The sequence below is a fragment of the Leucopleurus acutus genome (assembly GCF_964270905.1).
Source record: "Leucopleurus acutus genome assembly, chromosome: 2".
Lineage (NCBI taxonomy): Eukaryota > Metazoa > Chordata > Mammalia > Artiodactyla > Delphinidae > Leucopleurus > Leucopleurus acutus.
This window is the reverse complement of record NC_139143.1, coordinates 23784160-23927936: the sequence shown is the minus strand read 5'-3', so window position 1 is coordinate 23927936 and position 143777 is coordinate 23784160. Positions and strand designations below refer to the sequence as shown.

At 47.2% G+C, this 143777-nt stretch overlaps 1 protein-coding gene and 2 pseudogenes across 3 annotated transcripts; all 3 read left to right on the top strand.

Annotated features, from left to right (window-relative positions):
• The first annotated feature begins 9559 nt into the window (after positions 1 to 9559).
• LOC309973662 (cytochrome c oxidase subunit NDUFA4-like) lies at positions 9560 to 9922 on the top strand (annotated as a pseudogene). Its single transcript has one exon. The product of its transcript is annotated as a cytochrome c oxidase subunit NDUFA4-like (transcript).
• A 62063-nt stretch (positions 9923 to 71985) lies between these two features.
• On the top strand, positions 71986 to 114491 carry PARP1 (poly(ADP-ribose) polymerase 1). Its single transcript, XM_082833808.1, has 23 exons — positions 71986 to 72260; positions 76655 to 76820; positions 84746 to 84861; positions 86169 to 86383; positions 87978 to 88077; positions 89899 to 90015; positions 90641 to 90817; positions 93548 to 93692; positions 95338 to 95478; positions 96391 to 96633; positions 96937 to 97005; positions 97194 to 97326; positions 99388 to 99583; positions 103539 to 103667; positions 106691 to 106774; positions 108251 to 108373; positions 108924 to 109052; positions 110528 to 110626; positions 111134 to 111286; positions 112243 to 112370; positions 113154 to 113215; positions 113787 to 113901; positions 114168 to 114491. The coding sequence occupies exons 1-23, from the start codon at positions 72141 to 72143 to the stop codon at positions 114247 to 114249; spliced, it is 3042 nt and encodes a 1013-aa protein (XP_082689934.1). The 5' UTR covers positions 71986 to 72140; the 3' UTR covers positions 114250 to 114491.
• An 11612-nt stretch (positions 114492 to 126103) lies between these two features.
• On the top strand, positions 126104 to 143496 carry LOC309973654 (isopentenyl-diphosphate Delta-isomerase 1-like; annotated as a pseudogene). The gene is made up of 2 exons: positions 126104 to 126216; positions 142822 to 143496. The product of its transcript is annotated as an isopentenyl-diphosphate Delta-isomerase 1-like (transcript).
• The last annotated feature ends 281 nt before the right edge of the window (positions 143497 to 143777 follow it).

Below are 143777 nucleotides of genomic sequence, written 5' to 3'. Positions count from 1 at the left end.
GCCACCCTCAGGACTATAGGCCTCCCGAAGTCCCTAGAAGCCACTCACGGTTCCTTGCCATGGGAGCTTCTCCAACATGGCCACTGACTTTATCAAGCCCACAGGGAGAGCCTCTGGCTCCATTTTGCTATGAAGAAAGTCTTATATAACACAGCATAATCATAGCAGTAATATCCCATCACCTTGCCATGGGAGGGGAGATGGGAGATGTGAACGCCAAGAGGCTGGGACCACTGAGATCACCCTAAATTCTATCCACCACAAAGAGGTTCTTAAATGTTTTTTCATAAAGAAGTCATGCAAAATACATAAAAGAGTATTAATGGATCCCTCCCACCCATTTCCTAGCCAACACGTTCTCTTCCCTGGGAGGCAACAAATATAACCAGTTTCTCTCGTAACTTAACAAATGATTCTGTCTATATAATACATGTGGACATGCACATGTGACTCCTCACTCCCTCAGCTCTCTGCTCAAATGTGCCGGGCCTTAACGGAGCCCTCTATAAACATGATGATACATACATATTTTCCCCTTTTTTGCATAACTGGTACCATGTTATGTAAACACATGTGCATCTCACTATTTGCACTTCATATATCCTGAGATGATTTGAAATTGGTACATAAAGAGATTCTTCACTGTTTTTCTGCCGTGGTCTAGCATTCACTGACCATTTGATGGACAGTTAGGTCATTTCCAACCCTTTTCTATTGTGAAGTTAGATACTTCTAACGCTTCAATCAGTATCTCTGAGGGGAGATCATTTTACTAATAGTGTTGCCTCTGGGGAGTGGGACAGGAAAGGGCAAGGATCTACTGCTTTCATTATAAGCCTTGTGCACCACTTGATTGTTTTTTTTAACCATGCACACATATTACTTTGATAATTGTAAGAGGGCTGTGTGATCTGTTCAGGGGGTGAGGCTGGCTACATGGGGAACCTCTCTCATCCTCGCCACCATCAGAACAGACTTCCAAGCTCCTCTGAGCTGCTAGCCGCCCACTCCCACTCAGGCTTTATTCTTTTCCTTTCTCAGCATTTATTGGGCATCTGCTGTGTGTCAGGAACTTGGAGACTGGAGCTTCAGAGAAAAATTATACTTCTCACTTCAGGCCAAAGATTCTACTTTGTAATATCCCTTGTAATATATGAGAGCAAACATGCACACAGCTCTCCTGGGCTCTCGGGAGAGAAATGGGCTTCCAGCGGCCTCAGCTGGAGCCACAGCCCCCTCCAGGGTGCAGGAAGTGCACAAGCAGTGGCTACCTCCAAGGTGGGGAGTTTGGGAATTGTTTGGTGTCAACGTTCTGCTCTCCAGTGGATCTGAGGGGCAGCTTCCCTTATTGCAGTCATCCACTCCTTCCTCTGCAGCCCCAGCAGTAGCTTCTGGAACACTGCCAGCCCCCTCGAGGTCCCCATTTGTCACATTGTAAGACTCTCCCCCATAAAAGGGCAGGACTAGAGAGACCCTCTGTGTCTCCCTCCTTCCCTCCGCCTCATCTTTCTCTGCCCCCTTCCTCCTGTAACTCCAATTTGTTCTCCTTCCTTACAATTGCTTCTCCTTTTCTTCTCCTCCTCTACTGATTATCCTTGGCTTCAGCTGTGTCCCTCAGTGTCCAAGGGGGGCTGAGACCCTGTGACCCTACCCCTGCCATCTCCCTTTGACCCAGTGGACAACAGAGTCTAGCATTTGCCCAGTGAGGTGGGTACACACTGTTTTAACTGGGGAGAAAATTAGGCCTTTGTGCCTCATTTCCCATAGCAATGCACTGTGATGAACTTGATCTCCATCAGAGAGACAGTTACTGAGCAGTCTCCTGGGCATCAGACCATTTCATCCTTGTGCAGCAACTGCACAAGACGGTATTGCTATGATCCCTGCTTTATAAATGAGGGAACAAAATTAGTTACATCTCTGGGAGATGTAACTAATCTGCCTGCGGTCACACTGCTAAAAGTGGCAGAGCCAGTATCTAAACCTGTATCTGCTTGTTTCCAGAACCAAGGCTCTTAATCTCAATGTTGTGGGCTTCATCCTCTACACATGTGGCAAACATATTTTCTGTTTCCTTTCTAGTGAGCATTGGCTTCATCAATGACCCACACTGACATCAACCCAATAATCATGACTGTGTGGGTGCAGTTTTCCATCAGTTAAAAATCCACTTAATCCAGAAAACAAACTTATGGTTACCAGGGGGAAAGGGATAAATTGGGAGATTGGGACTGACATATACACACCACTATATATACAATAGATAACTAATAAGGACCTACCATATAGCACAGGGAACTCAATACTCTGTAATGACCTGTATGGGAAAAGAATCTAAAAAGAGTGGATATACGTGTATGTATAACTGATTCACTTTGCTGTACACCTGAAACTAACACAATGTGTAAATCAACTATACTCCAATAAAATTTTTTTAAAAATCCACTTAATCCACCATCAACAGGCCCACATTTCTTCAGCTTGGCTGCAAGGACTTGAGGCATTTCATCAAACGTTTTGCTGAAGTCAAGTCTACATTCCAACATGAAATTTCATCAAGACTTTACCTCCCAAGGCTCCCTGAAGTAATAAACCAACACCCAACAAGCTCCCCCAACCCTCCCCAAGTCTTTCCGTGCTGTTATATCTGGCCTGGCCCTGATCAAGGCGCTCCTCTGGCCTCCTGAAAGCAAGATCAAAAAGACTGGTGGTGTTTGGAAGTGATAGCGGGCAGTGGGAGGAGGTAGAGGGTGAAGTGTGACAGCGGCTGCCAGGTGGCAGAAGTGAGATTAAAATGGATTCGAAAAGTGGCTGGCGCAGCGGTGAGGGGATGTGGCCTTCCATCAGTGTGGGGCAGCAGCCTGAAAGATGCGCTGGGGCCCAAGGTCCTCCCTACAGGCTCTTCCTCCTTTTCTGGAGCAGGGCTTGCAAACTGAAGCCTGCAGCCACCAGGCCAAGACCCTAAATAGGGGAAGTTGGTCCTGGGGGAAGTGATAAATGAATTGCATGTAAAGTATGCCTGGCACATGTCAGAACTCCCTAAGTGTTCATTGTTATTATCAGTTGCTATTATCATCATCATCATCATCATCATTATTATCACTATTATTAGAGAAGCAGCTGTGGCTCAACCCCAGACACAACTATCGTCCTTCAGCAAGGTGGATGTAGTGATGCCAGATTCCCCAATATGTCAAAGAAGCTGGGAATCTGGATTTTTGTTTAAAATCTCTCCATTTTTCCATTTGGCAACTAATGCAATTAGAACAAAAGCCAGTGCCTGTGTGGACCAGACGAAATCAGCCTGTGGGCCACCCTCAGGCCTGTATGCTCAGTCCTGGAGCCTGCGGCAGAAGCTCTGTGCCCAGGATCCCACAGTCTCTGGGGATTAGGGACGTGGCTGTGACAGTCTTCCAAGCCTCCTTGTGTCCCACACCCCTACACACACACACACACACACACACACACACACACACACACACACACACACACACACACACACCAGAAGCACTCCAGGGACGTTGCATCCCCAGCTGAGCCCTTGAGCCTGGCAAGGAGCCAGCTGCACTTCCAGCCTGGCAAGGAGAGCGGCGAAGGGAGAACGGTGGCCAGCCGGGAAGAGAAGGGCTCACGCAGCCCTCTTCAAGGAAGAAGCCCAGGGTCCCCGCATGGCCCACAGCACTGGGCAGCTCAGCCTCTGCTTGGCTGAGGGAGCAGAAGGAACCAGCCACGGACCATGAGAGGTTCCCCGCTTCCTGGGCGCTGAGAACATCTCCCCTGAGCAAAAATGGGCTTGAGTTGGATTAGGTCCCTTCTGCTGCCCACCTTCTCTGATGCCCTCCTGCCTTAGAGTTGTGACTGCAGTGGCTGCCACTATGAATGTGGGGTGGCCGCTGTCACAACAGATATGTCAGAGCATAAACAAAGAAAGCGAAGCACGGCTGTAAAGAAGACCAGACAACTCCCAAAGCTGTGGTCTGCCCGTAACCGCCAAACCAAAAGGGTGGAGTGATGCCCCGTGGTGCCGGGTAGCCTGTCCCTGAACTGTGGGCGGTCTGTGGGGGACCGTCGCCCAGGAGCTGTGGTTGTCCTTTCCCTCAGCTCCCTTTGTCCATAGTTCTCAGCGAGAGGGGGTGCATCAGAGCAGCCTCTAGAACCTTCTCTGGGGTCCTTTCCCTCCAAAGCTCTTCTCTGCAAGACCCTGGAAGAGTTCTATTGATGCTTTCATGTAAGGGGATATCCCATCAGCCCCTCTTTGCAGAATTTCTCCTGTTTTTGAGAAAGGCGATCATCTAGGAATGGGAAGGGTGGGGATGGGAAACAACTCAATACCATCATCATCATAGTTACATTTTTGTTGCTTTTAACAGCTTTATTGAGGTATTACTGACATACAATACATAGTTAAAGTATTCAATTTGGTAAGTTTTGACACATGTACACACCCATGAAACGTTCAACACAATCAAGATAGTGAACATACCCCAAAGTTTCCTTGGTGTCCTTTGTCATCCCTCCCCTCCCCTCCCTTCATCCACAGGCAACCACTGATCTTTCTGTGACCAGAGATTAGTTTGCGTTTTCTGGAGTTTTATATAAATGGAATCTTACAGTATGTATTCTTTTTCTGTCTGGCTTCTTTCACTCAGCATAACTGTTCTGAGATCCATCCATGTTGCTGCGTTGCTGCTCGTATCAGTAGTTCATTCCTTTTTGTTACTGAGTGGCATTCCATTATATGAACATAATTACTTTATATATATATATATATATATATATATATAAAATTACTTTGTATTAAGTACTTCCTATATGCCAGGAACTCTACTAGTGAGTTCACATACATTATCTTTTTCAGTCCTCAAACTGATCCGCAAATAAGAACAGTAATCTTCACTTTACAGTTGAGACAAGCAAGGCTCAGAAACGTTAAGAAAACTTCCCACAGGTCACACAGCAGGGAGGTGTAACATTCAGGAGATGAACTTGTCTCCCTGCACTGAGATATACTGTGTGTGCAGTGTTCCCTCTGAGCACCTGGCCATCCCGGGTGTCCCGGGCTGCTCAGCAGCGGGATGCCTTTGACCTTCCCTCCTAGCTCCACCCCACGGGCCCGGGAGCACAGCGGACCGGCCTGGCCGCCTTGGTCCCACCTCCTCCCGCGACCATGACACTCTGGGCACATTGCCCGTGGAGGGGAGGAGGTCAAAAGAAAGGGGCCCGAGCACCTGGAGGCTTGAACCCCTTCTGCCCACAGCACCCCCCCACCTGTTTGCAGAAGAAGATTTTTACTGGAGTCAACTTGTTTTGAGCTGAGGTGGAACACGCTCCCCGAGCCTATCAATAGAACGAGGCAGAAGGGTGACCACGCGGCAGATGGCACGGGTGGGTGGAGCGGCTCCTCTGTCGTGTTCGGTGGTGGTGAGAGATTCCCGACTGCGGGCACCGGCACTTCCCTTCTCCTCCATCCCTTCAGCCCACTGCAGCTGAGCTTCTTCCGTCACAATCCACCTTTTCCGGGTTCCCGGAGATCCTGCAAAGGCCTCTGGGAGCGAGGCCGCCGGGCGGATGAGCACCAGGGCCTCAGGGCCGCACCTGCGAATCCCGAGAGCAAGCTCCTCCCTCGTGTTTCCGGACACCACGTCTCCAAGTGCCCTGCAGAAGGGCGGGAATCACTGTCGCTGGGGCCTGTGTTCAATGATTCACATCCCACCCCACCTGCCTCTTCTGGGACTTCGCATGGCCCAGGCCTGGCATCTTCAATCTGCCCCTCTCACCTTGCACCTTCTTTGGGGCAGACTTCCTCTACCCAAATCAAAATCCATCTCTTGCTTCTGCTTCCCCTTCACGTTACCAAACTTCCTAAGTTATCTCCTCCGAAGACCTCCCCACCCCCTGGAACTGTATGTATATACAAACAGTAGAATATTATTCAGCCTTCCAAAGGAACTAGGTTGACCTCCCTAACAATCCTCTCCAATGAGTGCCTTTCGGGGCGTGCATCCTACCTGTGATTCCCTGTTGGAAAAGCATCATGCCCATTAGGCTGCCAGCACCACGTGGCAGGGCCTCCCCAGTCCATCACTGTGGTTTCTGCAGCACCCAGCACAGTGCCTGCATCCAACAAATGCTCAGTGAATACGTGATTTCTTGAAATAAGGTTTTAATACTTGCAAGAGTGAACAATGTAGTGTTTAGAGGTATATATATTTAGTAAAACTATAAAGAAAAGCAAAAGAATTACACGCTCAAGATAAGGATGAAGTCATACCCATTAGGATAGCTATTTAAACACACACACACACAGAAAAACAAATGCTGGCTGTGGAGAAATTGAGACCCTTGTACATTGCTGGTGAAAATGTAAAATGGTGCAGCCACTGTGGAAAACAATCTGGCAATTCCTCAAAATATTCAACATAGAATTACATTTGACCCAGCAATTCCCACTTCTGGGTATATACACAAAAGAAAACTGGGACTCAGCTATTTGTGCACCAGTGTTCGTAGTAGCACTATTCACAATAGCCGAAAGGTGGAAACAACCCAAATGTCCATCAACAGATGAATGGATAAGTAAGATGTGGTATATACATACATACAGTAGAATATTATTCAGCCTTTAAAAGGAAGAAAATTCGGACACAGGCTACAACATGAATGGACCTGGAAAACATTATGGTGAGTAAAATAAGCCAATCACCAAAGGACGAATATTGCCCTTATCTACTTACATGAAGTACCTAGAGTAGCCAAATTCATAGAGGAAGAAGGTAAAAACAGTGGTTACGAGGTCTGGGGAAGGGAGGAATGAGGAGGTATTGTTTAACTCAGTTTATTTAACTTTAGTTTGGGATGATGAAAAAGTTCTGGAGGTGGATACTGGTAATAGTTGCACAACAATGTGAATGTTCTTAATGCCACTGAACTGTACACTTAAAAATTATTAGAATGGCAAGTGTTATGTTATATATATTGCACCACATTAAAAAAAAACAAAACCAAAAAACCAAGATGGTGGTCACTGCAGCGGGAGGGAGGGGGAAAAAGAAAGGGCTACAACTGTACCGAGGGTGAGTCCTCGGGTACTCAGACTCTTATACTTGTTTAGTACATTGCCTATATCCAGCCACACCTGCCCCCTCTGCAACCACACATGTATGCTATGCACCTTATTTCATGGATTCAAAAGCTCACATGTTAAAAATGTAATCTCTCTGAAATTGGGATGCATCTCACAACCAATGTGGTAAGAATGGCCTTGTGCCATAGTTTAGGTGGTAGGCTATTATCTTTCTCTGTGGTACATAAAACAATGCTGCTTCTGGGACTTCCCTGTAGTTAAGGGAAGTGTCCAGTGGTTAAGACTCCATGCTTCCACTGCAGGGGGCGTGGGTTCGATCCCTGGTCAGGGAACTAAGATCCTGCATGCCAAGCAGCATGGCCAAAAAAAAAAAAAAAGATGCTTCTGACAATTGATGGTGTCTAAGAGCAGATGAAATACAGGGTATGTATTTGTAAGTAAAAATATTTCAGAATAAATTTTTATTTATTTTTATTGAAGTATAGTTGATTTACAATGTTGTGTTACTTTCAGGTGTACAACAAAGTGATTCAGTGATTCTTTTTCATATTCTTTTCCATTATAGTTTATTACAAGATATTGAATATAGTTCCGTATACTATACAGTAGGACCTTGTTGTTTATTTTATATATAGTAGTTTTTATCTGCTAATCCCAAACTCCTAATTTATCACTCCCTGCCCCCTTTCCCATTTGGTAACCATAAGTCAATCTCTGAGAGTATGCTTCTGTTTTGTAAATAGATTCATCATTTATATCATATTTTAAATTCTACATGTAAGTGATATCAGATGATATTTGTGTTTTTCTGTCTGACTTCACTTAGTATCATAATCTCTAGGTCCATCCATGTTGCTGCATTTGGCATTGCTTCTTTTTTTTTTTTTTTGGCTGCACTGGGTCTTCGTTGCTGTGTGCGGGCTTTCTCTAGTTGTGGCGAGCAGAGGCTACTCTTCATTGCGGCGCGTGGGCTTCTCATTGCGGTGGCTTCTCTTGTTGCAGAGCACAGGCTCTAGGCACGCGGGCTTCAGTAGCTGCAGCACGCGAGCTCAGTAGTTGTGGCACATTGGCTTAGTTGCCCCATGGCATGTGGGGTCTTCCTGTACCAGGGATTGAACCCATGTCCTCTGCGTTGGCAAGCAGATTCTTAACCACTGGACCACCTGGGAAGTCCATTTCATTCTTTTTTATGGCTGATTTAGATAGATAGGTAGATGTGTATAGATATATCACATCTTCTTTATCCGTTCATCTATTGATGGACACTTGGGTTGCTTCCACGTCTTGGCTATTGTAAATAGTGCTGCTATGAACATTGGGATGCATGGATCTTTTCGAATTAAGAGTTTTCTCCAGGTGTATGCCCAGAAGTGAAAATGCTGGATCATATGGTAACTCTATTTTAAGTTTTTTAAGGAACCTCCATACTGTTTTCCATACTGGCTGCACCAATTTACATTCCCACCAAGAGTGTAGGAGGGTTCCCTTTTCTCCACACCCTCTCCAGCATTTATTATTTGTAGGCATTTTGATGATGGCCATTCTGACCAGTGTGAAGTGATACCTCATTGTAGTCTTGATTTGCATTTCTCTAATAGTGATGTTGAGCATCTTTTCACATGCCTACTGACCAACTGTATGTCTTCTTTGGAGAAATGTCTATTTAGGTCTTCTGCCCATTTTTTGATTGGGTTGTTTGGTTTTTGATATTGAGTTGTATAAGCATAACAAATTTTTAAATAACAGTTCTATTGACATATAATTCACATACAATACATTCACCCATTTAAAGTATACAATTCAATGGTTTTTAGTATATTCACAGAGTTGTGCAATCACACAATACATGGTCTTTTGTGACTGGCTTTTCTTACTTAGCGTGTTTTCAAGTTTCATCTGTGTTGTAGCATTATACTTAATATTTAAAGTGATCCATTCACTTCTCTACTCACTGGAATCTGGCTTCTGAATCCACCTCTTTATTAAAATGACTCATGTAGGTCACAAGTAATTTCCTCATTATACAGTCTAGTGGACTGTATAATGTAAGACTGTAAGGCTGTAAGGCTTTCCTTTCCCTACTCCCATATCTCAGTCTTCATTTCAACCTCATTCAGCACAAATATGGGTTGAGTGTTCACTAAATGCCAATTTTTACTGGCATCACTCACTTCCTTCTCTCTGACATGCTCCTTCCTTAAATTCCACACCTCATGCTCATTTGACTGTTTCTCTGTCTGGACCTTCTCTGTCTGCTTCCTTGGTTCTCCCTTCCCCTCTCCTTTGGCTTGTCTTTGGCCTTTGTCCCCTCCTTTGACGTTCTTCCAGTGATATCCAGCATACTGGTATCCTCCATGATCAGGCCCTCAATCTGACACAACCCTCAGTCAGGTTGTATCTTCAACCCTAACCTCTGTTTCTCCACCTGCCTGCTAGACCTTTCTCCCTGGGTGTTGCACGGGTGCCTCACACTCCATGCTAGATGGAATCTCTCCTCTGCATAACCCAGCACTCCTCTTAAGCCACTTAAATTCTGCCTTATACGCTTTCTTTCAACAAAATTATTTACTCGAGGCCTGTGTCACAACCGTGCTCCACCAGATCATTGGTCAGGCCAAGAATCATCCTAGCTTGATCCCCCTCTTCGTATTTATTGGATCAGGAGGTACTGGAGGAGCACTGTATGTCTGGAGCCTGGCATTGTTCAACCCAGATGTCAGTTGGGACAGAAAGAATAACCCAGAACCCTGGAACAAAGTGGGCCCCAATGATTAATACAAGTTCTACCCAGTGAATGTAGATTACAGCAAAGTGAAGAAAGAAGGTCCAGACTTCTAAATGAAACGTTTCACTATAAAACTGCTTAGAATGAAGGTCTTCCAGAAGCCATCTGCACAATTTTGCACTTGACCGGGAAATAGTTCCCCTCTCAATGCGTGATCATGTTGGTGTATTGTGTTGGGGTTTACACTGATTAATAAATAATCTGAAACTTAAAAAAAAAAAAAGTTACTGAGAATCTGTTGCTGTTGGAAGTACTAAAGACATGTTAGAAAAGAAAACAAAGTCGCTTTTCTCCAAGAGCTTCCCCTCTAGGGAGAGAGCCAGTGGTCAACCATGAACCTGCAATATGGCTGGTGGTGATGAGTTCCTTAAAACAATTAGAACAGGGTAAAGGGATCAAAAGTGACAGTGGGCTGTGCTGGTTATTCTCTGCTTACTGTCCCTCCCTCCCATACAATTCACCCATCGTCCTCCCTCTCAGCCCTGTTCCATGCCCCAGGGACTGGCCTACAAGGCTTCTTTCACCCAAGCTCCCTCACCCTCTGCCTTCCTATTGGCTTAGGCAGAAAGAGGAGATGAGAGAATGGGGGGCAGTGGTGTGGCAGTAAGTGTTTATCAACCAGCTCTCCAAGGAAAAGCAACCTGATTTGTAGCATTTGCCCATTTCTGTGGTGTAAATACTCCACCTTGAGAGATTTCAAACAGCCATCTTGATGTCGGAGTTGGAAAGAGATGCTTACCGTGGGCCCTGATGAACCAGTATAAGCCAGTTTCAACACACCATTGGTGGGAGGAGAGGGAATGTCTTCTCAGCTTCCTCTTGTCCTCGGTCCTGGCAGGGGCTGCATCCCTTCAGGACTGCAGCTCTAGACAACAGTGCCTCTTAGGCCACTCCAGCTCTAATGAGTTGCTGAGACTCCCATTCCCTCCTCCTACCTCTTCAGGTCTGGGATTGGGAACAGCCTCTCAGTGAAGCTGGTCCCTGGGTGCCTCACTATCCCTAGTTTCCTTTCCCTACTCCCAGCTCTTCATTAATGTTCTTCAAAATCCTTGTGGAATGTACCTTCTGTTTCCCGTGGGACCCGGACTCATACAGGAGGGTTGTCTTTTTCCGTAGAGTGCACAGGAAGGCCTTTCTGATACTGTAACACTGAAGCACAGAATGAGGGTGTGGGAAGTGATTTGTGTGTTGATCCTGCCACCTCCTCTCCAGTTTCCCCATCCCCATGCCTGGTAACCATTTCTCTTGTATTTGATTTCTAGCAGTGCCAATCTCAGTTCTTTGCATGTATCCAAAAAAACATTTGTTGAATTGTACCAAAACAGGGCCATCTATTGCTTTTCTTCTGCTCTCTAAAAAGTGTTCCTTGTTCCTATGAATTTCACTAATGCTCTTTCATTCTTCATTTGAATCTTCTATTGGGTCCATGCCCAGTGAGCCAGTGCTAACAGAAACTGGTATAAAATCCTCCTACAAAAATTACAGTCCTCAAAAGAAAAAAAAAAAAAAAAAACACCACAGTCCTCTTATAAAAATTGCTGGATTTGAGACCACAGTAGATAATTTACATAGGTTGAGAAGATGAATTCAAAAGCCATTAAATCTAAGCCTGTGAAATAAAAATCAGCAGAGTTTGCTACAATTGTACTTAAACTCAACATGAAGGCCAAATGGTAACATAGCATTCTGAAGTTACACCACTTTATACAGCAATACCACCAGTGTTCATGCTGCCTGGTGGGCCTGGGTCTGAGAACATAACGTTCCTGCTGTGGTTCTGCACTCCCCTCCCCGCCGGCTGTTAACCCCCTGTGCCAAGGTAGGCTGGCTTCATGAGACCCATTGTGTCCACACCCACTTCACCCACCAAGTGGACCTCTTTCATCATATCAACCAGCCTATCTGCAGAGGTATCAGCTTGGTAGGGAGAATGAACTCTTTGTGGAGAAGATTAGGATTAGGGCTGGGATTTGGGTTGAGGTTTGTGAAGGTTAATTTTATGTGTCAACTTGGCTGGGCCATGGTGGGCCAGATATGTGATTAAACATTACTCTGAATGTGTCTGTGTCTGTAAGGGTGTTTTTGTTTTTTTATATAATTTTTTATTTTATTTATTTATTTTTGACTGCATTGGGTCTTCGTTGCTGTGTGCAGGCTTTCTCTAGTTGCGTCGAGCAGGGGCTACTCTTCATTGTGGTGCATGGGCTTCTCATTGTGGTGGTTTCTCTTGTTGTGGAGCACAGGCTCTAGGAGTGCAGGCTTCAATAGTTGCAGCACATGGGCCTTAGAGCATGTGGGCTTCAGTAGTTGCAGCATGTGGGCTCAGTTGTTGTGGCTCGTGGGCTCTAGAGCACAGACTCAGTAGTTGTGGCGCACAGGCTTAGTTGCTCCGTGGCATGTGGGATCTTCCTGGACCAGGAATGCAACCTGTGCCCCCTGCATTGGCAGGCAGATTCTTAACCACTGTGCCACGAGGGAAGTCCCAGTGAGGGTGTTTTTGCATGAGATTAATGTTTAAATCAGTGACTTTGAGTGAAACAGATTGCCCTCCATACTGTGGGTGGGCCTCATCCAATCAGTTGAGAGTCTGAATAGAATAAGACTGACCTTTCCTGAGCAAGAGGGAATTCTGCCAGCAGACAACCTTTGGAGTTGACCTGCAACACCAGCTCTTCCTGCAGATGTTGGACTTGCCATCCTCCATAATCATGTAAGCCAATTCCTGAAAATACATCTTTCTTTATATATACACATCTAATTGGTTCTGTTTCTCTGGAGAACCTGACTAATACAAGGTTGGAGTTGTGACTGGATTTAGGGTTAAAGTTAAGGTTAACATTAGGGCAGTGTTACAGTTAGGGTTAAGATTCGAGGGAGATTGGGGCTAGAGTTGGCATTCAGGTTGAGTTTGAGGTAGGGGTAGGGTTAGCATGAAGGGTAAGGTTAGGAATCAGGTTAGAGTAGGGTTAGGATTAGGGTTGGGTTGAAGTTAGGGTTAGAGTTAGGGTTAAGTTTAGGATAGGAATCAAGTCAGTTAAAATTAAGTTTAGTTTTTAGGATGAATTGGGAGATTGGGATGGACATATATACACCAATATGTATAAAATTGATAACTAATAAGAACCTGCTGTATAAAATAAATAAATAAATAAAATTCCAAAAAAAAGAATATAGTTACCAATGAAAAAAATGTTTAGTTTTTAAACAATGCCTGGGGTTAAGGAACATTAAGGTGTGGACTAGGGCTTAACAGCTGATGGGGCATCCTATCACCCTGGGCTGCCTAACTCAAGACTGCTTTTGCAGTAAGAGAGAAATAAATTTTCTTAGCCTCTGTTATTTTGTATATTATTGTTTTATGCAGCTGAACCAGACCCTGATTAATCCAGCACCCCAGAATGGGGTTACCTACTGCCCTAGATGCATGCCAGGCACCTGTGCCTCCGCCATCAGCATATTTAGATCACGGTCCTGCGAGCACTTGTCCATGTTTTTTTGTCTGTATTCCTATTTGGCTCTGAGGTACCAGACAGCAGGAATTTAAGTTCCCAGCACACATATAGTGCCTGGGTCAGTACCCCACAAGGTACGTTAGTGTCCCTATCTTTACTATTAAACATGGAATCCTGGCCCCCTTGGTCATATGTCTGGCCTCAAGCATCCTCAGAGCCACCTCTGTATGAGAAGCCTGGAGGACAGGACTGCCCTCTGCCCATGCACTACCTCTGCAGAGGTCTGACCAGGCCAGTATGAAAACAGTAGTATGGGCAAATTCTGCCCATGACACGGACTCCTTCTAAATGCAGTGATCAATTAATTGCTATGACCAGGCCCCCAAGAAGCTGCTGGGACAGGAGGCAACCTGCACAGACTTACTGCAGAGCTGGGATTGAGGGTAAAGTTGGGAAGGGCTGCCTCATTCTTGGGCAAGACCAGCCCAAGCTGTGCTCACACTCTGATTCCCAACTGCTTGTTCAGAGATAGCAAATAACGGTAGCAATTGTTATTATTATTGACGTTTACAATATGACAGACTCCATTCTAAATGCTGTATCTGGATCATCTCATCGAATCCTTACAGTAGCCCTATGAAGTAGATATTCTTTTCCCTTTTTACAGATGAGAAACAGAGGCATAGAGATGTTAAATAACGTGCCCGAGGTCACAGAGCTGGTAAGCGGTACAGCTGGGATCAGAACCCGGACAGTCTGAGACCAGAGCCCATGCTCTTAAGCACCATGCTCCACTTCCCTCCTAAAAGACCCACTCGTTCAGCAAATAATAATACTTACTGTCTGTTGAGCACTTTCTAGGAGTCAGGCTCCACACCAGTGGCTCTCAACTAGGGCAATTTTGCCCCCCAGGGAATATGTTATTATTCGATGTCTGGGAACATTTTGGAGTATCACCACTGTGGTGAGGTGTACCGTGGCACTGAGTGTGTAAAGGACAGGGATGCTGCTAAACTTCCTACAATGCCCAGCACAACACAGAATTATCCAGCCCAAAATAGTGCCAAGGCTGGGAAATTCTGCTCTATCCTAAACGCTGTACATTTTTTGCTTTAATCATCATAATAATCCTGTGAAACAGTTGCTGTTATTCCCATTTTACAGGTGAAAAAACTAAGGTTTAGACTGAGATTAAATAATTTCTCCAAAGTTACATAGCAAGTGGATGAGGAGATAATTCAAACCAAGATCTGTTGGATTCCTAAACACTTTCTGCATCCAGGCACTGTGCTATTTGATTTATATATTGTATAAAGTTTCCTATGGCTACTATCAAAAACTACACAAACCTGGTGGCTTAAAACAACAGAACTGTATTCTCTCAGGGTTCTGGAGACCAGACATCTGAAATCAGTGTCCCTGGGCCAAAATCAAGGTGTCAGCAGGGCCACACTCCTTCCAGAGGCTCTAGGAGAGAATCCACAAGTCAGCATTCCTAGGCTTGTGGCCACATCATTCCAATCTTCAAGGCCAGCATCTTCGAATCTCTTTCCTCCATCTTCACATCACCTTCTCCTTTGTTGTGTGGTCAAATCTCCCTCTGTCTCCCTCTAATAAGGACACATGTGATCATAGTTAGAGCTCGCTCAGGTAATTCAAAATAGTCTCCCCAGCCCAAGATCTTTCACTTAATCGTAACTGCAAAGATCCTTTTTCCAAATAATTTAAAATTTACAGGTTCCAGGGATTATGGTCTAATATCTTTGGAGGCCATTATTCAGCCCACTTCACATATATCTTCCCACCGCTGCTCACAGTTTTATTAGGCCTATTTTACAGATATACCCGGCTCTGAGGGACATGATCTGAGCTCTGGATGTGTATGGCCAAGTCTATGACCCCTATCAGAGGAACCAAAAGCCCGTTCAGGAACAACCCCACACTCACCACACACATACAAGCACACACAAACGTAGATTGATCCGACAGATTTGGCCTTACAATAATTACTTCTAAATTCAGAAAATATTTTTCTAACTGTAAATTACACTGCGTTTTTAAAGTTGCTAGAGAAGACTACTTTTTAACCCACCTCTGTAGGCTTTATTTGCAAAGTGAAGACGTTCTTATAATGCAAATAACTGCTCCCTAGTCTAGCTGTACCTTAACGCTGACTTTTTTTTTTTTTTTTGCGGTACGCGGGCCTCTCACTGTTGTGGCCTCTCCCGTAGCGGAGCACAGGCTCCGGACGCGCAGGCTCAGCGGCCATGGCTCACGGGCCCAGCCGCTCCGCGGCATGTGGGATCCTCCCGGACCGGGGCACGAACCCGTGTCCCCTGCATCGGCAGGTGGACTCTCAACCACTGCGCCACCAGGGAAGCCCGACGCTGACATTTTAATGAGGTTTTTTTAAAGTCAGGGACTCCACTGGTGCTATAATATACTAATACCTAATATCTGTTCTACCTTTTTGTTTAACACTTCATATTGACCAAGGGACTTTGGTCTATATTAGCTCTTATGCTCTGCATGCTGGTCTATATTAGCTCCTATGCTCTGCATGCTGGTCTATATTAGCTCCTATGCTCTGCATGCTGGTCTATATTAGCTCCTATGCTCTGCATGCTGGTCTATATTAGCTCCTATGCTCTGCATGCTAAGTCGGGGCAGTGTGGGTGCCCGATGTGACAAGTGAAACAGGACACGTAAAGTAAACATCAGTGACGATGCCACTTCATCAGGCAGTTTCCAGGTAGCTCCAAGGGAGAGTTCTCAGAACATTCCTTCTTGTTCTACCTTCAGAAGATTAAGATTTGGACTCATTAAAACACAGGCAACCACACCTCACCAAAGAAGATATACAGATGGCAAACGGGCATGTGAAAAGATGCTCTACATCACATGCCATCAGGGAAGTGTAAATTAAAGCAATAATGAGACAGTACTACATACCTATTAGAATGGCCAATACCTGGAACACTGACAACGTCAAATGCTGGCGAGAATGTAAAAATAACAGGAACTCTCTCATTCACTGCTGGTGGGAACGCAAAGTGGTACAGCCACTTTGGAAGACAGCTTGGTAGTTTCTTACAAAACTAAACATACTCTTACCATATGATCCAGCAATCGCACTCTTTGGTGTTTACACAAATGAGTTGAAAACTTACGTCCACACAAAAACCTGTACACTGTTAATAGCACTGTAAAGATGTTTATTTATAATTGTCAAAACTTGGAAGCAACAAAACTTCAGTAGGTGAATGGATAACTAAACTGTAGTACATCTAGACAATGGAATATTATTCAATGCTTAAAAAAAACAAAGGAGCTATCAAGCTATGAAAGGACATGGAGGAATCTTAACTGTATATGACTAAGTTAAAGACAATCTGAAGAGGCTGCATACTGTGTGATTCGAACTCTATGACATTCTGGGAAAGGCAAAACTATGGAGACAGTAAAAAGATCACTGGTGGTCAGGAGTTGGGGGAAGGAGGGATAAATAGGCAGAGCACAGAGAATGTTTAAGGCAGTGAAAACACTCTGTATGATACTATACAGGTGGATACACGTCATTATACATTTGTCCAAACCCATAGAATATACAACATCAGGAATGAACCCTGATGCAAACTATGAACTTTGGGTGATGATGATGTGTCGATAGAGGTTCATCAGTTGTGACACATGTATCACTCTGCTGGGGATGTAGGTAATGGGGAAGCTAAGCCTGTGTGGTGGCAGGTATATGTGGAAACTCTCCGTACCTTCCTCTCAATTTTGCTGTGAACCTGACTGCTCTAAAAAAAAAATTAAGTCCCTCTTAAAACACACACAGGTGACCTAGGAACCTCTCTGGTGTCCATGAGACCCTTTCATTTATTCATTCATGGGCCGATGTTAGCTGAGAGCTTGTGTGCCGGGCACTGAACCTCTCTGGTGTTCATGAGACCCTTTCATTGATTCATTCATGGGTCGATGTTAGCTGAGAGCCTGTGTACCAGGCGCTATGGAGACACAATGGGGGGCAAAACCACATCTAGTCCCTGCTTTGATGTTGTTCATGCCTGAATGGGAGGAGTAGACCCTGCACAATGAGGACCAGTAAGAAAAGGAACGTGGCTCTATGAAAATGGTGGCCCCCAGAGCTGACCTTCCTTTAAGACTTAGTCCAAGTACCACTGATTCCACAGGCTCCCATGGACCTCATTGTCTGAATTCCAGCAGTCTGGCAAGGCGGCACCCCGCCATCCTCCCATAATGCAGTGTGTCAGAGCCCTCTTATCCAACACTTTCAAACCTGGAAGCCATTGTGTTAATCAAAACAGAGTGAAATCACTTAAAATGAAGTGTCCCTTAAACATTTTCTTTTTATGTAAATCACATAAATATTCCTCCATTCCTTTACTGTGGAGTCAAGGCTGTGCTTGTAGATCTGCCATTGGGAGTTACGAGTCCTCTTCTCACAGGAAGCGTGTCCATAATTTATCCCTGAGGATTTCCAGTCTCCGTTTCTTTAAAGTGAGGGGAAGTGGTAAAGACGCTTGTGAGGCAATCTGAGTTCAGAATCCTGGCTCTTCAGTATCTTTCCCCCTATCTTTTCCTCTCATCTACATCTAAAAATATTTTTGTATGATTTGCCTTTATTAAATCTTTCCAAAGCATTTAGGTTAATTTTCCAAAAAAACCTTTTGCACTCAGATTTTACCAGTTTACATGATATTAATTAAATTACGTTAAGTGCAATAACAAATCACAATCAGGGTTGGGAACAACTGATTCTGGGTAAAAAATACAGGTCGGGACTTCCCTGGTGGTCCAGTGGTTAAGAATCCTCCTTCCAATGCAGGGGACAAGGGTTTGATCCCTGATCGGGGAACTAAGATCCCACATGCCGCGGGGCAGCTAAGCCCGCGCGCTCTAGAGCCCACGTGTCACAACTACTGATCCCTCATGCCACAGCTGGAGAGAAGCCCACGCACAACGAAAGATCCCGCATGCCGCAACGAAGATCCTGCGTGCACAGCTAAGACCTGATGCAGCCAAATAAATAAATAAATATTTTTTTAAAACACAAAAAAACATGTCAAGTATGGAGGCAAAAGTGTGCAGGGTCCTGGTGGGTTCTGGGTGGTTACACTTTACAGAGGGCATGAGAGTTCCCTGGTGGGCCAGTGGTTAAGACCACTGCAGGGGGTGCAGGTTCGATCCCTGGTCGAAAATGTTTTATGGAGGGCATGGGGAGTGAAGGTGAGTTAGGTGAGTGGGCTAAGCAGAGGATGGTAAGAGGGCCTCTACAGATCCTTGGCATGAGAGCATACCCAAAGAAGTCCTGGATCCAAGCCGGTGTAGCTGGGGCATCAGGACCTGCAGGCCCCACAGAAGGCTCTCCCAAGGTGTTTCGGAGGCTGGGGGTTAACTAAAATGGAGAAAATCAGGAGACCAGCGCTGGTGGGAGCGAAGTGGGGCAGCTGTCACTCAGGCTCCAGAAGTCCACTGGCAACTCCCAAGATGATCAAAACTAAATTACTGAGGGTTTGTTCTTTGTCTTTGCAACGTGCTCTAACCATGGAAGAAAAAGCCACTTACTGCCCATGTCTCAGCAAAAAAACCTCCCTGCTGTACTCCCAAGGCTGGGCAGAAAGAGGAAGAGTGTTCCTGTTTTGTCCCCCTGGCTCCCTGCTGGTCAGGCCGGTTGCACAAGCCTTGGATCAGGAGAGTCCAAAGAGCTGGAATGAAGCGGCAGCCCTACCACTCCGGAGCCAGGGAACTAGGCTGGTCCCTCCTCACTGTTCACAGGAGAGGGATTGTACTCCACCCAGGGAGCCCCTAGGGATCACTTGCACTATCTCCCTGGCATCTCAACAGTAGTAAGCATCCCCCCCGGGCTGGGCTGAGGTTAGTTGGAGGCGTCCCTGCCTCTCTGACTGCAGCATCAACAGGTGCCTCTGTTTTACTCCGAGAACAATCATTTAGCGTGTTGTTTTTACATTTGTGTCAACACGCACTTAGTATGGAGCAGAATGAGAAATCCTCATGATGATTTAAGAGAACACCAGACTTCAGATTTTAAAGCTGCACACAAGCCACACGGGGCTACACCACGGACCCCTGAGAACAAACCCCCACCCTCTGCCATCCTGCGCTTGGGCCGTTAGGGGCACGTCCTGGGGAATGGCGGAGACGAGCTGAATCATGTGAATACACTCAGCAATCCACTAAGCGCTAGCAAACAGAGGAGGTTATTCTTATTCATATTCTTTTACTGTGTGTTAGTCTAGGGTCCCCAGCTGGATGGAAAGTTCTCAAGATCAGAAACGATCTTTTTTTCCCTCAAGCACCCTCTCCCTTTCTTCCCTCTCAGCCTGGCCCTGAGCATACTGCAGGGCTCTATAAGTACAGGGACAGTGAGGGCAATGAGGAGACCTTCAGTTTTAGGTCAGAGTCACCTGGGTGTGAATAAATTTCCACTGAAATTGATGGGAGTCTTCACAGAGACCCTCCCCAAGCTCCAGAGAGAGCCTTGGGGTTGCTAATTGCAATCATCATCCTCTCTGAAGGGTCTGACTCAAGACTGACTCCTAGGCTTTCTGTGCTGTAGACGAAATCTGAAAAGGGGCCAGAAAGACAGCCCAGAGAGGCCCTGGGAGATGGGGCAGATGGGAAGAGAGAGATCAAGTCAACCTGCAGAAAAAGAAGGAAAAATACCCATTTGCCCTCCAAGGGTTGGCCTGTTCCCTGCAGTGGAGGCCTTGTGGGGGGGGATCCGTGCCCTGCCCTGGACAGCAGCTGTTGGGGGCTGAGGGATAAGGAATGTGTATCACAGCAGGTCTCCGAGGGCCACAGAGGATGAACGTGGTCGTGCAGTGGGCGTGACCAGTATGTCCAGGAAGACGCAGCGACCACAATGTCAGAGGGCGATTATCAAGGACACCTGTGTTTGAGGGCCACTCTAAGTTGATGTGACATGTGGATAACCGTGTCTGTATGACGACCACAGGCCACTCCTCACAGGCACAGGCTTGGAAGGAAAGAAGGGAAAGAAGCGGAAAGGACAGAACCCCCAGGAGGAGGCGCACCTGCCATCCCCAGGACAGGGCAGGTGATGGGAAAGGGAGAAGGGGAGTTCAGCACAGGGAACTATATTCGGTATCCTGTAATAAACCATAATAGAAAAGAATACGAAAAAGGAAAAAAAAAATATATATATATATATGTAACTGAGTCACTTTTCTGTACACCTGAAACTAATACAACATTGTAAATCAACTATACTTCAATATAAATAAATAGATGGATAGATAAAAGAGGGAGTAGGAGAGGGACAAGTCAACCCCCAAATCATCTTCCCTCCAGTCCTTAGCCAGTGGGGTGGACCCACTCAAGGTAACAAAAAGAAAAAAGGCTGGAGCAGCCCAGGAGACAGAGAACACAGCCACCCCCTCAAAAAAGCAGCCACCGTGGTCCCTCCACAGAGGCATCTGGGACGTTACACAATCACAAGGAGACTGTCTACAGTTTGCTCCAGTTCTGCAAGAAGGAGATCCATCAGGTTGCTTCCATGTCCTGGCTATTGTAAATAGTGCTGCAGTGAACATTGGGGTGCATGTACCCTTTCGAATTATGGTTTTCTCAGGATATATGCCCAGTAGTGGGATTGCTGGACCATATGGTAGTTCTATTTTTAGTTTTTTAAGGAATTTCCTTACTGTTCTCCATAGTGGCTGCACCAATTTACACTCCCACCAACAGGGAAGTCTACTCAATACTCTGTAATGACCTGTATGGGAAAAGAATCTAAAGAAGAGTGGATATATGTATATGTATAATTGATTCACTTTGCTGTACAGAAGAAACTAACACAACATTGTAAATCAACTATACTCCAATAAAAATTTTTTTAAAAAGAGAGAGCCATCAGGGTTGGCTCTTTCTTAGGAACTTCAAAGCCAAACAGTGTCCCCAGCACGTGATACAGAGGTGACATCATGTCTAAGGTGGTGGAAAGAGCAACCCAGATACAGTCAGGGAGACACAGTGACGAGGGCTGGAGATCTCGGTACTGTGACATCTGAGACCAAGGATACAGTGACCTCTGATGCCAGAACAGGAAGCTGCAAAGGGGATCAGGTCTCAAGCATTTGTCCCTAAAGAACACTTTCCAGCTCTGTCATCCCAGCTTAACTAAATAACAAGAGAAGCCTGCAGTCTCAGAGTGGGATGCTGTCTTCTGTTTGAAATCCCATGCTCCAGCCTAGTATGACCTTGGAGTGGATTCTGTGATGTCAGCCACGTCTGAGACCCCAATGTCCAGTGAAGCGGAGCCCACCTCACACCCCCGCTCGGCAGAACCACGTGAGTGTCCCCGGCCTCAACTGCTTTCTGGCTTTGGCTCCCCAGGGCTAGGGCTGAAGTCACAGTCTGAAGGTTAGGGACTGCCACCATGACCCCTCCTCTCCCTCCTCCTCCTTTCCTTCCCCTTGAATGTCCCTGAACCTAGATATTCAGTCCAGTCCACAGATTAGCAAGAACAAAACTCATGTTCATTCCCTCAGTATATTCAGGGTAGGAAGGAAAGACCAGCAGCCTTTGCTGGCAATAGAATAAGAAAGTCTATCTAGACAGCTGCTCCTCCAATACAGCAGTCACGAGCCATAAATGGCTACTTAAATTTAAATGAGTTTAAAAAGTTTAAAATTCAACCCCTCAGCTACATGAGCCACATTTCAAGTGTTCAAGGAGCCACATGTGGCTACTAGTCACTGAGCTGGACAGTGCAGAACACAGAATTGAACATTTCCATCATCATAGAAGGTTCTATCAGCCAGCAATTCCACTCCTAGGGTTATACCCTAGAGAAACCTTCACATATGTGTTCCAGGAGAAACCACAGGAATCTTTCTAGCAAAATAATCTATAACAGCAAAACACTAGAAACAGCTTCGGTGTTCATCTTATGCACAGACTATATGGACTACAATGGAAATTAATAACATCTTTACACATCTGTGTGGATAAATCTCACATAATGTTCAATTTAAAAAAGCAAGTCAGGGATTTCCCTGGTGGCGCAGTGGTTAAGAGTCCACCTGCCAACGCAGGGGACGCGGGTTCGATTCCTGGTCCGGGAAGATTCCACATGCCATGGAACGACTAAGCCCATGTGCCACAACTACTGAGCCTGCGCTCTAGAGCCCGTGAGCCACAACTCCTGAAGCCTGCGTGCCTAGAGCCTGTGCTCCGCAAAAAAGAAAAGCCACCGCGTTGAGAAGCCCGCGCACCGCAACGAAGAGTAGCCCCCGCTCGCCGCAACTAGAGAAAGCCCGTGCGCGGGAACAAAGACCCAACGACGCAGCCAAAAATAAATAAACTTATAAAATAAATAAATAATAAAATAAAAGAGCAAGTCAGCCTTCCCTGGTGGCGCAGTGGTTAAGAATCCACCTGCCAATGCAGGGGACACGGGTTCGAGTCTTGGTCCAGGATGATCCCACATGCCACGGAGCAACTAAGCCCGTGCGCCACAACTACTGAGCCCACGCACCTATAGCCCGTGCTCCGTAACAAGAGAAGCCACCACAATGAGAAGCCCGCACACTGCAATGAAGAGAAGCCTCCGCTCACCGCAACTAGAGAAAGCCTGTGTGCAGCAATGAAGACCCAACACAGCCAGAAGTAAAAAAAAATAAATTTATTAAAAAAAAAAAGCAAGTCTCCATCAACGGACAAATAGATAAACAAAATGTGGCATATCCATACCATGAAATATTATTTCGTGATAAAAAGGAATGAAGTACTGATACATGCTGTGATATGGCTGAATCTTGAAATCATCACACTAAGCGAAAGAAGCCAGTCACAAAAGACCACATATTATGAAAGGCCAGAATAGGCAAGTCCTATTTTTTCTGTCCTAGAGACAGGAAGTAGATTAGTGGTTGCTTAGAACTGAGACTGGGGCTGGGGCTGGGGAGAAAGGAGAGTGATAACTAGAGTTTATTTTTGGGGTGATGAAAATGCTCTAAAATTGACTGTGGTGATGGATGCATATATCTGTGAATATACTAAAACCATTAAAATGTATACTTTAAATGGGTGAATTGTGTATATGGTATGTGAATTATATCTCAATATGGCTGTCTTAAAATAAAATGAAGGGACTTCCCTGGTGGTCCAGTGGGTAAGACTCCACGCTCCCGATGCAGGGGGCCTGGGTTCAATCCCTGGTCAGGGAACTAGATCCCACATGCATGCTGCAACTAAGAGTCTGCATGCCGCAACTAAGAAGTCAACATGCCGCAACTAAAAGACCTCCGCATGCCACAACTAAAGATGCCACAAGGAAGATCCCGCGTGACGCAACTAAGACCCGGCGCAGCCAAAACAAACAAATATTTTAAAAATAAAATAAAATGAAAAAGCAAGTCACAGAAGAATATATATGATATGATTCCATTTATGAAGCACATCAAAAACAAGACCAAACAATGTATTGTGTAGGTTACATATTTGGTAAAACTGTAGGGAGGGAAAACAAGGGGATGATAAACACAAAATCCAGGAGAATGGCTGCCTCTGGGGTGGAAAGGACAGAGGCGTGGTCACGGAGGTGGGCCCAGAGGCCTCCAATAGTGTTGGGAATGATTGTGTTTCTTCAGCAAGGTGGTGGGTCACAGGGGTGTAACTCTGACATGTGAATGTCTTACAATTGCTGTCAGCAGATGGCAATGATGACATAGTTGTCATTGTCTGGAACATATCTTTTTTCTTTTTCAAATTTTAATTTTTCAGCTGTGCCGTGAAGCATGGGGATCTCAGTTCTCCAACCAGGGATCGAACCCGTGCCCCTTGCAGTGGAAGCACAGAGTCTTAACCACTAGACCGCCAGGGGAGTCCCAATGCCTGGAACGTACCTTAATACATTTTTTTCATTTATATTTTCCTTTTTATATATGCACGGTTACACAGGCCATAAATCTAAATCTGAAAGACCTCTTTCAGCGAGTATAAAATTTAAAAGTCTAAGTGATAAGAAGAGTACAAAACAGAGAAGAGAAGAGGGGAGAAAAAGCCAGCTGGGCTGGGTGAGAGTCGAGGGCCGGGAGCGGGTGTTCAAGGTGGAGCCCAGGAGAACCTGGGATGGAATTAGGGAACCAAGAAAGGAGTCACTAGAGGTACAGCTGGGAATTACAAATTGGCCTCTCCTCAACGCCCTTCAGGAGACTTGAGTACAGGGTGCAATCCTCTTACATTATTTACAGCCTGTTGTTGTGATTCTTCGCACGTGCCGCAGCTTCAGGTCAGAATTGCAGGGGTCAAGGAGTCTACAGGGTTGCCATGGGCAGATGGCCTTAATTTAGCATTGATTCATTTCTATCTGCCTCTTTGCAACAAAAGCAGCAGAAAAGAGGACCAGAGGTGAAGCAAGCAAGTTCATTTAATCTCCCTGAATCTCATTTTCTTCATCTAACAAATTGGGCTCCTGATGCCAAGGGTCCAGGTGACCAGATGCAACGAGAACACAGGTGAGGCACCAGCACAATTGCCTGGGACCAAGTAAAGCTCCAGAGCCGCCTACTCCCTCCCCCATAAATACCTGTGGAATCACGTGACTGTTTCACATGAAACAGTGACATGTTCAAATAAGCTGGCACTCCCCCCAGTGACAGTTGGGGTGCCCTGAAAGCAAAAAACCTCTCTCAGTGCACGTTGTCACTGCTGTCTTTAATTTCACATGCTTTACAGGCCTGAACTTGATGAAGGAAAGGTAATAACAGCTTGTCCAAGAAACTTCAGGTATTTTATGCCTTTCCCAAAGCTCTAATGCCGGGAAGGGGAGTTGGGCAGGGAGACATTTTTAGTCCATCTCCCTTAAAGGTGCTGCAGAGAGAGGGAGGGATGACTCACTGTTCTCTAGCTCTACCTGAACCGCCAAGGCCCAGAGAGGAGGGACCAGCCTCGGGAGTGGTGGGGTTGAGGCTTCAGCCCACGTGGTTGGACTCCTAAGTGAGCGCTCCTGGCGCCATTCAGCTGCAACTGATGAGCTGATGACGGGGGCACCAGAGCTGTAGATACAGGGGTGTAACTGTTAGTAAACCAGGCCTATGGTCATCTGCCTCTCCACCTGCGGGGGCTGTTCTGTCAAATGGGAAACCAGAACAGAACCTGGATGGGGCCCTGGCTGACCCAGCAGAGAAATTCTGTGGGCAAACTTCTCAGCCCAGCTGACTGCTCAGTTTACACTAACAGGTTGCGTGAGCTGCTACTGGCCCCTGGACAGACACAGGGTTACCCACCCCCCCACTCCTTAAAAGTTACTCCCCCTCCCAGCCAGGCTCTGCTCCAAAGAAGCTCCTGATTACCTCTAGGACTTTCCCCAGGGTCCAGGACAGGTGGGAAACAAGGTCTCAAGTTCATTTGCACCGGATGCATACAACGGGGGTATCTCTGCACAGGCTTTGAGAATCACTTGTATTTCATCCCCACCCACCGTGGAATCTTGCCCTTCCCCTCCCAGGAAAAGCTTGCCTTTGTCCCCACTGCCTGACAGCCTCTTTTTGTGATTCCTAAGCATGAATTCCAACTGTCACTGGGGGGAGTGCCACCTTATTTGAACATGTCACTGTTTCCTGCTCACTCGCCTGCCTAACCACCTACACTCACCTGCTTTTTAAAAATGCACTTAAAGAATTTCTCCACCAATTTCCTCTACTCCTTCTAATTGAACTTGTTTATTTGACTTCTCTTCAAGAGCCTGGTGGCCCCAGAGTCAGGGCCTGGCCCAGGCCTGGCTCAACAGTATTCCAATTTGGGAGCTCCCTGGCGGCCTAGTGGTTAGGATTCCGGGCTTTCACTGCCCTGGCCTTGGGTTCCATCTCTGGTTGGGGAACTGAGATCCTACAAGCCACGTGGCACAGCCCCCAAAAAAGAGTATTCCACCCATCTCCAGTGTTGCCCAGTCTGCAATGCAGAGTGACAGTAGGCAGGTGGGTGGGCAGCCCTGACCCCTCGCCTTCTCTTCCCCACCAGCCCGGAGTCCTTGCCGACACTGTCCCAGTAGGCGCTGCACAGCCAGCCTTCCATGCTGATAGCACCCAGCCCCCAGAGCAGATACATCATCTAACAAAATGTGGAGCAGAAACCGCACAACCCTTGCTCTGAAGGATTGCAGGGCCTAAGAAGAAAGATACATCTTGGCCTGTTACGCTGCCATCAGTCAGCCAGAAGGCCCTGCACTGGGGGCTGGGGTTGAGAGTTCCAGGGAAGATTCTACCCTCGTCAAATTACACACCCGCTCCCCACCTCACCCCCAGGTTCCTGGGCCTCAAAGGGCCTCAGAAGTGCTGGCTCCAGATGCCCTGGAGACCCTTCAGAGAGGATCACCAGGATTGTTCAAACAAGATGATGGATGTGAGCCAGGCCCCTCGCACAGGCAAACTGCTGGTATTAGGATTATTATGACTATTATTAAGGTAAATGCTCTGCAGGCCTAAAAGCTAGCAAGGGAGAAGCAAAAATAGCTGATGCAATAAGCCCTAAAGTGTGCTGCCCTCTTCTGGAAGTCCTAACAGTACTGAAAACAGAAAAAGGGATCCTCGGAGCCGAAACGTCTCTGGCCCTCTGCAATTCACCAGCTGCTATTCGCACTCTTTAGGACGAGCTAATGGGGTCCAGCGCCAGAAGTGATCCTAGTAATCTCAAGGAGACTCCCTGCCTGGGCCCCTATGCTGAGCGGTGCGCGCAGCCAAAGCCAAGGCCCGGAGGCTACTTTCTACTTTTCAAAAACTTCTCTCAGCTAAGATCCTTCTGCAAAGGCTGTCTGCTGCAGGTGGGACTTCTCCGCCCTGGTGGTTGGGCGGTAACGAGCCTGGGATGGCTCAGGAAGCCAGTGCAGCCGCAGCCCGGACCTGCCTGTGGGACGGTGGCTCTGTCCCCGCCCTCAGTGTCTCAGATCTGAAATGACAGCCCTTCCACCCTCCTTTAAGGACTGCCTTGAAGCCAAACGGGGCAGGCGTTCTAAATGCCTCCCACTCTTCTGAGCAACAACTGCAGAGAAATAAAAAACTGTTGGAATTACAGACTGTCCTCAGCCAGTTGTTTGGAAGCAGGTGTGGGAGGAGCTTTGCCCTCAGCCTCCAGGAAAACCAGAGAGACAATCCTGGCCTTTGTGCAGCTGGGCCTCCTGGGAGGGGAGCGTGGGCACCAGCAGTGCTGGGGATGAACTCCAGCCCTGCTGAGGGGACGTTTCTCCTCCTCTGCACTCCCTCAAGGGGCCAAGTGGTTGTAATGTGGGCCCCAACCTGAGGCAAAACGGGGTGAGCCTGGCGTAGGCCAACCTACAGGAACCCCGTTACAGTCACCAGCTTTGATGTAATTAGTGGAAACCAACCAGAAGCAGCTTTTCAAATTACTTATATTTGTTACAGGATTATTCAACTCAACAAAGATTACCCAGTATAAAATTATTTAAACTCTTTTTATGTAAAACAGACACCTTTCTTTGGAGCTGGGGTAAAAGGCCACACGTACCTTAACTTCTAGGTGGGTGTCCAGGATGGCGGGTCATCCCCTACGCCAAGCTGGTTGTAGGTTTTATGTACCTGCAAATTAGGCAACCAAATATATTAATGTAAATAGGATAAGATGGCCTGCATATTAGGATGCTGGCAGACCTCATGAGCTGGTACTGAGTCATAATTCATACACTCTACACAAATGGGCTTTAATCTCCCTTAGCACAGAACCAAAATGCTAAGGTCAGTCCCATTAGTTCTTCTCAAGCTGCCCCTTCCCAGCAAGTTCCTCAATGAGTGGGAAATGAAACCGGATGCTAATCAGTTCTCCCCTCCCCCCAGCCAAGGACAGAGCTTGTAAATATCTGGAATGCAGTCTCCTACACTGTCAGGCTTCCTACATCCCTAGCATGATATCCCCTGCAAACAACCGCACAGGGCTGCAAAAGGATCTCGAATGGTAATGGCAAAACACGTCCCCTACCAGAAGCCCATATGGACTGGTAGAGCCGACCCAGAATGGGCCAATCATTGTACCTTATCCTCCTGCCATAGCAGTTGGTTTGGAAAGGGACATCTGACCTAATTAGAGCCAAACATAGGCTTCCCTGAGATGAATTTAGGAGCACTGGGAGAGACTCTCCTTCATCTGGAGTCGCCAAGCCAGGAGGACATGAGTCCGGGGGAACCACCAGTCATGGTGCCTGCTATAAAGTAGCACAAGCAGGGGTAAGCTAGGCCAGATGGAAACAGAGAGTGTCCCCGAGAACTTTCTTAGAGCAACTGGATCTACTTGTGCCTAAAGTGACAGCAACCCTGTTATATCAGCAAATAGAATTTCTATTTTCAAGAAAGTTTGTTTTTTCTGTCAAACCCAGTATTTCTGACAATGGAATGGTTGTATATTCATGCTATTATTTTCATACCTCCTCATGGTGTCCACATAACATTTATAAGTGTTCACTGACTTACTAATTAAGGGTGTATACAATAGCTAAAGTTTTTCTACAACCATGGTTGCCCTCCAAGGCAGCTAAGCTAATCCCTATGGGGCCAAGACACAGGACAGAGTTCCATGGACTGTAGGTTACCGAAGCGCCCATCCTGATCTTTTGAAACGTGTACAGAAAATGTCCAAATGTCTCCTGGACAGTCTTATTACCTATAAACTTATCGTTTGCCATCTTGGCCAACCAGGTCTGTGTAGTCAGATTAAAAACAGGAAATTATTATTAGGATGGGTCCGCTCATCTCGTTGTCCCTCTTTTATGATCACCCAGAACCTAATACCAGCAGACACAATCACGATCATGATAATATTCCACACCTACACTTTTCTTTTCTTTTTTTTTTTTTTGCGGTACATGGGCCCCCCACTGTCATGGCCTCTCCCGTTGCGGAGCACAGGCTCCGGACGCGCGGGCTCAGCGGCCATGACTCACGGGCCCAGCGGCTCCACGGCATGTGGGATCCTCCCGGACTGGGGCACGAACCCGTGTCCCCTGCATCGGCAGGCAGACTCCCAACCACTATGCCATCAGGGAAGCCCAACACACCTACACTTTTCTAGGTATTTTAACATATGGTCTGGTTATTCAGTTCAGGAGGCTCAAATGTCCTCAATTCACCAGGGGTGATCAGGCCTTAGCAAATTGATTTAACTGAAGTTCCAAAGAAATGACTTGAGGAACCAGAATGACTATTTACTAATTTAGAATGAGGAACATGACATTTAACATTTAATTGACAAGATTGGAGAAACTACGCTGTCCGCTGTGAACACTGTCTTCTTGGTAAGAAAATCTACTTGAGAAACTGAATTAAGGAGGCCATTGGGTAAATATGAAATGAGACTAATGGTCTTGGATAGTCACGTTGTTTATGTTTCTCAGAGTGGAATAACCAGATGACTCATTCTTGTCCAGTTGTCAGAGGGTCATTTCCACAGATCAGCCCACCCCCTCCAACGGACAGAGCCACTGACTTCCTAAGAAATCCTTCTATGTTCACATAACAGTTCCCTTCTCCCCCTTCCTCTCTGTGTATTCAAGTTGTTCTCATCATTCAAGGTCAATTTCAACAAAAGACTCAGAAGAAGGTAACCAAGAATGGGAAGGATCTAGAACCATCTCTGGTTGCCCACCCCTCCCTCCTAAAAGAACTCCAAGTTCGGAGTTCTGAATTCCAGTATCATGCTCATCCCATGCAGCCCACGAGCTTCAGGGGAAGTTAAACTATCACTAGCTTTAGGAGCTGGTCTGATGAGTCTCCAGGTACTCACATCTCCCTTGAAGTGAGTGGGTCCAGCAAGGGCATGTGACCTAATTTAAGCCAATGAGGTGACGGCTTCTGGGAAGTTAGCCTCACGTTCCTCCTGTGAAAATTCTCCTATTTGACCACGAGGCTGAATTTGGGCTGCCATCTTGCACCAGCCTGAAGAAGAATCTAGCACCCAGAGGAGGGCTGAGTGAGAAGCTCACAGAGAAACAGAGCCAGAGGCTCTGGAAGGTGTCCACCCTGACATTGGCCCCCGCACTAGGGCTTGAGTATGCAAGACAATAGCTGTCCTTATTGTTGAAGTGAGTTGAGCTTTGTCTTTTATTACCTGTGGCCATAGGCAACCTAGCTGAAACATTCTCTCATTTGAGGATTATCTGGAAAGACAGGCATGTTTGTTTGGTATCCTGGGGCAGAGCACAGTAAACTCATTTCCTTTAACAGTTATTTGATTAGACTCTGAACCAGTGTAGGTGGATCAATGACCCCGCCCCCCCCACCCCCACCAGATCCCTAATTAGTTAACTCACATGCTTTATTTAGTCCTACTCTTAAAGCTTGTCCAAACCCAAGAGAAAGAGAAAGGAGGAAAAGGTGAGGTAATATGACTGGGGCAGAAGAGGGTCTGAGAGTTTTACATAGAACAGTTTATCAAATGAAAGGTTCAGGGAGCCTGTGGCTTGGGTAGGTCCTCCAGGCCTGGGCTGGGATTCTGCTGCCCACTGGGAGATGGGATGAGCACAGGGGAGGGAGGAAGTAAGAGTAACATCATTCTAAAAAGCTGTCCAAAAACAGCCCCAAGGCCCCCAGAGCCTCACCTTTCCATCTCCCGATTCCTGCCTCACCCTTCCCAGATAAGACTGCTTCAACCTTTCTTTAAAGCACAAAGTTGTTAGGGAACCTTTGACCAAAACCACCATCTTGGCCAGGAATGATGATAACCGCTTGCCTGACTTGCCTCACAACGGGAGGTCCCTCTAAGTAACATGGTGAAGGAATCGGGAGAATTCGGGAGGGTCCAAAAGGAGGCAGAAGACACCAGCGCATAATATGTCCTACCAACCTCTCAGAATCAGAATCCTTTTTTTTTTAATGTATTTATTTATTTATCTTTTTATTTTTGGCTGCGTTGGATCTTCGTTGCACACAGGCTTTCTCTAGTTGCGGTGAGCAGGGGCTGGTGGCTTCTCTTGTTGCCAAGCACGGGCTCTAGGTGCGCGGGCTTCAGTAGTTGTGGCACGTGGGCTCAGTAGTTGTGGCTCACGGGCTCTAGAGCACAGGCTCAGTAGTTGTGGCGGACGGGCTTAGTTGCTCCGCAGCACGTGGGATCTTCCCAGACCAGGGCTCGAACCCATGTCCCCTGCATTGGCAGGCTGATTCTTAACCACTGTGCCACCAGAGAAGTCCCTCAGGATCCTTCTTGCTGGAATCCATTTTGGCTGAGAGATGCGTGTGCCACCAGGAAGGACCCTGAGTCAGACCAAATATGGACCAAGCAAGATGATTGGCCAGAGACAACCCGGAAACTAACCTCGTCACCATAAAACCCGAGACTGAGAGCCACGTGGCAGAGCAGTTCCCCTGCGGTCCCTTACCCTGCTGATCTCCGTCCGCCCCGGCGCCCCTTCCCAGTAAAGTCTTTTGCTTTGTCAGCCATGTGTCTCCTCGGACAATTCATTTCTGAATATTACACAAGAGCCCACTCTCGGGCCCTGGAAGAGGTCTTCCTTCCTGCAACAAAATCATTGGCTATGAATAATCACCAAACTACCTTTAAATAAAATTTAATATATAAATATTTTTATAAATAAACATAAATCAAAATATTGTAATGAAGGACAGACAAGGTAGGACTTCCCTGGAGGTCCGGGGGTTAAGATTCTGTGCTTCCACTGCAGGGGGCATGGATTCGATGGCCGGGGAACTAAGATTCCCACAAGCCTCGCGGCACAGCCAAAAAAAAAAAAAAAATGTACAAGGTAAAACAAAGCTGACTCGACAATGTATGTAAGCCAGTTATGGGAAGAAACTTCCATTTCATAAAACCATTAAGTGAGAGACTTTACATGACATGCAGTCAGAGAGCTTCCCCTGATTCTACCATGAGAAGAGAAGACACTGAGAGAAGACACGGCAACAGTGGTCTTGTAGAGTGAGCGCTGACTTGCTGTGTGGTCTCAGAGGGCAGGACTAACCCCAGGACAGGCTACCTCCCAAGCTTTCTTCTCCCTGCTTCCTGCCATCTTCCCGCAGATCACCAACCCTAACACGCTGGCTGGCAAAAACAGCTTCTTTGTGATTGGTACAGAGCAGGCAAAGTTATTGGTTCACACTCTGATGCACAGATAGTAAAAATGGATTCCAGGGCAAAATCTTCTGTGAGCCCCTGCCTGAGCCTTCCCACCATCAAGGGAGAGGAGTCTGGCTGAGCAAGGAGGTTCTCAACAAGTGAGAGAGAAAGCAAGTGTGTTTATTCAACCGCGAGGAGAGGCTGTTTAGATTAAGAGTTTGGCTGAAGTGGATTCTCTGCCCTGGGAATAGCCTCAGGCAAGTATAGACTCCAAAGTAGCTGAGTGGGAGGAAGCTGCAACCCTCTGGCCACCCTTCCCTTCCAGGCTGAGCACTCACCAGGGCCCCATAGCTCTGGGGCCAAGCCCACTGTGAGGGGAGCGAGGGGGGACCTCATCAGCCTTTTTAGTCACCAGAGCTTAGCCTGCCTGAGACTCCAGCTTTGGTTTTTGGTTTTAAAAATGTATTCTTTTTTTTCCCTCCTTTCCTTTTCTTTTTACAGATTAATGATTTCTTCTTTTAATTAAAACTGTGCATGTTCAACTTTTTTTTTTCAAATTCAGGCAAAAACATGTAGGAAAAAATCCTACTACCTGCTAACAACTAGAAATGAATGGAGTTGGGCAAGACCTTAAAACAAATGGAAGGACACAAAGGAAGGCTGAAACTGAAACTGCACAACTCAGATTGGGACTTGAACCCACTGTCTTTTAATTGAGATCACACACCTGGTCTCAGGACTTAATGAAGCTCATCACAGAAAGAATTCAGTGAGAAACAAAGTGATAGGTAAGAAGTGGATTTATTTAGAGAGATACACATTCCGTAGACAGAATGCGGTCCATCTCAAAAGGTGAGAATGGCCCTGGGAGAAACACACTCCACAGGGTTTGGGCCATCTCAGAAGGCAACAGGCTCTGAAATGTGGGATGGTTATGTTTTTACGGGCTGGGCAATTTCATAGACTAACGAGTGGGAGGATTATTCCAACTATTTTGGGGAAAGGGTGGAGATTTCCAGGAATTGGGCCACCGCCCACGTTTTTGCATTTCATGGTCAGCCTCGGAACTGTCATGGTGCCTATGGGTGTGTCACTTAGCATGCTGATAAACTGATATTACAATGAGCATGTAATAAGGCTCAAGGTCTAGTGGAAGTCTATTCTTCCGCCATCTTGGACCTAGTTGGTTCTAATCAGTTTATGTTGTATCTTCAACAGCTCTGTCATTCTTTTCAAGGTTGTGCCCTGCCCCTTTCCCTCCTGTTTCATTACCAATGGAATATTATGCCAGTTTTTGGATAAGAAGACTCATAATAAAAATATCAATTCTCCAAAATTTAATTTACAAATTTGAGGCCATCCATTAAAAATACCAAAAAATACTATTTTTTTTTAACCAGACAAGCTAATTATAATGTTTATATGAAAAAAGGAACAGGAATATCTAGGAAAATGCTGAGGAAAAAAAGCAGTGACGGGTGATGAGGCCTCCCAGATATTAAAACATATTGTAAAACTTCAATAATTAAAACAACTCAGACAGACCAATGGAACAGAAGTGAACATTTTTAACGGGCCCCCAAATATAGGAATTTTGTATATCACAAAAAGGCCTTCCGTCGATGGGAGAGAAGATGAACTATTCAATAAACGGAGTAGGGAAAACTAGGTAGTCATGTGGAAAAAATAATTAAATAGGAGTCATGCCACACAACAGCAAAAGACCAGGACAAATTCCAACCAGATTAAATGTTTAAATAAAAGAAGAGAAGGAACCATAAAATTACACTGAGCCCAGTTCATTCACCTCCCAGGTTTGGGCCACTGGCTCTGTGGAGAACACTGGCCACTGATGCCCTAGCCTTGTTCCCTGGCACCATCACTATCGCAGTCTCCAGGATGTTACCCAGAAGATTGAGTTCACCTCTTGGTGGCTGTTAAGCCAAAAGACACAACCAAGCCAAAGATGGGAAGATGGAAGGACTTACTACTCTCAGCAAGTAAGGGGAGCACCAGGGACCCTTCCCAAATCAGTGTCTCCCCAACGGCAAAACTGGGGAAGCTTTAAGCTAAGGGAACATGCAAATTCACAAAGGGGCTTGAGCAGAGGAGAATGCAGCATAGAATTGGGGCACAGGTTGCCAAAGTCTAAGCTTTAGTTGATTGAGGTCACGAGGATCAGAAAAGGTCATTCCATTCTCCACCTGGGTGGGGGGTCTTAGTTCCTGCAGAACTCAAAGATAGGTATCCGATTGTTATGTAAATCACTTGAGGAGGAAGTAGAACTCTGTTTTTTTTCCCTGAACTATTGTTTCTTGACTGCTTTTCCTTTGTTTATGTATTCCCTCACTTCCCTTAAGACCATTCATTACGGAGACCTGTTCAAGGGCAAGCATGTGGCCAGGCTTAGATCACAAAATGACTTAGGCCAAAAAATGGCTTCTCTTATGTCAAGAAAGCCATGCCTGGTTCTCTTTCTCTGGGGACCCACTAGTTTTCCGTAGGGGTCTGGCTCTGGGATAGCCTCCACAGTGACAACACAGCACTGAGAACACGGCCAACTCAGTCAAACACACAGAGCCTCTGACTCCTCCCACCACTTCCAGATTTAGATGGAGCTTGGGGCTGTAAGGTGTGAGACTTGACTGCCCAGAAAGGCCACAGCCCGGAAGTCCAGAGCAATCAATACCACCACTTTTTTTTTAACATCTTTATTGGAGTATAATTGCTTTACATTGTTGTGTTAGTTTCTGCTGTATAACAAAGTGAATCAGCTATACATATACATATATCCCCATAGCTCCTCCCTCTTGCGTCTCCCTCCCACCGTCCCTATCCCACCCCTCTAGGTGGTCACAAAGCACTGAGCTGATCTCCCTGTGCTATGTGGCTGCTTCCCACTAGCCATCTATTTTACGTTTGGTAGTGTATACAAGTCCATGCCACTCTCTCACTTCATCCCAGCTTACCCTTCCCCCTCCCCACATACTCAAGTCCATTCTCTACGTCTGCGTCTTTATTCCTGTCCTGCCCCTAGGTTCTTCAGAACCATTCCTTTTTTTTTTTTAGGTTCCATATATATGTGTTAGCATATGGTATTTGTTTTTCTCTTTCTGACTTACTTCACTCTGTATGACAGATTTCTAGGTCCATCCACCTCACTACAAATAATGCAATTTCGTTTCTTTTTATGGTGGAGTAATATTCCACTGTGTATATGTGCCACATCTTCTTTATCCATTCATCTGTCGAGGGACACACCAATGAGAGACAAGAGTCAGGAAGGAGCCAGCGGATCATTTCTCTCCCTTCCACCTCCAAGGGGCTTTTCTGAAGCATGGCAGCAGAAGACCTGCTTGGAAGCAAACTACTATATTTCTTGTGAAGGCATGGCCAGCTTGATGACATACTACCTTGTTCATGCCTTCCTGCCTACCCTCCTCAAACCCCTTTTGCCCTCTCTCTTGCTGCTCTGGGATTGCATCTCCTAATAAAACATTTGTATATCTTTGCCTCATACTCTGTTCTCTAGATCACCTGGGCTAAGACATGAGAGAAGAAAGCATGGTAGACTTCCATTGTAAACTTGGAATGAGAAAGGCCCTTCTAACTATGACTCAAAATCCAAGAGCCATAGAGAAAACGATTGGCAAATTTAAATACATAAAAATCTTCTGCATGGCAGAGAACACCATAAGCTAAACCAAAGGCAAACCACAAACTAGGGGAAGTAATTGCAATTCCTATCTCAGACAAAGGGTTAATCCACCTAGTGCATACAGGCCTCCTAGAAGTCAGTAAAACAAAGACTCACACCTCAACAGAAAATTGGACAAAGGATATTAATACACAGTTCACAGAAAAAGAAATACTAATGGGTCCTCAGCATGCGAAAGGATGCTCAATTTCATACAAAATAAAAGAATGCAAATTAAACCCTCACTGAGAAATATATAAAGAACTCATAACTCAAGAAGACAACTCAGTAAAAAATGAGAAAGAGATTTGAAAAGATACTTCACGAAAGATACAAATGGCCAATAAGCACATGAAAAGAGGCTCACCGCTAACCATCAGGGAAATGAAAATTAAATCTATGATTAGATACCACCGTATACCCACTAGAAAGGCTAAAAGTTAAAAGACTACAAAGTGTTGATGAAAACGTGAAGCTATAAGCGCTCTTATACTTTACTGATGGGAATATAAAGTGGTACAACTACTTTGGAAAGCAGTTGGCTAGTTTCGTAACAAGTTACACATACACGTAGGGTTAGGGTACAGTTTAGGGTATGGCTACGGGTTAGGGTTAGGGTATGGGTTAGGGTACGGGTTAGTGTTAGGGTACGTGTTAGGATTAGGTTACGGGTTAGGTTTAGGCTTAGCATTAGGGTTAAGGTTAGGGTTAGTGTACGGTATAGGGTACAGGTTAGGGTACGGCTGTTTTATATTACTCAGAAATTCCACTTCCTTTTCTTTACTGAAAAGAAATGAAAACATATAAACACAAAGAGATTTATTTGTACATGAATGTTCATAGCTGCTTTACCCATAATTGTCCCAAACTGTAAACAACTCAAATGTTCACCAACATCTCAATGAAAAACAACACAACTGGGACATCCCTGGTGGCGCAGTGGTTAAGAATCCGCCTGCTGGGCTTCCCTGGTGGCGCAGCGGTTGAGAGTCCGCCTGCCGATGCAGGGGACGCGGATTCGTGCCCCAGTCCGGGAAGATCCCACGTGCCACGGAGCGGCTGGGCCTGTGAGCCATGGCCGCTGAGCCTGCGCGTCCAGAGCCTGTGCTCCGCAACGGGAGAGGCCACAACAGTGAGAGGCCCGCGTACCGCAAAAAAAAAAAAAAAAAAAAAGAATCCGCCTGCCAATGCAGGCAACACTGGTTCGATATCTGGTCTGGGAAAATCCCACATGCTGCGGAGCAACTAAGCCCGTGAGCCACAACTACTGAGCCCAGGCACCTAGAGCCCATGCTCCGCAATAAAGAGCTCGCTGCAACTAGAGAAAGCCCGTGTACAGCAACGAAGACCCAATGCAGCCAAAAATAAATACATTTATTAAAAAAAAAAACCACAACCGAAAAAACGTGGCATATTTATTCAATGGACTAATACTCCGCAAGAAAATAGACTGAAGTGTTGATACATGAAACATTGTGGATGAATCTTAGAACTGTGCTGAGCAAAAGAAGCCAGTTATAAGACAATACACATTGTATGATTCCATTTCTATGAAATTCTAGAACAGGAAAAACTAATTGATTAATTAATTAATTAAAAACTAATTAACGCATTTATTTATTATCACTAATTTATAGTTATAGCTTTCAGAGCAGTGGTTTCCTGGGAAGGCATGGAGAAGGTGTTGATTAAAAAGAGGCATGAATGCACCCCAGTGTTCATTGCAGCACTATTTATAGTAGCCAAGACATGAAAACAACCTCAGTGTCCATCAACAGATGAATAAAGAAGATGTGATACATATGTACAATGGAATACTACTCAGCCATAAAAAAGAATGAAATAATGCCATCTGCAGCAACATAGATGGGCCTAGAGATTATCATATTAAGTGAAGTAAGTCAGAGAGACAAATACCACATGATATCACTTATGTGTGGAATCTAAAATATGACACAAGTGAACTTATGTATGAAACAGACTCACAGACGCAGAGAACAGACTCATGGCTGTCTGGGAGAGGGGGGTGGGGGAGGGATGGATTGGGAGTTTGGGACTAGCAGATGCAAACTTTTATATATAGAATGGATAAACAGCAAGGTCCTACTGTATAGCACAAGGAACTATATTCAGTATCCTATGATAAACCATAATGGAAAAGAATATGAAAAAGAATGTATATATATATGTATAACTGAATCACTTTGCTGTACAGTAGAAATTAACACAACATTGTAAATTAACTATACTTCAATAAAATAAATTTTTTAAAAAAGAGGCATGAATGAATCTTTTGGAGCAATGAAAATGTTCTATATCTTAATTGGGGGTGTTGGTTCCTCAGGTATATACATTTTTCAAAACTCTTTGAAGTATACAATTAAAATGAGTCCATTTTATTGTATGAAAATTTAGTTCAATAAAGAAGATTTAAAAACCATACTGAGATACACATCACCTATCAGATTGACAAAATTCCAAAAATCTGATAGCAAATTCTGTTGGCAAAACTGTGGGGAAAATTCACTCTTGACAGTATACATTAGTACAATGCTTACAGAGGGTGATTGGCCAAATTAATAAAAATTACAACTTCATATACCCTTTGACCTAGCAATTACACTTCTAGGGCTGTATCCTACAGGAATACTTGTGCATATACAACATAATGTATGTACGAGGCTTTTTACTGAAACATCATTTGGAATAGCAAAAGTCTGGAAACAACGTAAAGGCGTATCAATAGGACACTGTTTTTAAAAATCATGACACTATCATGTTCTATCACAAAGGGCAACTATACAAACACTGAGGATGCTCTTTGTACGGATAAAGACCTCTGAGATATATTGTTAGGTGAAAAGGTAAGCTACAGAGCAGCATGTACGTATAAAAAAGGGAGAAAATAAAAACATTTTTTTCATTTACTTGTATATGCATAAAGAAACTCTAGAAGTATACATAAGTTGTTATAATATAGGATACACCAAAAGATATTATCATGGAAAAGAGGGGGCTCTGAAGGGGAACAGGGAAGATGGATCTATAATGAAGACTAATTACTGATTACCTTGTTAAGTGTATTTTTTAGTTTGGGACAATGAGATATAATACATATTCAGAAAATTCTATGAAACAGTTTTGAACTTTAGCAGTACAGAAAAATACAAAGAAAAAGGGAAGGCGGGGAAAGGAGAGGGGAAAGGTGAGGAGAGAAAAATCTCCCAGTCTAAGGGCACCACAGACCGCAGTAACATTAGGTGACCACTGGCACACACAAAGAGAAGGGTTTGGTCAAGGTCTCTCCCGGCTGTGCGTCCCGGCTGTGATAACCCCTCCCCAGGCATAGCTGGGAGAGAGCCTGCATGGTGGGAGCCCTCTCAGGCATTGTACACATAACCAGTGTCTGGAGGCCATAGGGTCACTTCAGCAAGAAAAGCTGAGCTCTGCTAGCTCGCTCTGTCCCATCTGTCATGCTCAGATGCCAGCCATCTTCAGAAACCCGTTATTTCTGCTGTTCTCCAGGGGCACCTCAGGTGTACTACGGAACAAGTCCTGGCTGTCATGTGCCAACTGCCACTCTCCCTTCCTCTCCTGCTCTCCTGGTGCACGTCCCTCCAGCAACGGCTACTGTTGGCGCCTTGGCTGACTACCAAGCATCGTGAAGGTGTGCTGCTGCTACTTCTGGGACTATGTGCCCCCATTAACTCTGCTGCTACTTCCCATGCTGCCACTGCTGGTGTGGCTGATATGCTGGACTCCTCGGGCTGCCCAGGCTGGGCAGTGGTCTGTGGCAGTGCAGGAACAAGTCTCTTTCTGGAATGTTTTCCAGAGAGGTCCTGAAGCAGCACTGCCTGTGCCCTGATGACGTGGGAACGTCATAGTTGATGCCCCGACACCCATTCCACCCAAATGAATGGTCTAATCCAGTCCCAGGGATTGCATCCACATGTCCCATCTGGAGCTGCCGACATTGAGGCTGGCCTGCTAAGAGACAGACAGAGCCCTGGAATCAGCAAGCCTGAGAGTCTGATTAGCTGTAAACTTTTCTGTTACGTGAAATAATAATATTGTCTAGGTCATTCTGAGTCGAGGTTTCGGTTTTAAGCAATTGGAAGAATCCTAATTGATTCCATTGAATCAGAGAATTTTAGTGAGTCTAGCTCTTCACCCTCGCTCCCTCCTTGGTCCATGGGGAGCAGAACTGGTGAAAATCCAATGACAGATCTCACACTGGGCTCACTCCCCCTTGGACAACCAGAAGACCATGCCAGGAGCAGCTCCAGCTCACAGGCAAATGGCACTGGGTGGGCATGGGACCATGACTTCACACCTGTGAGATGGTGAAGGAGCAAAGCCTTTGGAATTTTGACCTGCACTCAAATCTCATTTCTGTCACGTGCTTGTTCTCCACCTCCAGCAAATTGTTTGCCCTCCTTAAACCTCAGGGTCTTACCTTTAAAATGGAGAGAATATAATAACTACCTCAAAGAGTTTATCCATCCATTCATTCAGTCCCTGGATCTTTTTTGAGTACTGCCCACGTGCCAGCATCCTAGGCACCAGGATACAACCAGGAAAATTAAATGACACTTGGGGTGAAAGCTGTTCAATAACCTTCTTTTTCACTGAAGTCAGGGAGCTGTAATCTCTTGGAGGTCAGGAAACCAGGGCTGGGAAAGTTGAGGGAGGTGTCTCCTGTTCCCACGGGCCCAACCCACAGCAGAGGGGCGACCCCCAGAATGTGTAGACCCTCACTCCCCCTGCCCGGCACCAGGACCCGGGGGTGGGGTGGGAGAGAAGCTGGACCTCGCTGTCCTGCGGCCTCCAGACACCAGGGGCCGCTGCGAGCCGGCAGGGTGGAGGCGGAGGACCATGCTGCACCCCGACACCTTGGGGCCAGGGAGCCAGACCCTGACGGTCCCCATCTCCACCCAGACCCATGCTGGGAAAGCTGGTGGCAGTAGTCGTGGAGTAGGGTGGGGCCTACGACGGTGAGAACCCATCCTTCAGAGGCAGCGGCTGTGAACCTGGGCTCCAAGGCCCTGCCATGATCCCATTAGACTTCACTTACAAAAGCACAAAGTCACAAAATTACTAAGCATTTCCAGGGCAGCCACTGCAGAGCATTAAACCGAAAGCGTGGGAGCCCTTCTGCCCGTGGGCCCCTGTACCACCCATGTGCTGTCACTCACGAGGCCAGCCCTGATTTGAGGCTCTAGTTATAGGTTTTCAGAAAACGCTTGTTAATTAATTTGAGCCTCTCTGAGGGTTTAAAGCAACTGGAAACCTTGGATGAAGTTTGTTCATTTTGCTGGACTGAGGTAGTGCTTTTCTCCACGTGTGGTCCCATCGGCCCCCTAGGTTAAAATGCAGATTCCTGGGTCCCACCCCAGACCTCCTTAATCAGAATTCTGGGAGTGGGGCCTGGAAATCTTCATTTCTAGACCTCCTCTTCAAGGTTTTTCTAGGATGTAAAGATTGAGAATCATTGTAATCAGGCAACGAGAGAAATCATGGGGTCTGATGATGGACCCCTTCCTCTGTGTCCCTATTCTGCTATGGGCTTCACCTGCCTGGGACCTTTCTACTTTGTCTTGCATCTAGAGGTGGATATGGCGTCTCGCCAGCTCACCAAACAGGGCTCCGCTCTCTCCAGCTCTTCTCAGAACCTTACATGCTGGAGCCAAGGAACCTGCTTCACAGGATTCATCTTGTGAACGTAACCCAAGTCCTGGGCTCGTCAGCCTCGAGACTTCACTGAAGAAGTGTTCATTCAGTTCTGCCACCCACTCTCCTCCTTCCTCCACATCTCCTTTTCTCCTCCTCTAGTGCTGGACACTCAGCGATGGGAGGGTTTATGGTGGTCCTGAAGGTAGTGACCTGGGTGTCAAGTGTGAGTCAGGGCAAGCCGCATGCCCACCACCTCTGCTAGGTTCCCTGTCAAGGCATCTAGTTGGTTCCACCTTCCCGAGGATCCAGGCAAAAAGACAAGGGGCTGGTCCTGAGCCCGGGCTATCTGAGCCTTGGGCTACAAGGGCTCCCAGACTGGGCTCCATCAACACCTCAGACCCCTCTGAGCAGCCAAGGGGGAGGGAGGAGGAAAGAACAAGCATGGAGGCCCCCAGAGAAACACTTCATCGCCCACTGAATTAATTTTCTCAGCAGATGTTGTGGGACTCGAGGGACATTGTTCCAGCTAATGATTAAGAACTCTCCAGACAATAGGGGCTTCTTAGACAATGGGTGAATTTCCAGGATGTCCGGCCCCCTTCTGAGAAGGAGGGAGATAACAAAATGTAAAAAAGGTGTCTGTCAAAGACCAATCAGGCAGCTGGGGACAAGTTCCCTCTCTGGTCCGAGCCTAAGCCGGGACCAATCAGCAGGAGAACACAACCAAATCTATAATTTACATACGGGGAAGTGGGAACCTATAAAACTGACATATTCGCGCCCGGAAGGGTTCCTTCTTCGACCTCCCACGTGAGGACCAAGGAACCCCGGTGCACCGGCCTTCAATAAACCTCTTGCGTTTTGCATCGGCTTCCGACTCTTGTTGTTTCCTGGGCGAGTCGAAACTCCTAGGAGACCGCGCAGGTCTAACAATGTCTCCTTGAGTTTTATGAAAACCTGTTTGCATCTGATAGACTGGAGCAAATCAACAAGGGAAGCTGATACTCCCCGGGGGCTCTGCCTCTGCAGAAGGGAGTGGGTTGCTTCCCACAGACTCCCCAGCAACTGCTCTAAAGCTTGTTACCACCAGTCAGCGTTCCCTCCTTTCCTGTTACTGCAGATAGGCTGGGTTCTGTCTAAGAGCCGGGATCTGAGGCTGGTCAGACTCACCATCATGGATTCTGAGCCGTCCCCATCACTCTGAGGGGCCAGCCACTCCTTGGGTCCCCCTGCCTTGTCTATACATGGACAGTCAATGCAGCCCCCCACCCAGGGAGGGCCCTGGGACCCCAGTGTTCCTCCCTGCTACAAGCCCAAGATGACAGAAAACCCCACAGCTCTGTCCTAGGCTCCTGCTTGCCCCTCTGGAAGGAAGACGCAGAGCCCTGAGGCTCGGCTCCAGGGGTAAAAATCTCCCACCACCGGCACCCCAGCCCAGAGGAAGATGTTGGGCAGAGTCCACCCTCAGAGCCCGAGGAAATTCCCAGCCCTGCCAGAGGTAAGCTGGCAGCCCCAAACCAAAGCTTGGATGTCCCTCCACTGGGATAACCTAATTAGACTTCCATCCTTGTTCAGCGCTGTCTCCAGCAGGGCCGGTGCTTTCATTAACATGGTGGAGTCTGGAGCCTGCAGCCGCCTGCCAAGCCTCCAGCTAATTGCAAATTGATGACAGCCTCTGAGCGAGGGATAACTAGGCTCTGCCGGCAGCCCTCCCGCGGTCGACACCATGTTCATCATTCCAGCCTCCCTTCTGATGGACACAGTGGTAATCCTTCCTCAGGTGTCAGGTGCCTGAACAGGGAAAGACCCAACCATACCCTCCAGGCCCCCACTGCCCTCTGTGCAATTCCAGGATGTGCAGGGCAGAGTCCAATTCTTAACCAGAGGATGTGGACAGCACACCTCCTCATTTATAGGTGGATACATATTTTTCACTTTCACTCACGTGTATAAAACCTCTTAACTATGTCCAGTCAGAGTAGGGACTCAATTTAACAATTAGTCAATCCAGACCGCAGCATGTGTGCTGTGAAATTTTAAGAGTGCCACGCAAGGGCTATCTAACCAAGCAGTGGTTCTGTTACAGGTGCTATGGAAATCCCTCCACCAAGATACGACGCCGGTTTGTGTTGGGATTACCACTGCCTTCTCTGGGCTATCCAGAATCAGAGCTGGGGACCCCAAAAGGGGCTACCCTTGGGGCATTAAGATGATGCTCCTGGCTTGAGGCCCTGTGTTTGGGCATCTGACTGTCTGGTGAGTGGGAAAGATCCCCCGCCCAGGGCTCAGATGAGGAACTGCTGCCCGGGGAACCAACTGTGATCGAGGAGCAGACCAAGCACGGACCTGGCTCCCCACCACCATGCCTGACCAGCTCTCTCATCACACGCCTGTGAGATCCCACAGGCAGGATGGCCACGTGGGAGGAATCTGTGGTCCGTAGCTGATGTCCCCACTGAGAGTTCCTGGACAAAGGCCCAGACACTTGCTGATCCTTCAGGAGAAGGAGAGCCATCTTTGAAGATGTGTCCCAGTAAGCGCAGAAACGCCAGCGCCACCCTCCTTGCTCCCCCTTTGCCTCACAGGGACTCCCACACCTCTGTCATGAGCTTGTGACTCCAAAAATGTCAAGACAGCAACATTGAGCCCCTAGTCGGGGCCACAGCTTGGGCCCCAGGCTGAGGAGCCCTTCTCACCACGTCCCTGTCCTCTGCCCAAAGCCATAGCTGCAGTTGGGGTATCGCTCAGCGGGGTGTAAATAAGGAGTGACTGAGGGCTTCCAGCCTGTGGAAGTCCCAACTGTCTGTGTCCTGGGGGCTGGGAGGCCGTATCCTTGTTTCTTAGGAAGGAAATGTCTGGCTCAGTCCCTGAAGGGCTGCTATGGGAGGTGGCGTTTGAAACACCCCACTTTTATCTGGCTAACCTCACACTGCCCGCCCTGAGAGGTCTCCACGCCCAGCTCACCCGACCCTCGAGCGGTAGCCCCTGCCTGCCTGTGGCCTCCACACCCCAGACAGGGGTCTTGGGTGCCAGTCTTCCAAAGAGGAAAGTCAGGGAGGGGGGCCCTCCTTGCTGACTGTGGCACATGCCCGCAGCACACTGCCATCTGTCTCCTCCGCCTCAAAGGAGGCTCTCCCCTTCCCTGCGCTCACGCACCCCCCTGTCTTTCTCTCTAGGGGCTGAGAATCTCTCTGGCCTTGGCTCTCGGCCGAATGATTGAGCCCTTTAATTTCTTTACCAGGAGATGCCTTTACAGCTCCGGCCTCTGTAATTCACATGGCAGCAGTCTGCTTGGATGGGTATAATTCAGTGCTGAGAGGGCTCTGGGATGTGCTGCTTGAGATAAGACTGCTGGGAAGGAGGCTGGAGCAGCAGAGGGGGGAGAGGCCCTGCGGGAGGTGGGGATGGGGTTCCTGCCCCAGCTGGGGGCTGGCTTAGTGCGTTTGTGCGTTAGAATCGCCTGAAGGACTTTAAAAACGATGCTCCCCCAGTCCCACCGCAGCCCAATCAAATAAAGCATGGGTGTTTTTAAAAAGCTTCTCTGGTGATTCTAAAGTTCACCCAGAGATGAGATCGACAGGCTCGGTCGGCTACAGCTACTGGGGAGGGAGAGAGAGGATGGGCCATCCCCGGTTGAAGGGGTGTCAATCCCACCACCCACCTCCCCCTTTAAGGCCAGAGAACAAGGGGACAGGGGTGTAGACCCTGGGCGAGTGCCCCGGGCTCTAAGGGAGAAGGTTGGCCTTGCAAAGCTTGGCTGGAGGCGGAGCGGCGGGGGGAGTCCCTGATGCTCAGATGCCCCAGAGAGTAACCGGAGGAGGGGGCACCGAAGTAGCTGGGCCTCTTGCCGTGCTTCCTGACCTCACGTCCTGCTCCCCGAGCCCTCACCCCCACTCGCATCCTCTAAATCCTCCCCGTGCGCGAAGGCCCCGCTCAGGTGGTACGTCCTGTTCATTCAACAGGCAAATACGTAGCGCCTGCTGTGTGCCAGGCCCTGGTTTCTGGGGTGGGAGGTGGAGGCATGGTTCCAGGTTGAAGCTGCTCACGGCAGAGGGACCCTGGGAATCACAGCTCTTCATGTGGTGCAGTAACCGCCATGGCGGTGCTGGGAGCCCAGGAGCAGGGCTCTTAAACCAACCTAGGGGTCTTCCCAACGGGGCTTGAGGTTTTGGGGGGGGATGTGACACTTGAGCAAAGTTTTAAGGGGCAACAGGCTTCCCTGGAGGCTTTCTCAGATTCTCACAGCGTCGATTAACATCCCCCTTTTCCCTGTGACCAATGCATGGGCACCTTCTCTCTACCAGGTGTCCCGTAACAGATGTTTTGTGGCTGCATCTGTGAACAGAAGTGAGGTGCTTGGGTGGGAGGAGGGTGTCTTACTCACCTTGGGTAACCCCAAGGCCTAGTAGGTACCCGATGAATGGGTGTTGAACTAAATACAGCCCCGGCTCACTTTCTTTTTTAAATTATTTTACTTATTTATTTTTGGCTGCGTTGGGTCTTTGTTGCTGCGCGCGGGCTTTCTCTAGTTGCGGCGAGCGGGGGCTACTCTTCATTGCGGTGAGCGGGCTTCTCATTGCGGTGGCTGCTCTTGTTGCGGAGCACGGGCTCTAGGCACGTGGGCTTCAGTAGTTGTGGCGCGCGGGCTCAGTAGCTGTGGCACGCGGGCTCAGCAGTTGTGGCACGCGGGCTCAGTAGCCATGGCGCATGGGCTTTGTTGCTCTGCGGCATGTGGGATCTTCCCGGAGCAGGGCTCAAACCCGTGTCCCCTGCATTGGCAGGCAGATTCCTAACCACTACACACCCAGGGAAGCCCCCCGCTCACTTTTGTTGGAAAGGGAGCAGCACAGAAAGGCTTCTCCCGCAGCCACATCCTCAGGCCTCTGTGACGCCAGGCCCTCCGCCTCTCTGTGCTCCGAGCACAGCACAGGCAGGCGGGGAGGGCGTGTTCAGTGGAGGTTACTGGTGCTGGGGCCGCTGCGGACCCTGATGACAGCCGGCAGGAATAAGGGGTGGGGAGGGCTGTGGGCCTGAGGTGGAGGCCAGACGCTGCCCCTGCAAGGAGGACAGGATGGATGCTGCAAGGACGGCCCCTCTGGAGGGCACTGAGTGGACAGGGCTTCTCACCTGGGGGGACCAGGGCCAACACCACAGATGTGCTGCAGGACTGTGCACGGTTCACAGGAGGGATAAGGGACAGAGAGAGAGACTGAGCAGGGCCTGGAGGTGTTCTGTGAAGAAGAACGGGAGAAAGGAGGAAAGAAAGCACATGAGGTGTGTGGCAGATTAACGTGAAGAAAAGGTCAAAGTGGAAGAGAGACGCAAGGCCTGAGGCCCCTGGGAGACCTTGACTGGTAGCCCTGCAGCCCTGCCAGGTGGGAGCCCCAGATCCCCTCACAGGACAAGCCTGCCTGGGCCTCAGCTCCTTCCCCCACCAGAGCCAGAAGTGTGTAAGGATCACATGGGGAGATTTTTCAAAATACACTAGCTCAGGCCCATCAGTCCCAGAGGTTTTGATCCGGGCAGGGGCCCAAGATGTGTATTTGAGGGGGAATAAAGGAAATTAATACATGTAAAGTGCTTAGAAGGGCTCCCATAAGCACTCAATAAATCTTAGCTGTTTTATTCATTAGTTTCCAAAAAGCCTCCAAATTTTCAGTATCTGCACTGCACTGGAAATGCCAACACTGATAAGCCAACCTCTCTGCCATCTTACAGAAGGAGAGATTGAAACTAGGGAATTCAGGGAGTGCTAGATGCAACCTTCCATCGAGGCCTGTCTTTCCTGCCTCCAGACCCATCCACTGCTCTCCATCCGCATCACGCACAGCCATGGTCCAGGCCAGCATCCCCTCTCACCAGCACGGCCCCGACAGCCCCTGTTTTTCTCTGCCTCACGTCCTGCAACCATTCAACCAGAGAGATTGTCTAAGGGCACGCCTTCCTCCTCTCGTGCCAGTCCCCAAATGTCTTCTAGAGCATGTCGCCAGGAAACAAAACAAGACGACCAAACTCGGATGGATTAGATCTTTCTTTCATCAACATCAGGCTTAGTTGTGCAGTTCCAGTGATGCATGTGTAGGGGGTGTGTATTGGACACCATCTAGTGGACAGTAGGACAACTTTTTCCAGGCTATGGAATGAACTCCCCAAGCCCTAGTCAGACTTCTAATATCAAAGATTTAGTACATAGCCAGATTTTCAGAGCAAAGATTGCTTTGACTCCACAATACGGTCAATGTAGCAAAGGTGACTTACAGCCTTCTCGGAAGGCCCTGGCAGTAGTTCCAGGGAAGGGAAGGTTAGGGTTGTTCCACACAGAGGGTGACCTAGCCTCAGGGCTGGCTCTGACGCCTAATGCCTGACCATGAGCAGTTTTCCTAGTGCCCAGGGCCTCCATTGCCTCATCTGTAAGCAAGCAGCTTATACCAGATGAACTCAAAATCCCTTCCAGCTCTAACAGCCTATGGTCCGATTAGATCACATTCCTCCTGCCAAGCACAGGTCTCCTGGAAATGGGGTGACCGTACCATTTATCATCCAAGCCAGGACAGTGTCTTCCAAGAGAAATGCTAAACCAGATGGACACCAGCACTGCAGGTATAAGTTGGACTGTCCTATGCAAACCAGGACGAATGGCTGTCCACCTATAAAGAGGCAACTCTTTGGAACCGTCAGTCATAGGATGAGGGCATACACTCATAACCTCAATGCTTCCCATGCTTGCCCCAAGGATAGAGTGAAGAGGGAGAGAGTCCCTCTTTCCAGAGTGCCTTGGTTTGGGCTCCCTCAGAAGCAAACCTGACACAAGGATTTGGGTGGTGGTTTATTTCAGAGTGGGAGGGAGGTGCGTAAGAAGTGAAACAGAAGAGGGAACATCACCAAAATAGGCTGCTTTAGGTTCCCTCTGAGGGCAATGGAAGCTTAATCCAGATGGGAAACCCTGGGAGCTTTAGAATCATCCCACCCCCAGGGCAAGGGAGCTGCGGTATTTCTAGTCGTCAACCAGAGCAGATCCCAGCTGCTGGAATGAAGGTGGGAGCATGCTGAATAGAGGAGATGAGGGAACATGCTGGGAGCACCCACAGAGTCTACTACCCTGGGCTTTGGGGACGTTTTCATGGTATCATATAGGCAATGTTTTCAAGAGAAAAGAAGGAAGGAATAAGAGAGAGCTTTGCCTCATACTTATTTAATAAAAAGCTGCGTCTTGGGCTTCCCTGGTGGCGCAGTGGTTGAGAGTCTGCCTGCCGATGCAGGGGACACGGGTTCGTGCCCCGGTCCGGGAAGATCCCACATGCCGCGGAGCGGCTGGGCCCGTGAGCCATGGCCGCTGAGCCTGCGCGTCTGGAGCCTGTGCTGCGCAACGGGAGAGGCCGCAACAGTCAGAGGCCCGCGTACCGCAAAAAAAAAAAAAAAAAAAAAAAAGCTGCGGCTCATAAATGTACAATGAACCCACGAGCATCCCCAAACCCACCACCATCACTGTTAAGAGGGAAGGATTCTTCCTCACTCCTGATGGGAAAGATTTTCTAAGCACATTCTTGGCCTTTCTTTCCTCCTTAAGGATGCTGGAAGTGGTCCTATGGGGTGATATCCAGTTCCCCCGGGCCAAGGACACTTGCCCCTCCATGTCCCTGTTTACGCTACAGACAGGCCCCAGAGGGACAGCACTCAGCAGACAGGCACTGAAATGGACAGGGTTTCAAACCCCAGCAGACAAACCCGCTACAGGTAGAGTCAGACTGTTCAAGGGCCGTGGGCTCCCCAACAGGTTCCTTCCCACCTCTGTGGACAGACCAGGTCAAAAGTGTTATGGAGAGCTTCCATCTAGGTTTGTTTGGTGGTGGTGTGTTGTTTGAAATTTTTTATTATGAACTATGTGAATGTGTATACTATGGGTAACCCTTTTAAAGAATAATCATAGTCATGTACTCATCATCCAGCTTGATAAATAGAATTACACCAATAACTTTGAAGCTCTCTGAGTTGTATTTCCCTCTGTCTTCCCAGAAATAACCACTATTGAATATGTGTTAATCATTTCCTTGCTTTTCTTTAATGTATCATAACATATGTGTGCAATATATTGTTTAGTTTTCCACTGTTTTGAATTTTATATAAATGGATGCAGTCTAAATGAATTATTCTCTGACGTTTTTCACTCAGCATTGTGTTTTTGAGATTCATATATATTGATATGTAGGCTGTAATTCATTCAGTTACATTGCTGTATAGTATTCCATTGAAAGATGGGTGGTTTCCATTTGGGGCTGTTATGAACAATCCTACTACAACATTTTCGTAATGTTCTAGTCTTTCTGATGCTCATGGGCAAGTATTTTTCTAGCAATGGAATTATGGGTCAGAAGGATGAACAAGTTCAACTTTATTAGGCAATAGCTGGTTGTGATTTTATTCTGCACTGGGATTGGCTCTAAATGGGGCAGTCACCGTTGGTCATTTATTTTGCAAATATTTGTTGAGTTCTCTTTGTGCCGGTCACTGTGCTCGGTAGAATTTCAAAAATGAGCCAGATATTGCCTTTGTCCTCAAGGATTCACAGGTTAGAGGGAAAGCCAGCTATGGGAGCAGATTATTATAAAACAGGATTCAGCACATGGTTAAGGAGAGTCCATGAGTTTAGTCTAGACTCTGGGCAGCTTTGAGAGAAACCCTCTTTGTTTGTGTCTCCAGGGCACTGTCCCTGGGTCTGGAGAGGGGCCTTGCCCTCCATGCCGCATCTGTGGTATAATCCAGGTGACCAAGCCGGTCTTGGGGTTGACCTGGCTTCCTGAGTCTCCATCATGACTGGTTGGCTCACTGCTGCTTCTTTATACCCTTGCCCCCACCTTTGTCTCGCAATAAGAGAATGCTTCTTTCCAGAACACTAGCCCTCGACTCACATAAATTAATCTTGTTCCTTACTGGGGCGGAGCGGGGAAAGCCTGGCTGGAACAGCGGTGCTCTCTCCACTCTGCCCTCACTAGCTGGGTGACCTTTGGGAAATCACATTACCTCTGGCCTCAGCTGTAAATCCAGGAGACCAGACACAACTCCAAGATCCCTCCCTGTTTAAAAAGTCTGGGGGTGGAGAGTGGGGCTGTTGGGCTGCTATTATCGTATTCCAGGGAATTAAATTCGACTCATTTATTTCTCAGTAAGTCAAATAACAAATCACACTACAATAGTGTTCTACTGTAATTCAAACAATCAAATCTTAAAACATTAAATTATTTGTGTGTATTTAGTTCTAACTAAATTTTCTGCCCTCTGAAATTGTACAGAAAGGAGAATCACTGATTTTGATTTTTTTTTTAAAAAAGAATAGCTATTGAACAATAAATCATAACAGTTGAAAGGCGCCTCTGTGTGAATGCGGTTAGGAAATCTTCACTCTGATGGGAATTATGCAATGATTTCCAAACGAGCTCTGTTTCATAAACACAAAGATTCCCAACTGCATCGTAATGTAACTGTGGCTCGGGGAAGCTATGACCCTCTTGAATTGGGAAGCTACCCGTAGCTTTCATTTCTTCCCTTTCCTCCTTTATATGTTTTGTAAAAGAACAAAGGAGTAAAGTAAGATCGGCTTAGTCACTAAGAGAACAGGGACAGAGATCTTCAAACTAGAAACAAGGGAATGAAAATGTACATTATCCGTGGCTTTGCTCTCACTCGAGAAATGAGCTTACTGCCAGCACTTCAGGTCCTGCAGCGGCCCCAGACCTACAGACCAAGCTTTGATCTTCATCTTTCTAGAATATTTCAGTCCATCCCAGCAAAGCCCTGTTCTTGACAGAAAATCATCCTGCAGGACCATTGTGTGGGCTTAGCAGGGAACATAATTTTCGGAGGCAATTGTGAGTTTCTTTATGTCAGCCTCGTGGTTCAAAATAACAAGGCTTATTTGCTTTGTGAGAAATGCGGTCAGGAGGCACAGACAGGCACAGGCCAGGGCTCAAACCCGCCGGCTGAACTGCGTCCTCCTCTGAGGGGCTCTGCTTTTCACCAGGCCCTGTTGGACTTGCCCTCACGTCTTTAAAGGCAAGTCAAAAAAACGTTTTTTTACATATTTGTATATGTATTCAATCACTGATTCATTCATTCAGCAAATGTTCACTAGGTGCCTACCATGCGCGGATGCAAGGCTAAGGGTAAAGAATACAAAAGAATTCATGTGTTAAAACTTACCTCTGTGGCCAAGTAGGAGAGCTGTGTTATTCACTCACTCATTCATTCATTCACAGGGCACCGCAGGTATAATATGAGTAAGACTCTCGAGGAGGATTTACAGTTTAGTAGGAAATGCGATTGGCACGCTGAGGGTCACTGAAGGGGGCTGCCTTCCATTCATTCATTCGTTCACTTCTAGAGAAGTTGTTTTTTCTAAATTGCCTGACCCAGGTGTCCCTTTGGAATGATCTATGTTAAGTATCGCCAAGCACTCAAAAAGTCCAGAGCCCCCCATTACCCCTTTTTGAGGTGAGGCCTCCAAGAGTTCCCTGCCTAGGACTCCATGGTGTGCAGATTTGGTACTGGGGGGTGGGAGAAAACAAAACTGCAGAGGCCCAGGGAGACTCTTGGGAGAAAAAGGCAGCCCCCATCCTCTCCACCCACACGCCAAAAATTCTCTGACTGATTGAAATGGTTCCATCCGAGGTCCACAGCAACAATGGCCTTGAGGGCCCCGAAGATGCCCGGGCTCAGACTCATGGGGAGGGGTACTGGTTACAGCACGACTGTGGACTGTATATTAAACTAAACAACTAGACTGTCGTGGAGATTCCCTATCCCCCACCAGGGGCCCCAGGAGGGCTCCGGGCTCAAGGTGCTCCTTCAGCTCAAACTACACGCCTTCCTCTTGCACGAGGCTTAGGAGGAAGTCTTCAAAATGAGAGGGAGCTCTGACGTCATCCACGTCGCCACATTTATGCCAGGCACTGCTCCAGGCACCAGGGACCCAGCAGTGAACAAGAACTAGATGCACAGAGGGCCTGCCCCAGGGCGCCTCCTCCTGGGGTAGCCATCAAAACGTTAACAGAGCAGGAGTCTTGCTAGATTTCTCATCCTCGAAGTCATGTGCCTTTGCTTTGCTTCTACAGGCTGCAAGTATTACTTACATAATCAGGAAAAACAACAAGGCTGTTTATATTGTGGCTTTTTAAAAAGGAAGACAAGAAAAGGATGGTGAGGCCACGTGTGGTGGAGGCAGCCATGGAAACAGCCCTTCTCCGCCTCTCACTCCGCACAGACCCCTGGCTTCAACCGCACACCCCAGTCTCCCACCATCATTTCTGTCTTCCCTCATCGTGCAAGAGCATTATTTTTGTCTAGTCTCACTCTGTTAATAAACCAGGCAACATAATGTATGGTAAAGAGCATTTGGAAGTTAAGAACAAACAGGGAAATAAAGTAAGATATGTTTATATCATTTAAAAAGAACTATGGGGGCTTCCCTGGTGGCGCAGTGGTTGAGAGTCCGCCTGCCGATGCAGGGGACACGGGTTCGTGCCCCGGTCCGGGAAGATCCCACATGCCGCGGGGCGGCTGGGCCCGTGAGCCATGGCCGCTAAGCCTGTGCGTCCGGAGTCTGTGCTCCGCCAACGGGAGAGGACACAACAGTGAGAGGCCCGCGTACCGCAAAAAAAAAATAAAATAAAAATAAGAACAGAAGTACATGGAGGTGTGGTCACCCGGTGGAATAGTACATGGCAATCTGATGAACAAAGTGCAAACACACACAACCATGGGGTGAATCTTAACAGACGTAATGGTGAGCAAAAGAAGGCAAGCACAAAAGAACACAGAGTGTATGTGCGCATTTGCATGAAGCTTAAAAGCAAGCAAAACTATAAAGACAGGAGCTGAGCAGTGGTTGGTGGGAGGTGATAGCGGGGAAAGGGCATGACGCCTGTAAAGAGCTGCGAATGTTCTGTATCCTGAATTGGGTGGTGATCATGCAGGTAGATTCACTCAGTAAAATTCATCAAACTGTTCGCTCAAGATGTGTGCACGTCACTGTATGTTGCTCTTCAGTAACATCGTTACAAGCAAAATCAGGAAGTCATTAGGTTCTCAGAATTTAAGGGATTGTGCGTTTCCTCACACTTTCCCAATTTCCAGTGGATATTGTTAGTCTCGAGCACTGCTAGAGGAAGTATAAAGCAGTACAGCCTCCTCGAACAGCAATTTGCCAGAGTCTCTAAGAACGTTTATCTCATCATCCCACTTCTAGGATTTCATCTCAGAAATCATAGCAGGGGGTGTACAAAGACACACGTGTAAAGGTGAAAATGGCAGCATTATTTTTTAAAAAAAAAAAAAACAGTAGGCAACAACCTAGGTTTTTATAAAAGCCAACTGAATTAAGGGGAGACAGACTGAGTGCATGTCATCTAATATCCGTCCCACCCCAAATCCATGAAGTTGGAGAAGAAATATATATATATATATATTTTTTGTTTGTTTGTTTGTTTGTTTGTTTGTTTTGTTTTGTGTTTTGCGGTACGTGGCCTCTCACTGTTGCGGCCTCTCCCGTTGCGGAGCACAGGCTCCGGACGCGCAGGCTCAGCGGCCATGGCTCACGGGCCCAGCTGCTCCGCGGCATGTGGGATCTTCCCGGACCGGGGCACGAACCCATGTCCCCTGCATCGGCAGGCGGACTCTCAACCACTGCGTCACCAGGGAAGCCCGTGGCGAAGAAATATTTTAAAGTAATGAATAAGCCCATAATAGCACAGGAAAACAAGAAAGCTTGCCATCGGTGTGTTCTGATCACCTCCCCATCACCCGATTGGTGAAGGAGGCATCTCCTGCCCTAAACAGTATGAGATGGCTAAACACGTGACAGCTGACACTGGGCAGATGAGGACGACAGCAGTTTATTAATCACCTACATCACAGCCCGGGGTGGAGGATACCCCACACCAGGAAGGGCCACACCAGGGCTGCACTTGGGAGCAGAGTGAACAAGCAGTGACTGTCAGAGGCAGGCTTTGTAGTGACGAGAAGGTGAGGTGACCTTTGGTTCCCATGGGAGAATGTGATTGGCTTATTTGAGCAAATTTTCAGACTGGCAGGAAGGTGAAACCCCTTAGGGTGAGGCTGTGGACAAAGAATATCGCCTGCCTTTTCGGTAAACAAGGATGTTGTAGCCTTCAAGCCCTCAGCCACTGCAGCCACCCATGATGGTGCGCCCTGAGGGGATTCAAGATGGAGAAAAACAGGATACTTGCCCTAGAGAGTTAAGGCGCATATCAAAGACATAAGCCCAGACTCTTGCATCTTCCCAAACATAGAAAAGTACTAAATTCATTAATTTGAGATGTCTGATTTTTCTTTAATTAACAATAATCTTTTTATTTATTTGTTTGTTTGTTTTTGGCTGCGTTGGGTCTTCATTGCTGTGCGCAGGCTTTCTCTAATTGCGGTGAGCGGGGGCTACTCTTCGCTGCGGTGCACGGGCTTCTCATTGCGGTGGCTTCTCTTGTTGCGGAGCATGGGCTCTAGGCATGAGGGCTTCAGTAGTTGTGGCTCGCGGGCTCAGTAGTTGTGGCACGCGGGCTTAGTTGCTTGGTGGCATGTGGGATCTTCCCAGACCAGGGTTCGAACCCGTGTCCCCTGCATTGGCAGGTAGATTCTAATCACTGCGCCACCAGGGAAGTCCCAGCAGTAATCTTTTGATGTTCAACTACCTGTGTTTTGGGGTTTTGTTTTGTTTTGTTTTTTCAAAAACCCCTGTATATCCTGGCTCCTCCCTTGTCTCTTTCGGACAGGCCCTCAGAGCTACCTGAGGGAGGCTGGCTGCCTCCTGGGCTTAAGTCCTCAGTAATGCAGCAAATAAAACATAATTCTCAACTTGTAGATTGTGCATTTTTTCCAGTCAACGAGGTTCAGGTGGGTGGGGTACTGCTGGTCCAACTGTTAGAGGAACTAGCTAGTGGGGAGCCTTTCCTGTCTGGGGGGGGACACACTGGTGAGAGCCGGGGAACTCAGGGTTGGGCCCTGTGAGGCCCAAAGATGGCAAAGCAGCATGTGGCATCTCAGGCCTTACAATATACAGTGGACCAATACCTCAGGAAATCCCGAATGGTAGAGAGCAGGTAGGGTAGGATGTGTGGGGAGACCCGCAGATGACACCACAGGAGAAGTTGCCGCAGGGGCAGGACTGGGTGTTGGAGGATGGAGAGAATGACAAATGCCCACCAAGCTGAGAAGGCATCTTGAGACTAAAAACATGAGGCAGGCAGCTCCGTATTACAGGGTCACTTACTCACAGGGTGGGATCAGGACCGGGTAGACAGCAATCAGGAAGCATCTGTAGCTGCACTCTGCACCTGGGTCAATTTTATAGTGAACCTAGAGAATGGAGGTAGGTGCTTGGAAACAGGACATGCATACCTAAGTCAAGATTTATGAATGGGTAACTAGTCTCGTGGGCGCCAGGAATATATCAGTGAAGGTTTTCATCACTGTCTGGGGAATAACAGAGCATACAGGCTACCTGGTCCTAATGATTATAAAACAATGTCTATTAACTGCGAAGCCCTTGACAACAGAGAAGTGATTCACTGCACAGTACAGTCCTGAGCAGGATCAGCAGAAGGACAGGAGAAACTGTAAGTGCCCAAGATGGCGTCAGTTATGCTAACAGCCATACAGTGGGTAAGGAAGGCTGCACACCCAGACACAGCTGAGTGGAGGAAGAGGGGTTCAGGGGCATCAGTCAAGGCTACGAGGGCACATCTAGGGTAGATGTGGGGACTGAAGAGGCTCTCATGGCTCCAGGTTTCTGCTGACCCCAGGAGGGGTGTGGGAACTCCTGCAGGCAGAAGACAACCCACGAGCACCCCCATCGCAGGAGCATGCACCCACCCTCACCTCCCCCCACCCTGCTTCCTACACACAAAATCACCAATCATGGGCCATGGAAGACAAAACCGGAGATGAACATATATATAACCTCAATACACAAATCAGCAGATGACCAAGAGCCACTAAACGTTTGACGACTGCCAACACGATGAAAGCCGCACACAGGAAAACCCAGGGACAGCTCTGGCTCAGAGTTCGGGTGATTGGTCACGGCGCCCTTCTTCCCCATGCCTTGATTCTCTAATAGGGGCAAGATAAATCTTATCTTTGGAGGAGATGGAGGTCGGGGGCATGGAGGAAAGAACAGCCAGGTAAGGAAACGGCAAGTGACCCTCTTCAGAAGTGGAAGGCAGAGGTTGGATCCTTCTGCCCCAAGTATTCTTCAAATCCAGATTTCTGGATCAGACTGACAAAAGACGAGATTCCTGGAAATGCTGTCCAGAAGTCCCAGGCAGTTGCAGGACCCGAAACTGCCTTATCAATATGTAAGACAGAGAGGACCACTGCCGCCAGCTGGCTATAGCTGAAAGGCTCAGAGCAGTCCTTTTATTAACCTCACGATTATACAACCTCAACATTTTACCATTTGTGTTTTTTTGGGGGGAACCCTTCCTGGACTACTGTAGGGTCTATAAGTACCAAACTCATCAGAAGAACTAACACCAAAAAAACACTATTTAAAAAGCAATAAATGCAAGAGTATATCCATAAAAACACCAAGTAGAGATACTAGAAAGTAAGACATGTAATGGCAAAATAAAAAAGCCAATAAAAGGTGGAGTGGAGAGCACAGAGGACACAGCTGAAGCACTCATTAGCGAGCTGGGAAACTGAGCTGAGAAAATCTCTCACCAACCTGCAACAGGTTAAGGAAATAAACAGAAAGTTTTGAAATTGAGAGGATATTTCCAAAATGGAAAAAGGTAAATAGTCAAAGCGATGGTAGGGAAAATATTTTCCCAGAACTGAAGACCCAGCTTTTTAGATGCAATGGCCACTTCGTACTAAGAAGAATGATTCAAAACGAAACTGTAGCAGACACTGCCGGTTGTCCACAGAAGGCAGACACTGTTCCGGCCTTCTTTTGGGACCCAGGCTAGACTGCATCACCACCTCCCTTGTACCTAACATGGCATGTGACTAGTGGAATGGGAACCAAGTGCATATGTGCAACCTCTGCCTCGCTTGCTTGATAGGAAATCCCTGGGTGGGCTTTGGGCCCCCTTTGCGATCAAACTTCCACACCACTATATACAAAATATCTAAACAACAAGGACCTACTATAGCACAGGGAACTATATTCAGTACCTTATAATAACCTACAATGGAAAAGAATCTGAAAAAGAATAGATATATATATGTATGTATATAATTGAATCACTTTTCTGTACACCTGAAACATTATAAATCAACCATACTTCAACAGAAAAATTAAAAATTTAAATTAAAAAAATTTTAATTGCGTTTTTTTGTGTCTTCCTTCATCTCTTGATCAATTCTGACAGAGTGTTTGATTTTTTAAAAAACAACTTTTGAAAAAGAAGACTAAAGTTGAAGGTCTCACACTTCTTGATTTCAATACATATTACAAAGCTACAGTAATCAAAACTGTGTGGTACCAGCTTGAAAGCAGACATACAGAGCAAAGAATAGAATATAGAGCCCATAAATAAATCCTTGCATGTATGGCCCAAATGATTTTCAACAAGGATGCCAAGACCATTCAGTGGGAAAAGAACAGTATCTTCAACACATGATGCTGGGTATCCACATGCAAAAGAAGGAAGTTGAACCCTTACCTTATACCACATACAAAAATTAACTCAAAATGGATCACAGGCCTAACCATAAGAGCAAAAACTATAAAACTCTTCAGAGAAAACATAGGGGAAAAGCTTCATGAAACTGGATTTAAGAATGATTTTTTGGTTATGACCAAAAGCACAGGCAACAAAAGTAAAAAGGGATAAATTAGACTACATCAAAATGTAAAACTTCTGTGCATTGAGGACACATCCAACAGAGTTGGAAACCTATAGAAAGGGAGAAAATATTTGCAAATCATATATCTAATAAGGGAAATAATATTCAAAATATAGAAGTCTTACAACTCAACAGTAAGAAAACTACTCAATTACAAAATGGGCAAAGGACTTGAATAGACATTTCTCCAGACATACAAATGCTGACAAGCATATTAAAGGATGCAACATTACTGATCATTTAGGGAAATACAAATCAAAACCACATTGAGCTACCATCTCACACCCTTTAGGATGACTACTATAAAAAAAAAAACCCACAGAAAATAACAAGTGTTGATGAGGATGTGGAGAAATTGAAATCCTTAAGCATTGTTGATGAGAATGTAAAATGGTACAGCTGCTGTGAAAAACAGTATGGTGGTTCCTCAAATTTTTTTAAATAGAATTACCATACATACCCAAAATATCAATATATATTCTGGGTATATACCCAAAATAATTGAACATAGGACCTCGAACAGATATTTGTACACCCATGTTCATAGCAGCATTATTCACAATAGCCAAAAGGAAGAAGCAACCCAAGTGTCCATGGACAAATAAACAAAATGTGGCATATACATACAACGGTATATTACTCAGTCTTAAAAATGAAGGAAATTCTGACACGTACTACATTACAACAAGGTTGAAACTTGAGGACACTATGCTGAGTGAAATAAGCCAGACAAAAAAGGACAAATACTATATGATTCCACACTTATATGAGGTACCTAGAACATACCTCCAATTCACAGAGATAGAAAGTAGCATGGTAGTCGCCAGGGGCTAGAGGGAGGAACAAATGCGAAGTTGTTGTTTAATGGGTATAGACTTTCAGTTTTAAAAGATGGCAAGAGATCTGGAGATTGATTGCAGAACAACATGAATTTAACACTACAGCTGAATACTTTCTCTTTTTTTATTAATTTTTATTGGAGTATGGTTGCTTTACAATGTTGTGTTAGCCTCCACTGCACAACAAAATGAATCAGCCATACACATACAGATATCCCCTCCCTTTTGGACTTCCTTCCCATTTAGCTTACCACAGTGCATTAGGTAGAGTTCCCTGTGCCGTACAGTATGTTCCCATCAGTTGTCTATTTTATACATAGTATCAATAATATATATGTGTCAATGCCAGTCTCCCAATTCCTCTCCCGCCACCTCTTTCCCTTTAGTATCCATACATTTATTCTCTACATCTGTGTCTCTATTTGTGCTTTGCAAATAAGATCATCTATTCCATTCTTCTAGATTCCACGTATATGCATTATTATATGATATTTGCTTTTCTCTTTCTTTCTTCACGCTGTATGATACTCTCTAGGTCCATCCACATCTAAAACATTCTCTTAAAAATGGTTCATACCCTTAAAAATGATTAAGATGGTAAATGTTATGTGTATTTCATCAAGTTAAAATAAATTAAAAACACAGCTTTTGGCTAGCTGATATTTTCTATTTTACCTTCATTTTTTATTTCACTGATCACTGATTGCTGCTCTTATTTATTTTACTCTGTCTTTATACTTACCTTGAGTTTATTCTATTGTTTTTTATCACTTCCCTCTTTTTAACCTATTTTTTAATTGAAGTACAGTTGATTTACAATATTATGTTAGTTTCAGGTATATAGCAAAGCAATTCAGATATACATATATTTTTTTCAATTCTTTTCCATTATAGGATATTATAAGATATTGAATCTAGCACCCTGTACTATACAGTAAATCCTTGCTGTTTATTATCACTTTTTAAAAATTTTTATTGGAGTATAGTTGATTTGCAATGCTGTGTTAGTTTCTGCTGTACAGCAAGATGAATCAGTTATACACATACATATAGCCACTCTTTTAGATTCTTTTCCCATATAGGTCATTAGAGTATTGAGTAGAGTTCCCTGTGCTATACAGTAGGTCCTTATTAGTTCCCTATTTTATATATAGTAGAGTGCATATGTCAATCCCAATCTCCCAATTTATCCCTCCCTCCCTTTCCTCCCTGGTAACATAAGTTTGTTTTCTACTTCTGTGACTCTATTTCTGTTTTGTAAATAAGTTCATTTGTATCATTTTTAGATTCCACATATAAGCGATATCATATATTTGTCTTTCTCTGTCTGACTTACTTTACTTGGTGTGGTAATCTCTAGGTCCATCCATGTTGCTGCAAATGGCATTTTTCATTCTTTTTATGGCTGAGTAATATTCCACTGTTATATATACCCCATCTTCTTTATCCATTCATCTGTTGATGGGTATTTATTATCACTTCTTAAATATGGACATTAGCTCACTCGTTTTGAGGCTTTCTTCTTTTCTAATATAAGTATTTAAGACTATAAATTGCCCTTAGAAGGTCAATCTTGCTGGATTCCACAACTTTGAAACAAAATGTTTTCACTATCATTCAGTTCTGAGCATTTTAATTTTTTATTTAGTCTTTTTTTTTTTTTAAAGAATAACCATTTTAAAAAAAATCAAGGTAGGAACTTCCCTGGTGGTGCAGTGGTTAAGACTCTGGGCTCCCAATGCAGGGGGCCCAGGTTCAATCCCTGGTCCGGGAACTAGATCCCACATGCATGCCACAGCTAAGAGTTCCCATGCCACAACTAAGAAGCCATCTGCCACAACTAAGTCCCAATAAGACCAAATTAATTAATTAATTAAATTTGAAAATCAAGGTATAACTTACACACAATAAACTACACAGATCTTAAGTGTTCAGTTTGGTGAGTTTCAGCAGCTGTAAACCCCCAAGTTATTCAAACCCCAAACAAGATGCAAAACATTTCCATCACCCCAGAAAGATGTCACATGCCCCTTCCAGTCAATACCTGCCCACCCACTCCTGCTGCAATTACTGTTCTGATTTCTATCACCAGAATCATATAGTATTAATACTTTGTAGTTGGCTTCTTTTACTCAATATGATGTTTTTAATATTTGTCTTTATTGTTATCAGTAGTTTATTCCTTTTTACTGCTGAGGCATAGTCCTTTGTAAGAATATAGTATAATTTGTTACCTATTAACCTATTAAAGGGTGTTGGGTAGTTTCTAGTGTTTGGCTACTGTAAATAAAGTTGATATGATTCTTTCAGTCTTTTTAAGGAGCATGTTTTCATTATTCTTGAGAATATAGGAATGGAATTCCTGGATCATGGCACAGATGTACGTATATAATTTATAAGAAACCATCAAAGAGTTCTCCAAAGTAGTTGTTCCCTTTATAATCCCACCAGCAACGTAGAGGAGCTCCACTTCCTCTCCATCCTCACCAACACTTGGAATTGTCAGCCTTTTTAATAGTAGCTGTTCCGTTGGTATGAAATAGTATCTCATTATGATTTTAATTTGCACTTCCTGCTGACTCATGCTCCTGAGCTCCTCACATGTGCTTATAATACATCCACACATTTTCTCTTTTTTTAAATTAATTAATTAAGTTTATTTATTTATTTAGGCTGCATTGGGTCTTCGTTGCTGCATGCAGGCTTCCTCTAGTTGCAGCGAGCGGGGGCTACTCTTTGTTGCGGTGCGTGAGCTTCTCATTTCAGTGGCTTCTCTTGTTGCGCAGCACGGGCTCTAGGCGCGTGGCCTTCTATAGTTGTGGCTCACCGGCTCTAGAGCGCAGGCTCAGTAGTTGTGGCGCACGGGCTTATTTGCTCCGCAGCATGTGGAGTTTTCCCGGACAAGGGCTCGAACCTGTGTCCCCTGCATTGGCAGTCAGATTCTTAACCACTGCGCCACCAGGGAAGTCCCATCCATACATTTGCTTTCCTGAGATGTCTATTCAAGTCTTTTGCTCATCTGTATTAGGTTGCTTGCTTGTTTAATATTAACATATAGAAGCTTTTTATTGATATATAGTCTGGATTCAAATCCTTTGTCAGATACACCTGTTGCAAATATATTCTATAACTTGTTTCTTTGGCATCTTAATAGTATCATTTGAAAAGCACAAGTTTTAAATTTTGATGAAGTACAACTTATCAGTGTTTTCTTTTACGGAAGCTCTCTTGATCATATAGACTGATACTTTTAAAACATAACTCAAGTTCTTTCTCTATGTCCTCATATCTTTGTGTTCAGACCCTCCCCAAGCTCTACCTCAGATGTTTCTCCAAGTTGAAGCACTCTAAATCATGGGTGGCTCCTTCAAATTCGTGTTTTTTTCACTAGCATGTGGGTTTTTGAGTATAATAGTATTATCACAAGAGGGTTCCTCTGCCAGGCCCATCAGGATGTGCAATTTCCACTTCCACTGACACCTCAACTCTCTCTGTGTTCTTGCCTTCTTTTTTTGTGTGATCAAAATGTGGAAAGCCCTCTGAGGCCTTGCCTGTTTTCTCCCTATTTTGTCTCTTTTTCCTCATAAGGTCTGACTAACATCTACAGTTTATGGTGAATGTGTTAATTTGCTAGTTAATCTTGATGTCCGTATCTTCTCCTATGAAAGATATCCTTCCCTCTGAAGTCTCTCTCTGATCAATATTACACCATTTTGCTGTTGGAAAATCTGATGGCAAATTGATTCTTGTTTCTTTGTGGGATCTTCTCTTTCTTTACAAAGGTTTTTACAATTTTCTCTTTTTTTTGGTATTCTTACCCTTCTGTATGAGTCTATGGGTGGGTTTTTCCTTTTCTTTTCTCTCTGGAATTCCGTGCATCTTAATGTCTTTCATGTTTGTTTCCTTTTTTTTTTTTTAATTTTGAGGAATTACCTTCATTATGTCTTTTTTCCTTTTTATAATTTTATTTTTTTATTGAAGTAGAGTTGATTTACAACGCTGTGCCAATCTCTGTTGTACAGCAAAGTGACTCAATTATACACATATGGACATTCTTTTTTTTTAAATATTCTTTTTCATTATGGTTTATCACAGGATATTGAATATAGTTCCCTGTGCTATACAGTAGGACCTTGTTGCATTATTTCTTGAAATATTTCCTTCTCTCCATTTCCATTCTTCTCTTTCTGGGATTCCTATTATTCAGATATTAGCATTTCTATTTCTGTCTTTAATTTGGTAGGTGGCAATGCCAATACCCAAAACAATGCATTCTGGAGAAGGATCAGGGTTGTGGAAAAACAGGAAGAGTTCACTGTCTTTATTTTAAGAGTCATGTATTACTTGTTTAATTTAAAGCAACTCTATTTGCAATTAAAGTATTTATGGAAAATAAGAGAATAAACTTTTTCAAAAACAAACAAAAGCACAATATACATACAAAATCTGAAAAATATAGCAAAAACATAACTCAGGATAAAGTATATAGCCTTAAATACACATTGGAAAAAAGATAAAAATAAGATAAAAAAGATAAAAAAAGATAAAAAAAGATAAAAAAAGATAAAAAAAAGATAAAAATAAAAATAAGTGACAACTCAGGGAGGGAAGGAGGTTTGATGATGAAGCAGAACCTTCATCTTTTGTTCTGTACATGTTTGTATTCTCTAGATCAACTCTGCCCAAAAGAAATATAATGCAAGACACGTATGTAATTTTTACTTTTCTACTAGCCACATTTTATTGTTTTATTGAAATATAGTTGATTTAAAATGTTGTGTTAATTTCTGCTGTACAGCAAAGTGATTCAGCTATACATATACTGTGTTCATTTTTTAAAATTTCTTTTCCACTATGGTTTATCACAGAACACTGACTATAGTTCCCTGTGACTACTAGCCACACTTTAGAAAAAGAAACATAAAATTAATTTTAATAATATATTTTATTTAACCCAATATTCCAAAATAGTATCATTTCAACACGTAATCAATATAAACAATTACTAATGAGATATTTTACTTTATTTTTTTCATACTAAGTCTCCAAAATCCAATGTGCCTTTACACGTACAACACATCTCAAGTCCAACGCACTGCATTTCAGGTGCTCGGTAGTCACGTGCGGCCAGTGGCTGCTGTACTGAACACAGGTCTAAATATTTTACAAAAAGGATGTGTTTGTATACCATGTGTGAAATATGAAAATTCCGTATAGATAAAATAAATGTAAATAACATTGTCATCTCTCCAAACAGACCAACAAAAGTATGGTTCATCTATATTATAAATTTGCCTGCAGCCATTGAAAGAAATGATATCTCTGGGATATTAAAAAAATGTAGATTATAATACGTACATAATACGATCTCATGTGTGTGCGTGTGCGTGTGTGTGCGTGTGTATGTATACAGAAAGAATATGGCAGGATATAGGAGGAACTGTGAACAGTGATGACCTCCAAAGTGTGGGAACAGGAACAGGGAGGGATTGATTAAAAGCTTTTACTCTTTATTCTATTTATGCCTGTATTAGTTCATTTGTTGTTTGTTTTTGTTTAGTTTTATCAAAGGAAAGCCACAGTAAATCCCTTAAGCTCAGTCTCTCACACACACACCCTTCCCCCACAAGACAACAATATGTGGCCTCAGGGGCTCCCCAGGCATCTCTGGAGGTCCTGAGAGGTGGTGAGCAGGGGGGGACACATCTTGCTCCGACTCAGCTGCCCATCCCCCCACATACCAGGAACTGGGGTTCCTTTGCAGCTGGCTAGACAACTAAGAGAAAATTGAGGGTGCTTGAAAAACAGGGATCTGATTAAATAAACATCTTCTGAGGGCTACTAAATGATAGATAAAGACAAAGACAACATCAAGCTGGCATAGAGAAAAAAAGTTGGGCAAAACAGTCTCTGCTAAGGAAGAGCTGAAACCTAGCAAGGGGTCAGCTCTGGCCACAGCTGGCTGCAGTAGGAGGAAGGGCCTAAGACAACAGAGCTTTCAGCACAGAGACGAGGATGGAGGAGACAGCAGCTTACCCTGTAAGCTGAGAGGGAAAAGGCAGAGGTTCAGTTATCTTCCTGGCTTGAATACGAGGTGACCTTAAGCACACCCATTCATCTCTCTGTGTCCTCGTTTTCTTACCTGAAAATGAAAGCATGTAACTTAAAAAGCGAACCCAGAGCACTGAGCACAGGATTGAGTCTGCCCTGAGGGGGGAGGGCAGCTGCCATGCTGCGCGGGAGCCCAGGCCACGTGGAGGTGTTTCAGCTGAGAGCCCCAGCTGACAGCTCAGCCAGGAGCCAGCTGCAGCCACCAGAGGAAGCCTCTGAGCAGACTTCCGCCTCATCCCCCTCTGACTGCGACCACCTGAGACCCTGGGTGAGACCCACCAGGCTGAACCCAGCAAACCCCCAGAAACATGACAGGTAATGATCATAAATGACTTTTATTGTTTTTCACCTCTTAGTTTTGAGTGGTTGATTATGCAGCAATAGATAACTACAACAGGGAAGTAGCAAGAGGTCACAGGACAGCAACAATTGAATACCCCATTTAAATTTATTTTATTTTTTTTTGCCCTACGCGGGCCTCTCACTGCTGTGGCCCCTCCCGTTGCAGAGCACAGACTCCGGACGCGCAGGCTCAGCGGCCATGGCTCACGGGCCCAGCCGCTCCGCGGCATGTGGGATCTTCCCGGACCGGGGCACGAACCCGTGTCCCCTGCATCGGCAGGCGGACTCTCAACCACTGCGCCACCAGGGAAGCCCTGAATACCCCCATTTACATGAGCAACCTCCATTCAGCTCCAGCCAATTGTAGCCACGTGAGAATGTAAGGGCCCAGTGATCTCACATTTCAACATTTTCAAGGACTATGTTGATATCCAGGCTTTTATGAGAAATATCCAGGTTTTGAAATGTTGACAGATAGTTCAAAACAATGTTAAGCCTATTCAAGACAATGTCGTAGGCCAAATGTGGCCTTCGGGCCACCAGCTGTCTGGGTCTGGTTCGGCAAAGTGGAGTGACTATTGTCTGCCTAGCCCCTTCTTTCTCTGGGGACATCCCTCACCCCATCCACATGGCTGTAGGGAAGCCCCCATGTTCTTACATGACTGTACCTCTGGGTCCCTGTTGATTGGTCCAGGGGCGGGCATCTGACCCACAATGGTTTCATCAGAATTCTCAACCGGAATATCTTATGCAAAACAGAGAAAAACTGACCCTCCTCCTGGTGGTAGGAGCCATAAAAAAGAGAGGTCAAGAGACATCAGTGGCCTTCATCTCTGCCGTATGTGGCAGAAGCCGGTCTCCTATAAGAAAGATGCTCTGGAGAAGCAGAGACAAGAAGCAGACAGAGTCCCAGAGGCATCTCAGTCCCTAGATCCCACCATCTCTGCGGTCCATCTGCATTTAGTCCTTCCCATGGTCTGGTTAATTCTTCCTTCTGTTCTGTAGATACCCCAGTGCCCCCTCCCCCAATTCCCCTTCTGGCCTATCTTTTTTCAAGCCGGGTTTCTGTCACGTATAATCAGAAAGTTTTAATACAGGGATTCAACAGAGAGGTTTGAGCAGGATAGACGTCATGACCAAACTTGTTTTTAAAAAAGCAATGGACATGTTGAAAGAGGGTGAGAAGGATAATGCTGCGGGGCGAGGTGGTGAAGACAATAGCAGAGGGAGGGAGAGAAAAGAACAGGAGAGGCAGTAGACAAGGCTTAAATGACCAAGGGATGAGCAAGCCTCCAGACCTGTCGGGTTCATGTTCTTACATGAAAACTGGTATTAAAAATACCTACAGACACTGCCGAGGCAAGTGAGAGCAAGGGGGCACTGAGCAGCTCTGTGCCTCCCTGAGGAAAGATAACTAAACACGGGCAGAGGAGGTCCTACAAAGCCTGAGGCCAAATGGCATCATAGGCACTCTGGGTAAACTTGCTGGAAGGAGCTCAGGAAAACCATCCAGATGCTTCGGTCACCTTCTCAAGATGTTCTTTAAATGCTCGGAAAGGTGGAAAGCCTTGTCTGCCAAAGAGAAAGGAAATTGGAGAAATGTCAAGAGTGGACAAGGCCCCTTATAAAACAGAAATGGAAACTTTTATTCCTCCCAAAATGGAAACAAAAAGAAGTTCAGGGATTTCAACCACCCAAAAAGCCTCCTATGGCCTCTTTCTCGTTTTCTGAGTACCACCCCCAAACCACAGGAGATCCTGGTCTGTCTATTGGCAATGAAGCAAAGAAACTGGGAGAGATGTGAGTGACAGTGCTGTGGATGGCAGGCAGCCTGAAAAGAAGTCTGTTCAGAGGAAGGAAAAGTACCGAAAGGATCTTGCTGCATCCTGAGGCAAAGGAAAGCTGATCTGGCAAAAAAAAAAAAAAGGAGGCTGTCAAGGCTGATCCAGACAAGAAGAAAAAGGTAGAGGAGGGGCTTCCCTGGTGGCGCAGTGATTGAGAGTCTGCCTGCCGATGCAGGGGACACGGGTTCGTGCCCCAGTCCGGGAAGATCCCACATGCCACGGAGAGGCTGGGCCCATGAGCCATGGCCGCTGAGCCTGCACGTCCGGAGCCTGTGCTCTGCAGCGGGAGAGGCCACAACAGTGAGAGGCCCATGTACCGCAAAAAAAAAAAAAAAAAAGGTAGAGGAGAAAGAGAAAGAAGGAGAGAAAGATGAGGAAGAGGAAGATAAAGACAACAAAGTTGAAGATGATGATGATGAATGAAGTGGTTCTAGGGCAGCATTTTTTTTCTTGTCTATTAAGCATTTAACCTCCCTGGACACAATTCACTTTTTTTTCATTCCTTTTAAATTAAAAAAAAAATTGAAATGTAAAGCTGGGTAAGATTTTCTTTTAAACTGCCCCTTTTTGGAATGGGGGGTTATTGTTAACAAGAATTCCCAAATAATTTTTTATACAACCCTGTCCTGGTGATATTTTCCAAGGCCACTAACCTTACCTGGTGTTGTATACGGGTTGTGACCCAGCATGGGAATTCAAAGCAGGTTCTTGTAGGTGCAAAAGACAAATTAATTATATAGGGGCACTGTCGTTTTTTCAGTTGTCTCTCATTCAGCTTATACGAAATAATTGTTCTGTTACTGAACTCTACTCTGTAATTAGGGGTCGGGGGAGTTGTAACAGTTTTGTGACAGCTTGAATGCTTCTAAGTAAATATAATAGTTTATTAGTTTTTTGAAAAAAGAAAATTATTTTATGGCATTATAATGAGAAGCAAACAAAATAATGTTTGGGAAGGCCCATTGTAAAACACAAAAATCTATATAAGTGTGAAGGAACCTTATTATTAAACAGGTGGGCTGTGCAGAGGAAGTGCCAAATGTGGATTCATTCATTCATTCAACAAAATATTCTGAGTGCTTGGCACTGTTCCAGGCACTGAGACTATTACTACAGGCAAAATTGATAAAAACCCCTGCCCTGGTGGAGCTTACATTTTGGTGAAAGAGACAGACAATAAACATATACATGTGTATGAAATATGCTTAGGAGTAATAAGTGCAAAGAAGAACACAGCAGGGCAAGAAGTTGAAGATGGCGTGCAGACGAAGCATCTTAGCTGGGGTCATCACAGTGATGTGTGAGCAGAAGCTGAACGAAGAGAGGGAGTGAGCCCTGCACTCACCGGTAAAGACTGTTCCGGGAAACGTAAATGCAAATCTCCAAATCTCCAAGGTGGGAGTGAATTTGTGGCGTTTGAGGAACAGGCAGGAAGCCAGTGTGGCTGGGGCAGCTGGAGCCCCCAGGAGATGGAGGCCATGAAGTCAGGGTAGCAGACAGGGCTCAGATTCAGCCACAGGAAGAATTCTGGCTTTTATTCCAGGTGTGATGAGAAGGCTTTGGAAGGTTTTGAATGTTGAAGTAACACAGGTTGAGATCTAAAGTGACCTCACACGCTTTCATGGGGAGAAAAGACTGCGGGAAGGCCAGCAGGGAAGGGGACTGTCTCGGAACCACAAAAGATGATGGCGGTCCAGACAGTGGTGCTGTGTTGATGGGAAGGTGGTGAGAAACTACTGAGGTCATGGAAGTCAGGATTCAGTGACGGATTGGATGTGGAACAAAAGAGAAAAGGAGTCAAGTTGACTCCAAGGCGTTTGGCTTAAGCAACGTGGAGAACCATGGACCATTTCCTGAGGTGGAAAGTACTAGGGGAGCTTTTGGACATCACTGGATATATATATGACATCCAAACAGAAATATCGAGTAGGCAGTAGAATATATCTGGCTCTCCTCAGTGTTCTACGGCAGGAATTCTTTTCTTTCTTAATTGAAGTATAGTTGATTTACAATGTTGCGTTATTTCTGCTGTACAGCAAAGTGATTCAGTTATACATATTATATATATATATATATATATATATTCTTCTTCATATTCTTTTCCATTACGGTCTATTACAGGAAATTGAATATAGTTCCCTGTGGCATATAATAGGACCTTGTTGGTTATCCATTCTATATATAATAGTTTGCATCTGCTCGTCCCAAACTCCCAATCCAACCCTCCTCTTTGGCAACCACAAGTCTGTTCTCTATGTCTGTGAGTCTGTTTCTGTTTCGTAGACAAGGTCATTTGTGTCATAATTTAGATTCCACATATAAGTGATATCATATGGTATTTCTCTTTCTGACTTACTTCACTTAGTATGATAATCTCTAGGTCCATCTATGTGGCTGCAAATGGCATTGTTTCATTCATTTTTATGGCTGAGTAATAGTCCATTGTGTGTGTGTGTGTGTGTGTATATATATATATATATATATATATAAACACATTTTCTTTATCCATTCATCTGTTGATGGACATTTAGGTTGTTTCCATATCTTGACTATTGTAAATAGTGCTGCTACGAACATAGGGATGTATGTATCTTTTTGAATTATAGTTTTGTCTGGATATACGTAGGGCAGGAATTCTTAACCTTTGTGTGTGCACCCAGGACCCATTTGTCGATCCAATGAAGTCTGTGGACCTCAAATGCAATGGTAGCTTCTAGATACACTATCAGGCAAGTTATCTAAGTCACAAAACAGAAAGCCCCACAGACCAAATTAAGATGCTTGAATTGTGGGGCTTATTAAATCCATCTGAAACACCTGATTGAAACTTCCTGCAGCAGGGAACAACACGGGGTGCATAACATACCCAGGACAGGCTAGAGGTGAGGTGGACCACACCATCTAAACCTGGGGTCATGCAATGTTCATTTTCTGTCTCTCTTTCTCTCTGCTTCATCATCCAACCCCACTGACAGTGGGGTTATGAAGACCAGAGCTGAGGATGCTTGAGGCTACTCAACAGAGAGTATCTGGAGCCAACTCACAGTCACGTATCAGAAAGACACAGGGGCAACTATGCCTGGCCACAACCGTAGCTTGCCAATCAGCCTGCTGAACAGATGTGGGTTTTATCTGCAATTCTTGGGCAGAGCGTAGGGGAGCCAGAATGGCACCATAGCGTTATCACCAGTGAGTGACCATTAGGGAGGACATAGTTGTCAACCCAGACGTCGAATGATGATGCCTTTTGGTTTCTCTCCAAGCAAAATTCTTTTATTTGTTCCATCATATATTCCACTTAACTCTATTTATCTTCAACATATCTAACAGGTCACTACTTAAGCTTCTTGCCTATGTCCCACAACCTTCTTGCTTACTCAGCATCCATGTCTCAAAAGCTACTAGCTTTCTTCTCCTCTCTAACAAGTTTTGTTTCATTCATCCTGTTTATTTTTCTTGTCCTCTATAGAACTGAAGAGTCTCAAAGACAGCGCACTCTGTTACAGGGTTTTAAACGAATAAAATTAAATGCATAGAATTTTAAAAGAAACCAGTTATATAAAAACACAGTTCTACATTAAAAAACAAGACCTAGTAGCAGGTCTCTTAACTACCGCAATTTAAGTAGTGATGAGCTTAATACTGAGTTCTCGCCAACAATCGTAAAGTGATAGGAAAGCACCTGTGCTAGCTATTGCTGACAAAGTCACAGGTATTGCTAAGACTCCCAGAATCTGTATCCATGCATTACAATTCATAAGGAAGGCGATGCTAGATTTCAGTTAGTATTGGGTCCCAACGGTCTGCGGACTGCAGTTAGAACGTCCGCCGAGGGCCAGCCCAGGTTGACCTCTCTTTGGCAGATCAACCACATTCCCGAGCCAGCCCAGCGCCTTCCAGACCTGTCCGCCCTCAGGGTAGAGAGGATACACGTATTAAAAAGGGAAGAGGCTGGAATTAGTTGTGAGAGCACGTAAGCCTTCCTGGGGACAAATGGTTAAAGGTGTGGCGGCGCTTCGTCCTTCAAAGAGCTACAGGCGCGGGGTAAGCCCGGCCTAGGCCCGCAGCCAGGGTCGAGCTCCCGCAGCCTCAGGCGCCGGGGAAACACCACCCCACTGCCGGCAGGGGGCGCGCGCGCCGGCGGCCCCGCCACGTGAGCGTGAACGCCGGAGCGTGCCCGCCGCCAGGCATCAGTAATCTATCCAGAGCGGCGGGTGGCCTACGCGGCTTGCTCAGAGGCGGCGGCGGCTGCGTCTCTAGACGCTCGTGCGCCAGCGGGGAGCGGACCGGCGAGCGAGGCGTTGGTAGCAGCAGCGGGTCTCCAGGTAGCGGCGTCGGGCTCCCGGAGCTGCAGCAGCTCGAAGAGGAGGATGGCGGAGTCATCGGACAAGCTCTACCGGGTCGAGTACGCCAAGAGCGGGCGCGCCTCTTGCAAGAAATGCAGCGAGAGCATCCCCAAGGACTCGCTCCGGATGGCCATCATGGTGCAGGTACGGGCGGAGAGGCCGCTTTGTGCGAGGCTGGGGCTTCCGCGCGTCCGGGGAGGGTGGGGGGAGGGCTGGTCGGGAGCTGCAGGCCGGGCCGGCCCTTTCGAGCCCGCGCGGGGCCTGCGGGCGCAGCTGCTTCCTCTCGTCCCGTGTATGGCCCGCCGGGTGGACCCTTCTGGAAGGTTTTGCTGATCTTGCAGCAAAAGCCCGGGAAATACGGTCAGGAGCTGGTGGTGCCTTTTACTTTGTAAAAATAAGCAGCCGCTTCTGTCCTTATTTTTGGGTTTGTTTTATAGCCATTTGCCTTGGGAAGAAAACGTACGCGTGGCCTTTTGAAGCTAGTCTGGTTTTGACCTAACCTTATTCTGGAAGATTTTTGTCCTACATTGATGGTGGCGACTGGCAAGTGAGGGTTGTTTTTTTTTTTAATCTATTTTTGGCTATCATTTCAACACCCACTCTCATTTCTTTTAATTATGCAGAACTATGCAAGTTGGTGTCATTTCAGTACAATGCATTCACTTTTGGCTTAATTTATGGTTTAACATTTTCCTCAAACTTTCCAAGTTCACAGACATGTCCTCCTGATGCCTTTGCAGCTCTCTGGTTTGAGTAAGAGTGGCTCCTGGGGTTTCTCACCTGGGCTTCTTGACAGATTTGGGATTTCCCTCCGGTGGTCCCTGAGGCTTGCCCGATGGCGGGAGGGGTGTTGGAGTGAGGTAGTGTGTCTGGAGGTTCCTGCCTCCTGCAGCGCCTGTCTGCCTGCCTAATCAGGGTTCCCACCTGCCCTGTCTTCCCCACTCCCAACAGAAAGCCTTTATGCAAGCTTAGTGCTCACGGTCAGGGTACCTTGATTATCCTTCCGGGCGGTGAGGCAGTATGTGTTTTATGAATGACCGGATGGTACTGCTGGATTTGCAGTAGTTACTGGCTGGAGGGGAGTGGGTACCATAGTGTACTTAGGCTGTCTCATTTCATACTACGGCAGGGACTGAGGTTGTCATCTTGGAATCAGCCTCAGGGCCACCTAGCTCAGTACCTGGCACACAGTACTTACTCGTTCAGTCAACACTCGCTGAGCAGCTGCTAGGTTCGGGGCACTGTGTTAGGTACTAGGGGCACAAGGAGAGACTCCACGCCTGGGAGCTTCCAGTTTGGTTAAAGGGGTGATGACTGGTAAACATTGCTCTACGGGGGTGGGTGCCACCTGATGGAGCTGTTCCCTAGGCATGATGTGCCCAAGATGGGAGCTCACCACAGAAGTGACAGGAAGTTGAGGATGCAGAAGTGGGCAAGGCCTACCATTTGAGGCGCTATATCTCCTGCAGAGCATCTTTTCACCCTAATGTTTGGGCCGCGGATCCTATGAAGTTGCTGTTAGTGCAGGGGCTCTTAACCTGGAGTCTGTGGGATGGCAGATAGAACTCAAGAGGTCCATGAGTTTCCGTGAGAAAAAATATGCATCTCTATTTTCACTAGACTTAAGTTACAATTCGTTACTTCCTACAATTATGAATGTAACCTGCAAAGCAAAGGCGCATTAGCAGTACCTGTGATTTTTGTCATCAGTAGTAGTTACTGTTATTTTCACATCGCTTTACAGTTGTTGGGGATTTCTTAAAATAACCATTTACACTCATCGCTACAAGACCACAGTAGTTATTAAAGTGGGTACTATGTCTCGTTATTTAATACTTTAAAGCTTGTAGATTACTGTATCCCAGTAAACATTTTAAATGTTTTGATAATTATTTCAATATAATTGATTTCGTTTGTGAGCGTATGTATTTTATTGTGCATTTTAAAATGTTAGTCTGAGAAAGGGACATCCATAGCCTTCACCGGACAGCCAAAGATGACCCTGTTCTATTGGGAAAGACAGAAAACCTCAGTCCAGCCAGTGTGTGGAGACAAGGACACTGGTGAGGAATGAAGAGGTGGGTTGGCTCTCTCTATCGGAGTCCAGGCGGTAAGAAAGTCTAACATTCTGGATCCTTCTTGGTAGTGAAGGAAATTATTATTAAAATTAAGTGTGGTTTTCTCTAACTGTAACTGGGGGTGGGGTTTTAACTCAGAATGTAACATTGGTCTTGTAGGCTGAGCTGGTGAAGGCCAGAAAGAAAGAAGCCATTCTTGCCCGCCCGCCCCCGCCCCACTTCCCTTGGATTTAAATACCTTCTTTTACATTTTGTATGGGAGGATTGTTCTCTGAGTATCAAATACCTGATACTTTAGCTGGCATGCTCTGGGGCAGCCTCGAGGGGATGAACTGGGCCTTCCAGCCTTTTGACTTGTTGGTGTTCTTGGAAGGACCCGCAGTGCTGCGTGGTGACGTGCTAGTGGTCCTTCTGCTCTCTGCAGGGTAGTGGGCCGTGGCATGGCCTCCTCTCATGGCCCGTTTCTCTGGAAACAGACTGAGTGGCTGGGTAAGGACCCTGGTACGTGGTAGGCGCTCATGTTTGCTGAGTATACAGCGAAGGATTCGGCTGCTTGCCGAGCGGAGCCAGTAGTCTTGTGCCCTTGGTCCAATTCCCTTCCGGCTGTATCATTCTCAGTCCTAAGTTCTAAAGTAAAGCCTTGCCTTGGTTAAGGGGTCTTTCGTCTTTTGGGGGAGGACGGGAGACCTAACAGTCCCCCAAGCCTGTGCCGTGAGTACACCCTTGTGCAGGCCTCCTCTCTGGTGTCTGGCAGTGCGCCAGTGGTTGGGGGCATGGCACCCAGACCGAAGTTTAAGGGGTAAGTGTCGGGCCCCAGCAGAGCCAGGAAGAAATGCCACGGCCATGAGCTCCAGTCGGGGGCAAAGGCGCTGAGCCACATGCCCCCCTTTGCTCTTAGAGCAGGCTTAGACGGGGGTCCCAGGGCAGGAAGACCCAGGTCGAGGCCACCACAGACGTTGTAACAAGACGTCCAGATGCTTAACGAGGTGTCGGCTGCCTTGGGGAAAGTTTGAGAGCCAGGGCACAAGTCTACTCTCTGAAATGCCGTTTGTCCTCTGGTTGGGGGTGGGGAGGGCTGTCTCAGGTTTGGAGGGAGCGTCTTTTCCACGGCAGGAGTTCCTCCATCCCACCTTTCTTCCCCCTTCCTTCCAGACTTGGGGCATTCCGCAGACACTGTGTGCCCGCCGTGAGCTGGCGTTGCCAGTTGCTGGCAAGGCAGGCATCGTGCCTCTCTGGGAGCTTCTCACCCGACGCAGGACACAGACGTTGATCAAATAATAACGCAAATGGGTCTTGACTCTGGGGGGGCATGGGAAGGGGTGTCGTGGGACCTGAGGAAGTGCTGTTCGCCCCAGGTAGGGCTGGGGCACATTCTGGGCCCAGGGAACAGCCGATGCTGCTGTAAACCCAAGCTGCTTGATGCTGAAGAGTCCTTGTGCCCCAGCCTTATTCACCCTACACTTTATTTAATACCGTATATTAAATCCAGAGAGAGGCCGCTCAGCTGGTAGGAGAGGGCCAGTTGGAGATCTTGTCACTGCTTTTTCAGAGTACTTCCCCTGTCCGCACAACTCCATCCTGAAAGTTCTGCATGGTATTTATTTTTAATGCTGTTTTATGCCATCTGCTTGACATTTAGACTTATGTTCTATCAAAGCAGATGTTTGGGGCCTCTCTTGCTCCAGTCAGACCGTTTGTATATTTTTAAGTACCTCTTCCTGCCGAGCAGCGTAGTGGAAAGAACCGTGGTCACTGTTTCAAGTTGAGGCCGAGTCACTTGCTGCCTGTCTGACCCCCACCCCCATGCAACTGTGAAATAACGGTGCTGGTTCCCCAGAGACAACTGCAGGGTGTCCCCTGGTGGCTGGTGAGGGGCAGGAGGGACCTCCCAGCTGCTGGGGGTGAGGTGACACCCCCCCCCCCGGTCCCTCTCCCTCTCCCTCGTAGAAGTCCTTCATCCCACGCACATCTGCGTGGCTCGCTGCCGGCGTGACGCTTCTCTGACACGTTTGCTTGGCCTGGCGCCTGAGCTTGGACTTGTTCCGCATTGTTCTAAGTGCACAGAGCCCTTTGGGCCTGGCGGTGGCGCCTCTCCACGTGTGGGCGTGCGGGGCGCAGGACTTGCGTCTCCTGTGCCCTCACTGAGCTCTGGGCTGAGCCTGTGACTGAAGCACGGCGGAGACTTTGGTAACAGTACGCTGAACTCTTAGCCAGGACGGCGGTCAGTCCCGAGGGATGTCCTGGTCCCTGTCCCCAGGGCGGGCTCGGCAGGCAGCTTTCATAGCTGAGGGGTGGGTGCTGATTGCCCATGTTGGCAGCTCTTCCCCTGCGACGTCGGGGAGTGGAGAGGAGGCTGCCCTTGGTTTACAGGTAAGCAAACGGGGGGGCTAGGATGCCAGGTGCTGAGGGCCGGGCCTGAGGCTCACTGCGCTTTCTCCTCTTCTGGTTGTGCCCTTCTAGTCGCCCATGTTCGACGGAAAAGTCCCGCACTGGTACCACTTCTCCTGCTTCTGGAAGGTCGGCCACTCCATACGGCACCCTGACGTCGAGGTGGATGGGTTCTCCGAGCTCCGCTGGGATGACCAGCAGAAGGTCAAGAAGACGGCTGAGGCTGGAGGAGTGACGGGTGCGTGCACACCGGGGAGGTGCGGGGGTCGCCCCAACCCCTAAAGTTTCCTGGGTTGTTGGGGGGAGGGGGAGCTTTTCTGTGGCAGCAAAGAAAAGGTCCTTCACTTACCCCTCTGTTATTTCAGCAGCGCCTCAGGGACCCAGTGTTCTGTTTGGCGCAGGATATTTCTCCAGGTGCTTGAAATGTAGCCTTTACATTTGTTGCGGTTGTTATCTTCAATAGACCTTGTTTTTAGAGTAGTTTTAGGTTCACAGCAAAATTAAGCAGAAAGTACAGAGAGTTCCCATGTACCCACAGAGGCATGACCTCCGCCACTGTCAACATCCCCCAGCAGATGGTCCATTTGTTACAGTCACTGAACCTACACTGATACATCATCACCCAAAGTCCATAGTTTATATTAGTCATCACTCATGGTGGTGTACATCTTACATGGGTTTGGGCAAATGTATAATGACATATATCAATCATTATAACGTCGTACAGAGTATTTCCACTCCCTTATAAAATTCCTCTGTGTTCCACCTGTTAATCCCTCCCTCTGCCAACCACTGACATTTTTCCTATCTCCATAGTTTCATCTTTTCTAGAATGTCACATAGTTAGAATCAAACAGTATGCAACCTTTTCAGATTGGCTTATTTCATTTAGTAATAATGCATTTAAGGTTCCTGCGTATCTTTTCACGGCTCAATAACTTACTTCTTTTGGGCACTGAATAATATTCCATTGTTGGGAGGTACCACAGTTTATCCATTCACCTATTTAAGGACACCGTGGGTGCTTCCAAGTTTTGGCATTTATGAATAAAACTACTATAAACATCCATGTGCAGGGTTTTGGGTGGACCTAAGTTTTCAACCCACGTGGGTAAATACCACGTGGGTAAATACCAATACAATTGCTGGATTGTATGGTAAGAGTATGTTTAGACTGCAGGCTGTCTTCTAAAGTGGCCAAACCATTTACATTACCACCAGCAATGAATGAGAGTTCCTGTTACTCCACGTTCTTACCAGCATTTTTTACCAATGTTTTGGATTTTGGCAATCTAAAATGTTCGTAGTGGTATCTCATTTTAATTTGCGGTTCCTTCGTACCATATGATGTTGAGCATCTTCTCACATGTCTGTCTGCCATCTGTATATGTTCTTTGGTGAAGGGTCTGATCAGATATTCTCCCAGTTTTAATCAGGTTCGTTTTATTGAGTTCCTCATATAGTTTGGACCACAGTCCTTGATCAGATGTGTCTTTTGCAAGTATTTTCTCCCGGTCTGTGGCTTGTCTTTTTTATTCTCTTGGCACTGTCTTTCACAAAGTAGACATTTTTTTTTTTTTTTTTTTTGCGGTACGCGGGCCTCTCACTGTTGTGGCCTCTCCCATTGTGGAGCACAGGCTCCGGATGGGCAGGCTCAGCGGCCATGGCTCACGGGCCCAGCCGCTCCGCGGCATGTGGGATCTTCCCGGACCGGGGCACGAACCCGTGTCCCCTGCATCGGCAGGCGGACTCTCAACCACTGCGCCACCAGGGAAGCCCCACAAAGTAGACATTTTTGATTTAATAAAGGCCAGCTTCTCAATTATTTCTTTCAGGTACTAGGTCTGGTATTGTATCTAAAAAGTCATCACCATACCCAGGGTCATCTAGATTTTCTCCTGTGTTATCTTCTAGGAGTTTTATAGTTTTGTGTTCTATCAATACATTTAAGTCTGTGATCCATTTTTTTTTTCCCCCAAATACTGGGTGTGGGAGTGCTATTTAGACAAATCAGTGATACACAGTATTATTCTGAAAACAATGTTTGTTTTTAAGTGAAAGCTTCTTTATTTGTGTTGGGTCTTCCTTTCTGTGCGAGGGCTTTCTCTAGTTGCAGCGAGCAGGGGCCACTCTTGATCGCGGTGCGCGGGCCTCTCACTGTCGTGGCCTCTCGTTGCGGAGCACAAGCTCCAGACGCGCAGGCTGAGTAGTTGTGGCTCACGGGCCTAAGTTGCTCCGCAGCATTTGGGATCTTCCCAGACCAGGGCTCGAACCCGTATCCCCTGCATTGGCAGGCAGACTCTCAACCACTGCGCCACCAGGGAAGCCCCTGTGATCCATTTGGAGTTAATATTTGCGACAGGTTTAATCTGTTGTCTAGATTAAATTTTTTTGCATGCGGATGCCCAGTTGTCCCCACACCACTTGTTGAAAAGGCTGTTCTCCACTGTGTTGCCTTTGCTCCTCAAACATCAGTTGATTGTATCCGTGTGGGTGTACTCCTGGGCTGCATTCTGGCATATTTATCAATTTGTGTATTTCACCAGTACCACACTGTCTTGATTATATAGCTTGATAGCAAGTCTGGAAGTCAGGCAGTGTCAGTCCCCTGACTTCATTCCTCTTCAATATTGTATTGGCTCTTCTGGGTCCTCTGCCTCTCCATATAAGCCTTGGTCAGTTTGTCAGCATCCGCAGACTTGCTGAGATGCCTTTAAATTTTAAACAGTTTTTTTTTTTGTCCCCTTTTGAAGATCTCCTGAGACTGAATTCTCATTTCTCTGCCTTGCTGTGAACTGACCCAGTTTAACCTGTTGTTGTGACTCCAGGCTGTTGATGAGAACAAAAAGTTAAATCGTCCCAGATCCTGTAATTCAGAAAGAACTATCATTAATGTTGCGGGTGTCTTATTAGAAAATTATTTTCTATTCAAATTTTTTTTTCTTTTTTTTTTTTTTTTTTTGGCGGTACGCGAGCCTCTCACTGTTGTGGCCTCTCCCGTTGCGGAGCACAGGCTCAGCGGCCATGGCTCACAGGCCCAGCCGCTCCGCGGCATGTGGGATCTTCCCGGACCGGGGCACAAACCCATGTCCCCTGCATCGGCAGGCGGACTCTCAACCACTGCGCCACCAGGGAAGCCCTCTATTCAAATATTGATGCGTGTGTGTTTTCATTCCTGCAGAAGTGGGATTCTACCTTAGGTATTAACTTTTTTTAACGTTCAGTCACCTTTTCTTGTGATAAAGCATACATAACACAGTATTTACCATCTTAACCATCTTTAAGTGTACGTTTCAGTGGTGTTAAGTGCATTCACATTGTTATGCAGTCATCACCACCATTCATCTCCAAAACTTTGCCATCTTCCCAAACTAATACTCCATACCCATTAAGCACTAATTCCTCATTTACCTCCCCCCAGTCTCTGACAACCACTCTTATTTCTGTCTCTATGAATTTGACTACTTCTAAGTACCTCATATGGGTGGAATCATACAGTATTTGTCCTTTTGTGTTTGGCTTATACTATATTTGTCCATTTGTGCCTGACTTATTTCACTCCGCCTAATGTCTTCAGGGTTCATTCATGTGGCGTGTGTCAGAATTTCCTTCCTTTTTAAGGCTGAATAATATTCTGTTACATGGCTATACTAGATTTTGTTTATCCATTCATTCGTTGATGGACACGTGCGTTGTTTCTGCCGATTGGTGAACATTGGTATACAGATATCTGTTCCAGACCCTGCTTTCCGTCCTCTTATGGTTATACCCAGAAGTGGAATTGCTGGATCATATAGTTATTCTGTATGCAATTTTTTGTGTAAACTGCAGTACTGTTTGCCACAGCAGCTGCGGGATTATACATCCCCACCAGCAGTACATGGGGTTCTGATTTCTCCACATCCGTATCAACACTTTTATCTTCTGGATTTTGGCGGGAGGGGAGGGGAGGTTGGTTTTTCAGGATTTTTTCTTTTTAGTAATACTCTTCCTAATGATTTGAAGTGGTATTTCATGGTGATCTTGATTTGTACTTCCCCATACCTACCTATTGCATTATACAGCTTAATATTTACTCTTCACGTTAAGTTACAGATTTCCGTCGTTATCGTTAAAGGTACGTGGTACTCACTTCTTGAGGTCTTGCTCCGTTTTGCGCATCATTCACGTATTTGACGTACATTAATGTCACTGAATCCTTGCCCCAGCCCTTTACCAGTTTTTCCAGTTGAGGAGCTGAGACACCTAGAGGTTAGGTAAGTGGCCCAAGGTTATGCTGGTGGTAAATGTTCGAGCTGAGATTCAAGTCTAGACTCTCTTGCTTTGAAACTAGACTTTAAACCATTTGGCTCTATTACACATAGAGCTGCCGCAGATTTCTGGTATATCCTGGGCACCTGTCCAGTTTTTTCTTTAATTCCAAGAGGGGGGGAAATACTGCTGAAAGAGAAAGGATTTGAAGGCCTTCTGTGTGTGTGCCAGCTTGCCTTTCAGAAAGGTTGTATCAGTTCCACTTGTACCAACAGTATGAGATGTACCCATTTCTCCACTTCCACACCATCCCTAAGTATTTTCATTCCTTTTCATTTTGCTTCTAGTGACATGGAACATTTTGTCATGTGTTGATCAGTCATTTGTGTTACTTTAATAGTTGTGTGTGTCTTTTCCTCATTTTTCTCTTGGGGTATTTTTCTTTTCCTTAGTGAAGTACAAAAGATACTAATTCTTGGTCTCATGTTTTGCAAATATTTTTCCTGGTTTGACATTTTTCTTCTAGATAGGTTATTTTCTGTTTCATCATATTGAAGCTTCATCTTTGACTAAATGTTCTTGTCATATCTGTTTTCTCACTTGAAGTACCTGGTTTTTTTTGGTTTTTTTTGCGGTACGCGGGCCTCTCACCGTTGTGGCCTCTCCCGTTGCGGAGCACAGGCTCCGGACGCACAGGCTCAGCGGCCATGGCTCATGGGCCCAGCCGCTCCGCGGCACGTGGGATCTTCCTGGACCGGGGCACGAACCCGCGTCCCCTGCATTGGCAGGCGGACTCTCAACCACTGCGCCACCAGGGAAGCCCAGAAGTACCTGTTTTGGGTATTTTGAATAAAGTATCTGTTTTTGGCATTTTGAAATCTTTCATCCGGAATTTTAAAAATAATGTACATACAGTTATATGCACAAACTTTACGTGTACAGTTCAGTGAGTTTTGACAAATGCATACACACATCTAATATTCACCCCATCAAATTTCTGTACCCGCCACCCCCAGAAAGGTCCCTTATGCCCTTTCCGAGTCATCTTCCGCCTCAGCAAGGTAACCACTGTTCTGATTTCTATCCCTTTGGATTAATTTTGTGTGATGTAGAGTTTCAGGGAGAAAGGAATAGTATCTTTTTCTCTCGTAAGCTGCTTTCGCTCAGCATAATGTCTGTGAGACTTATCCAGGTTGTCTCATGTGTCGTCAGTTCTTTTCTTTATTACTGAGGAGTAGTCTCTTGAGTATATCACACTTGGTTTATCCATTCTCCAGTTGGTAACTTTTAAGTTGTTGACAGATTGGGACCATTACAAATACAGCTGCTACGAACACTTGTGTACAAGCTCTGTACGTACATGTGCTCTCGTTTCTCTTGGGTATGTAGCTGGGAATGGAGTGGTAGATCATACATTAGATGTACGTTCAGCTTTTTAAAGAAGGTGCCAAACTGGTTTCCAAAGCGGTTGGACCATTTTACATTGCCACCAGCACTGTTTGAGAGTTCCTCCACACCCTTGTCAGCACTTGGTATGGTCACTCTTTTTGATATTAGCCATTACAATAAGTGTGTAGTGATATCACGGTTTTAATTTGCATGTCTTTATTATTGAGTTGTAAGAGTTCTTACAATATTCTAGGTGCGTGTCCTCTATTAGATATAAATAATGCAAATACCTTCTCCCATTCCGAGGTTTGTCTTTTCGTTTATTTACTGACTTTTTAAAAAATTTATTTATTTATTTTTGGCTGCATTGGGTCTTTGTTGCTGCATGGGCTTTCTGTAGTTGCGGCCAGCGGGGGCTACTCTTCATTGCGGTGCGCAGGCTTCTCATTGCAGTGGCTTCTCTTGTTGCGTAGCCCAGGCTCTGGGCGCGCGGGCTTCAGTAGTTGAGGCTCTTGGGCTCTAGAGCGCAGGCTCAGTAGTTGTGGCGCACGGGCTTAGTTGCTCTGCGGCATGTGGAATCTTCGCAGACCAGGGCTCGAACCCGTGTCCCCTGCATTGGCAGGCAGATTCTTAACCACTACGCCACCAGGAAAGCCCTACTGACATTTTTTGAAGAGCAGTAGTTTTTCGTTTTGATGAAGTCCAATTTGTTGTTTTTCTGTGGGTTTTTTTTCTCCTTTTTGGGGTAGTAATTTCTGTCTCCTAAGAAATCTTTGCTTACTGTTTAAGGTCATTGAAGGATATGCTCCAGAACTTCTGGGAGTTTTGTAGCTTTAGCTTATCTTAAATTATTTAATTTTATTTATCTTAAATTAACTTTTGTGTTAGGTGTGAGGCACACGTTTTTTGTTTTTTTTTTCCCCATGTGGCTATTATTTTGTTCCAGCACCATTTGTTGAAAAGACTTTGGCTTCCTTATCAAAATCAGTTGATGATAGGTCTGTATATGGTCTCGATATTTGGTTCCACTGATTTATGCTACTCCACTGTCTTAATGATTGTAACCTTAGAGTAAGTCATGAAGTCTTGTAGTGTAATTCCTCTAAATTTGTTCTTTTTCAATAGTATTTTGACCTTTCTAGGTCGTCATCTCCTTACAAATTTTGTGGTAAACTTGTCAATTTCTCCCTCGAAAAGCTTGCTAGGATTCTGATTGGCCTTGCATCAGATCTGTAGATCAAACTGGGGATTATTGACATCATAGTAAATTGAGTCTTTCGGTCCATAAACATGATATTCATTTCTTCTTTAATTTCAGCAAAATCTTGTAGATTCAGTGTAGAGAGAGATCTTGTATGTCTTATTAAATTTATCTCTAAGTATTCTGTGTATTTTAATGCTGTTTAAATAGTAGTGTGCTTTAATTTCTTTTTCCAGGATGTTTATTGCTAATATATAGAAATGTTTTATATTGACCTTGTGCTCTGCAACTTTGCTAAATTCACTTAATAGTACTAGTAGCTTTTTTGTAGATTCTTAAGACTAATCCCAGTTACAGTCATGTCATCTACAAATAGAGATGGCTTTACTTGTTCTTTTCTACACCTACACATTTTGTTTCTTTTTCTTGCCTACTGCACGTATTAGAGCCTCCAGTACAGTGTTGTCTGTGGTAAGAGAAGACAGCCTTGCTTTATTCCTGATCTTAGGAGAGAAACATTCAGTCTTGGAGTTTATTTTTATATAAGAAAAGAATCTAGTTTTTGTCCCAAATGGTTGGCCATTTTTCCCCAAGATTCTTTATTGAGTGATTCAATCTTTCCCCGCTAATTAGGAATGCCACCTTACCACATATTTAATTTTCTTTTTCTCTTGATTATGGAGTTTTTTTTGTTTTTTTGTTGTTGTTTGTCAGCTCTCTTGTTTTTGTTTTTTTATTGAAGTATAGTTGAGGTACAATAGTATATAAATTACAGGTGTACAATAGAGTGACTCGTGTAATATATTACATTTATATTTATAAAATATTGATTATATTCCCCGTGTTGTACAATATATCCTTGTAGCTCCACATGTTTAATTATTACATATACTTTTATCTGTTCCTATATCAAGATACTCCTTTTAACTCAACACTCAACTCTGATAAGTGAAGGTGTAATGGAAATTAGAAGGCAGTGTTGGAATTTAGTATGTTACAGGGTTTTCATAGTAAGCACTTACGTTCTTTCCAAAGTGAAGAAGGGGGCTACAGAGGAAATAGAGGGGGACAGCGAGACCACCACCAGCTAACACTGCTGTTTCCAGGAGGCTGTCTGAGAATTTTTTTTATTTTATTGCCAGAAAAGCTCTGTTAACCAACCACAATGGTAAGAAACAAGTGTAGATGAGATGGACCAGCTGTGGTCACCCAGAACACAAGGTGTCCTGGTAGAGGAATCCCAAGAGGTAGAGGAGGAAGACGGGCTCCTTGGAGCTGCGCGGAGGCTGCTAAAATGAGCGTGGCTGTGTTTCATGCTTCAGGCAAAGGCCAAGATGGAGTTGGCAGCAAGACGGAGAAGACACTGGGCGACTTTGCAGCAGAGTACGCCAAGTCCAACAGAAGCACATGCAAGGGCTGCATGGAGAAGATAGAAAAGGTGAGTGAGAGCTTTGGACTTCACCTGGCTGACTTTCTGGATTTCTTGCGATGGATGTCATCGGATATCTCAAAAGAAAAGAAAAAATAGGGGCTTTAGGTGCTGGGTCAACACCAGTGGTTAAAAATAAAGTGAAGATCTTAGTAGAGACAGGAGATGACAGTGACTTTTCTTCCAGGCAGGTCTGGCCCTGATTATTCATGGTCCAGCCCATGTACGTCGCTGCACCTGCTTTTAGGAGACCTGGCAGAGTTTGAAAAACATTTACACAAGGGCTCTCTCCTGGGCTGTGCAGTGGCTGGGGGAAAGCTGTATTTTATGGTAGGATTAAGTTTACGGAGTGTGTTTCTTCCCTGGTATGAGCCTCCAGGTTTCTTCCTCTTAATCAGGAACTTCATTAACCACCCTTCCCTACCAGCTCTGGTCTCTGAAGAATGACAGCTGGTCTGGCAGAATGACGGCTCTCTGCATAGCAGGGACACAGGTGGAGGGGTCGGCCTGTGCCCTTCCGCCTCATTACCCAAGATGCTCTGGTCTTAGGTAAACATGCTGGTTGGTTAATTCAAGGCATCGATTAAAGGTTTCTGCCTCCTTGGTATTATACAGGAAATTGAGGTGAGTCAGTGGGTGTTTAGAAAGGAAAAACATGAAATTGCTAGATCTTTTCCAGCTACCTTCAACCACAAGAATTTGAGGCAAAAGTTAAGGTTCCCAAGGGAATGCCCGAGGCTGTGTGCTGCTGAGTGTTGCTTGGCCTGAAGTGGAGTAGTGTCCGGTGCTCCTTGTTGCAAGGTTTCCAGTCTGGGCTCAGGAATGTCAGGCCTGGGAATTGCAAACCTGGGGAGGATGGCAGGGCTAGATTCTAGCATAAGATAGTTTATTACTGCATCTTAGGGGGTCTTCATATGTGTAAAGAGACTGAAGAGTCTGGGTGGGGAGATTGCAGAAAGTCCCTGCTAGAATTGGGGCCTGCACTGGCTCCTTCTGAGCCTGCGATATAGCAGCCCAGGTGTTGTTCTTATGTCTGCACCAGGTCAGCAGAACATCCTCAGGGTAATGCTGTTACTTCCTCACTTGCCCAGGCAGCTAGGTAGGTGGGTAGCTGGTTGGTAGCTGGTTGGACTTAACGCCTTCTTAAATGGGGTGCTGAGGCTTGAGGGAAACATAATCCTTGGTGGCATAAAAGAGCCAAAACCGCCCAGCAGCCCTCCCATTGCCTTCGGTGTGGACCTGGTCACCCCTGGGCCCCCGATGGTTGACCATCCTTCCTTGTCTGTCTTTGGTAACACATGTGGATTCTCCTACAGGGCCAGGTGCGCCTGTCCAAGAAGATGCTGGACCCCGAGAAGCCCCAGCTAGGCATGATCGACCGCTGGTACCACCCGAACTGCTTTGTGGAGAACAGAGAGGAGCTGGGCTTCCGGCCTGAGTACAGCGCGAGCCAGCTCAAGGGCTTCAGCCTCCTCGCCGCGGAGGACAAGGAAGCCCTGAAGAGGCAGCTCCCGGCCATCAAGAGTGAAGGGTGGGTGCCGGGGCCGGCAGGGTGGAGGCTTCACACAGGCCCAGAGTCCATATCACTCCTGTGTTCCCCTTGCTGCCCGTCAGAAAGCTGGGGGTGCAGGCGCTGGGGGGCAGCAGAGCTCCGCCCCTTCCCCAGCTGAGGCAGTGGGGGACAGAGCAGGGAAGGCCTGGGGAAGCTGCAGTGCGTGTTCCTGCCGCTGCTGGTGGTCTGTTCCCTGTCCCGCATCTGACCTCCGTGGACAGGCAGAGAGCAAATCCCATTTCCCCCTGCTCCGTCTGAGCGCTCCCCTGGCTGGAGTCCACCACCGCCACCTTTCCTCTGACCCCTGCGTGACCAACTTTCACGTCCCCCTGATGTCCTCGTGTGTGGATGTGTCCCTGTGTGTCTGGGTCTCTCTTGAGAACGGCGCTGGGAGAATCTTGACTCTTTTTAAGTAGCGGGGGTGGGTGGTCGATAAGTTATCTGGTTGAGTTCAGAATGGCTTTCATATGGTGCTAACATTTAGGTCTGTGTTGATCCTGTGGTACTTCTTTCCTGTGTTCCCTCTGCCAGTCCCTCGGCCCCAGTCTAGTTCTTGGTGACGAGCCCACCAAGGGGGGCGTGGCAGGGCGGTGGTGTACACTGTGCTCCTTGGACAGTGTAGGGTCGGGGTGACCCCACCTCCCCATCTTCAAGCGGCCTTCACGCAGTATTTCAGTTCAAAACGCACAAGTTTATTGCACCGCACACGTGGCTCTGGAATGGGAAAGAAAACTGGAAAGTCGGACCCACAGATTTAAAAAGCCTCAGGGTGCTTTGATGTGGGGTGTAGGTGTAGGAGTCAACAAGCTCACATTGATGCTGTAACAACCAGCATTGGTTGAGCACTTGTGGCGTGCCGGGCTCTATGCTAAGCCTTTTACAGAGGATATTTCATTTAACCATCACCACTATCCTGCAGAGTAGACGGTATTCTTTGCCTTGTTTTTACGGATGAGGGAAAATGCAAGGGTTTGATCTCAGGCCTGTGTGGTGGCTGAAAGTGAGTATTAATCTCCGTGGCTGACCTGCCCTGATTCTAGGGCCTACTGATGACCCTCAGTGCCCCCTCTTAGGTCAGGAGTGATGCCGCTGGACTTGGTCGGCAGCGTTTGCTGAGGCAGACTGGTGGGCAGCGCCTAGACCACCGCTTCTTGTTGGGCTGGAAGTGGCAGCACAGCCTCCCCGGTCTGAGAACAGCCTCTTGGCCTCAGGAGCAGCCCTGTGTCTTAGATTGAAAGGCTCAGCGCCTGGCGCTGATGCAGTCCCCGCCCTCGGCTACGGTCTTACCTCTGGCGTAGTCCCTGCCAGAACCTCCCAGGCCACCTCTCTCATCTGTGCTGCGCCGGGTGGTTCCGAGGCCCTGGAGGGACCGCTGGCCCCTCCTGGCCGCTGTGCTTCCTGCAGTGGATGACGTCAGCCACAGACACTGCCTGAGCAGAGGGCGAGCTTCTCAGCGGGCAGGGCCTGGCTGAGCCGCACGAGAATGGCCTTAGGATGGTGTGTCGCCAGAGCTGTTGGCTTTCAGGGCTTTAATGGCTCTGGTTCTTTCCCTTACATCCTTTGTCTCTTTCAGAAAGCGAAAAGGCGATGAGGTGGATGGAATGGAGGAAGTGGCCAAGAAGAAATCTAGAAAAGAAAAAGACAAGGAGAGTAAGCTTGAAAAGGCCCTCAAGGTGAGTCCCGAGCTGGACGTCTCCTCTCGCCATTCAGTCTCAACTCTCTTCCTCATTCTGGGAAGAAAGTTCAAGGAGGTGCGTGTGTCCTGCTTAATGAGAGCTTTAAAAATTCCCAACTTGATAGCTGTTGTTAAATAGCCTGGCTTTTCCCCCAGGTTTTCTTCCCTCCTCCCAAAGCAGTAGTTCTTTTAGAAGTTCTGTTAGTTCTAATAGAGCACCCACAGTGGGCTCTAGGCGCCAGAGCAGCAGGAGCTGGGCTCGGCAGGAGCGGAGCTGTTGCTTCCCGCTCGGCAGCCTCACGCTGGGACGGGCACGTCGTGCTTCAGCCACACTGTGCATCACTGTGCCTCCCGGACCTGTAGCACGTTGGAAACTGCGTATCAAATTCAAGGATGCCACAGGTTCTTGGCACAGGCAATGGCTGGAAGAGATGAAGTTCCATGTTTTTTAATGAAAATCTCTTGTTAAAAAAAATAATAATAAAAGGCATGTATTAAGAGGAGCAAACTGCCCGTTAGGTCAGCGGTCACTGACCAGAGAAATTCATCGCTGTGTTGGTTACGTGTGTGTCGAAACGAAGTAAAAATTGTTAACCAGAAAAAGGTGAGTGTTGGGGAAACTAGGGGAGAGCAGTCAGTCGCTTCTTGGGGACGTGATTTCCATGAGCCTTCTGCTGCGCTCTTCCGTGAGTATTCCGGTTTTTGCCGGTGGTGTAAAAAATTAGAAGCAAGGTCTGGTGTGGTTCCAGCTGCTTGATAAGAATCACAGATTCGGTGTGGTTGTCCTTCAATGAAAACTGTGTCAGTTTGGTGCCAACCCTAGCTGCAGTGGAGCTGGGGTGCTCTTCTGCATTTGCCCTTCATGCCCATCTTCCCTGTCTCCAGTGTTGTCAGAGGTAAAACGAAAATCAGAAGCTGGGAACACTGCGCATGGTCCCCACCCTGGCACACCCATTTATGCTGGCCTCCCATCCTTGGTCACGCAGATGACAAAGTTCTGCTTCTCTGATCTAACCTTATACCCTTAGACTTTTGCCTCGTGCTCCCTCATCTCCGTCACCAGTGGCCCAGCGCCACGTGCGTGCGTGCGTGTGTGTGCGCGCGCGTGACAAGCGAGTTAACTCCTCGCTCGGTGCAGAGAGGGCCGGCATTTTCCTGTTTTGCAGAGGTGGTGGGGTCTGAGGCTGAGATGTGAGTAACTTGCCCACCACCCTCAAACGGGAGGCCGCTCTTCCCTGCCCCGCCTCTGACGTCGGGAGACTACTGCCTTGCTGGCCAAGGTGGTCGTGAGAGTGCGTGCGATGGCGTGAAAAGTGTCCCACGCAGAGCAGGCGCTGCATGAATATTACCACCGAGGTTTAAAGTTCTATCTTCAGAAGAGCTTAAGTCTGTTCCTCCGTGCCACTGAGTATTCAGGAGGTGGGAGGTGTTTGGGGATCGCCCCTGCTGCTTGCTTTCAGGTTGTTGAGGAGCCGCCCCTTCCTCCCTAGGGGCCGGGTGTTGGGGCAGATGAACCTGGTGCTTTGGGTGTGTTCCTGCGTGTCCTGGGACTTGTCCCTGAGGGACTGGTTCCGGGGACCACGGCGCCTGGGCCGCAGCCTCCCCACCTGCCTTGGCCCTCCCTGAGCGCCCACGCCCCAGGCGGACACCGCGGCCGCGAGCTGGGAGTACAGTCCTGGGGATGCGGCAGCCCCGGGGCAGCTCAGCTGAGCGCGGGGCTGTGACTAGAGGCAGAAGCAAACCAGGGTGGAGTCTTCCTCCAGTTGGGTTTCTTTCTTTGAGAGGAGCTGGTCTCTCAGCTGCTGGCTCTCGTGCACAGGCCCAGAACAACCTGATCTGGAACATCAAGGACGAGCTAAAGAAAGCATGTTCGACGAATGACCTGAAAGAGCTGCTCATATTCAACAAGCAACAAGTGCCCTCCGGGGAGTCTGCGGTGAGCTGCCTTTGTGTTACGGGCGCCGCGAGCCGAATGGCCAGGCCATGCGCGGTGCACGGTGACTGCCCTGGTAGAATGTGGGAGGCCCTCCGGGTGAACACCTGCTGGTATTAACTGGGAGTGAAATTCCATAGTTGTGTTGCATGGTCTTCGCCATCGAGGTCGCCGCTTGCGGGGGCAGGAAGGGGCAGGCGCTCAAGGATCGAGGTGGGCTGCACATCTGCCTCGTGTGTTCACACCACAAACTTTGGCCCGAGGAGCCCTCTCTGCTGCCTTCTTCTCACAGACTCCCCGAGGGCTGCGAGGGCTGTCTCCCCTGCAGGCCCTGCCCTGCTGTCCCTCTGGTGCAGAAACAGTGGATGTTCTGGGTTCTGCCTTTATTTCTAAGTCACTGAGGGAAAGGGGAGCTGCAGGAACCCCTCATGCGTGGAAGTAAGGTCTCATAAAGCACCAAAATGCAAGCTCCAACTGTAAACCACCTTCTCCGGGGAATGCTAGGAACCTCAGGGCAGTCCCTCCCTTCTTTTTTAGCGAGTGGAGTCCGTGCAGATTCTTGGTAAATGTCCTCTCCTGTAGCTGCTTCTTTCCTCCTTGACTTGCTTCTCTTCTTCACTGGCTTCAGATCTTGGACCGAGTGGCCGATGGCATGGTGTTCGGTGCCCTCCTTCCCTGCGAGGAATGCTCAGGCCAGTTGGTCTTCAAGAGCGATGCCTATTACTGTACCGGGGATGTCACTGCCTGGACCAAGTGTATGGTCAAGACACAGACGCCCAACCGGAAGGAGTGGGTGACCCCAAAGGTAAGTGGGGGTGTGGATCCTGGGATATATTTGCAGAAAAACCTGGTCCCATCTTCTGGGCTTGTCCACACTCCATCCAGGTCACCACAACTGCAGAGCAGTTTCTCAGACCTCTTTGCATCGGGGCCATCCTCATAATCAGATTATAGAACTATGCCCTTGGCTCTGTACATTTGCACACTACACAGATGTAGTACCAAAGCACTTCCAGCTGGAGCACAGGTTTGTCCCACTGGTGTAAAATCTTCCTGCTTGCAAAGACTGTGAGTTTTATTTCTGTTTATCAAGTGCCTACCCTCTGCCAGGCACTGTCCTGGGCACAAGGGACATGGTGGTGAACAAATGGTAATTCCTGCCTTTGTGATGGGAGAGTGTTTCTCAGAGCAAGACATTTCCTTGCCTTGGTGCTAGACGGGGAGTTGTGTCCAGAGTTCAAGTCTCCTGTTGATCTCTCTCTCTCTCCCTTGAATTCTCAGAATGTAAAAATCCTCAGTTGGGGGACCTTGTTTGGAGCCGCGCTGTTGGGGGAGCCAGCAGTGTCTTGGGGGGCTGGCTGCTGGGTGGACTCCCCCGTGTCCTCAGACTCGGTGCGAGCTGGCGCCCCACCACCTGGGGCTGTCGTGGGCTCCCTGGGCTTGGGATTTGATGTCCGTCAAGTTCCCTCGCCGCCCGTGCCTTCTCCCCGGTGGTTGAGCATTTGGACCGGTGGCACATAGTAAGCGCTCCGGAAGCGTTGCCTGGGGGCCCTGGGGGCTCTAGCACCTCGGCGTCCAGAGCTGAGCTCCCCTTCCCCGCTCGCCTCTTCCGCTCGTTCCTTTCTCACCCTCCCTGTCCACTGCCATCGTTACTGTGTCCGTGTCTCTGTACTTGCGCTTGCTCGGTTGCTCTACAACAAGTCTGACCTTGTCCTTTCCCCTCCCTTAAAACCTCACAGTGATTCCCCATTTCTTCTAGAAATATTTTCCCAGTGTTTCTGAGAATGCCACTGTTACAGGCCCGTTTGTGGTATTTGTATCCCTTTTAATATCTTAGGATAGGAAAAAAGATCGTGATGTGAACTATTCAGGATTTTATATGTCAGTTGCACTGCATCTGTGTATATTTTTAAAGGGTTATTTTAAAACGGTACCTACAGGTGCAAGACATTTTGTCTGGTGGACCGTGCTTGCTGCTCATGCAAATTCATGGATTTACAGACCGTGGGTAGGGAGTGTGCTGCCCCCAGGGGCTTGGATCACAGAATCACAGTCATCTCCTTAGCTTGAACTCCCCTCCCCCAAAGCCCTCCATGATCTGGCTCCAGCTACCTTCTGCAGCCCCTCTTTCTGCCACCTTTGTTCTCCTCACATTACACTCACACCACCCCTACACGCACACACACTCTCCCCCTCCCTCCCCTCCCCCCTCCCCCTCCCCCTCCCCTTCTCCCCCCTCTCCCCCTCTCCCCCTCTCCCCTCTCCCCCTCTCTCCCCCTCCCCTCTCCCCCTCCCCCTCCCTCCCCCTCCCCCTCCCTCCCCTCCCCCTCCCCCCTCCCCTCCCCCTCCCCCCTCCCTCCCCTCCCCCCTCCCTCCCCTCCCCTCCCCTCCCTCCCCTCCCCCTCCCCTCCCTCCCCTCCCCCTCCCCCCTCCCCCTCCCCCTCCCTCCCCTCCCCCTCCCCTCCCCCTCCCCCTCCCCCTCCCCCTCCCCCTCCCCTCCCCCTCCCCCCCTCCCCCTCCCCCTCCCCCTCCCCTTCTCCCCCCTCTCCCCCTCCCCCCTCTCCCCTCTCCCCCCTCCCCCTCTCCCTCCCTCCCTCTCTCCCTCTCTCCGCCCCTGACTGGGCAGGTCACTGCCTCCAAGGAGCCCTCCCAGCATTCCCAGTATTGCATCACTTCAGCACGCCTCTGGTTTAGAAGCTAGCTCCTATGTAGAAGTTGCCTTTGTATATCTGACTGTCCGTCAAGGCTGAGCTTCTTTCTCAAAGGCAGAAACTCATTCTAAACTCACTGTGATGTGTGGCACTGTGTTAGATGCCCAGCATACGTTTTATCCACCAGGCAGTCGTTGACCATGGATCTAGCAGGGAAGGACTGTTTCTTGATGGGAAGAAGGCTTATGAGGGTAGGAACCTGATCCCTGAGCCTGGTGTATGTGATGTTTATTGAGTGACCACTTAGAGCACAGCCCATTGTGAATCGCCCGGAATGCCAGTGGACCGTGCTGGTGGCAGAGTTAATACTGAACACTGACTGTTGATGGGTTCCCTGTATTCACGGTCCCTTCTTCTGGGAAGGGAAGGGAATTGCCCTGATTTCCTTTCGGGTAATAATCTCTCTCCCATGCTCTGGGGAGTCTGGGGGGGCTTTTGGTCATGGAATGGACATACGACCCCAGGAAGAGGCCTCTTCATTCTTGAGGGGAACAACTCCAGAATGAGGCCTGGGGGTTGTAATCAGGTTCCAGCAGTGGTTCCCTGACCAGATTATCAACTGGGTTTTTTTGTTGGTTTTGTTTTTGTTTTTTTAAGGAAAATAGTTTTTCTCTTCAAGCGTCACGGTACCAGCTGTATTATAAATGTAGAAGTACTGCAGATAAGCACCATAGCAGCAGTAATACTGTATTTCATACTAAAAGCCTCAAATTTTCCTATTTTGTGTTATTCTTTATCATAAGAAGAAAAAGATTCTTAAGTTCTTTATCAGGTGGTTATTTCAAGGGAGAACTGGTTTCTTCACTAAAACTTACACTCTTTAGGAATTCCGAGAAATCTCTTACCTCAAGAAATTGAAGATCCGAAAGCAGGACCGTATATTCCCCCCAGAGACCAGCACCCCACTGGCGGCAGCACCCCTGCCCTCTGCAGCCTCAGCGCCCGCCACTGTGAACTCCGCTCCCCCAGGTGCAGCTCCGGGCCAGCCTCGGGGGAGGGTGGGGGGACTGGGGCCCTGAGCTTAGGGTGGAGAGGGCGTCCGTCTGGGTTCTTCGCTGGCTGATCCTGGGGAGAAGCTCTGCCCTTGTTCTCCCCATCCCACCCCCAGCAGGAGGAGGTAGGTTGGGGAGGGGGGCTTCTGAGAAAGACCAGGGAGACAGTTACCTGCAAGGGGCATTCAGACTCCCCCTGCCTGACTGCGCTACGCTACAGAGCAGCATTCCAGGGCTCAGCCTTGTGCTTCTGGGCAGCCCTGCCCCCACCATTCATCCTGAGCCTGATGTGCTGCTAGGTCTCTGTCGCCTGCAGAGACCTGCCGTACTTGTTGTGATCAGTGTCAGCGAGAAGTGCTCCACACCAACAAAGGCAGTGAGATGAGTTTGTGTTTTTGTGGCAGAAGGTACTGCTGTCTTTGTTTACTCAGGGACACGTGTGGCGTAGTCTAATGGTTATGGCCACCGTGCGCTGGGTGGAGGATGAGGATTCTTCTGTGAACGCGAGCCCAGCAGTGACCTCCCTCCATCCTCTGGGGAGGGGGCGTGTGGGTGGTCATCCCGAGTTCAACTTGCTGCTTGCAGCCTGGGTCCAAGAGCAGGTGTGGTGGGCCAGGCGGGGTCGACGTCCGGGCCCTGCCCTGAGGGTCCCTTCTGCTTTCCCCTTACTTGCAGTTCACAGCTAAGTGATTCCGTTCCCTGCGGAGACCTCGGCCAAGTTTCAGTTAAACCCTACGGGTATCCCTAGTTGTTCTCCCTCACAGGGACAGCTTAAAGGACTCCTCCCCACAGCATCTCTTGTGGAAATGTGTAACCAGCTCTGTATGTTCCTGTTCGCAACAAACAGAAGGCACACCGCTGACCCAGGTCTTTCTGGCTGGGATCAGTGCTAAATACCTAAAATGCCAGCGTTCTTGGCGCCTGAATCAGTTCTCTCAGCTCAGTGTGGCCATGCTGACCAAAGCTCTCAGTGACTGCCGTGGACAAGGCTACTTTTTAAATTTTTTTTTGGCCACGCCGCACGGCATGCAGGGTCTTAGCTCTCCAACCAGGGATCGAACCCATGCTCCCTGCAGTGGAAGCGTGGAGCCCTAACCACTGGACTGCCAGGGAATTCCCCAAGGCTAGTTTTTTTTAATGGGGTTGATTAATAAGCATCCTGTGAGAACTGTAGTTTGCTTTTAGGCATGGGGTGGGAACAGAATAACAGAAGGAAATCGGGAGTTCACGTGACCCCGGCGTCCCACCCTCTGGCCGGCCTCCTGGTCTTCCTCGTCTGTCTGTGGAGCAGACCCAGGGCGCCCCCGGCCACCTCTGCTCGAGGCCTGCTGTGGAGCAGTGTCAGTGCACGGCTTCTCCCTGGCTGGTCCTTTCTGTGCTGAGGACTGCGTACAGGTTGCTATCCTGTCCTCTGCTTTCCTGCTACTCTTAACTCTTTTCTTCTGTTTATGTAGACTTCTCCTCAAGGAGATCCGTTTCTCCCTGATCAGAGAGGGTGCTGAGGCCGTTCGGGGGCCTTGCAGCCGGTCTGGCTTTCCCCTGGGAGCTGCTGCCTGGTCTCCTGCTCCCCCCCTCCACCCCGGGCAGCAGCCCTGCCTAGTGATCCTTTTCTCCCATCCCAGACAAGCCGTTATCCAACATGAAGATCCTGACTCTTGGGAAACTCTCCCGGAACAAGGATGAAGTGAAGGCCACAATCGAGAAACTCGGGGGGAAGTTGACAGGGACCGTCAACAAGGCCTCCCTGTGCATCAGTAGCAAAAGTGAGTTCAGTCTGCCTGTGAACCAGAGGGATCCCTGTCTCTCATGGTGGTGTTGAGAATTAAACGAGGTGAAGTGCCGAGCGCAGGGTCCGACACACAGAGGGACCCCAAAAATGTGTCTCTTATCATCGCTGGCATTGTTCAGGTCCTCTGGAAAGGGGTGTGGGCACTTGTACTTGGCACTGCTGCTCCATGCTGTGGTCTATATTCACGCACCGAAAACTCCCAAGTAAAGACTGTAACAGCCCACTCTTCTCACCTTGTTCACAAGATGTTGGTAGGTTTGCCTCCAGGCAAAAAGTTCACAGCTTAAGCAAGTTTGGAAAATGCAGAGTTAAACGAAGGTGAACAGGCTTCTTTGCAGGCTTAATATGCCGACGACCATTGTGAGTTTCCAAGACCAGAAAACAGTACATCGCTCTTCCCATAGGAATCTGACCTCCTTTCTCTATGTAATACCTATTAACATCTCGTTCTGTAGAAGGGTTTGGAGAAAGCAGCTCTCACTCATCGCACCTTAGAAAAAGGGGGATGTTGCTGGTGAGAGACGATTGTTGAAATGAACCAAGGCCCCAAGCACTAGATTTTTTTTTTTTTTTTTTTTTTTTTTTTTTTGAGGTACGCGGGCCTCTCACTGCTGTGGCCTCTCGCGTTGCGGACGCGCAGGCTCAGCGGCCATGGCTCACGGGCCCAGCCGCTCCGCGGCATGTGGGATCTTCCTGGACCGGGGCACGAACCCGTGTCCCCTGCATCGGCAGGCGGACTCTCAACCACTGCGCCACCAGGGAAGCCCCAAGCACTAGATTTTGAAGGAGAGGAGAGCTGTGGGTGACGAGGGTTGGGAAGTACCCAGCAAGTAATAACTGTGTAGTGATTTGAGATTTCAAAGTTCTTTCCCTCCGATTTGAACAGAGGAGGTCGACAAGATGAATAAAAAGATGGAGGAAGTAAAAGAAGCTAACGTCCGCGTCGTGTCTGAGGATTTCCTCCAGGACATCTCCACCTCGACCAAGAGCCTTCAGGAGTTGCTCTCAACCCACCTCTTGTCCCCCTGGGGGGCCGAGGTGAAGGCAGAGCCTGTTGAAGCCGTGGCCCCAAAGGGGAAGTCGGGGGCTGTGCTCTCCAAGAAGAGCAAGGGCCCCGTCAAGGAGGAAGGTGAGGCCCCGAGCTGCCCCGCCCTGCCGTGGCCCCATCCTGCGGGGGGCCGTGGCCTCTGCCAGGCTGGCCAGGTCCGCCTGTGCACAGCCTCTCCCTTTGCGCCCGAATGGTCTTTTGAACGCTGCCCACACCAGTTTTCTCATTCGTTTTCCCTGGGCGCAGGATGGTGCGAGGCAGCACACAGATGCCATGTTGACATCTGACACAGGTGAAGGTGACCCACTCGCCCTGCCTGCTACCTTCCCCTTACTTTTTATTTATTTTTAATTTAATGTTTGCACTTCTCTATCCCCTTCCAAGGTACCAACAAATCTGAAAAGAGAATGAAATTAACTCTTAAAGGAGGAGCAGCTGTCGACCCTGATTCTGGTAAGGGAACGGGAGTGAGCAGAGTGAGCTGTGGGCACCCCGTTGATGAGGGAAACCATGTGGGACAGGGCTGCGCCTCGCCCTCTGGCCTCAAGGCTCCCCGGTCCTGAGAACGCACACGTCTTGTGGGGAGCCTGCAGACCCCCTTCTCCCTGTGAGACTCATCACAGGAGCTCTGTCCGTGACAGGTCTGGAACACAGCGCACACGTCCTGGAGAAAGGCGGGAAGGTCTTCAGCGCCACCCTCGGCCTGGTGGACATCGTTAAGGGAACCAACTCCTATTACAAGCTGCAGCTCCTGGAGGATGACAAAGAGAGCAGGTGCGCCGAGGGCGGGAGTGTCCAGCAGAGCTGTGCTCCTGAGAGGCTCTCAGTGCTCCTGGGAAGCCAGCCGCCTCATGAAGAGCATGGGTGTGTCGTGAGGCCTGCAGTGAGGGAGGGAAGAGGCCCTCGCCCCCAGACAGCCTTTCTGTCCTCACTCATCAGTGTTACCTCGGGCTCCCCCGTTACTAAAGGCGTTTGGGTTTGCATCTGTTTTATCTTGAACATAGTGGAGGCAGGTAAGAGCCAGTTCTGGGGTGCTGAGGGACTGGGCTGGCTTGGCCACGCACACTTTACTAGTACGGGCAGTTCTCTGCCAAGTCGATGGGCCCTCATTGCAGCCAGCACAGAACAGGAGCTGCATGTGAGTGGGGAAGGTGGGGGGAGCACTTTCGTATATGAAACTGACCTTTCCTTTTTAGCAAATGAAAACAGTTTACACATTGGAACTCCAGGAGATCCAAAAAGCTTTCCTTGTTGAAAGGCAAAACCCCTGTGAGAGTGGCAGCCCCCGGGAGATACAGTCAGCGCCCGGTGCATCTTGGCCAGCCGCAGGTTGTAGGCACTGGCAGGCTCAGGCTCTTCACATCTCACCAAACCTTTCATTGAAAATGTGGATGTCAGAAGTGACCCTTAAAAGAGCACACAATATCTGTGTGGCTACTTAAAATTTCTGAAGAAATAAAAGCCTGCGTCATTTACTTTACTACCTACTCTTGCTGGAGATTAGAAGGTCGAAGTAGGGTATCTTGCTTGTAAAACATACCTTCCAAAAGCTAGATGTGTATTGGAGTGCAGGAGAAGGGATAGGGTTTTTGTGGAAATGTGCTGAGTGCAAGAGTGTGTTAAACAACAGGCAAATGAGAACAGAATTGTCCACCTCCAGCAAGCAAATTCTGATGGTGATTTTGGACATGGGCGTTATTCTGGTGGCCTAGATTTATTGGTTTTTAGAGGGAAAGGACAGTGTGGGCTGTTAGAGTCAGAAGGTTTTTTTCAGGATAGGTCAGCGTGGTGTCTTCCAAACATTTCCAGAGGGAAATAACCCAGCAGAGAATGAATTTGTATTTCTCTGGGCAGTAGCCCAGAAAGCCAGCAGGAAGCCCCAAATCTTTGAAATCTCTGGTTTTATTTTTAAAATGCATCCACATCTTTCTGGATTTCCAATATATCTGTGTTTATTGTGATGTAAAATTTAACTTATGCATGATTTCCACTAAAAAAAATGAACTCGCCCAAAGCTAGGCAGCACAGCCCACAGGGTACCCAAGACTTGGCCCTAGATTGAGATAGAAACTGAAGACGCTAGCCTGGGTCTGTAGGTGGCTGACCCTGCAGGCCAGTGGCCCGCCCCCTCCCATTTCATCACATCTCAGCCTCTGATCTGAGCCAAAGGTTCTTCATTTTTTTTTTTTTTTTTGCCGTACGCGGGCCTCTCACTGTTGTGGCCTCTCCCATTGCGGAGCACAGGCTCCGGACGTGCAGGCTCAGCGGCCATGGCTCACGGGCCCAGCTGCTCCGCGGCATATGGGATCCTCCCGGACCGGGGCACGAACCCGTGTCCCCTGCATCGGCAGGCAGACTCTCAACCACTGCACCACCAGGGAAGCCCGGTTCTTCATTATTTTTAACACACGTCGTTGATGGTTGCATCACCTTGAACGCATGACTTCCAAGTGTTGCTTGCTGTGTTTCTTTGGGGAGAAGAATTGGATACTCTTATGTAAAGTTTTGTAGGCCTCAGGATTTACTCCTCAAGTTTGGCTGCCAGATACAAGGTTAACCTGTTCTTTGGTACTTTTTATAGCCCATTTGCCAATATGATTTGGAAGGGCGTTTTTAAATTACTCTAAACTTACAACACTCAGTTTAATCAAAGTAAAATTAAGGTCCTTCATTGTAATACCAGTTGCTTTTGTTCCTCTTTGTCAGTCACCATCATTTTGGGGTGTTTGCAGTTGTTTCTCCCTCCAGGGGAACGGCAGGGAAGGGAAACTCATCCTGAAATACAACAGGCTGACCCTTGAATTTGTATCTGATGTTCCTCCTCTCCTCCCACAGGTATTGGATATTCAGGTCCTGGGGCCGCGTGGGCACGGTAATTGGTAGTAACAAACTGGAGCAGATGCCATCCAAGGAGGAGGCCATTGAGCATTTTACGAAATTATATGAAGAGAAAACCGGGAATGCCTGGCACTCCAAAAACTTCACAAAACATCCCAAAAAGTTCTACCCTCTGGAGATTGACTATGGCCAGGTAATCACTTAATGCTCTTACACCTTCGAGTTCTGATAAAAGGAAGGGACACTCTTCTTTTAAAAACATGCCATGGAACAGATGGCATCATTGGTGAATCCTATCAAATGGTTAAAGAATTAATACTGGTCCTTCATAAACTTTTCCAAGAGAGAGAAGAGGAGGAAACACTCTTCAACTCATTATGTGAGACCAGTATTATCCTGATACCAAAGACGAACAAAGACATCCCGAGAAAACTCCAGTCCAATATCCTTATAAATGTAGATGCAAAATCCTCAACAAAATACTAACAAACTGAGTCTAGCAGCACTTGAGGATTTATGCACCATGACTGAGTGGGATTTATCCCAGGAATGCAAGGTTGGTTCAACATGGAAGTCAAGTCCATGTAATGTAACGTGAATAGAATAAAGGACAGAAGCCACATAGTCATCCTGATAAACATAGAAAAAGCATTTCATGAAGTCCAGCACCCTTTCACGAATAGAATCTACCCCGTGAAATAGGAGATGGCGCTTAGATGAGAACAAGCAGTGTGAGCATTTTTAAGACTGTCAAGGAGGAACAGTCTTTGAAGTTGCTCCCTAAACACAACAGGGAGTAATTCACAGATTGCAGGTGAGATTTCTTATCTGAAGCTATGTTGAATCATAGATCACGCGACTTGCTTTACCATCAAGATAGAATTATAGTGACTTGACGTGCTCCAGTAGGTCCCAGTTTTTAGCCCCAAATTATTTCCTAATAATTTCACATTATTTATATTTGTTGCTACTTTGGTAGCCATTGGTTTTCACAAAATGCTTACCTTGTTTTTATTTTATTTTATTTTTATTTTTGGCTGTGTTGGGTCTACGTTGCTGCATGTGGGCTTTCTCTAGCTGCGGCGAGCAGGGGCTACTCTTCGTTGCGGTGGGCGGGCTTCAGTAGTTGCAGCACGTGGGCTTCGGTAGTTGTAGCTCGCGGGCTCTAGAGCGCAGGCTTCGTGGTTGTGGCCCACGGGCTTAGTTGGTCCGCAGCCCGTGGCATCGTCCCGGACCAGGGATCAAACCCGTGTCCCCTGCATTGGCAGGCAGATTCTTAACCACTGCGCCACCAGGGAAGTCCCACCTTGTTTTTATATGAAAACTTAACTGCTTTTATAATGGGGAGTGGTGCACGCTTATATTGTAGAAAGAAAGAGATTTGTAGATGGTACAGATTTAATTCCAAATTTTTGAGGCCTAACATGTCTTAAAGGGAGAATTCTCTAGTTTATAGAGAGTGTCATGAGCTCTACCATTAAAAATAGAAATTAGCTCTTGTATAATGTTGAGGTGGAGAACTTGGGAGTTTAGAGTTGCACAGACTTGGTCTAACTCAGCAGTGCCCCCTAGTGAGTTTATTTTTCCCATTTCAAAAATATATACAGTTGAGCAACACAGGTTTGAACTGCATGGGTCCACTTACATGTGGAATTTTTTTCATTAGTAAATACTACAGTTCCACACAATCCGTGGTTGGTTGAATCCACGGATGCAGCACTGAGGATAGGGAGAAACCAGGAATATGGAGGACCAACTCTTATTCTCGGATTTTCGACTGCACAGAAGGTTAATGCCCTTAGTCCCTGAGTTGCTCAAGGGTCAACTGTATTTGTTTTAGAAAATTTTGAGAACGACAGAGGCACAAAGAATTAAAATCATGGTGTATGTCTTTATATACTTCTTTCACTTCACAGCTACTTTTCCCCAATGTAACACTGGAGTCTTTCCCTACATACTGTATTTTCACCACCAGCTTTTGGCCTTACTGTTCTAGGAGCATTTCCCCATGTCTTCTAGAGCAATGCTGTCCAACAGAGAGAGATAGGCAGCCACTTAGGCAATTTTAAATATTCTAGTAGCTGCATTTTAAAAAGCAAAATGAAACAGTGAAATTAATACTAGTTATGTGTTTAACCCAGAATATCCAAAATATTATCATTTTGATATATTAATATCATTGAGATATTTTTACCTTTTTTTTTAACTGAATATTTGAGAGCTGGTGTATTTTTAGCTCTTACAACACGGCTCAATTCAGAGTGGCCACATGTCAAAACCAGTGACTACTGTATTAAACTGCACTGAACTAGAGTATCATTTCTTAAGTCTGTATAGAATTCCATCCTGTGGGTGGCCATTATTTGTGATTTACCAAACAACGCCCTGCCATGCCCCAATTAGATACTTAGATTATTTCCAGGTATTTGCTATAATGATGCTGACATACTTACCTCTGTGCTTGTTATCATTAGAGATCGAGTTACGGGGGTCACAGAGTATACGTGTTTAGATAAGGCTTTTTAACATACTAATAGTTTGCCTTCAGTGAAGTTACAGCTACAGCAGGGGTCCCCAATCCCTGGGCCATGGACCAGTACCTACTAGGAACCGGGCCGCACAGCAGGATGTGAGGGGCAGGGGAGTGAGCCAAGCTTCATCTGTATTTACAGGCACTCCCCATCGCTCCCGTTACCGCCTGAGCTCCGCCCCTGTCAGATCAGCAGCGGCGTTAGATTCTCATAGGAGTGCGAACCCTACTGTGAACTGCGTGCGCAAGGGATCCAGGTTGCGTGCTCCTTATGAGAATCTAATGCCCGATGATCCGAGGTGGAGCTGAGGCGGTGATGCCAGCTCTGGGGAGTGGCTGCAAATACAGATCATCATTAGCAGACAGGTTTGACTGCACAGAGACCATAATAAATCAGTTGCTTGCAGACTCATATCAAAACCCTATCAGTGAGTGGCAAGTGAAATCAAGCTCGGGGCTCCCACTGATTCTGCATTATGGTGAGTTGTATAATTATTTCATTATATATTACAGTGTACTAATAATAGAAATAAAGTGCACAATAAACGTAATGCACCTGAATCATCCCGAAACCATTCCCCCACCCCCAGTCCGTGGAAAAATTGTCTTCCACAAAACCGGTCCCTGGTGCCAAAAAGATTGGGGACCGCTGAGCTAGAGGATAAGAATGCATCTAAGACTTGTGTTTCCGCATCAAGAGTAGATGTATTGTGCCCCTGACAGCAGCAGCCCTGAACACTAGCACACAGGTTCCTCTGCAGCTTTGTTAAGCCAGGCAGAGTCCAGGCTCAAGGCCCAATGCCAGTTACCTTCATTCAAAACAAATACCAAACACCGTTAGTTGTTAGGGGACACCGTGATGGTCATAGTCCCTGCCCTTGTGGGTTCAAACGTGAGAAGGGTTAAGGCGTTTTCAGCATAGCCGGGTCTTGGCTCAGCCTGGATTCCCCGGATGGCAGGGGTGAAGTCCTGTGCTAGTAGAATATTGGGAAGAGCAGTCCCAGGGAACTGGGGTGAGGGGTGCAGACTTGGGAGGGTTGATGCTGGGATGCGCTTTAGCTGCCTGGCGGGAATTCGGGCTGTTAGCGTGGTCCTCTGGCACTATAGAGAATGCTGTGTGGATTTAGTCTTTGGGGAGGCAGGGCAAGAGAAGAAAGGAGACAAGATTTGTCCATCAGTCCAGTGTCCCCTGGGTCCAAGGATCACCCTCATGGCTGCCCAGCACTTCCAGGTTGGGCAGGAATGGGCCCCGGGCAGGTTCCCAGGCACAGGGCACCAGCACCCCCGGCATGGGAGGCAGTGAGGGAGGAGGTGAGGGCGTGAGGGGAGTGTGGGTGCCTGCGGGTCTGCCTGTACAGAGCTGGATGCTTCAGTGGCGTCTGGAGTAAGAATCTGGAGCAGCCAGGAGGACCTGGAGGGGTGCACAGCAAGTATCTGGTCCTGTACACACGCATACATGCTTCTCCTGGCAACTAACGCCAAGCCTTTTTGATTAACACTCAGCTTTTTTTTTTTGGCTGGTGACGCTCCATCCTGTGTCCTTTCTCTGCCAAACACCACCACCACTTTGCTTAGGTTGTTTAATTGTGTCCCTTCCTGATTTTCTTTTTCCCTAAAGGATGAAGAGGCAGTAAAGAAGCTGACGGTAAACCCTGGCACCAAGTCCAAGCTCCCCAAGCCAGTGCAGGACCTCATTAAGATGATCTTTGATGTGGAAAGTATGAAGAAAGCCATGGTGGAGTATGAGGTTACTGCACTTTCTGTTTTATTTGTGAGCGTTTGCTGGGGTTGATGATTTGAGTGCCGAGTTGGCAACGAGTTTGGTGGCTGGTCTTCAGCCTGAGACATGCAGGAGCTCTGAGGCCTGGGGTGCCTGCTCTTTTGCAGAGGATCGTTGACCTGCGGTGAAATAGATGGTGTGTTGTCTCCTGGGTCCCTAGACCCACTTGCCACTTGCGCTTTTCCCCTCGTTGCCATGATGGAGTGTGGGCATGGTCTTTCGTGGCCCAACCAAACGGGCCACCTGGGGCTGTCATGGGAAGTCCAAGACATAGCCCACTTACGGTAAAAGAACTCCTGTAACCAGCATTGACAGAAATGCAGAGCGCTTCTGACACTTGCTTCATCAGATAAAATTCATACCAGCTGTTTTTAAGGAGAGATTGGGCTGGGTGGGATGGGGGTGATGGTATTTGTTTTTGTCCAGGGAAAGTGGCGGGGTGCTGGCCAAGGCCAGGCGTTTTCAGTTTGTTTCCCTGGGAAATGAGTGCAGAAGGGCCCCTTCTTGCTGCCTCTGGCATCAGAGGTCTTGAGTGCTCACCCAAGGGGCATTCCCACAGAGGTCGTCCAGGCGCTGCTGGTATCTGGCTGGCAAACAGACTCTCCCCTCTTCTCCAGCCACCGAGCCCAGAAGCTTCAGGCTGCTCTGAAAAACAAGCAAGGACCAGCCGAGAGAGCAAGAATTGCAGATCGGCCTTGGCCATTGCGCCCCTTCGCCGGCTGGCTCCCTCCCTGCCTCTTCCCAGGGCCTTCCTAGAGGCTCCCGGCAGCCTTGGAGGGGGGCGGGACGAATCTGAGTGGTATAAACCACTGGCAGCCTCTCTTCCTCAGCCCCGCACCTCCGTGTCTGGAGCTCAGCCTGGCAGGACTGCTCAGGCTCCACTGTTGTTAGAAAACTGAGTGTTGGGTCACCTCCTAGGAAACCCCTAATGGGTTTGAAGATAGCCAGGGCTTGTGCGGATGTCTTGTTCAAACAGATAAACAACCCGACTTCTGTCTGGGAGGTCTGACTAGTTTGAACAGCTTGTGGGTGGGCTCCCCAGGAATGCTGGCAGCGAGATGTGCGGAGGCGGGGAGGAGGGCAGGAGGCAACTTCATTTCATTAACGTTTCAAAAGAAATGTCCCACGTATCATTTCCGGCTTCCTGTGCTCTGGCTTATCTGTGATTCATAGAATTTCTCAACTGTGATCAGACCCAGTCTCTTTCTGTGAAAATGACTTTTTTTTAGCTTGTTTTACACTCAAGACAGGGAACTAGTTGATAAGAGGAGGCAGAGGGCCAGGGGCCTGCTGCTGGAAGGCAGCCTGTGTTGAGAATGTGGCGAGGGGGGCGCCCGCTCCCAGCCTGATGGGCTCCACGTGCGATTGGGTGGCCAGGTAGATGAGTAAACATGGTGCCCAGGGGAACTGAGCGCTCCCTGTAAGGCGGGTGCGTCCTGAGCCCAGAGCAGAGTCCCAGCTGAGGTCGGGAGGGTGTGTGCTGTATCCAGAGTCCTGGCTACAGCTCTCGAAGCCTCCCTCTGGCTGCAGCTGTGGCTCTCAGTGCCCTGACCCCAAGGCATCTCCCCCACTTTTCACTTTCTCCCTAAACGCAGCTGCTGTGGAGCCCCTGCCCCCAGCCCACAGTCGGGAGGGGAGGCAGCTTGTGTTGGTTGAGCCCTGTTCCTGTTCTTGTGGCCTTTGTGTGTGTGTGTGTGTTGAGGGTGTCGGTTAGAGACACCAGGTCTTTTTTTAAATAAACACCGAAATGAGACAGCTCAGGGAAGCCGCTCCCCTCAGAGCATGTGCTCTCACTCTGGTCACACCGCCCTTGGTCAGAGCATCTTCCGGAGTTCCTTCTTTAGAATTGCTTTAGAGCCAACTCAGTCCATGCTAAGGTCACTCTGTTCTTTTATTTTACTGTGGTCTTGGCTCAGAATATATTACCCACCTCCTTCCCCGGACTGAGCGCCAACTATTTAACTCTTCCCAGAAACCGGCTCTCCCCTGGGGATGGACAGTACTGAGGGTACAGAGACGCTGATGTGCCATAGCTTGTCATCATTAGACGCTGTCACCACTGGCCCCTGATCGGTTCCTCATGGGCTGTGAGCACTTTCACATCCTGTTTCATTTAATCGGCGTGGTGATCTCATCTCTCAAGTGCTTATCCAGCCCAGTCTTTGTTCCAGGCCCTGCAGGTGCTGGAGATGTCAAGATGGGCAAGGTGCAGTGCTGGGGCCGGGAGCTCAGAGGGTCCACCGGGAACAGCCCTGGAGACAGTGGCTCCGGTTTCAGGGTGAGGGGCCCCGTGCGGCACTGAGGCGGGAGAGGGGCCGAGGCAGCTTTCGGGCAGGTCGCTCCCACGGGGAGCGGGTGCCTCGCCCGCTAGCTGGCGAGCAGGCCTCGGCCCCCAGAGTTCACGCTTCTGCCGCTGCAGCCAGCTTGCCACCTCCCTGGATGCTGGTTTCCAAGGTATTGTGAGCAGCACTGTCGTAGGGACGGATGTTTAACCTTTGGGGTGACTGATTTGAAGGGCATACTGTTGATTTGGTGTAAGCATGTATGTTCAGGGGTGTGTCCTCTGAAAAATAATTTTCACCGCTTTATGGTTCTTATTTTCCGAGTGGGAATGGCCTTGGCTCTGAGACCCCAGGGAGGGTGCACCTTCGTCCTCACTTTGGAATTAGATGGGAGTCCTGCTGTGTCACCTTCTTCCAGAAGCGTGGGGCTGTTTCAGACTGAGTGCAGGGGTGGGCGGGCCCTGCTTGGCTTTTCCCTGCCGCAAATGGCAGTGAGCCAGAATCTTCCCTCCCAGACTCCTGTGCCCTGCAGTGGGGGCGAGGCTGCAAAGCCCGTGGAGCTGGGTCACCGGGTGTCCCCGGGAGGACCAGAAAGACTTGTGACTGCTTCTGTAAGGGCCCAGGAGGCCTGGGGTGCCGCTTGGTCCGGCTCTCCCATCATCTCCCTGCACGGTGCTTTCAAAGGGAAAAATACCCCTGTCTCCTCAGATTGACCTTCAGAAGATGCCCTTGGGGAAGCTGAGCAAAAGGCAGATCCAGGCTGCGTACTCCATCCTTAGTGAGGTCCAGCAGGTAAGCGAGGGACCGGCCTCTCCTCCAGCTGCCCAGGGGGTCTCCTGGCTGCCCTGTCACGGCAGGGGGGCGGTGGAGAGCACGCAGCAGTACATTTACTCAAGGTTACATGAAACAGGCATACTGATTCATGATGATTTAGATGTTTTCAGTTCAACAAGTATGACAAGTGTCTGCCACTTGCGAAAAGATGGTCACAGTACTGATGATTTAGCGGTGTTTTCAGTTATCAGCTATGCAGTAAACTCCCTATACGCCTAATGAGGAATTTCGTTCTCCTGCCTCATAGAAATGTTCTGATTTTTATTTTGTGTGTCCGTAAGAGAAGCTGAGTTTATTCTGCAGTTACTAGGAAATCATCAAATAGGAAGTTAAATATTGTCTTTCTCTCATTTATGTTCATTCAACATCAATTTGCTGAGCATCTCCAACGTCCCCCAGTCCCCGGAGCCTGATTTAAGCCTCTGCCCTGAAGGGACTGGAGGGCTCCACTTGTATTTGGGAGTGGCGTGTGAAAGAAGAAAAGCAAACAGGAAACTCACGTGGGACCAGGGAGGTGGGCTCCGGCTGGTGCTGGAGAGGAGGCCCTGAAATGTCGCAATTAAATCTGGTTACAGCCAGTCCCAAGCAGTGACCCCTTTCCTTGTTACCCACTGCCTGAGACCTGGAAGGCTTTCCTCAGCCCAGGCTCTTTCCTGTTCCAGAATGTTCATGCGGAGGGGCTGGGGTGGTGTCCTTTGCCCATAGCACAGAGCAAACTGCAGCACAGGCAGAGGTTTAGGGTGTGGACAAGACCGTGTCACGGTGAGAAGCAGACTTGGAGCTTCGTGCCCGCATGGTGCCGAGTCATTGCCCCCCTGCCATCCTGCAGGCCCCGAGGGTGTCTGCCAAGTGCGCGGTGACTAGTCCAGCTCCTCCATTTCTTTGTGCGTTTACTGAGTACCTTCTGCATAGAGCGCTAATTGGCATTGAAGCATAGGGAGGGGCTCGCCTTTCTGTGCCTGGCCCTGGCCCTCTGGGGGCACCAAGGACAAACTCCCCGCCTTAAAGATGAAGGTCAGTGGCCAAAGGGGCCTGACTGAATTTGGTAGCATTGGGGGTTTTTCTCCCTTTCAACATTTTATCATGAAATGTTTACAAACATACAAAAAGTTGAAAGCTATGAGCCCACCACCTAGATGCCGCAGGTGACGTTTTGCGGAGTGGTGGAGGTTTATGCGTCTGTGACTACACAGCTCTCTGTACAAGTGAAGTTGTGTACGAGAAGCCCCGTGTGTGCCAAGCCGCACAGTTTGAGGATGAGATCCTGCCACCGCCCAGCTGAGCGGCACCCCAGGAAGGAGGTTTCCTGGCCCGTGTGCACCGCAGGCTGCCTCGGGACTCGGCTGCGGCACCCAGCGTCCAGAGGAGAAAGCCCAGCCGGTGCTGGGGACTCAGTGCTGCTTCAGTCTGTTCCCTCTGTCCCCTCTCCTAAAGGTACTGTCCCAGGGCAGCAGCGACTCCCAGATCCTGGATCTCTCAAATCGCTTCTACACCCTGATCCCCCACGACTTCGGGATGAAGAAGCCTCCGCTCCTGAGCAACTCAGACAGCGTGCAGGTAGCACCGAGGTCCAGCAGGGAGCCCCGGGTCCCGGGCTTTGCAGGGCTGGGTGTCGCTCCCGTGCCACTGCCCCTCCATGTCACGATCCCTGGGGGCAGCGGCCAGTGCTGGAGGCCCACCACTGGGCCCTCGTTTTGAACTGGGGTTTCTACCCGTATTAGGAGCCTGCCCAAGGGTAGAACGGTTGGTTTTTCCTGCCCTTCCTGGACCACGTCAGTCTGGGGAAAAGGAGCCTTAGGAGAGAGGGAGCGTCTTCCTCCCTGCTTTCCCTCCCTGCTTCATAAGGGAGCCAGCGATCAGTCCCCACCTGTCAACCAGTGCGTGCAAGAGGAAAGACTGTTCTCACCATCACCGTGTGGCTTCTGCCTCTTCTCCCAGCCTCCTTAGCATTCCAGAAATCCTTAGGAGTGTTCATCTGTGAACGGATGGCGGGCTGTCCCTGAGCAGCTAGGAGGCACCTCGTCACTCTCTGTGTTGGACGTTACCTGGGTGAGTCTTTCTCCCTCACCTTGGTCCTTAGCTCAGGGTTTTTCTTGTGTTCCTCCAGGCCAAGGTGGAAATGCTCGACAACCTGCTGGACATCGAGGTGGCCTACAGTCTGCTCAGGGGTGGTTCTGATGACAGCAGCAAGGACCCCATCGATGTCAACTATGAGAAGCTCAGAACTGACATTATGGTAACAGGGCCTGCCCTTTCTGAAGCATCCAAACCCTTCATCCCAAGAGCAGTGGTCCCCAAACCTGAATGTGCGTCAGCATCTCCTGGAGAGCTTGTTAGAACAGATTGCTGGGGTCCGAGGACTGACCGTCCTAACAGGTTCCCAAGTGTTGCTGCTTGTGATACTCTGAGAACCTCAGAGCATTTCACCGGTAAAGAAGCACCTTGTTTGTGAGGCAGGCTTCCAGTTCGCGGCCTCAACTGAGTGTAAAGACCTGTTTTTGTGGGGCCTTAAAGTTTTGTTTTTCCCCTTCATCTAGAGAGGGTCTCTGTTTTTGGAGGTTGTTGAGGTGTGAACTCTGCAGGATCTGTTACTGGTATCCTACTTGAGACGTAGAGGTGCCTGACGGCAGCTGTAATAAAACTATGGTGCCTGGGTTCATGTCCTCTGGAGTCGAAGTGGCTCTTCGACTGGTGCACATGGTCGTTGAACTTGGGTGTGCTGGAGGCTTGGGCAGCAATCACCCTGCCTAGGCCACCCGGAGGAGAAATTTTTGCCTCAGCTCCGAGCTTGCGCTGGCCTTGAGCCCAGTCTCACATCTCTCTTCCTCAGCCCTTGTGTCCTTCCCTGCAGTGTTAGGAGGTTCAAGTGCACCAGGATCTGTTGAGCCAGGTGTCTGTGTTTACATCACTGAAAGAGTCTTTGCTCCGTGCTTAGGACAAAGTACAGGTCTGTGGGTGTATGCAGGGTAGGACACCAAACGGCCTGGTTCTTCGTGAAGGGGTTGTTATTCTCTCCATCTATGATTCTGAAGCCCTTTAATTAAGAGGCAATGAGGAAGACCAGAATTCCTGACTTCTCTTAACTTTGGATAAGAGTATGAAAATGTAAGAGAACGCACGTCGTATTTCCCATAACACACCCATTTATTTAGGCAGAGATTCCGTTACTTGATGGTTATTTGGTGGGTGTCTGCTCTGAGCCGTGGTGTGCACGGCCCTGAGGATCCAGAAGAGATGGAGCATTCATCCCCATTGTCACAACCCCTGTAGTCCGTGGGCTCCCTGCTGCTTTTCATTGCAAGTCTTGGCTGCAGGGTGTCTCCTGGCCCCGGTGTTTTAACTCTTGGTGAGCTGGAGTGTTACCTGAGAGCCAGCTCCTTGTTCTAGAGGCTCCCTCTTCCCAGACAGTGAGCCCCGTGTTTCTAGCTTTCCTGATATCCCAAAGCACAGGGTTTTAGGGCAGAAGGAACACTGGGCTCAACCAGATAGGTGATGAAGAAGCCGATGCCTGGGGAGGTGGGGGCACTGGCCTGGCACCTGCCCCGGAGCGAGCGTGGTAGGGCTCGGAACACAGGCTGGCTCTGTCCCGCCCGGGCTCCACGTGGGCCGTTTATTACCTGTGCATCAGCTGAGCCTGTGATTGTTCTTCCTGCCTCTGTGCGGCTCTCTTGGGGTCTCCCTTGCTCTAATTTCCAGGCGCCTTCCTTCTAGGTGGTGGACAAAGATTCTGAAGAGGCTGAGATCATTAGGAAGTATGTTAAGAACACTCACGCGACCACACACAACGCATATGACTTGGAAGTCGTGGATGTAAGGCTCTCTCCTCCCTCTGCCCCCTTTGTGTCCTGCCAGCTCTTCCCTGCTCATTCCTCCGACCTGGGCCTGGGTAGAAAGGAGCAGTTAACTTTGCTTTAAATCACCAGAGGAAGTGACTCGGTTGTTTGTGGAACACAGAAGTTCATAGTCCTATGGTTTGGGGTTGGCTTTTTATTCTGTTTTTTTAAAAGACATTTCCTACCCCGAAACCTAGTTTTGCAATCAGAACTGTTATCAGAGATCCAAAATAAAGTGCCTCAAGTGTGCACCTACACGTAGCATTAATTTTAATAGCTAGTCTCTGCTAAATGGGACCTTGAGTAGCAGCGTTGCTCCGTCCCAGCCTGATTGAAACACCTTGCATACTGCAGAAGGCCTTAAAGTGTTCCAGCTCTGGGGACAGACAGCTGGTCGGTTCTCCTGTGTCTAGTCAGATCTCCAGTTAACCAGAGCGACAAGTGGTTCCTCCTGCCTCTCTCCTTTATTCAATGCTCCGACCAGATCTTTAAGATAGAGCGTGAAGGAGAGAGCCAGCGTTACAAGCCGTTCAAGCAGCTGCATAACCGAAGGTTGCTGTGGCACGGGTCCAGGACCACCAACTTCGCCGGGATCCTGTCCCAGGGCCTCCGGATAGCCCCACCTGAAGCACCTGTGGTACGTGCCTGGCCCGGGAGCTGTGGGGAGAGTGGGGGGTGGGGGCAGTGCCTGTTTCTGCTGCTGTCTCCACCAGAGCTTTGTGGGTACTTGCGTGAGAAGTGCACATGCCCCGGTGAATAAGGGGCCTTGTTTAAAGATGTAGGTGTAGCCATGGTTGATAAGGTGAATGTTGCCAGATGTCCCTCTCCTGACCCTCACTATTGAGAGCGTAGCTGCACACGTATCAAGCAGAGTTTCTGGAACAAAGGAAGTAAGTGTCCAGGCCCTGCTTTGAATGCTAATTGGGTGTGTTGACTGACAGAGAGCAGACTTTGGCCGCAGGCCAGGCTGAGTTCAGACCTGCCTCTCCCACCTCCCAGCGGGGGACCTCCTTGAGCTTCAGCACATGCCTCGGTGGAATGTGCCGATAAATGAGTAGAGCCTGACCCAGACCTGAGCGATTGCTGTGTCACCTGCTGGGTTATAGACGTGACCCACCAGGCAGGGACTTAGGAATAGTCTTCCAAGCCCCTCGTTTTGTACTTGTAAAAAGAGGGGAGCAAAGAGGCTTAATGACCAGACTCATGAGTGCTGCGTGGTAGCAAACGCCCTAATCTCTCTGAACCTCGTTTTCACTTACCAAAAGGAATAAATATAATAGCCATGTTTACTGGGTGTTCACACGTGCCAGGCCCTGGTCTAAGAAGCTGTTATTAACTCATTTAATTTTCACAGCAGCCCCCTGGGGTGCTTTCCCCCAGTTCGGAGAAGGAAGTGGGGTCCAGAGAGATTAGGTAACTTCTCCCAGCCCCTGGGTACCCGGCAGAGCTGGGATCTGCACAGCCTGCTCCGGAGCATGGGCCTCTACCGCCTGCCGGGGGCGCTGTGGGAAGTGGGGACACGCAGTCAGTAGTAGGTGGTGCTGCTAACTTGCCGTGAGAAGGTCTTCAGCTGTCCCTTTTCCATCCCTCCAGACGGGCTACATGTTTGGTAAGGGGATCTATTTCGCCGACATGGTCTCTAAGAGTGCCAACTACTGCCACACATCCCAGGGAGACCCAATAGGCTTAATCCTGTTGGGAGAAGTTGCCCTTGGAAACATGTGAGTAACCCTGGCTTTGGGGCTGGTGGCAGTTGATGGGGGTGGGTGGGGTGAGCTGTAGGAAGGAGAGCTTCCCTTGGCTGGGGGTTGATCCTGAGAATTCCCCACCGTGATTAAGAGGACCCCCCAGTTAGGCAGTGGGTATCAGACGCCAGTGCATGTTAAGCAAACAAGATACAGGAACGCCTCACGAGACCAAGGACAGGAATACAGCCAGGCCTCGGGAACTGGCAGCGTGCATTCTTTCTGTGGGCTGCGAAACAGAGAGGTTGACTTGCACAAAGGATGGTCACCTCATGGCCCCTGTCCCCCTGCTGATGTGTACATTTTCTGTCTGAGACCAACTCAGATTGAACTGGAATCTCAATCCCAGTTCCAGATTCCCTGCAGAGGAAGTCTGATTGGCCCAGCTTGGATTGATTGTCCACCTTGGTCCTATCAACCATAACCCAAAGAGAGCAGGGTTATGTAACAGACCAGGAGGGGTCCCAGGTTCGTGAGCTGGACAGAAACCTCCAGAACGCCCAGCCACCCCACAGCTCTAAACGGGCCCTTTCCTGAAAGCGGCCCCGTGGCAGTGATCATGGGCATAAACTGTTCAAAAGGGGCTGCGCCGTCCGTTTCTAGAACCAGAGAAGGAGGGAGTTCCTAGCATGGAAGGTGGACTGGGTTCTCTGAGTGTTTATCTCAGCAGCTCCCGTGGCCTTGCTCTGCTAGTTATACTGTTGGTTTGAGAGCCCAGTGACCTTGGAGGCCCTTCTGAACCTGTCTTCTCTTAAATAGGTATGAACTGAAGCATGCTTCGCATATCAGCAAGTTACCCAAGGGCAAGCACAGTGTCAAAGGTAATGTGTTTCAGAAACTTGCTGCTGCAGCCCCAGGCACCCTGGATGGCACAGGGAGGGGGCTTTCTTTCCCCCAAAGCCACAGTTCCTGTGGCTAGCTATTACAGGTTCATTTAAAAAAAAAAAAAAGACTCTCTATGCCTGCCACTAGTATCGCAAATGCCATAGGAGAGTCCTGATTGGAGCTCCAGTAACCAGGTGCACTGGCTCTGGGTTTTAACCTGACTCTTAGCTTCAGCATTGAGGGACCTCTGGTGGCACCTGGAGCTTCTTGAATTGATGCAGTTTGTAGCCCGTGATGATTAGGACCTCCTACTGACTGGTTGAAGCGAGGGCTTTGGAATTCTGCTCAACAGAAAGAGGGCCAGGGCCACTACTATGCTTATGAAAATCATTTAAGGCTGATACCCTGGAACTTGATAATATACCTACAGCTTTATGTCTGGAAGAAGGATGCAGTATGGGATGGGATTTGTGTGTCTTTTAAATGAACACATAGAATCTCATCTCTCTGGAGCATTTTCAACATCTGTTGCCACAAATCATATCACTTCTGCCTTCTGTTTTGCAGGTTTAGGCAAAACTACCCCTGACCCTTCAGCTAGTATTACTATGGATGGTGTAGAGGTTCCTCTTGGGACCGGGATTTCATCTGGTGTTAACGACACCTGTCTACTGTATAACGAGTATCCTTTTACGAGTGTGCTGTGTGAGCCCAAAGGAATGTTCTGGGGCTGTGGAGTCACTGATACGCAGCCAGTTAACCTGGGGTAGGCTGGCTAGAGACTCTCCTGTTGTGTGTCCTTCCCCGCAGTGGTCTCCCTGGTCGGGGTGAGAGACCTGAACACCCCCCCGCAGTGAGGGTTTGCAGGGTGTGGCCAGCAGGCTGGCTTAGCCGCAGCAAGTGCACTCCGCGTGGAACCGTTTGTACCTTGACATGCTTCCCCTCCAGGTACATTGTCTATGATATTGCTCAGGTCAGTCTGAAGTATCTGCTGAAGCTGAAGTTCAACTTCAAGACCTCCCTGTGGTGAGCTGTGAGGCGTGGCAGCCCAGTGACTGCGGTGTGAATTCGCCCGCCTGACGTGCTTTGTACCGACTGACCAGGCAGAAACTTCAGCTGAGTTGCCGAGGGATAGCACCTTCACTAAACCTCCTTAGAAGGGATTTTATATGAACGCTAGGTCACATGTTAAATGATTCTCCCAACTTTTCAAATCCCTTGTTTGTGTTGCTGGGGCGGGGCGGGGGTGGGGCCGGGGGTTGCTTTGGGTTTTTCTCCTTCCAGCCATAACCCTGGTAGGTACACCTAACAATAGAGGAAAAGTTGGGGAGGGTTTTTCTGTGTGTCTAGACTAGTCCAATGAAAGAACCTTGCAAGCCACGTTAGAACGTCTGCCTCACTGGTTTCCCCAGGGAAGGAAAAAATAATCTTCCGCCCTTATTTCTAAGTGTTCATCTTTAGTTTTGGAAAAATGTTAAGCATTTATTTTGAGGTTAAAATAAAAACTAATTTCATACTATTTAAATTTCCTTTTTTATTTTGCATTTGTTGTCATCCTTTTAGCTTTTTGTTGGTGGTGTTTGGTGAGGAGTGTGGGGAGACCAAAGGGAGGAACATGAACAATTTCTCATACTTGGAAACGAAAAGTGCTTTCCTTTTCTAGAGACACTGGAACGTGGCAGCTCGCAGAATATGTAGTGTAGTAATTTTAAGTTGCATTTGAAATTCTCAACTTTCCTCTCAACAATTTTGTCTTCTACCTTAGAACTATATCACCAGAATACCAAAGGGCTAATAGTAATTCTGAATTAAAATTGAAATGGCTTCTGTACTTGTGTGTTGTGTGTCTGGTCTCATTCTGAGTGCAGATCTTTTCATCTTCACAGTGCAAGGTCCACAAAGACTGTAGGGGGATTGTTTGTACCCGTATCTATGAAACCACAGAATGTGCCAGGCAACAAACGGCGGCAGTGCCCAGTAGGAGTGCCGTGTCTGAGTGACAGAAAACCAAACACAGGAGGGCATTCTTCTTTTTCTTCAGTTTATCAGATACTTAGTGGTGGTAAGACACGTGTCAGCATGTCGTTCTAGTCTATGGAGTACCATTTTACATATACTATATCGCCTCATACTACCACTGTATATTTGAGTGCGGTGCTTATCAAATATTTACATTTAAGTTCCCTGAGAGCCAGGATGATATCTGATGACACTTTTGACCTTTTACAGAGGAGAACAGGAAGTGTGGGCTAGAAGGTAGAGTCACAGGCAAGAGAAGGCAGCAGAGTGAGCTGTTGTCTCAAACCCAAAGTTGCACCGGAATCTTTGGTCAGAGAAACAAAGGACAGACATCATTCCAGACAGAAAAGAAGAAAAACGTTTTCTCTGAGCTGAGCTACATTTTAGTGATTACAATGGTAGGTGCAGTTTATGAGCTGTGGCTGTGTCCCGTCATAGGCGTGTTCGTGACTTTCTGCAGTCAGCAAACTTTGAGGGCCACACAAACCCAAGTTAGGGTGTCGGATTTCAGATACAGGCAAATCAACTTGATAACAGAGTCTTTGTGTTTTTTCAGTGTCCTTAAATTTTGATGAAAATCCTTAGCACCATTGACCTGAGGGCCCCTGATCAGCCAGCCATTCAGTAATTCTCTCGGGCTCCACAGATCCTGAATATTCTGTATTCTTTGCCTTTTTTATCAGCACAGAGAAAGGCAATCACCCCCACCTGATTAGACAGTATTTTTAGATTGGAGTGATTGCTTAATAGGTTCTCTGTAATCAAAACTGATCTCTTTCTTAAAGAGAGATTCACATCTCTGATTCCGCATTTTTCTTGTAAAAGAGGGAACCTGCCATGTTAGGATTCAGTATTCATATTTTGGTTTTCTTTCTTCACTTTATAAAAATTCCAGGTAGCAGCGAAAATGTGCGCAGTTAGTTTAAAATTTAAATCCTACAGAAGCACAGGGTGCTCGGGGAGACGTGGTACTGCCCTCGGCCTCTCCTGGGAGCTGCCAGCCCTCCTGCCTTTGCCTGGAAATGCCCTTGCGTGACAGCCGCGTCTGCCCGAGGCAGCACTTGGCTCCCGTTTCAGTCCACACCGTTCCACGCAGTGTAGTCCACGCCCGAGGTTGAAACTTTCTGAGCAGAAGCACCCCCCCATTGATCTGATGTGTTAACCAATGGGTTTGGCGTTGGCTCTTCTCTCTTGCCGCTGTCTCTTGGAGGCTGAGAACAGCTCCTCCGACAGCCCAGAGGACTCCCGTGAAGCTGCTGTACTGACATGACTGGAACTTCGCGCTGGGGTGGACCCCGAAGCACTGTGCTTTTAGGGAGTCCCCTGAGTGAAGCCCGTGGCGTGTGCAGAGTGTGTGCTCCGTGTGTTTATGTTCACGCTGAAAGCTCTTCCACCTCGTGTAAGGTGCTGCAGACACCGTGTCTTCTCTCCACGGAGATCTGAATATCAGGAGCGGTTATCTCCAACCTGTGCGGCTCCTTGTCACCCGGCTACTTTAAGGAGTTCACATTTCCAAAGGGACCTCACTTCCTTCCCCTTCAATTCTGTGTTTCAACTCCCCAAAGATCGGGAGTTTTTTTGTTTTTTGTGGTATGCGGGCCTCTCACTGTTGTGGCCTCTCCCGTTGCGGAGCACAGGCTCCGGACGTGCAGGCTCAGCGGCCATGGCTCACGGGCCCAGCTGCTCCGCGGCATGTGGGATCTTCCCGGACCGGGGCACGAACCCGCGTCCCCTGCATCGGCAGGCGGACTCTCAACCACTGCGCCACCAGGGGAGCCCGGGAGTTGTTTTTTTAAGGAATAGTGTTTCTACCACTTCAAACAAGGCCTTTTATATTGTGACTTACTGGGGGTTAATAGCCAGTTTTGAACCTCTGCCTGGAAGATGGGACAGCAGCCTCAGTTTGCCCATTTCTCTGGCTTAAGAGAGCAGAGCCAAGCCAGGATCTAGGTTATAAGCAGGTAGATTTGGGGAGACTTGTTTTGAAAAGTAAGAAGAAAATAGGGCCTGCAAACTTTTTCCTCAGGTAAGAGGTTGCCGACTGGTGGACGGTGCTGATGATGGGGACACCCGGACGTTAGCCCCGCTCCACCCCCGTGCTGTCTGCGCAGCCTTGCTTCTGGGCGAGGGGCTCATCTCAGCACAGGTGGCGCGTGCAGCCGCGGGCTCGTGCCTGTGAGTCCACAGGTTTTGCCACAGTCGCCATCTCTCAGAAGTGGCCTGACTGAAGGCGGAATGGCTTCTGACGCTTCGGCTGTGAGGCAGCACCCTGAGGGGATGGGGCTCGAGCTTCTAGGCCCCAGAATAGGCTTTTTTTCTTCTTTATAACTTTTATTGGGGTAGAGTTGATCTACAACGCTCTATTAGTTTCACGTGTACAGCTCAGTGACTCTGTTATACATATATCCACTCTTTTTAGATTCTTTTCCCATATAGGCCATTACAGAATATTGAGTAGAGTTCCCTGCGCTATACAGTAGGTCCTAGTTACGTATTTTCTATATAGTAGTGTGTATGTGTCAATCCCAACCCCAGTATATGCTTAAGATCAGAGACCAGTCTATGGTCTGGGAAGCAAGGGGTGGAGTGGGAGTAGCTCCTGGTTCTTGGCACATAAGACTTCCCCTGGAGCTCTGCTGGTTTGGAAGTCCAAGGTCCTGAGGGAGACGTGCTTCCCTAGGGGCCACAACAGTGGTTCCAATGAATTGGAAGATAAGGCTGCTACCTGGCTGCTTGGGGCTCCTGAAAGGCCACCGTCCCCACAAGCAGAGAAAGGGGTTCCTCTACTGACTGGAGTGACTGATTACCAAGTGGGAAATTGGGATGCTGGACCGCAGAGTCGGGAGGACGGTGTCTGCAGCCCAGTCGCTTCTCAGCATCACCGTGTCCACAGGGGGCGGTCAGTGGAAGTCAGCAGCTCATGACAGTGGCGGGACTTTTGAGGACTCAGACCCGCAGGAACGAAGGTTTGGGCACTTCACCAGATCAAAAACTGATCAGCTACAGTTCTGGCTGAGGGCAGAAGAAATAGGCAATGGACAGTTGAAGAAGGAAGCTACAGGTAACAACTGTGGCTTTATGGCCAAGTATAGAAATGGTTGAAGCAACCAGATAGGGGGCTGGAGACAACTGGCCTAAGTGGCCTGGGTCTAGGATTCGAGTGGCCTGGGCTAGGCCAGGCTATAAATGTAAAACTGAACTCTTGTTTATGAAGTATCTATAAATGTCAGTATAGGTTACATTTGTACCCCCAAGCTCCCACCCCGTACGTAGTTCAGTGGATCCTGAACTCTGAGGGTTACTGTTGCCCCCTCTAGAGAACCGATGATGGGCTCAGCTTGGGGAAAGAGCCCAAAGGAGAGAGCCCCTGTATTCCCAGGGTCATCTCAGCCAGGGCTCTTTCTCTTCACCGCAGAAAGATGAATCAAGCCATTCTGAATCCCTGAAATCTTTTGGTACCTACCTCTGAGTTGCTCTGAGAATGTGTGCTAATTCCTGTAAAGTACTTAGCGTGGTTCCTGCCCTTGATATGCCCTCAGTAAATCTTGGCCATTATTGCTGAAATTCTAGAGAATGTCGTTGCTGGGGTAGGAGTCAAAACAGGAAGCTCCCTGGTGGCGCAGTGGTTGAGAGTCCGCCTGCCGATGCAGGGGACGCGGGTTCGTGCCCCGGTCCGGGAAGATCCCACATGCCGCAGAGAGGCTGGGCCTGTGAGCCATGGACACTGAGCCTGCGCGTCCGGAGCCTGTGCTCCGCAACGGGAGAGGCCACAACAGTGAGAGGCCCGCGTACCACAAATAAACAAAACAAAACAAAACAAAAACCAGGAAGCTCCAGGTAAAAAATGAGAAACTAGGGACTAGGACAAAGAAAACAAATCCTGTGCTCATTGGGAGCCGTTGGACAGTCAGGAGGAAGAGCCCAAGACTATAAATGTGACCTTATGCCCACATTTTCAGTCTCCTGTGAAACCTCGCAGTGACACTGGCCTCCCCTCAGTGTGACTTCATCTTCCCGTCCCTCCCCGTCACCCACCTTAACTGTAAAGGGACAGACTCTCCAACAGTGTTCCCCCCAGGCCCAGCCCCACTTCCAGCCAGGCCTGCTGGGGCTCAGAATAGCCCAGCTGCTGTCTCAGCAGATGGCCAGGCTAATTTTAGGCATGTGGTGCTCACCCAGAGACCAGGCTAGGCTTTTTAGATTTGAATAAGCTAGTGTGCAACTCTGGTTTGGAGCCAATAACAGAGCTTTGAGTTGTTGTGATCTGTGTGTCTGCCTAGCGCTTTACAGGCATTCCAGAAATGTAATTTCTAAAGGATTTTGTTTCTCTGAACCCACAAGACCCCAAACTGTAGAGCCAGCAGGCAGTCAGGCCTGCGAGGTGCTGGGGACAAGCCAGGAGGACGGTGAGAAGCAGGTGATGACACCAGCTCCTGCCCTGGGCACACTTAACCCCTGGTTGCTCTCTTGGTCAAAATGAAAGGAGAAAGCCTTAGCTTCCTGGTTCATCTCTGGAACCACTTCTGGTTGATGGGCTGCATTTTGATGCCGTGGAAGGACTGTGATCAGGAAGAAATTAACCACAGATGCAAACAAGAACCGACTTTGGTCATTTCACATACAGTCCCTTAAGACAAGGTAGCATGAAGTAGCAGACGTGGAAACAGTGTCAGAGAGGTGAGACTGTCCCAAGTTCCCAACAAAGGTTGGAATCGAGCAGGTTGAGAACCTGTATTTTCCGGCAGGATGTTTCTTATGCAGCATCCCCCATGTACGAAGACTGCCTTGCATACAAATTCCCTCAGAAAATTAAGAGACAGCCCAGTGTGGCTTGGAGATCTGTGATCCGGCCTGCCTTCGCCTCTCTGTGGGCTGATGCTTCGTCACCGAAGGAAGTTGAGGACCTGAGAAGACATCGCTAGAATGATGAGACCAGACTCTAGTTCATGGCTTCCTAAGCCGGGTCTGTGAATTCTTAGAAGTTGCTGGATGGTCATCAGGGAATCCACTGTGTCAACGGCTGCTTTCAGCGACAAGAAAAGGAAAGCCCAAGTAACAGCTGCTCCAACTATAAGGACATATGTAATCTCTGTCAAGAAGTGGTCGGTGACAGGACTGGGTAATTCAGCTCTGTATTGCTCTTGGCTTTCCCTTCATGGTTGCAGGATGGCAGCTGGACTCCTAACATCAACATCCAAAGGAGAGGGTTGCCCCCTTATCCTTCTCTTTTTGCCAGAAAGACAGACTTTTCTCCATTGCTCCTAGTAGACCAGTCTCATTGGCAAGGGTTGGGACACAGCTCTGAGGGAGGTTAGACACGGAATATCTGGTATTTTCAGCCTGTTTAGAGGGAAGTGGGCTCTACCGGCAAGGACCAAGGGGGTCAAGAATGGTGGCCGAGTGCATGTCAGTCCCTGGGAAGTATATGGGAAGGGAGTTGAGGCCCAGGCACACTTTTTTCTGGGCGGTGCTTCCATAGAACCCACCAGATTCTCAGCAGTCTGTGAATGCAAGGCTTTTCCAGAACTGCAGCTGTGGAGAGTCACTAAGGCTCACTCAGCTGCTCTAACATTCTGTGATTTTCGTGAAGAAAGATGCAGACCATCACGATAGAAACAGTTGCCCAGAATAGTTTAAATGGCAGTACTTAGTGTCCATCTCACAGACAAAGTCAGGCTTCGATGACACTGCGGAGGTCATGGTTAGAAACCCCTGGGGACCACCAAGTTTTTCTTTTCCTCCTTAGCTTTATTTTTTTTTTTGCTGTGAACCCCAGTGCCCTTGCCCAGAGGATGGTCCTGCCCTGCTTGTCTGGAGCTGAAATCCTTCATCTGAGCGGGTACTGGATTTCAATTGTACTAGTGGTGATTCCATTCCTTCTTGGGGTGGGGCAGCCACTGGAAACAGCTCCAACTGGCTGTGACAATCTGAGGAGATCTCCCAGGGCAGGGTTAGTGACTCCCTAGGGACAAGGGCCTGTGGGTCACAGGCACCAAGAGCTGCATTGAACCTGGTGAACTGCAGCCTGGTCTCCTTGGTTAACCCCCAAATTATCCCCAGTGCAGGGACCTTCTCCTGGCAGGCCCTGGCTTGTGGCAACTACTGCAAAAACACACCTAACGCCCCTGTCAAACAAAACACACCTTACCTACGTTACGCTGAACAAGCACAGCTTGTGATCAGAACCATTTCTTTTTCTCCCACTGCCCTTTTAAAATTGTTCAGTGAAGGAAGCTTTCTGCTGCCACCAGAAGAAAATCCTGCAGGCAGGCCCTCTGACGCTTCCCTCTATAAAGACAGATGGTCTTTGACACCCCATGGTGACTCCAAGATTCAAACCGTTTCAACTCAGCAATTGGAATGCCGAGTCCAAGATAACTATCAAATCTCCGGACTTGGCTTAGCGTTACCATTTCTCCCTTCCTTGGCTCCGTTGGGCCTACTTCAGGCTGGAGGCCTGTGGCGGGAAAGGGACACAGTTGTTCTCTTATTTGTCGGCCTCTCCTCTTCCTGTCTGAGTTTCTGGCCAGTTTCAGCGCCCCGGGGAGGTGACGGGGAGCAAAGGCTGAGGGCTGGGAAAGGTCTCCCCTACGCTGGTACCTGCTTAACCTGGCTCTGGCAGGTATGTGACACTGGCTCTTTCTTAGGGTGCGTTCTTTGTCTTTGCAGGGGGTCCCCGGGTGCGTGTCTATTGTGGTCGCCTGGGCGGGCTTAGCAATCAGACGCTCACCTCCAGCTTCCTGCTGCCAGGCTCCTCCCCGCACACAGGCAGCCCCACTGGACAGGCCCCCGGAGAGGACCCCCCGCTGCACTCCCCCTGGTCCCCCACCATCCCCTGCCCTGACCATCTCTAGGAGCTTGGCCAATCCCACTGCAGTGGCACTCCCCAACCTCTCCTGCAAAGCCCTCAATCTGTCCTATCTTTACCTAGTGGGAGACGGACCCCAGTCCACCAAGCCCGCAGCAGAGGGATTCCAGATAAACCTTCCGAGGAGACAAGCCCCCCACTTCCCCTTCCTGGGGGAGGTGGATGGGCTCTCAGCACAGCTTTCTTCTAAGATGGACTTCCCCTTCCACACGCTGATTTCCTTTATATCTCCGACCTGCCTGAAGGTTCTAAGAGTCATAAAAGTCTTCTCAGACTGTTTCCTTTGCACATTGTATTTTGGAATCTCCACCTGAACTTTAATCCTAACATCCTCTTGCACACTGTTTAATTTTATCCTCATACCAACCCTGTGAGGTAGATATTATCCATGGTCTACAGATGGGAAACAGGCAGAGTGAGGCTAAGTGACTTGTCCAAGGTCATACAGCTAGTAGATGACTATTCTACACATGCCTTTCATTGCCTGACCCCTACACAAATCCTGCTGAATGGGTGGACCAAGTGACAACCCCCTTCACCTAACCCAAGGCCAGCAACTGATGACCAATGTGTTGAGTAATTTGTACAAAGGACAAAATGATTGCTCCTCCACGGAATCCTTTTCAGGTGATGGAAATGTTATGTATCTTGACTGCGGTGTCAAAGTCACTGAGTTGCACACTTTAAACAGATGTATCTTATTGTTATTAAGTTACACCTCAGTGAAGTTGACTTTGAAATAGTAGTCGATTAAATAATAATAATAACCTCTGGCCCCTCGGTGGTGAAAACTAGAGCTGAGATGTCATTATGCAGACATGGATCTGGGAACGAACTTGGACTCTGCATGAAGAGCTAGTAAGTCATGAAAGGGAAGGGAGGTGCCCAGCAGAGTTCCAGAGGAGTCACAGGGCCCACACCTAAAAGGGAAGAGAAGACCTCAGCTCCTGACTTTCTACTTCCCACTTCCTGTTTCCCACAGATCCAGATCCCCTCTGTTTCCTTCCTTTGGACTTCCAAGGCCTCTGTAACTTTATCGTAAGCCTTCCTCTTTTCTTGAGCCAGACAGGTGGATGACTGTTCCCCACCCCAACATGTGCAGCAAGAGGACCCAGGTGCAGGCTCTTGGGCCCGAATTCCCCGCCTGTGTTCCCAACTGTCATGTTTCTGCTGGGCTGGCCCTCCCCTTCTGGGGCTTGCGTACTCATCCAGGTACCCTGTTATCTGACAAGCTCACCCTCACAACCCTACAGAGTGCCACCAGGGCCTCTCTGGGAAGAGGGCCAACGAACAGTGAAATGTATGATGACTGTTTGAGGCCAGACACAGTCTGCTCCCTGCTGGTGTGGCTCCTGCTTGGAGAAATGAGACAGAGAGAAGCCATACAGACTAACGAAGCAGGTTGGTCAAAGGGGGCATCTGAGCCTGCTCTCTGCATGAGGGGACAAGAGGGATGGAGCCACTGATGCCTGAGATGAAGCAAGCCCTGGATTTGCCCAAACGTAGGAGGTTACTGTGACTGTTCTGAACCCTCGTAGCTTGAAGGGCAGGGGGACTGGCGAGGTGAGCCCACAGCCCAAGCCCAGGGGAGGAGAGCACGCTCTCCAGCCACACTGCCTGGGCTTGAAGTGACCTCAGACAGGTTACTAAACCTCTCTGGGCCTCCTATTCCTCCTCTGTAGGTTGGGATCACAGTACCTACTCATGGACTTGTTCTCAGGGCTTGGGGTAATTTTTATCTCTTTAGTTTCCATGGGTTAGAGGTGTGGCGTACTTACATCAGTGCCTGATATAGTTGTGACTTGTGTAGCCACAGCAGCAGGGAACCACAAGGCTTCGGAAAGTTCCCTGAGAGTCAACACTGAGCACTTCCCATCCCCCCAGCCCCCAACACTCCCTCCTCTCAGCCACCTCTGTCAATTTTAAACATTTCAACTTGCTTAAAGACATTTCACTTTCAAACAAACTTGCCTTTAAACATTTCACTTGCTTATCACACTATCTACATATATTCATCTCATTAAAATTGAAATTAGATTTAAAATTTAATTCACAAATTAAATTTTTAAAAGCTATATTCTACAACATGGTGCAATTCTATAAGAAAAAATGAAAATATACATGCCTAGAAAAAAAAGGATTGAGAAGAAAACCCCAAAATGCAGAAGTAGCAGTCTCTTCGTGGTAGACTTACAGGTAGTTTTTATCTTTGGGGTTTTTCACAGTTTCCCACAATAAGCCTTTATAATCAGGTAATAAAAACAATAAATCTTTTTAACATAGTTGGGAAGTCAACCTTCCTGTCACACTCTCATTATCCCTGCTCTTTACCACAGATAAACACTGGTCCTGGGTCCCCTAAGTCTTTTCTACGTTTTCCCCTTGACAGACCCTGGGTGCCCTCAGCCCGAGACAGCAGGCACTGTGGCTGCACTGTGGCTAAGGTGTGTGGGCACCTGTGGGTGGCCTTCTGGTGCCTCCCCTCCAAGGCCAGCTCCTCAGGCACCTTAGCCAGGGCTGTTCACCTCCAAGATGCTCGGGCCTTCACTCCCAGAGCACAGGCCTACAGGACTGCGGCAGGCCTTGTTTGGCAAGAAAACGTTTTCCAGGCCTCACCCCCCGGGTGGGCTATAACTGCCTACTGGGGAGAGACAAAGGGGCACTCCTTTTTCTGCACTTTTCTGACTGGGAAGTTGCGTTTTACAGAGGAAAAGGTCCACGTGGTCAAAGGTGGACTCCAAGGGGAGGGGATTGGTGAGGTCTGCTGGCTGATTAAGGATAAGGGAGAGGACTCTCCTGGTGGCGCAGTGGTTAAGAATCCGCCTGCCAATGCAGGGGACACGGGTTCGAGCCCTGGTCCGGGAAGATCCCATGTGCCGCGGAGCAACTAAGCCCGTGTGCCACAACTATTGAGCCTGCGCTCTAGAGCCCGTGAGCCACAGCTACTGAGCCCGTGTGCCACAACTACTGAAGCCCGTGCATCTAGAGCCCATGCTCCGCAACAAGAGAAGCCACCGCAATGAGAAGCCCGCGCACCGCAATGAAGAGTAGCCCCTGCTCGCCGCAACTAGAGAAAACCCGCGCACAGCAACGAAGACCCAACACAGCCAAAAATAAATAAATAAAATAAATAAATTTTTTTAAAAAAAAAAGGATAAGGGAGAGAGGAACTGTGGAGCGGAGGTAAGCCCTTGGTAAGGTTCTGGAACCTCGGGAACTTCCCCACATCGGCCCTGACTGTTAGCAGTTGCCTGCTCCCATAATGATTAGCAGGAAAACTCTTGAAATGGAAACGGGTCTGCATGCTTGCCTTTGATAGCAGCAAGAAAGAGGGAAGCAGGGAGGTCTGGATGGCCCTCCTCAGCCCTCTAAGGGGTAGAAGGGGGCAGCCGGGTCAAGGCCTCCTGCAGTGGGGGGAAGACTTCCAGGTGGGGGGCAGATGGTCCTGACCCAGAGGACTCTGGGCCTGCGCAGCGGCAAGTCCAGAGTGGAGTCCCCAGAAAAACTCCCCTTCACATTATAAATCCCACATCCTAACTGAAGCTCAGGAAGGCTGGTTTAAAACCCAGATAGTAACTTGTTGAATTTTTAGAGGTCAAAGATACTTCTTCCTAGTACGTCATCTTTTAAGTTTGTCTATGTTGCCTTCATTGTTTACTCATTTATTTAACTAACACGATATAGTATGTTTTATTTGCCTGGTTCTATTCTAAGTGCTTCAAAGAAAAAATCAACACGTTGAAACAACAATATTTCATTTAAAAATAGAGGAAAAGAATTAATTTTTAAAAATCTCACTCCATATTTTTTTTGTAATTTTTAAGAGAAAAAACTAAATATTTCTTTCTGATTGGCTTTTATACAAAATTCAAGACCATAGGTACTTTCAACTGGGTTGAGAGTGGCTCTTTGTAGTTGTCATTTCTTTACGGCGTGCATGGAACACTGCCAACTTATCTATCAATCATCCTACAGATTTCAGGAAGTATACGAAACAATGGGGACCGCCCCCTTTACCATGCTGTGTGTCCGGTTAACCTGCCGGGCCCTGCAGGGCTTGGTGATGAATTGTGCCCGCAATTCAGTTGGGGAGCAGCGGGTGCCCCCGTGGTGAGGACACACAGAGGCTTAACTTCCCGTGTACAAGAGATCAACAGGTGGTATCTGGTGCCCGAGGAGTGGGCTCCTTGTCCATTTTCCATGGTGCCTTCATGCCACAAACGCTGTCCACTTCCATCCCAAGAGGGCCCGTGAAGGTGTTAGGGGAAACACTGACTGAAACCGCCCGCCCGGGCCAGGCAAAGACAGCAACAATTTGCATGAGTTATTTTACAACACGAGGTCCTGGTTAGGAACAAGGAACTAACAAGCCACCGCCAACCAGAAAACTACGGGAAAGGTCAAAAGGAGAGAGGAGACACCTGTCCACATGTCTTACCAGCCTCCCAGAATCCTCCTCGCCGGAATCCATCTTGGCTGAGCCGTTGTGCGCACCACCAGAAAGGACCCTGAGTCAGAGAGATTGGCCAGAGACAACCCGAAACTAATCCCATCACCATGAAACCCAAGGCTGCGAGCCACGTGGCAGAGCACTTCTCCTGCGGTCCCTCACCCTGCTGCTCTCTTCCCCGGGCGCCCCTTCCCAATAAAGGCTCTCGCTTTGTCAGCACGAGTGTCTCCTCGGACAATTCATTTCCAAGCGTTAGACAAGAGCCCACTGTCGGGCCCTGGAAGGGGTCCCCTTCCTGCAACAAAGGGAGGCCCCCTCCCACAGACCTGGTTTTGCCAGCACCTCCCATTAAAACTCAGATCTCCGAGGAAACCGCAGTGCCTGAGCCTGACTGTTCTGGTCACAGCCCCTGCTTGTTCCGAAGGTGATCAAAGGGGCAGCAAGAAGCAAAATCGGCAGCATTTCCAGGCCAGGAAAAACACCTGGACCCTGTTGTTAAAACCCCTTTGCTCCACTGATATTTTGCCCCAAGGGGCTCAGCTGAGGTATTTCAAGGGTAGGCAACCAAGTACATTAGAGTTTTCCCCCCTTTGATCTATCAAAGCACTGGGTTGAAAATGCCATTGTATATCCAGAAGCCTGTAAGCCTCTCTGTTCTGAAAACAGAAAATTGTTACCCAGAAATGATTTTGCAGAAAATCTTTTAAACATCTAGTAAATATATATATGTATATATTCTGTTCTTATTCGAAGGAATCTTTCTTATTCTCTTGGAACCACTCTCTTGGAAGTTGCTCGTATTTAAGGGAAAGCAAATAAATTAATGGACTGGAATTAAGGTGTCAGGAAATCCGTGAATGGACCTGAGTGTATCACTTAACCCGCAGTCCTTCATTTTCTCTGATAGACAATGAGAGCTACCTTTACTTGCAACAGTAATAGTCCCACTTGTTTCATGTCTCATGGGAGGAAGGTCTTGAAATCCCAGCCAAGCTTTCTCTTGAAATGGAGTCTCAACTCTCCTATCTGTAAATGTCAGTGGCCCAGCACCTCTGCTCTGCTTTAGAATGAAATCGAGTGACAGTATATTTAGAATGAAATGCAATGTAACACAGTAAATTGTAAGGACTTTGGACTGAAAACCCAGAGGAGGTAAGAAAAGGCATAATGTGAAAACAGGAGCTTGAACTGTAGCTGGGTGTAGAATACTGAGGGTTGTTTTGTTTTGTTTTGTTTTGTTTTGTTTTGTTATTTTGCCAGTTTCACCTGTCCTTGCAGATTTCCTGATCATGGGTCGTTAGATTATATCTGTTGGAGTTGGAAGGAATCTGAGGGGTTTTTAACTTAGGGATTCCGTGGAGGGGCTGCAGAATCTGCGAAACGTCCACTTTGACATGTAAAATTTTGTTGTATGTGGGTGTGTTGGTTTTAAGATATGCCCACAAATTCTTTGATAGTTCTCCCCTCAAACAGTGAAAGTTAACTACTCTCCCCTTCCCTGTGGGCTGTATTCAGAGACTTCCAGAAAAACAGTCGTAAAGGTGCTTCATACCGGCCCTCCTTGACATCTCTCTGTTGGCCTGGGGGAAGCCAGCTGCCATGTTGTGAGGACACTGCAGCCCTCACCAGACACAAGAGCGAGCAACCTCAGAAGGGGCTCCTCGAAACCCAGTCAGGCCTGTGGACCAGGGCTTCCCAGCTTCAACACTATTGACATTTGGGGATCATTTCTGTGTGGCGAGCTCTCTTGTGTGCTATGGGAGGTTTAACAACATCTCTGACCTCCACTCACTAGATGCCAACAGCACACACAACATACTCTTGGTGATAATCAAAGATGTCTCGAGGCGTTGCCAAATGTCCCCGGGGGGCAAAGTCACCCCCAGTTGAGAGCTACTGTGTTAGATGATTGCAGCTCTGGTCGCCCTCTCGACTTTAACCTCATGAGCCAGAATGACCCCGCTAAGCTGCTTCTGAATCCCTGACCCACAGAAACTGTGAGATAATAAGCCACTAGTTCTTGGGAGTGATTTATAATGCAGCTGTACATGATCAGTTCAATGGACATGCGAATTTTCAGAGGAAAACAAAGGTCTTTACCTTTCTTCAGGTTCTCGGGGGCACCTGACCATAGAAGGTTTAAGAACCCCGGATCTAGCCCAGCCTCCTAACCTATGTAGAAATCCTTTCCACAGCATCCTTGAGTGTTGGTCAAACCAACACTACTTGAATACTTCCAGTATTCCTACCTTATAAGCTCACTCAGTTCATTTTTTTAAACATTGACTTGTACTGAGCCGAAATCTGCTACCTGAGCTTCCGCCTGTGTGGCTGGTGGCCTGCGTTTTTTCAGATTTCCTTCCCAGCTCTTCAGCCCCTATCAAAACTTGGCTTGTCTATGCCCTGCCTCTTTTCCTTTTTTTTTTTTTAAGACCCCTGTTAACTAGTGAACTATTCCTTGCTGCGCTGAAAGTATCAGCTCCAGTGTATGTCACGTGTAGCACTTCTGGAAATAAGAATGCCAGGCAAATCAGTTCTATGAGTGGTCCCTGCTGGTGGAAGGACCCACTTGTGTTTAGGGCATTAGCAACTGTGAATTGCTGGTCCTTTCTCTCCAGATTCCCTGACATCATGGACTTTCTCCAACCATAGTTTCCTCCTGTCGGCCGATAGCCTTGGTCTGCAGCGATGTTTATGGTTTCCTTCATCAAGTCAGAGGACTCCCACCAATCCTTACCTGTTGATCCTCCTTTCCTGGACTGCTGCCTTGAAGGCCCATTTAGTCCTTATTGAAACCCAATATGACACTTTTCCTTTGCTACTTTGAAACGGGTCCAGCCCTATTACTTCTAAAGCCAGCCATTGTGGGTCAGGATTACTTGCCAGAAACAAAATTGATGCAAAAAGAAAGGCCACAGAGGAATGACATCACCCTTTGCAGAACTCACCCAACCAAAGAGAATGCAGAGATACTCACTGCTGAGAGCTTGCGCTATAGGAGGCTCGTGCTCATAGGCTCAGGGTGCACAGCACAGCCTGCTCTCATTGGCTACAAATGCCTGCACGGTACTCTCAGAACAGAGGAAAGTTACGTGAAGAATTGTGCTGGCTTTTTTCTTTTTTAAGAAAAGTATTTCTAAAGACAAATAACCTCATAATGAATTACTGCCGTGCAAGATGGCCTTATATTAGGGTGTGCACCTATAGTCACTCTCCTACTTAGAAAATAGACTACATTAAAAGCATGTGTCTCCCGAAAAGCCATAAAAATGTAATCTAATGATAGAACTTTTAGAAGCCTTCTACCTTCTTTGGCGACCCCTTATAAACTTGACAAACTATCAAAAGCAGTTGGTACATTTACTTGTGTGTTTTGCTCTTCTAGTCTGAGGTCCTGGCACGTAGGACCCAAGTCTGGTTTATCTTTGTCTTCTTCAGTCCTCCTTGTGCAGTTAATGGGGGGCTGAAATCCAGCCTGCTCTTCCTGAGTCAAGCTCCATGCCTTGTGGGGTTGTATCTACCCAGAGGAGGTATACTTTTCCTATTTTATTTGATATACAAATTTTTCTCATTCCTCAACAGTGCCCTTTGATTTCTCATCTTCTGATCACTGTGGGAGCCCAATAAATGTTTGTTGAAAGAAGAAATAAATCAATGAAAGAATGAATGGACATACTTTGCTTTCAAAGGAGGTGAATGGGCAAGGCAGACACTATTTCTTTGCCAGCCCAACAATCATTCCCCTCCTTCCTGGCCCATATTTTTTTTCTGATATCTACTTCTCCCCAACTCTCCCCACTTAGCTCAGGGTAAATCCTGAGGAGTCTAAGACAGTGGTCCTCAATCTTGGCTACACATTAGTACCACCTCGGAAGATGTTTAAAAATCCCTATGCCAAGGATAGAGCCCAGACCAATTAAAGTGGACGGTGAGGGGCTGGGCATCAGGGATCAGTGATTTTTAAAGCTCCCCACGGTATTCCACATACACATGGCACCTGGCTGATAACTGACACCACTGGTCTAAGTCAACTATGGGTGTCCCATTCCCCTTGCTGACACATCAAGGAAGGAGCATGTGAGCCAATTCGGGCCAATGATGCATAAGAAGAAGTCTGCCAAGAGCTTTTGGAAAAGAGGTTAAGAAGTAGAAGAGGGGGGTCCTCCCCCTGGGCACTCTGATGTCTGGATGCCTAGACGTGATGTAATCATCAGTGCCCACGAGAAGAGCCCTCTCGAGTACAAGGTGATATGCTGAGGAAGACAGAGCAAGGACAGAGAAGGGTCCCAGGCCCTGCTAACCTCCCCAAACTGGACACCCACCAGCCTGAGGCTGCCCCTCCTCCAGGAGTCTCACAGCCTGAGACAATACCATTTCATTATTGTTTAAAGCCATTCGAGCGAGGCTGTTACAATGATCATAACTGATACAGTTAAGAATTCTCAATATACAAAGGACTCAATACATAAAGGACTTTAAAAAGATTTTCCTCATTGGAGGGAAAGCTCAGTGTGTGTGTGTGTGTGTGTGTGTGTGTGTGTGTGTCCCCTAAAGGAACAGCAACATCTAAGGAAACAACGAAACAGAACAGGAAGGCAGAGGAAGAAGGGAATAAAAGCCAAGAGCTAAATGTAGACAAAACCCATATACATCATTCGGGAGGAGATTATGCTTCGGAAGAGGAATTAGAATGATACAGGAAGAAATTAAGAGGAGGTGCTGAATAACTTTGAGAACTTAAAAATGCTGATGATTAACGGAGAGGTAATATGGTTTGCTGAACACAGAGGCCCAGGGGAAGGACTAAAATTAAAGAGCTAAGGTAGAAGGAGAAAGAACCTGTTCTAGGACCGGGGCTGGAGGCAGTGAATGCGAAAAGAGTTATTAAATACCCATTCCGTGTTTGCTCATGGAGGTGACACAATAAATCCAAGAACACTTGCCACCAAAGTACAAGATTTGCTCTCAAACAAAACAATTGAGAGCACTCTATTGTGTGCTCATAAGATGCACACAATGACGACTGGCTGAATAAATTAGGGACTATATATGATCAAGAAACAAATTGTTGGGTAAGGGCTATTGTGTCTTTGAAGCACAGAGAAAGGAAAATTAGCAGAGTGGCTGGAACGATTCTGGAAGGGACCGTAGAAATATAGGAGCTGGATCTTGAAATTTACAGAGAATTTATTTGGGTATAGAAAATGCAGAGGGACTTAATGACATTGTGGCGGGTCATTAAATTCTCAGTCATAGATGCCTGGAAGTTGCTGCAGGCTACATAATTCCTTTTATTATGATCCAGAGGCAAGCACGTTATCGACGCAGTAGCATTTGATGTGTGACTAATTGTTTTTCATTTGAAAAATAAGAAGTATTTCATTCAAACAGAAAAAAAAATGTATGAAAAAGCTTGAGAGTGACTAATATAATCTTTGTGCCACTCTTTTCAAAGTTAGCAGTTTTTATATTTTTTAATTAGTAACAGGCACCATGCAGAAGCTTAACTGAAAGAGAGCCTTTTTATTTTTTTTTAAAGAAGATGTTGGGGGTAGGAGTTTATTAATTTATATATTTATTTTTGCTGTGTTGGGTCTTCGTTTCTGTGCGAGGGCTTTCTCTAGTTGTGGCATGTGGGAGCCACTCTTCATCACGGTGCGCGGGCCTCTCACTATCGCGGCCTCTCTTGTTGCGGAGCACAGGCTCCAGACGCGCAGGCTCAGTAGTTGTGGCTCATGGGCCCAGTTGCTCTGCGGCATGTGGGATCCTCCCAGAGCAGGGCTTGAACCTGTGTCGCCTGCACTGGCAGGTGGATTCTCAACCACTGCGCCACCAGGGAAGCCCCGAAAGAGGGCCTTTTTGAAGCTAGGTGCTCATGTCGCTGAGAAATTGAAGCTGTCATAGTCACTCAGTGTTGAGGACCATGGGCTGCCTAACTGCCACTTGCTAGCAATGTGGTCCTGGAAAGTTTTTTAAACTCTTGGTACATCAGTAAAGTGATGATAATAATGGTGCTTCTCTCAATAGGTTGTGAGAATTAACTGAGAAAAACGCAGGTAGTGTTAACCAGTAACTGGTATGTAGTGGGTATTCTTAAATGGTAACTACTAGTTATTATATAAATGCAAAATAACAATTATCACAAGCATGCCAAATAGTTTAAGGCCTAAAATCAGGTAGGCCAGAAAAAAGAAAAAAGTAATAACCAATAATTATCAGATAGTAACCAAATAACCAAAGTTACCTACTATTGACATTTTTGTATATTTCTTTCCTGTCTTTTTTCTATATAAAAATTTTTAATAATATTATTTAATACATTTGAGACATCAGCCATACAAAGTTAGCTTTACTTTATTTATTTACTTATTTATTTTATTTATTTATTTTTGGCCGTGCCAAGCAGCATGTGGGATCTTGTTTCCCCAACCAGGGATCGAACCCATGCCCGCTGCAGAGGAAGCACAGAGTCTTAATCACTGGGACCACCAGGGAAGTCCCCATATACAATGTTTGTGTTGTAACCCTACTGTATATACAATTTGGCATCCTACTTTTCTGGGAGGAACTTCTTAAAATCCACCACCTTCAAATCAACCTACAATATATTTTGAAGTCTGTTCACATACAGTCTTCTGAGCTCTTTTTTTTTTTAGTAACACTTTTGGATTGGTAGAAATGCCCACATTGTTGGGGACTCTGAAGTGTCAATCTGCCTCAGGCAATGATGCTCTTCACCCTGTTCTATGATTCTTGAGAGTAGTGGGCACTGTCTGATTCAACTTTGCGCTCTCAGCTCTAGGCAAATAAGTGCCCGAAATCAAGGCAGGACTGAGGGCACTCTGGCTGAATGAATGAATGAGTAAATGAATTAACAAGGATATAGGTTGCTTGAAGCTTATTTAAGACTAAGGAGACCATTTTAAGTTCAGCCAGCTTTATTCTGAATTGGATATTCTCTCTCCCTCTTTCTCTCGTGCTCCCTCCCTCTCTCTCTCTCTCTCTCTCTCTCTCTCTCTCTCTCTCTCCAGATGCTTATGCACATGTGGCAAAACAGAATCATTTCTAGATTATGACACTCATTTTTACACGACCTTGGCTCTTTTCCCAAAAATTGACATTTGGTGTGGCACACAGATACACGCTAGAGATCAGAAGGCCTGACCTGACATCCTAGGCCAGCACTTATGAGCCAGGCCGTTTCATACCTCTTTCCTTAGCCTGGAGTGAACTTCCCACCTGCATTGACTAGATAAATTATCCTTTAAAACTCAGCCCAAGCATCATCCTCTCTGGGAGCCTTTCCTGACCCCAAATACACCCCCAACCCTGCACTACACCCATTGTCTCCTACGTTTATCACATTCTGCCTAACTCCCTCACTAGATTGAAAACCTCTAGCAGGCAGGGAATGAGCTATTCTCAGTGCCTTGTAATTAGCAGATGCTCAGTAAATGCTCCGTGAATGAAAATGGATGTGATTTTGGGCAAGTTACTAAACCTTTCACTTTTTTTGTTTGTTTGTTTGTTTTGTGGTACGCAGGCCTCTCACTGCTGTGGCCTCTCCCGTTGCGGAGCACAGGCTCCGGACGTGCAGGCTCAGCGGCCATGGCTCACGGGCCCAGCCGCTCCGCGGCATGTGGGATCTTCCCGGACCGGGGCACGAACCCGTGTCCCCTGCATCGGCAGGCGGACTCTCAACCACTGCGCCACCAGGGAAGTCCAACCTTTCACTTTTCTCTATAAAGTGGTGATAATAATAAGATGATGGATGTAAGTGTATTTAATGTAAAATGTAAATTGGCTTAATGTAAAATAGAAAGATCAAGAGCTTCTGTGACATTGTACCAGCATCGTCCGGATCCAAAATTACTATCTCTCCCTCAGTAGTATTTATTCAGGGGACGAGTGTCAGGTGATTATCTAAAACATGAGACCATAGTGGAGTCCTATACACTGAATAACACAATCAGCCACCATTTATAGCAGGTTTAAGCCCAGTGCTGTGTGAGATGCCTTAAGTTTCTTACTTTTCCCCTTTCATTAGAATCCAGTAAGGTGGGACTTCCCTGGTGGCGCAGTGGTTGAGAGTCCGCCTGCCGATGCAGGGGATGTGGGTTCGTGCCCTGGTCCGGGAAGATCCCACAGGCCGCGGAGCGGCTGGGCCCGTGAGCCATGGCCGCTGGGCTTGCGCGTCTGGAGCCTGTGCTCTGCAACGGGAGAGACCACAGCAGTGAGAGACCTGTGTACTGCAAAAAAAAAAAAAAAAAAAAAAAAATCCAGTAAGGTGGGTTAAAATGTAACCATCATTTACCATGAGGAAATGAGGTGCATGGAGGTAAAGTCACTTGTCCGAGGTGGTAGTAGTAGGCTGTTATATTGATGGCTTCCAGTGGAACATGCCTCCCAGTATATACGCCCTTTATCTTGCAACTGACTTGACCCATGGCTTGCTTTAACAAATAGAATACTGCAAAAGTGATGCTGGACCAGTTCTGGATCTGAGCCTGAAGAGATCGGGAGCTTCTGATTCTGTGTTCTTGGAAGCCCTGAGGCACCATGTAAGAAACCTGGCTAGTCTGCTGGAGAGGCTGGCTGAGAAGGCTACCTGAAGGAGGAGAGGCCCTAAGCCTGCATGGAGAATGAGAGAAGGGTTCTCATAATTTGATAATCAAATGTATTACAAAATAATACATAATTTACTTAATTCTACTACCAATGTCCACTTAAAAGCTTCAGTTCTGAATTACAAAGGAACCCAGATGGAAGATCATTGTTTTACTCTATTAATAAACTGAGACTGTCCAGCTTACCTGCTGATTTGAAAGCAGGTGTATCTACCTTGGGCACAGTGAATAATGGATATGGTCAGTATTTAGTCAAGGATGACTATGATTACCCAAAAGCAAAATAGAGATCTAACACGTTTTGTAAAAGGTGTTCTCAAAGAAAACAAAGTATGTTTCCTTGAGTTGTCCACTTTGTATGATTCACTAATTGAGTGTTTAGAAAACATAAGTACTAAAGAGCCAAAAGAAGAAAGGTTAACATCTGCAAGGCACGTTAAGTAGACAAAATGTTTAAAATTGTAATTATTGAGGAAGATTTCTGTTTCCAGCCATGACAGAGTAACAGATACCATACATGCTCTCCTGCTGTAAGGAAGCTAGGAAAAACAAACTAAACAAATGTTCTTAGACATTGCGCAACACAAAACTGTGATCCTTGAGAAGGGAAAGGAATGAAATGAGCACAAGGATCATGTAGGCTTTCTGCCTGGGGATATTTCCCAGACTGCTGTCATGGAAGAAGAGAGTTTCATTGAGCTGAAGGACGGATTGGTTTCAGGAGGCTATCATGGCTGGAATTTGCAAGGCAGGGTAACAGAGAGAAAGGAACCCAGAGAAAGAGCCTGTGCAATACATGTGCACAGGATCCCTTTGAGTCTCGTGTGGGAGACTAAGCTGTGTATATCTAACATGAGATTCTACAAAGTCAGGCAAAAAATAACCATGAGGAAATGTAAGTTGGACAATTACCAGAGCTCACGCTGAGCTGAGAGACGCTTGAGTTCTGTCTTAGTCTGTTCATGCTGCTATAACAAAATGTCATAGATTTGGTGGCTTATAAACAACAGAAATTTGTTTTTCACAGTGCTAGAAGATGGGAAGTCCAAGGTCAATATGCCAGCAGATTCAGTATCTGGTGAGAGCCTGCTTCCTGGTTCACACATGGCTGAATTCTCTCTGTATCCTCACATGGTAGAAGAGGCAGGAGAGCTCTCTAGGGTCTCTTTGACAAGGGCACCAATCCCATTCATGAGAGCTCCACCCTCATGAGCATATCACCCCCCAAAGGCCCCACCTCCAAATACTATCACACTGGGGATTCAGTTTCAACATTTGCATTTGGGGGAGAAGAAACATTCAGTTTATGGCAACTTCCAACCAATCAGAGTGAAAAGTATTGATTAAACACCTAAGATATTTAATAGAGATCCCCAAAAGGTCACACCTTAAGAGTAGAGCTAGGACTTCGCTGGTGGTGCAGTGGTTAAGAATCTGCCTGCCAAAGCAGGGGACATGGGTTCGATCCCTGGTCTAGGATGATCCCACATGCTGCAGAGCAACTAAGCCCATGTACCACAATTACTGAGCCTGAGCTCTAGAGCCTGCAAGCCACAACTACTGAGCCCAAACGCCATAACTACTGAAGCCCACACACGCTAGAGCCTGCATGCTGCAACTACTGAGCCCATGCGCCACAGCTACTGAAGCTGGCGCACACTAGGGCCGGTGTGCTGCAACTACTGAAGCCCGCACACCTAGAGCCTGTGCTCCACAACAAGAGAAGCCACCGAAATGAGAAGCCCATGTACTGCAACAAAGAGTAGTCCCCGCTCACCGCTACTAGAGAAAGCCCACACGCAGCAATGAAGACCCAATGCAGCCAAAATTAAATAAATAAAATTAAAAAAAATAAAAAAGAGTAGAGCTAAAATAGTCCTAGAGCAGTGGTTCTCACCCAGGAGTAATTTTGCTCCCCAGTGGACGTTTCATAATATCTGGAGAAAATTTTTGTTGTCATGACTAGGAAGTTTCTACTGGTATCTGGAAGGTAGAGGCCAGGGATGCTGCTAAACATCCTACAATACACAGGGCAGTCCCATAATAAAGAATTATTTAATCCAAAATGTCAAAATTACCAAAGTTGAAAAACCCTGCCCTAAAGTAAAGATTTCTCTAGAGCCATCCTAATGGAGCTTAAAAATAAGATTTGAAAGGATCAGACGAACCCACAGGTTATATAACTGTTTATTGAAACAAAATTCAGCATTTTTTAAAGGAAAACAAAAACCCATACATTCAACAATATAGTATTTACAATGACCAGCATCCAATAAAAATTACTGGGCATGCAAAGAGACAAGAATATGTGACTTATAATCCCTGGAGAAAAATCAGTCAGTAGAAAGAGACCCACAAATGACAGAGACAAGTGAATTAAACAAGGACATTTAAAAAGCTATTACAAATATGTGTAAAGATTTAAAGAGGGGCTTCCCTGGTGGCGCAGTGGTTGAGTCTGCCTGCTGATGCAGAGGATGTGGGTTCATGCCCCAGTCCGGGAAGATCCCACATGCCATGGAGAGGCTAGGGCTGTGAGCCATGTCCACTGGGCCTGCGCATCCGGAGCCTGTGCTCCACAACAGGAGAGGCCACATTAGTGAGAGGCCTGCGTTCCGCCAAAAAAAAAAAAAAGATTTAGAGAAAAACAGAGACATAATGCAGAGGAAAATGGGAAACATAAAAAGCAACCAAACTGAATTTCTAGAGCTCAAAAATGAAATGTCTGCTGAAGAAAATATCAGTTAACTTGAAGACACTATCCAACAAAACTATCCAAATTAAAACACAGAGAGAGAAATAACTGAAAACATGAACAGAAACTTAGTGGCCTCTGTCCCAATATCACACAGTCTAATATATGTATAATTGGAGTCTGAGGTGGAGGGCAGGAAACAAAGTATTTTTTAAAATAGTAGCCAAAACTTTTCCAAATTTACTAAACCATAAACCCAGAGATCCAAAAGGCTCAATGAACCTGAAGCAGGAAAAACACAAATAAACAACATGCCAAAGGACATTATAATCAAATTGCTGAAAACTAGTGATAAAGATCTTAAAAGCAGACAAGAAGAAAAAAGACATGTTACATATAGAGGAACAAACAGTTTTTATCAGAAACAAAGCAAGCAAGAAAAAAAAGAATGCCATCTTGAAAGTGCTGAAAGAAAAAAACTTCCCAGTCTAATGAAATAAAGATATTTTCAGATAAGCAAAAGCTGAGAGGGTCATTTCCAGCAGAATTTCATTATTAAGAAATGTTTTTAAAAGAGTGCCTCAGGGTGAAGGAAAATGATACTAAATAGAAAAATCAGAGCTGCACAAAGAAATTAAGAGCGGCTGGGCTTCCCTGGTGGTGCAATGGTTAAGAATCCGTCTGCCAATGCAGGGGACACAGGTTCAATCCCTGGTCCGGGAAGCTCCCACATGCCGTGAAGCAACTAAGCCCATGCGCCGCAACTACTGAGCCTGCGCTCTAGAGCCCGTGAGCTACAACTACTGAGCCTGTGTGTCACAACTACTGAAGCCCATGTGCCTAGAGCCCATGCTCCGCAACAAGAGAAGCCACCACAATGAGAAGCCCATGCATCACAGGGAAGAGTAGCTCCCCACTCACTGCAACCAGAGAAAAGCCTGCGTGTCAACGAAGACCCAACGCAGTCAAAAATAAAATAAATAAATTTTTTTTAAAAAAGAGTGGCTGAAATGGTAAATACATGGATAAATACAAAATACTTTTTAAAATCTTTAAAAGAGAATTGATTATTTAAAGAAAAATAAACATATATTTTGGGTTTTAAAAGATATACAGAAATAAAATGTATTACAACAGTAGGCTAAAGGTTGTAGGGGAAAGTGGAGGTATACTATTAAAAGTTACTATATGTAAAGTGGGCTAACAGTATTTAAAGATATGAGGTAAATTAAAGTTTCATATTATAAATCCTAGTGTGAAGTTTTTTAAAAAAGAAGAAAAAGAAATAAAAAAGAGGTATAGCTAATAAGTCAATAGAGAAGAAAAAAATGGAACCCTAAAAATAATCAAAAGAGGGCTTCCCTGGTGGCGCAGTAGTTGAGAGTCCGCCTGCCGATGCAGGGGACACGGGTTCGTGCCCCGGTCCGGGAGGATCCCACATACCGCGGAGCGGCTAGGCCCGTGAGCCATGGCCGCTGAGCCTGCGCGTCCGGAGCCTGTGCTCCGCAACGGGAGAGGCCCGCGTACCGCAAAAAAAAAAAAAAGAGCAAGACCAAGGACTTCCCTGGTGGCACAGTGGCTAAGAATCCACCTGCCAATGCATGGGACATGGGTTCGATCCCTGGTCTGGGAATATCCCACATGCCACGGAGCAACTAAGCTCATGCACCACAACTACTGAGCCCGCACTCTAGAGCCTGCGAGCCACAGCTACTGAAGCCCGCGTGCCTAGAGCCCATGCTCCACAGCAAGAGAAGCCACCACAGTGAGAAACCCACCCACTGCAACAAGGAGTAGCCCCCGCTTGACGCAACTAGAGAAAGCCCGCATGCAGCAGCGAAGACCCAAAGCAGCCAAAAATAAATTTTACAATTAATTAATTAATTTTAAAAATAATAAAATGAAAGAGCAAGACCAAACTGTACACTGTCTAAAGAAATGTACTTTGACACAGATTAAGAATAAATGAATGAAAAAATACAAACACTAATCATAAGCAATCTAAATTAATATCAGATAAAGTAAACTCCAGAATAAGGAGTACTACCAGAGATTTTTTTTTAATTTTCATAATGGCAAAAAGGACGATTCATCAAGAAGGTAAGAATCCTAAGTATGTGTATACTTAGTAAATGAGGTTCAAAATGCAGGAAACCAAATATTACACAACTGAAACGAGAAATAAACAAGTCCACAGTTACAGTTGCATATTTCAACAATTCTCTCAGAAACTGATAGATTAAGTAGAGGGAAAATCAACAGGCGCAGATGTGAACATTATCAGTCAACTTGACCTAACTGTTATTTATAGAACACTCCACCTAACAATTGCAAAATATACATTCTGCTCAAGCGCAAATGTAACATCAACAAGATAGTCCGTATCCTGGGCATAAAACAAGTCTCACGTGAAACAATATAGAGTATGTTCTTTGACCCCAAAAGAAGCAGAACGGCAACAACAACAGATCAGAAAAATGACAATACCCTCACCTTCCAGGGTAAATCTCATCCAAGTAGATGCTCATGTGGCCTTTTCTATCTCAACTCAGTTCAGGCAACCTCACTAGTGTGAAGCATTTCCGTAGTTTAGATCACCAGGTAGAACTAACCATTCTATCTCTTTTGCCTGCACTGTATTTGGTGTGAATGTTTGTATATAAATATGAATATGTACCATGCAATAAATATAATGTTGATATTTTATGTACAGAAACACATACGGAATCCTCATTCCATAGTCAACCTCATCTAATCCTTTTATTTTTGATAAAGCACTGACTCTAAAATGAAATTAAGAAAATACCGTAGAGCTTCCCTGGTGGTGCAATGGTTAAGAATCGGTCTACCAATGCAGGGGACACGGGTTTGAGCCCGGATCCGAGAGTTGCTCTGGTCACAGAGCAGCTAAGCCCATGCGCTGCAACTACTGAGGCTGCACCCTACAGCCCATGAGCCACAACTACTTAGCCCACGAGCCACAACTACTGAAGCCCACATGCCTAGAGCCCATGCTCCACAACAGGAGAAGCCACTGCAATGAGAAAGCCATGCACTGCAATGAAGAGTATCCCCTGCTCGCCGCAACTAGAGAAAGCCGGCACGCAGCCAAAAATAGAATAAATAAAAATCAATAAATTAAAAAAATAAAATACAGTAAACTATAATGGAATATAATCTGCAAAAATACTGAGTCACTGTGCTGTACTGCTAAAACTAACACAATACTGTAAATCAACTATACCTTTGTTAAAAAAAAAAAACAACAAAATTAGCTAGAAAAAAATGACAATACCAAGTGCTGACAAGGATACAGAGCAATTGGAACCCTCATACATTGCTGGTAGGAACATCAAATGGCATAATCACTTTGGAAAATTATTTGGCATGTTCTTATAAAGTTAAATGCACACCTATCAGACACTCTACTCCTAGGTATTCACCCAAGAGAAATGAAAACACGTGACCACAAAAAAGACTTGAAAACACATGTTTATGGCAGCTTTATTCATAATACTCCAAAACTGGAAACAATCCAAATGTGCATCTATGTGCAAATAGATAAGCTAACTGTGGTATATCCATACAATGGAATACTACCCAGCAATAAAAAGGAGCAAATTACCAGTGCATGCAACAACATGGATGAATTTCAGAAACATTATTGCTGAGCTAAATAATCTGGGCTCCCAAAAGTATTCATATATTTATATTTATATATCTATTATATATATACATATCTTTTCTATAAAATTCTAGAACAGGTAAAACAACTATATAGTGACAGAAAGCAGATCAGTGGTTGCCTCGCATTGGAAGGGGGTGGGATTGACTGCAAAGGAGTATGAGGGAACTCCTGGGGGAGGCCTCTCACTGTTGTGGCCTCTCCCGCTGCAGAGCACAGGCTCCGGATGCGCAGGCGCAGCGGCCATGGCTCACGGGCCCAGCCGCTCCGCGACATGTGGGATCCTCCCACACTGGAGCACGAACCCGTGTCCCCTGCATCGGCAGGCGGACTCTCAACCACTGCGCCACTAGGAGAGCCCAGAGGGAACTTTTTAATGATGAAAATGTTGTGTATCTTGGGAATTCCCTGGCGGTCCAGTGGTTAGGGCTCCACGCTTCTACTGCAGGGGGCATGGGTTCAATCCCTGGTCAGGGAATTAAGATCCTGCATGTGAGTAGCACAACTGAAAAAAAAAAAAAAGAAAATGTTGTGTATCTTAACTTTGATGATGTATACACAGGTGTCAAAATTCAAACTATACACTTAAAATGGGTACATTTTATTATATATAAACTTTACTTCAATAAAGTTGATTTAAAAAGAAAAAAATTGTCAAGATGTTATAAATTTAAGATGTGCATTTTAGTAAATGTATGTTATGCTTCAATTTTTTAAAAAAAATCTAAAAATTGGTTGTGATGCAAATTATTCACAGACATAAAAATAGAGGCCAACATTCACTCATCAAATAAATTAAGCTGTTCTCATTTTCCTTCTTTGCCTCTCATCCTTCGCTCATATGCAGTTTAGTTTAACTACAGTATAGAAATACAGGATAGTGAGGCATTGGGTTGAGAGAAACCCCAGGGCGGGGGTGCAGCCAGGCCTCAGAAGCAAAGAAATGGAAAGAGGCCTGGGAACACGGCTGGTGTTCAATCCCTCTCTTCTCTCTGAGCCTCCTGTGAGTCCACCACTTTCTTTTCTCTGTGGACGGGCTTTTTCTAGCCACAAGACAGAAAACATAGACAGAGAAAAGGACAAATTTGTGCTCTACTCTGTAACCATTTGGAAAGTGACTAAGTCCACTCTTATGGATCCCATTCAGCAATCCCTACAGGAGAGAATCACTGATTCAGTTTCCCATCCTTGAACCAATCACCTGTGGCAAAGTGTGAGAAAGAAAATCTTGGGTAGGAGTTACCTTTGAGCCAATCAGCCGTGACCTGCAGGTCCTGGATGAGCAAGGATATTCAGGACAGAACAGACATGTGCTAACAAGGCCTGAAATAAATATTGACAATTTTGATGAGCAACAGTTTTCATTTCTGGCAGCGATGTATATTCTTATCCATGAAAATTACAACAAAATTGGACCTAGAACCAAAATGAATTCTCACTTGAAAGAAAACATTGAGAAAAGACTATTGCACTGAGCCTTAAGTGTCATCGTATTCAACACAGAAAATAAGCTACTGCTACAGCAGAGGTCAGATGCTAAAATTGCCTTTCCAGGTTGTTTTACCAACACTTGTAGTTATCCATTAAGTCATAAAGGAGAACTTGAAGAAAATGATGCAGTTGGACTAAGGGCAGCACAGAGGTCTTTAAAAGCTGAATTAGCAATTCCCATGGCACAGGTTTCCCCAGAAGACGTTAATTTTTTAACGCAAATTCACTACAAGGCTCAATCTGATGATATTTGGGGTGAAACTGGGTACATTTTGTTTGGGAGGAAGAATGTAGCTTTGGATTCCTATCCCTGTGGGATTAAGAGCTATTGTTACGTGTCCAAGGAAGAACTAGAGGACTCTTGAGAAAAGGAGCCAATGGTGTAATCAAGATAACTTCGTGGTTTAAAATGATCGCACAGACTTTTCTCCTTACATGTTGAGGTAATTTTTTTGAATCAGTTCGTTGAACTGACATGGACATGAAAGTGTGGCTGAATGGTTTTACAAGTACTGAAAAACTGGTCTCTATTAAACTTAGATTAAAAAGAATAAAATCTGAGACTTGACATCCTTTAGATCTTTCAGATCTTTGATGGTGACACAATCTTCACCATCCTCTCCCCCAGGATTTGATTCTGGTTTTGATTTCATATCCTGTGGGGAGAAACAGAGGGTAGTTTCAGAGGCTCCACTTACCCTTTTAACCTTCCCCACTACAGTA

What these genes read in the sequence shown, in the direction of transcription:
- PARP1 (XM_082833808.1), top strand. Translation starts at nt 72,141, where the DNA reads ATGGCGGAGTCATCGGACAAGCTCTACCGGGTCGAGTACGCCAAGAGC. An exon ending in CCGGCCATCAAGAGTGAAGG is followed by an intron (nt 86,384 to 87,977) that starts GTGGGTGCCGGG and finishes TGTCTCTTTCAG; the next exon opens with AAAGCGAAAAGGCGATGAGG. An exon ending in TGGAGATTGACTATGGCCAG is followed by an intron (nt 99,584 to 103,538) that starts GTAATCACTTAA and finishes TTTTCCCTAAAG; the next exon opens with GATGAAGAGGCAGTAAAGAA.